The sequence below is a fragment of the Ostrinia furnacalis genome, unplaced genomic scaffold (assembly GCF_004193835.3).
Source record: "Ostrinia furnacalis isolate ACB-3 unplaced genomic scaffold, ASM419383v2 OfSCF1207, whole genome shotgun sequence".
Classification (NCBI taxonomy): Eukaryota; Metazoa; Arthropoda; class Insecta; order Lepidoptera; family Crambidae; genus Ostrinia; species Ostrinia furnacalis.
The window spans coordinates 371,251-497,394 of NW_021131446.1; the positions used below are offsets into that span (position 1 = coordinate 371,251).

Here is a 126,144-nt window from a genome sequence, read left to right on the forward strand (position 1 = left end):
CAAGTAAAACAAGTAGAGTTGAGAAGAAAAAATACTTTTATTTTCCAATCGGCGCCAGCCCTACGCACTCCGCATCCCCTGCATCCGACACAATGCGGACCTGTTGCGCCCCGTCCGACCAGCTCCATAAATAATTCAACGCGATTAATTCGACGTACTGATTCAACTGTCAATTAATGAGCAAGAAACAACAGCATTTCTAGTCTACACCTGGAGATGAGTCAATCAAGGGCTAACAACTTACGTTCATTTAGAATCATTTTTATGCCAAAACTATTTTGAAAAGCCACGTAAGTATAGCACCTTGTGGCTAAGGATCAAATGACAATTGACGAGCAAGAAACAACAGCATTTCTTTTTGTAATAAATGTATCTTTCTTTCTTTTCTTTCATTTCTAACAACTTGCAGGGAAACGTTCGTTTAGCGTCACTTGGCAATAGGCCAAACCTATTTTATGCGAAGACATAAGGCCACGTAGGTGTAGTATCATGTCGCTAAGGACTCCAAGCGATACCTCTTGAAGTTGGTCTTGTAGCTTCTTATTTCCCTCTGAAAATTCTTCCCGCTGAAAACCAGCTTTTCGACATGACGTTTGTGTCATGTCGCGCTTTTTTCTGAGCGGGAAGCTTTCCAACTTATGACTAAAGATACAATTTTACCTGCCTTTGATGAGTAAACTACTTGGATCTATAGGTATTTAGGTATATTTAGCATTCAATAAGAATTTATTTAGTTATTAATCGCTCTATCCCTGAATTAGGTATAAATCAGTAAATGTATGCGACAACTTAGTATACAACTGGTACTGAGATGTATTGACCACATGTTTTCTGGCTGTTGATATGGGCTGTTGGTTGTGGTCAATCATTCAAAATAATGATGTTATTCGTGTAAACGGAATATCTAATGCTTTAGTATACTTACATAATGTATAGGTATCGCATTTGCGACAAAATATTTGCGAACTCTATATTCAAATCGATTTTATGCAAACTTTCACGTCTTAGAGCTTTTTTACTTTTAATCCTAGACTGCATCCCACTTAACACCAGGTGCGATTGTGGTCAAATACCTGCCTTCTTATGCATAAAAAAACCTTTACGTACTATTCCTCTATACTCTATGCATTAGTGCTTAGATTAAACAGCTATCTATCTTTGTGGTAGTCTTCCTATTAATTTTTAAAATATACGAACAAAATTGCCAAAAAATATTATGCTCCTCTATTGCCCTTCCCTTTACAAAATGATGCTGCGATCCGTCGCCGCACTGCGCCCGGCGTATCACTGCAGCCTCACGAGCGTTAGATCCTGGTGATAAATGATGGTCTTATTTTAACGATATTTTTTGCCCCCACGGAAAGGGTCACGGTAATCGCTCTCGGAGACTGACCGCCTATGATCGATGTGATGTGTGTACACCATTAACGGGCGTTCTTTGTTTTAAATCTGTTAAAAATTTCCGGGCACCTTTTTTAATGGGAAACTGTCAAGTTGAAGATGAACTGATGCCCGATTTTAAAGCTTAAGAAAAGAAATCCATGATAGGCTTGAATTTCTTTGAAGGCGACTGACTGTTGGTTCATTTATTTTAATTTATTTAGCTGTAATATCTTCCACAGTTCCACTTGAATTTAGTTAAAAAATGAAGGAAAACAACACTTAAGAATTGTGAACTACAAGAAATCGTCCATATACATCCTGTCTAAGATGTTCCAGCCTTCGGCACTTCCTCTGCCACAGGCATTTAACGTGACTGTTACATGGCCATTTAAGTACATAATTTTATCATCATCTGATTTAATGTAACGGATTTCTACAAGGACTCCTAGTCGAGAGTCCAGAAGAACAAATTCTTGAGCAAACCAGATCAACTCGAAGTAGAGGAAAATTTCAAGATCGCTAATAATGTTTCTGTTGATGTCAGATTTGATAATTTCATAGAGTCGATGATTAGATGGGAATAGCCCGCATCTAACTACATATTAAAAAACTCGAAATTCACTTATTACAAGAAACAATCAGACATTATTACCAATTTCTCGACAATCGACCTCCTTACATCCTTAATTGTGACATAAATCTTCGAAACAAGTAGAAAGTTTGCATCTCAAACTTCTGCAAACTGCTCAATTTACGTTAGTTTTCATTCAACTTTGTAATACGTCGTAATTAAGCGTTCATCTCGACATAATACCAAGAACTAGAACTATGACAAATCTGCCCCATAATAACCTGCCGAAGCGTTTCTACGCGAGACGTGCTTTAGTACTACGGTTCCCAACTTTTGGTAATATTTTGCAAAATTTTAGAGGCTTTTTACACTAGCGATTTTTCCGCAGAGTAAGCACACACAGCAGGGTAAACGTAGCTAGGACGCAGCGATATCGTTGCAATAATTGGAATAACAAGCTGTATTGTTAACTTGGAGATATAGTTGTATCGCGTATAATGCCACTTGCTTACCACTATGTGATAAAGTCAAGTGCTCGCTGCGGACACGCTGCGATCTTACATCGCTGTGAAATTGCTGGATCTGTACAATCAAGGCTTCATAGATTAGTCTTTAAAACTTATGTCGTCTAGTGGTTAAGTAAATAAATCGGACACAAAGGACAGCTTCTACCTTCAAAAGTTTGAGAAAGCCTATCCTAGAGAACTTTCTAGCCGCCCTGCGCTCGCGCCGCAGTAAAATCGCTTTTATATCTGAATAAATTTGCAGGCAGGTTTCACTGATAGGCTGTTCTGGGTCTAGATCTAATTTACTGCAATTGCTCGAGAGAAGATAACGGCGTCATTTGGAAAAATATATTATTTTAAGTGCAGTTAAAGAGAGTTGGCTTTTATACGTGTTTTGAAAGGTGGTAAGTTTAAAGTTATCTCTCACAAGAAACTTAATTCAAAATAAATAAAATACTATCGAATGGATTTACGATATGTAACCATAAGAGTCGCAGATAAATTATGTTCCATGTACGACTTTATCCGACTCGGAACTACGAGTATGACCAATTGCTGACTCGCATTAATATTTACATTAAAATAAACTGCTTGTGATTAAAATAAAGGTCGAGTAAATAATATTTTACAGAATTATTTATTTAGTTAAATTAACTGGAAAACATATTTGCCTTTAATCAGGTGAAAATAATTATTAAATCTGTCCGTGGTCGTTGTAACTAAAATCTTCTTCCTAGATTTTGCGTTGAATATTAATGAGATGGCTCTCGGTTTGAGGGATATCAGTTTCCTGAGCCTTTTAGCGTATCTAGTTGATAGATTAATGCATCATTAGGACTTAGCTAGTGACAGGCCTCATTAATCAGAATCAAATTACATCTAGGTAACATTAGACTGACCAATTAAGACCATTAATTCATAGCTACATCTTTAGTTAATCTTAGTTATGAATCGAAATAATATGAACCCCAAAATTTAAGAACAAGTATTCAAATTTAATTTTTATATAGGCCCTTTTCAAGGCACCACGTCCTTACACGTCGTATCTATTAGTTATAGGATTACACCAAACCTTAAAAGTTAAAGTACTACAAAATTCGTCTCAAAAGCTTTTTTTTTTTAATTTCATAACGCTTGCTCTGAAGCGTGTACGAAAATCTAAAAAACTTATTTTATACACAATCCAATATTCTAAAATAGAAGATAATCAGAAAAGGCATATTCTACAAGTCTGAATGCAAGTTACGGGCCATACTAGTTTAGCATTCCCGTCGTTAAGCAAATGCAATTAGTTTTTTCAAAGAGAACAAATGCGAACTTGTAGGATGACTATAATTATACAGCAGTAATGCAGGATATTAAAATGGGCAAAGTTATGATACCTATATTATTGTTTATTATGGACATCATTTATTTCAGTAATAAACTACCTTAAAATATAGAACGACGCCAGCTCTCAGCGTAAAAATCGCTTAAAAATGTCGAAGGTGACCATGCTTTGTAAGATCATAGATAAAATTCTTGAAGAGTAGAATCTTTTAAATTAACTAGATATGAAATTTCGTTATTTTTTTAAATTTTATTTATTTATTTATTTATTTTTGGGAAACATACAGTTACAATATAATTTAACTTAGGTGCAGTGAGAAAACACATAAACCAATTAAGTTTCCACAGTTAAATTTTGTAGCTTACTTAGTTTGTGACTAAGGCTAAGCTGAGTTGCACCACTTTATTTTTACCGTAACTATAACAATAACCGGTGCTTTTTGTATGGAGTTGACAGATTTTTGACATTTATCAAAGTTAAAATAAGATGGTGCAACTCAACCTTAGTCATATTGGTATCCAATGCAGTGTTTGTATTTGCGTCACCGAGAAAGAAAGTTAATAAAACATGGAAATCTTAAAACAAATCAATTTTATATTAAACCTTCTACTGTAATGTAAAGATTCTGATTTCTAATTATTATCAAACCCTGCCAGCTTTTACAACCTTAACGTGTGGTCACATCATCGTCTGCGTACGCGCTCGCTTAACACAATTAATTCCAATTACACGCGCGGTGAGTTGAATGACGTCTCCTCAGTGCCTGTGCCCACTCTGCCCACCCTCCCCTGACATCTTGTCTTAGCCGGTGTGCCTCAGCCTCCCCTTTCTTGGCTTCAGGGATCCGCTAATAGCCTTTTGTACGCCTTGTAGAGTTCTGTACAAGTATTGAGAAAATTGAACCCTTTTAAAAGTTCATATATAAAATCTTATCAAACGCTTGAGACCAAAAGTTTTAACAACTATACTAGACAACCATAACTAAAGGATGACTTTCTTTCTACCCGAGTGCAACAAAAAGAGTGTGATGTATTTCTAGTTAGTGCTTTATTTTATTTTAAAAACCTTTACATTTATAACTATCGCGGTATCGCCATACCGAGATGAGAGCCAATTCTAATGATTCTAATTATTTATCAACTGCATAAAGATGAAAATAGTTGATTCCTATCATACTTTATTATTTTACAGATATGGTATGGTGACTGTATAATTTTGAAAATTTTTCTTTTTTGTAGGTTTCGAAAATCTGCAAGTTGCTGAGTTATGTGAGTATTATCTTTGCATTAAACAAGTCAAAACTACAGTATCTACACAATATAATAAATGAGATTGAAAAAAACAATGGACATAGTTAGTGGTCTGGCGAGCCAGCTTCAGCACAGCATCTCTTAATCATCAAGCTGTACCTCGATCTCCAATGGAATGCCTTTCGCATTGAACTGTACGAGTCATCGCGAACAATAGGCACATAGACTATCAGGGTTGGCGAACCAATGGCACGCGACATAATATTTTGGGCACGCCACCAATCACAAATTCAGTAATTCAATAGTGTTTTGATTATGAGCTATCGTATTTGCCGTCATCAGTTAGTGCCACTGTAGAGTAAGGTCGTGTCACTCACCAGTGGTGCCACTTGATAGCATTAGGTGTTAATTTAATGGCACGTGTCTATGACTACTTCAATTTTTTTTTAATTAGTGGCACGTTCAAACTTAAAGGTTCGCCATCCCTGGACTATGTAGTACATAGACGGGGCCTAGACAACGGAAGACAATCTTCGTATAATCTCGGGCCCGCTCGTGACTGACCTAGGGCTGCCACGGGCTTGGAGGCTTCTACTTGGAGGCGGTTTGTCAGATCTTATCATGTAGATAACTGATAATGCCGCGTGTTAAAGTTATCTGTTACGTAGACGAATACGAAGGTTATATGGCATCTTCGTATCGTCAAGTAATATTTTACATGGCTTTCAAGAATGAATATTCATTTTCAAAAGTATATAAAAAGCATTTCTCCTAAATTAGTAACGCTATAAACTTTTGTATGAAGAGAATTGTTACAAATGAATCTCTGAGCTGTCACATATTAACTCTATATACAATCTGCACATAAATATTCATAATTATAATGAAACAAAATTGCCCGAAACGTTTCCTGAATATTTTTTTCTTAATAATAATATATACCCATAATATCTTGTGACAACCCTTCTCGTATCACGTGCGTATGTGTGCGTGGATTCGTGGTAGTGTGCGTACACTGCGCGTGCGCCCCGTCTCCATTCGCGGGGTAATAGCCGGCGTCATTCCGGCGGAATTTCATACAATATGATACGAGGAACTGGCCACCCGGGCTAAGTATCAAATTAAAATTTAATGGTGTAGGAATGATAAAGTATCCTCTCAATAAAAGACTGAAATAATGACTAAAAATCTAGATACAATAGTGAATGGAGACAAGTTTGGTATCAAAAATTGGTTTATGTATCAAATTAATCACTTCGTAAAAGTCAAAGGAAAAGTAAAAGATTCCCTTTCAGCTAATGAAACCATCTTCGTCATGCAACCTAAAAATGAATAGGAGAATTCTTCAATAATTTCATACGTGTTCAAAAAAGTAAATAAACAAGTCGCTGTTATGTCCTTTAAAAGCATCCCTTGTAAAGGTGCAACGGAAACGCGCCACAACTCGTTTTCCGTACATAAGTGCTCTGTACGCGTACACCCAGCCGCATTAGTTGACCACTCCTGACCCTTATTTCCTAGTGCATAAATGATAATATAACGAGCAACTTGTGTGGTTTGGCGTACACATAATCGGCTAAATGGTCCATCGGAGTCAACGCTCCGCGGATTCGGCCATGTTGTCTTTTTTGGCCAAGTCGAATACAATTATCGAGGTACCAGTATAAGTACATAAATTGCGGCCAGAATGTGGTGTCGGTTTTGTAAGTGACTAGCTTTTGTCTGCGGCTTTGCTTGTGGGTAGAAAATTTATTATAATCTCTGCTATTTGACTCGTGGATAAAACATGGGATTAAAAACATACAATATGGTCTAGAGCTTACAGAGCTTTTGATGGAGTAGGTAGGGCTTTGGTTACCAAGAGAAGCATGAAGATGGAAATCATCGTGCGGTAGTTGCAAATGGTGAGGGTATTGTAGACCTAAACCTCAATCTGATTGTCCAAAGGAATATTCCATCCTTCAATGAGGCATCGGTTTGAGCTATGTTCACTTCAGAAAAGTTTAAGCTTATGCGATGGAAATCGCATTTGGAAAATTCTGTAACTGGTTAACGCTTTGAATCTGAATTGCTGTTAACTAGTGATAAAGAACTCTGGCGATATTTTCCATTTGCATTTGCTTTTTATACTTTGAATCAGACATATTTTGGCTAACAGAGACGAGAGAAATGCAGGTCTTGGGCGAGAAAAGAGGTTTAAGTAAGCATATAATGTATCTCCATTTCGTCGCCTTTTCGTAAGCATAAACGCAGCATGCTTGGGTATACATATACCCAGCTATCTATATACTGCAGTATCGAAAACCCGTGTGAGAACGCGCCAGCAGGAAGGAGCGGGTTGCGAAAAAACAGACCGGTACGCGGAACCGGTCCAGGACCGCCGCCGGTATAGCCACGCTACTTCAAAGGAACCACTTGGACTTATTTTTAAGAGGAATTAATTGTTTAAGAAATGGAAGCACATCGCCAGGAGAGCTACCCTCGGAGATGACATCACCCCACCATGTACCTCGTCAGCGCAACCACGACCACTCTGACAAGAGTTTTCAACCAAAAACAGGACGCCCACTGCTGTTAAGCCACTTTCACAGACTCTACTTTTCCTACATTCAACAGGACGAAATCGCAACTACTGCATGCAATATAAAGATGCAATTTAAAGGGTGTTATTAACATTAAAGAACAATTCGTATTCAAATAATATGTTAATTAGGATTTTGCATTTCATCCACAGTATAGAAGAGTAGAGGCTAGATCGTTTCAAGACATTCTTGCCTTTAGCAAAGTATTTGCTATCTGGCTGACTTACTCAAAATAACAAGCGGTTCATTCGCAGAAGAATTTACTAAATTATTCCAGGATAATTTTTATTTTTTCATCGGATCATTTCGGTCGAGCCATGCCATTTAACCCNTTTAAGTGGTCGAGTAATACGGCCGTAGCGTCCATTGCAAATTGGACTTCGATTTTTAAATTCAACGAAACCGTTAAAGATTTCGGGTGTCGCAAACGCACGCGAACCAACGAAAATAGCAGAAATGAGGTTAGTTGGTGTCGTTAACTGCATTTTGCGAAAGGCATGTTCAAAAGCACTTTGACAAAAATAAAAATTGAAAGAGAGCTAAATAATGAGTATGTTATTTGGGTATTAAGGAGAAAATTGCAACTTTTACTGCAAAATACAAGATAAAGTATAAAGCTGTTTGAGTTCTTCCCAGGCTGTTATTTATACTCGTTTTACTCATAAATTGTTGTTAATTATTTTTATGGCGTTGTTTTTGGCACCTAGTATAAAAACCTGTCCAACTAGGTACTTCGGGAAGCATATTTTCTAGTACTGAGAAAAAGTGGTGATAGAAACGCAGTCATCTTTCTTAGTCTCTTTGTATATTACTGAAAATACATTACAAGGTATTAAATATCTATATTCCGAGTACCTATATGAGTTCGAGCTAGGTCGTAATTAAAGTTTAAATAGCCTTTTCAAAACAAACATTAAAAGCATGCAGAAATTCAACGACAGTTAAAAGTATAATTTTAATTAACTTTGTAAGTTAACCCATTCGTTTCCATCTCATCATTATTAGTAATATCCATTAGTTGCAACTTAAATACTGCAATAATCATAACGTTACTACTGACTAATGTTCATAAAGTCTTTCTTTAATGCTGCTGGTATTAGTAGCCATTGGGATGCTATTTAAAGGTTTTAATATGCTCTTAGCAATAGTAAATAGTGATTAGAGTAGTCGGTAGAGTAGTCGCTAGAGTAGTCGGTAGCAACTCACGCTCCCCGCTGCTCACGCCGACGTGAGAAGTGGCCGAACGAATGGACATTACCGGCGAAGCACAATTATTTAAGCACAATCGTGCAATTGCTTGTAACACAGCTCATAGGGCTGCTAGTTTTACGGGTATTTGTGGGACAGTAAAAAGGTATGGGGGACATTCGGTATTCTTAGCTCATATTCTGAAATGGCGCTTGAAGTCAGAAGTAGATTCAAGCCTGAGTTAAAGTGCCTCATAAGAATTTTAGTTTTAGTCAATTTTCATTCTTACTCGTTGATCATGTTTTCTTGTAACAGAAAACATGATCAACGTAATCAAACATAATAAGGTTGTCTACGGCGAATAGTGTCCCGATTTTCGTATCATTACAAGTTTGATCGAGGTAGATAGTTCTACTGAAGATGGAGAGCGTATTTGTTCTAGTATGTAGTGTTAATAAACTTGTAAACAAAAAAATCTGCCAACGAAAATTTTAAAAAGAAACTGTAAGATTCCATTCAAGGTCAGAGTCTTTTTTTACAGTTTTCACTAGTTGGAAACATTTTTTCGCTTATCAATGATTTGTCCCGTTTTTTGTCCGAAACGCACAGCACTACACCGCATCGTTAGTATTTCTGCTTCTTGCGATAACGCATAGTGCAATTTCTCGACAAGACAAACGTATTTGCTTCCAGATGCGAACACTATTCCATTACACATTCCGCCCCATGTCGCCGCTGGTTCAGGCCCTTATTAAACTTCTGAGCGCTTGTAATTCCTTTGAACAGCGATTGAGTTTTGCTCTAACAATTAGCTTTGTCCCGGTTTTCAGCTTGTTAGATCGTATAAAGAATTCCGGTGCGTGTTTTATTTCTCGTGAGATGTCGTCTAGACTTGAGAGTCTGTTACTATTTTCGCCTGAAGCTAGGGTTGTCAGGTGGTGCTGTCCCAAAGAACTGATAGGGTTTTTCGTTTTTTTTTTACATGGATAGTGCTGGAAGCTGTAAATAAACGAATTTATCTCTTTTATTAGTGCCTATCATTATTTTATGGTGTTATTTTATAGTAAACTATTTAGTAATCTAAATAGGGCAAAAAATCATATAAAAGCAATACCGCCATGACATTTAGTATAAATACTCGCCTTAAAATATTTTTATTATAATTATAATTAACACTTTTCCCGCTGATAAAAAACCGATTTATCAAACAACTAAAGAGTAACTATTTGGTGCAGAACAGACCCCCAGACTCTATGTAATCCTCAGATCATAGAAGGGAATAGATGTGAAACGGGGGCGTGGCGCGTGTGTCCGCGATATGCCCAGAAACGAACATCGGCCGCGTAGCTAGGTTAGTCGCGATTCAGTCGTACTAAGGAAATGTTCTCCGATATTTTGGATAATGCGTCGTTACGTGCAATAAAACAAGTGAAACGAAGAACTACAGGAACAATGGAGTCATTTACTACATGCAAGTATTGCAAATCCATTGGTATTTTGCTTATAAATAAAAAAAACTAAACATTTTTACTAACGAATTCAGTGCCGTAACAGTTACTGCGATATCGAAATCAGTGGTGATAAAAATTCTAACACACTTGTACATTGACGATTTAGTTAGCAACCACTTTATGTCATGCTCGACTACTGCGCAATGTATTTAATTTCTTCCGATATCCACTGTCGTGTGAAAATACACAGTACGGCCGCATGTGCCGGTCGTAACATAGTGCCGTGCTCGTGTTTTAATGCGGTTTCCTATTATCGATAAATAGAAGTAAATTATAATTTTCTATTTTGTAATTTTAAATAAAAAAAATGATGTGTTACTTGCGATTATAAGATTTTACAAAAAAAATAATAATAGTAGAAGTAATTAGTAACTGTCAACTATATAATTACTATAAGAGCTAGTTGAAAGCCTAATATAGGCATTATTTTTGATAAACATATGTGGTACGCAGATCGCCATAATTAAAAAGTAAATGCGTGATAGTAGTTAATAATAACGTATAATAATAAAAAGGTTTTCATACATAAGCATTTTGTGAAACCAGTTTCGAGCCTTGCCCCTAGCGATTTAAAGTATCGATATCTTGTCGACTCCATTTTATCTTTGTTCTCTCACTAGCGTTTTCAAAGTGTGCGTCACGTCACGCGACCATTGATTGGCCATAAGGCACGCCTTCTGGCCAATCACATTACTTTTAAGCCGGTTGCACATGTTGTCGTAGACTCTCAGTCGCTTTGTTTTTACACAGTTGAATGTGTGTGTGGGAGCTGTGGTGGGGGAAATGTGGGGACACTGGTTCTCGTTGTAGTTACGCGCGACTTCATATCTATTCTCTTTCTATGATCTGAGGTGTAATCTGAACGGAACTTAACGACAAGCCTCCGATGAACAAACAACCAACTATGCGTAGGGCTGCCTCAAGTTCAAAGTTTAAAACAACTGTCAAGAATAGGTAACACTGAAAGTTAAATTAAATAATGTGTTATTTTAACGATTTTGTACAATACATGAGTAGCCTTCTCTTAAATATGTTCTCAGAAAAATATATCTAGGTATATATGTACTTATAGGAATCAATGTATCGGATATAAATAGAATACTAATTCGTACTGGAATAAAAATTGAAAGTAAACTCACTAACGGAGACCCGTACTTACATAATTTAAAACCTTGGTTCTTAATAAAATTATAATGCCATGCCATGGAAAAAACACGATTATACTTATAAGTTAAAATTATAAAATGAAAAATGTACATAGCTACAGCCCTAATAGAGAAAACAGAACTCAAACTATCGAAGCAAATTGTACACAAAGCATCGCCGTCGCACGAGAAGCCAACACAGACAAGGCAAGATCTAATCTTCTGTATTAACGTTGCAAACTAAATTCTAAATATTTGTTAACTTACTCAAAACTTGAACTGAAATTAAATATTAGTGATATTAGTTCAAAGCAAGTATCTACTCTTGTAGGTACCAGTAAACTAGTAAATAACATAGAGTTAGAGAAGGTACACGTCAATTTGAGAGTCATATCAGGATACAGTTTATCATTATGAGGTGATGTGACAAGCTTTTAATTTAGTATGTCTAGCGTAAAATGCTCTGGCATAAATTATTCCACTTCATAACTTATCATTGCGCCTGAAGCATTTTATCTCATACTAGCTTTCCGCCCGCGGCTTCGCACGCGTGAAATTTCGTTTGTCACAGATCGTCATAAATTATAGCCTATATGTTATTCTGGATTATGAACAATAATATTGTAAAGTTTTATCAAAGTCCGTTCAGTGGTTTTTGAGCCTATTCATTACAAACATACAAAAATAGGTACAAATCTTTCCTCTTTATAATATTAGTATAGATTTCAACTCAACAGGAAACGGAGCGATAACTAAGACCGTTACACTAACCTGTCTAAACCATAATCCGCTTTCAGGATAGCGTAGGCGGAGATGCCTTATCACACAATCAGACAACAAATATTTATGATCACAACTCTACCATTATGAGTTGCCATCGAAAACTTGTATTGGTATACTACAGTTAAAAAACTCTTAAAAAAAACTCATAAAACTCATTTATTTTTGCAAGTAGGCTTCTAAAAAGAACTTTTACACGTCCCAGTATTAACTCTACCACTGCTTCGGGACAATAAATGGTCCAGTGAGAAAAAACAGCGCAAGAAACAGTAAGAAACTCAGTGGTTAAAGCGTATAAAGAATCAATAGGTCTTTTTCAACTACGATGAATCTTATGACGTTTCTGATTTGATAGTTACAGAGATGGTCCATAATTAAATCCTATTGACTTATCAATTTTTTGTAACAGTCAGAACCAGCCACCTTAATCAAACACCATGTAAAAGAAGCCAAACACGCGTAATTCCGTTCAAAACAAGATAACCAATCAAGCGAAATGTCCACTAACTTACTGGCACTAAACGCGGGCGCTCCGGCCGCATCTTGGCTTAACGAGGTAATTGCGTGCGCGCAGATTGGTATAACTCGGTTATTTGCTATGACTTCATACGTGTTCATTGCGCTTTACGCAACCAGATACCATCGGTAAAGGTGGCCCTTGCGTTAGTTAAAGCAAAAAGTGTGTCAAATGATAAAATTGCCGACCAATTCAGAAAAAATACAGCGGGGTTGTTTGTACGTATCTTCAACTAAAACAGTCTTTTTAATTAGCTACATATTGCATTACTACACGCATAGTAAGTACTTAATCTTAGAAAAAACGTTACAATTTTAGATTACTTCGATAAAACCAAAAATCCACCATTTTTAGCTATAACGAAATAGCTTTTAGTCTGCATAATATCATGATGATGATGGAAAGCAATGATCAGGCCGAAGGTCCCAGACTCCTCAAGTAAAGTTTTTATCATGAAAGCCAATCATGTAAATTCCAGACTAATTAATGATTCTTCTACGAGTATCATCCCTCATGATGACATTAAAAAATGTTACCTAATTGATAATTATCATTATCTTATGACGCTGTCCCTTTCCTACACTACGAGCAATTCTTGACAACTAACTAGCTAGGTGCGAACATATCTAATTCACACCACCACAGTGTAATAGCATGGTGTGCATAAATCACATTATCGTTTACAGAACTAGCAAAAAGTTATACCGTTCGGAACGCAAATGGCGGCGCAAACAACTTGGCTGACTTCCACTGTGAAAAGTGGTCCCGGGATACACGCGACACGTAACAGATAGCGTTTAAAGTGGAGTGCTTTATCCACGTCCTTATTAAGTAAAGACATTGCGACCAGTCGCTATCAAATCTCCGCTATTTGACGACACTACTTTGAATTTCCTTGACAATCACGAAAGTAAACCTTTTTGTGAAAATTAATTAAGAATCGGTAGTCCAACCGCCCATTGAAACTAAACAAACTTGTCCCTTTATGTCTGTATTTACTCCAGGTGAAATACACCAGCATTTTTCTTGCAGGCCGCGAAGAAATGACGTAGTTATCCAGAAAAACTACAAGTGCCTAGGCCAATAGGGATGTTTCCTGGGTAAAAAAGCAAGAGTTTTAATTAGTCCGACAGTTATCTTATCAAAAACTACTCAACACATCATGTTTTTCACTTTTTAAAACTAATGAAAATGTAAAGAATTAAAGCGTGCCAAAGTTCTAAAGAAAATGCTCGTGACGTCAGTGAGTGCTTAAAAGTGCAGCACTTTGTGACGTCGCGCGGAACTGCAATGCACTATAACTTTGTAATTATTTGTTTGATTGACAATTAAAAATATACGTGTCCAATATTTTTTTATACTAAAATTGACGGACTAAAAACATTTTTTTAGGAAACTAGCCTATTCTAATAGTCAGTCATTCTATTGTAATCAAAAGGCGTATCACATTTGATGTACTTATGAGATAAGTCTCTAAATAACGTTGGAACATATTATTTAGTCTGTTAGAGTTTGCCATAAATAAAATTGCTTTGTAAGCCGTGTTTGATGTTCATATTACATTTGGTTAGGTCCCCGGACGCGGGAACGTGACGTAGACAAGTCGCCGACGAGGCCCCAGTATCGACACCCTTTTATCAGGCCCTCCATTTCCATATTCTAAAGGACCCTGATTGTAGCAATCACAGATAGATATTACTCTCATTTATTCGAAGAAGTTCATTTCTCACTGAAAGATAAATAAATGCATTCAATTTGTAAGACGCTTCGATAAGATTCAATAAATTGCTTTGATACAGCGTAGTTGGTACCTACTAGTCAATATTGATAAGTCTTTTATTAATACAATAACATTGTTGTTAAACCGATGGCAGGTGCCATGCCTGTTTTTACTTTAAGTATATCTTTTACTACCAACATATTTCGTATAACTTAATCCCTATGTGCATGACTATATGGCGAACTACCACTTTATAAAATGAACAACAAAAATGGAAAGGTAAATAAACCTTAATCTGGAACATAGAGGAAGCCATGCAATTGGAGTAGCACCACTCAATTACGTCGAATGACTCTCAGAATGCGTCTGCCCACAGCCGCCTGCGCATCTCCGAAGTAACGATGTTCCAATCGTTACTGTCGAAGATTTAGTTACATACTTATATTTAGACGCGCGAGGTAGCTTTCTCAAGGGTAGACCCTCCGTAATTACGATTAAATAGGTAATCTACCAAAGAAGGGATGTACTTACATCTGACATAGAACTGCGTCCCTATACTGGACGTAGTTCAAGGACAAGCTACATCATCATCATCATCATCATTTCAGCCATAGACATCCACAGCGGAACATAGGCCCAATGACTTCCATGTTGACCGCCTGTGTCCAGCGCCTTGATGCTTTATGATGTCGACGGTCCACGTTGTGGGTGGACCATGAAAAAATAATTACTTACCTTTGCTTTAGTTGAAATGAACAACAAAAAATTTTTCCTAAAGTTAAAATAAAAAAACCTAGGTGCCTAGTGCCTACTCATTGACAAACATTATTAGAACTATATTTTTGAACTTTTGAATAAAACGCACTTTATCTTTATTACAGTCAATTTGTATAAAATCACACTTTCTATGCATTTATTATGTGTCCTTATAAATTAAAGGGGTAGATATAAATTGATAAAGTAGTGCTGCGGTAAAATAACTGTGAAACCCATAAAGTCTATGAGGTTGAAAACCCAATAACAATTTCACGTTCCGCCAATGTTCTTTATCTGAAAAATAACAGGCTGAACAAAATAAGCCAAAGAACTCAAACATTAAGCACTGCTATTAAGCTCTGTACATACTGCACTTTGAAGATGACGTTCTGTTGCACAAAATATCCGTCGTATAGATTTTACGACGACACCAAATTTACACTAAGACTAGGCGCAGACCACCGATTTTTAGTTGACCGATAGTTGTGCCCGATTTTAAATTGTATGAAGAATCGGCCAAATCGAATCGGTGTAATGTGCGCACTTCTATACATGCCCATACTGATCAACTGCCTGACTAAACTATCGGCCGAAAAATCGATGGTCTGCGCCTAGGCTCACCGATCATGTTCCCTGAGCTGTTTATATTTGATACGGACTTGTCCTGAAGCCTAAATGTAAGGTATAATTGAAAAAAGGCACTAAAGTGGATGAGTATTTAAATGAGCTGTGGACTTTACTTGCATCACTTGTATTTCTTGTAAAGACAAATGCTGCTGCGTCTTCTATATATATTAGGGACATGTCAAAGTGCCTTTAAAAAGGGCCACATAGTTCAGTATAAAGTGGGATAAAATAAAAATAGTGAAATACCAAATCATATTTATGATCGTCATTAAAGAACCTAACTTGATCCCTTCTTAGTGTTGATAAATGGCTCGGTCTAACTCAAACAGCAATAATATTTCTTATTCTGCAGCGAAAATATTTCTATCGCCTTTAAAAACAAAACCGAATCCGTTTTCATAAATGCTGAAATGAAAATACATTTTATGGTTCAAATGTCTAGACGTGCGTGTAAAGGGCTCTCAAACAAAGTCCCGACCGCTTCCAAGATGGTATGCAAAATAGATACATACAGGCTGGCCGTTTAAATAAATATCCTCGTATATTCCCTGCCAGATTTACTGTAATGACACATTTGCAGAGGTTAGTTTATAGTACATTGTGCGAGCATGTCTCTAAGCGACTTGGCACGCCAATGGTTGTGTATCGATACTTTTATAAATCGACGCAACAGACACTGGACATATTTTGCATACAGGCTTTGTCGAAAGCTCTTTAAACTTTATAGTAGTAATATTTTTAGAATATGAATAATATGATATGTCTACGAATGTTTACAAGCCGCTATGCGTCATATGTATTACTATTCCTATAAATTGTTGACATGAGAAAACAGCAGTATGTACTTCTTTTTAAAATCAATGTTACTGAATATACTGTGGTTAACTGGCAGAGAATGCCACCCAACAATTAAGTCCGCCACTGTACATCAGTATTATGTGCAAAAGTATAAATAAATAAAAAATACACAACCTTAAATGTGGAAAACTGTCGATAACTTTTCCATCGGTTCCCCTCCCTAGCGCACTATCGCAGTATCTTCCTACAGACCGCAACAAGTATGAAAAGTGTTAGAGTATAGTCGGTAGTTATTCGATTAGTTGTTTACTGAGGAAGCTATAATAGTGGTAGTAAAGTCAGCCCTTTGTTCCGAGATAGAGGCAAGCTTTGCAGGTAAAATAACTTACCCTTTGAAGCTTGTAGATTAAAGTTTTAAAGAGCGAATACGTCGTTAATTAAACTTAAAAGAAAGAAAAAAAAATCATCTCCCACATAAATTACATATACATACTAATACAAATAACATTTTTTAATTACTTATGATAAAAGGCTTAAAAGTTGTTCTTGTTATTTTACAGTTTAGCTGTACAATATTGACTAATTTTATGTTGAGTTAACTTCTTAGCAGCAAAACAAAAAATATTTTAGTAAGCATGTTAAGACATTTTAGACAAGCATTTTGGAGTAAAAAAATTACAACTTAATTATTTGAAGACTTGATTAAAACGTGCAGTAGTGAGTGATATCTTATTCACACCTCCCTGCAATTACAAAACGTGCATAATAAGTCCAAAACGGCTCAATGTCAATACGAGCCTGTTTGCCCTCGGCCATGCCAGTGAAATGCCCCATCATGGCACCAAACACAGTTTAATTTCGATACACTTTACTTGAATACCAATTGGACACTTAATTCTGGGTAGTAAGAACGTGAATGGCGTGATGGCAAGCCACACTGATATAGACAAATAGTGAGTGTGAAGAGTTTACACAAACCGAGGACGTGTAGGTTTAAGGGCTAGCAAAAATAGAAAATTTACTATTTTTTATACTCGTATTACGAAGTAAAAGATTTTTATTGCAAAGTATAGGTATTTTGCTCGAGCTTTTATACGTATTGTAACGTTCTCGTTATCCATCGAATGCTATTAATAAAGAAAAGTTTAAAAAGAGAGCATTATCTTGGGATAACTTAAGAAAAAAGTGTATTTCCCAAGAAGGACATCATTAAATCTATGCGTGTCACCATTCGATGTGATGTCAAGTCGAAAGATAAGATGTAAATTTAAATAGGTAGATATTAATTGTAATTGTATTGGCTACGAAAGCATTGCTCATAGAATTCCTCCTTAAATTCCAGTTTGAAATATTTCACTACTTACTCACTAGAATAAATGGTGCTTATAAATGTTATTTAAATTATTGAGACACAAAAGGCTTCACAAAATAATAGCTATTGTCATTAGAGCATTTTCACGTCAGTCAGTTAGAAGGAATTAAAATGTTAGTCCTAGGTGACAACCCTAAAGGACACTTAGCTGAAGTGAAATGTCTTCGTGGGCGATATTATTCGTTGTTTTCAAATTTTCATTAATATTCACGTATTTTACGGCGTTTTCAACTTTATTGTGTATTTTAAGGCGTTTATTGAAGAATATTGCAAATGAAACAGCTACTGGGCGTTTACGTTGGGAACATGCTTTAGATTTTAATATTTAAAATATGACGCAGTGGAACTGAGTAACTTTGCTTTCTCTAAATAGTTTAGAACATTATTCGATCATATAGAAAACGTAGTTAACATTTTAATACTGCTTTCCCGTATGTATTTATAGGTAGCTCAAAATAAGCATTCTCGTCTAATATGTATGAAAGCTTTTATAAGCTTTTATAAAATTGTCTTACTGTTACAAATTTTTCTCGTTGTAACTACCTTATTTTGAACAAACATGTTAACCATCTTATTTACACGAGTTTATTACTTTGGTATTTTTAACTACCAAGTCCAATTTTATGGTATTTCTTTACAAACCGCATAAACAACGATTACACAAATCGAAGCCGACAGATCCGATCGAGCCAATCAAAGGTCAATAAAAACACCACGTCAGCCATTTTGAGGTATTTACGACGCAAAGAATAGAAAACAAGGGTAATTAAGTACAGCCATCACAGGCAGTTTTAGTACTCTCCATAAAATATTATATTTATACCTCGAGGCTTTGCACCGCGCCCCTCGTACTATAACTTAAGATTGGACATTAATGGTAACAAGATATTTTAAAATGTTTTTTGCAAAACAAATGTTTAAACAGCTTTCTTGCACTCACTATGCTAAAGACTTGTAATGAAAAAGACCGAATTTAAAACTTTTTTGTGAACTGCCAATATTCAAAAACATCTTTCTGATGCAAACGAGAGAGACGCATACCTACAGCAAAAACTTAGGCAATATCGACAGATGGACAATTAACTGTCCAATCTGTTCGTCTATGGCCCAGACGGATATGGTGATCCAGCCTAATGATCGCTGGTCTAAATCAACCGTTACCACCTCGAGCAAACTTCCTTCACCATAAACCACATTTAGCACCATTGCATTGGCTCGGATTACAATTAAGGGCAAGTTTAAGCATTGGTATTACGGGCCTTAAATCAGAGGTACTCCACTACCTGTTAAATGCTACCTGATCGAGCTTCTGATTACAGGAGCATTAAGAGCCAAGAGATCAGAAATGTAATTGAAAGCTAAATGTTAGGCAAGCCTCATTTATTTTATGTCATGACGGTAAAGGCGTAAACGATTCACCAGTCACTTCAGTATTTAGTATCAAGTAATTATTAGCGACTTTAGTAACCGAACGCAATCCAATCACGTGACTTTAAAACATTATCCACACAAAGTCCGACAAAAATAAATCAAAACACTGATAATTCACTGCACCTCCCGCTAACCATACGTTATTTTTGTCCGAAAAGACCGTCCGAAACGGTCTTTACGTAGTTTCGGGTCTATCTGTCACCATCACTCATGCTGGCTTTCCGTGAGAGGGATGGCAAAATTCGATTCTTTGGATAACGTTTTTCGTAGTAACCCCTCGTATGAGTCAGCGCATGCACGCCGCAGCACGATCTGCTATCATTCTTCGAACTTCTGCTTCAGCCAAACCAACGCGTGTAGATCGCGTCGGCGATGGCGATCACTGCGCGTGCGATTAGGGCGCACGTCCTGTCATTGGTCGCGCGTCCTGTCATGGGTCGCGCGTCCTTCATTGGTCGCGCGTCCTGTCATTGGTCGCGCGTCCTGTCATTCCCATCTTCACGCGTTGGTTTGGCTGAAGCTTTCGGCGCAAACGCGCGTGACTATAGCCTCGCGCGCGATCACGAGCGTGACTTCAGCAGGCATTAGGCAGTAGAATACGTTTACTGCCTACCCTCATACAATACATCAGGCTACTTGGCTAAGGAATAAGATTAGGAAAGAAAGCAAACATTTATTTTCATGGTTTTCTCAAGAATCTGCTATCTATCTAAAACCTTGTTGTGAAACAGAAAGGAACAAAATTGCAGTTGATATCTTCCATTGACGCACATTCGTGTTTTTACACAATCGCTTGTGTTGATTTTACATCATTTGCTTAACATTTTATGTCATCACTGTTTACTAAATGATTTTCACGTTACTATTGAGATAGGAGATCACATATTTAGATTTCGGTTACCAAGAGAAGAGTTACACTACAATATTGACCGAGCGTCAGAACCAGCTCTATTAAAAGGCAATTCGCTGTGAATTCTTCATATGAGGGAAACCTGCTCGTAGCAAATAGGCAATTTATTTTTAGATAGAATACCGTTGGACATCACAATTACGATGTATTGTCTCAAGCTCTCATACCTAGTGGTAATTAAGTTTGTTTGAATGTTATTGTTGCTATGCGGGTTTTTATTTAAATTGCTTTTTATTGTAAGATGTTATGTTAATTATTTAGTTACCAGAGATCCATTTCTACAAATCGGGTTTAGTATTTTTAACTCTACCGCCTACACATAAAGATTACGAGTAGACTAGAGCTAATAAGAGCAAGACAGTAAAAGAAACATAAATTACAGATATTAATTCCCCATGATTGAAAAGTAATGTAAAATCTTCAAAAAGACATTTGTCTTCCACAAATTAATCTTAAGTCATCTCAAATGTCAAAGCAGCCGTTACCCAGAGTAAACCGTTCAGAGACGGCAACGAACATACATTTTATAAGTAACAGCTCCAATCTCAGCATCATTTGCTTGTACCGTCGACGACACAAGCTAAACATATTGTAACATCTTACGTGCTTGTAATAAGATGTAATTTTGCAGCAAAAGTGTATAGTTTGTTGTGCCGACTGTACCTCTCGGAGTGGGCTTATTCTGGCAATCAGTGATATAAATGAATCGCGTACCCGTCGATTGTCTAAGCGGGTCACCGACCCCGCCGCCCAAAAAACGAATGCTGGACCGCGCTGGAGTCGCGAGCGGTCTTACGCTCTTTATGTGAAAGGTGCGACTGCGAACACTGGCGACTAAGCACAAAATTACACAAGAAATTACCCTTTTATTCATAAAAAAAACAACAATCTGCAATCAATTTTTAGATGAAATACTTCTCCGCTTGTTTATCATAGCGAAATCAACTTCTTGCGAAGCTTTCGAAAGCTAAAACTGTTATACATATAGCTGCGTTTTCTGATTTTCTTATGAATAAGTTAGTGTTCACAGATTTGCGATTAAATTCATCTCGTTTTCAAGTGCCGCACAGTGTGTTATGGGACTGTATAAACGGACATTCTCATTGATTTGATGAAACGTATAGAGCTCAGTTATACAAACATGATAGTAAAACTCCCGTTTGAAAATTCCACGTAGTTTTCGCGGTATAAAAATTCAAAGTTACCTATTTTTTTACTTCAAAATTATGCAAAAATATTCTCACTCGTTAACTAATAACATTTAATTCAGAATTGTTATAATTCTTCATAGAACTCTTAAAACTACACGTAATAAGCGTATTAAATGCTTCGTAAACGCATTCAGTTGATTAGAAAAAATGATTTTAGTGATTTTTGTTTTTATTTTTTTTCTCAATTATACCTTAATATATGCAAACATTTTTAATTGCAATATATAGTCTGATATTTAATCTAATTGTATTAATAAAATCAGCTTTAAACTCCGTGATATATTTGAGAAAAAACATAAAACGTCTTAATAAAATTTTTACGAGTCTAGGGTCGACAATTTTGGAAGGAATAATTCATGTCTAAAAAGTTTCAAATCCCGCCTGTTATGTGCATAGTGTTGAAGGTTCTAAAAAGTCACATTCACATTGTTTTTAACCGACTTCAAAAAAAGGAGGAGGTTCTCAAGTCGAGTCTTTTTTCTTTTTTAACACTCTTATATTAACTTAAGTTGTATGTAAGTAACTAACTAAAAAAGTATGTAAACAAATCTAGGAAGTCGAATTTATCCTACCTTTAATAATTTTCTCATCGATTTGAAACCTATGTAAATCGAATGTCAATACAATAATTTGGTACAATCGAGCTGATGATATTTAAACATCCAAAAGAAATATTGCTATTAAAAAGTGATGGGAAATTTACAATTCTATATTGCGCATATTTTCAATTTGATTTTCCTCAAATATATCACGGAATTTAAAGCTGATTTTTTTTATACAATTAGATTAAATATCAGACTATATCTTGCAATTAAAAATGTTTGCATATATTAAGGTATAATTGAGAAAAAAAATAAAAACAAAAATCACTAAAATCATTTTTCCTAATTAACTGAATGCGTTTATGAAGCACTTAATACGCTTATTACGTATGGTTTTAAGAGCTTTATGAAGTATTATAACAATTCTGAATTAAATGTTATTAGTTAACGAGTGAGAATATTTTTGCATAATTTTGAAGTAAAAAAATAGGTAACTTTGAATTTTTATACCGCGAAAACTACTTGGAATTTTCAAACGGGAGTTTTACTATCATGTTTGTATAACTGAGCTCTATACGGTTCATCAAATAAATGAGAATGTCCGATTATACAGTCTCATAACATACTGTGTGCCGTCTAGTTGAGACACTTGAGTCTTTTGTCACCATAATTTTCGTATTGTTCATTCTCATAATTACGGTGGACAGTTTTCTAACATTTTTAAACCTTTTTGTGACACCTTGACTCTTAGCTGAAGTGGGCATGGTTTTAACATAAACATTTACGATTGTATAAATTGTTCACGATTTAGAACTCTAAAATGTAGGAAAATCATAAAATTGAAATTTTAGTATAAGTCAGTTATTTATTTTATTTTATTTTATTTTACAAGTTCATATTCATAATACACATAAAGTAGAGCTACGGTAACTACACTCAAACATAAACTTGTAAACGTCAAAATTAACTTATAGCTATTTCTATCATGATCAATAATGTTCCAAGCTCCGAGCTTTACCCAATCAGCCAGCACCTACACGATATAAAAGCTTATACAGATATCAATACACGCATATAGCCTATGGGGTATCTCAGAGGACCGCATTCCTTCCCCGCCCCGCGCCTGCCCGCTACATGTTACTACCAGCGCCAACCACTTTTACCACCACCCGGCAACTCCATACCACCTTAATAAAATGTATTAAAGTATAATTTAGAACGCCAAAAGCTCAAGCAGCCGCAAATGTAGCGAATGTAGCGACGATCGGTCGTTTTTTAACCGCCGCGAAACCACGGAAGGATTAATTCGAAACAAATAAAGTGTTATGTGGAAATGTTGGTACATATCGGCTGGCTTAATGGTCTCCTGTCGCCCAAAGAGAAATTAATTTCACTAAGCTGATTTTTGCTGGCGACATTTTAATGGAGGAAATTATTTACTCACGCAAACGAATCTCGATACCGCAGTAAGGTTTTTCATTTCATAGCTTTTTTTTTCCTCCTGATTAATGTTTTTGTAATGATGATACCAAGAATTCCTATTCGTTGTAGTGTTTTTGGATAGAATTTTGGAAGTTTCCGTTCTTGTGTTTCTTTAAAACATCCTGAGAAGCTGACCAGCTACTCTAATGATTATATTTGTCCGTTGGTGTTATATAATGTTTTAAAGTGCATCGTAAAGAGCAGTAGTACGCCGCACGTCGGATGCCCTTTGCGCGTCACGAGTCTTTAACGAGATTTGAAGGCGAGAGAAAATGGCCAACTCTGATTTATATGTCTGGAGCACGGATTAGAAAGTTTGCCAACATAAACTACGGTTTCTTCTTAGAATGTTGGTCTAGACAAGATTTAGAACTTCAAATCCGTCTTTTGTTTTTGGTATTCCTCAAATTGTTCAAGACTAGTCTACTAAGCGGAATTAAACTTTGTTTCCAAAACTCTTAAAGTAGAAAGTAAATTAATTACTAATCCTTTTTAACGATCGCCTAACTTATTTTAAGTTTCGTCAAGATTTTACGTAATTTTCACTCTATTAAAACTTATAATGACACATTTTCTTACGTAAATATTATAACTTTAAGCTCTTTACAAAATTTAGGTTAATTTCTTCGAGTGTTTTAGTCAAAAACTTTTGTGTAGGTATGTATTTTTGAAAATAATTTTCAAAATAGTGACCAACTTAAACCAACAAACAAAAATAGGAGTCTGACGGCGCGTACTTAACTACGAGTTGCTCCAGTGTTTACGTGCATCGTCACCGTCCAGTAACGAGCGATGTTTGTAGACTCTCAAGAACCTCTCGAGTCCCGTCCACTGAGGGCCACGGCAGACATGCTTCTTTTTGTGAAACTTCAGTAAAACTTTTTGAACTGCGTACAGACAAAACTTCCGTGACTGCGATCTTCCAATTTTGTGGGATCTTGTAAACAACGTCAGTATAAACCTGTTAAAACGATGCAGCTATAATGAAGTCACTGTAACGAGATTTAGATGCAGTGATCGAACGTATGTACGTACGTAACTCTCTAGTCTAGACAAAGTGCACTTTTAGATTGAATCGAAAACGAATCCGTGAAAAATCCATACNCTCCATACAAAAAAACGGCCTTTCGACCACTTTTCGACTGGTTTGCGATTATAATGTGCACTTTGTCTAGACCCGCATGTGACGATATGCTTCATAGTCATTAGTTCTACTATTCATTATACCGATCTGCTATAACAAGGAAAAGCCAGTGCTTGTCGAAGATTTTGCCAAAAATATTACCAGAAATTAGTAAACATCTTGGCTTTTCAGAAGTTGCAGAAGTGGGAAAAAGAGGTGGGAATATAGGATGCGTCGATAAGAGGCAAAATCGTTGGACATCAATGATAAAAGTAGCAAGTCTGCCATATCCCTTAGCCTTGCCCTCGCTTGCCCTCAAGCTGCAACAAAACTACGGACATTGTGAATCTTCTAGTGATTGGGCTCGAAACATGTTCTTATTAAAAGACAAGCTAAGGTTAGCCTTGTTCGTCTTCTAATAATAAGCTAAAAATGATATGATACTCGTCTGAAGGAACTCATAAAAAAGAAAAGACTATAATGCCCGTTTTCACCATCAATCCCTAATTTTTAAGTGACCCCTATGTAAACAAAATTCCTGTTACTTATTACCCTAGAGGTCACTTAAAAATTAGGGATTGATGGTGAAAACGGGCATTAATCTCACCTTAAGTATATTGTAAACTAGCTGACCCGGCGAACTTTGTTTCGCCTTAATGGCAATAAATAAGCAGACTTTTTTTTTTATTTCGAACGGAATAAAAAGTATCCTATGTCCTTCTCCTGGCTCTAAACTACCTCCCTGACAATTTTCAGCTAAATCGGTTCAGCCGTTCTTGAGTTATAAGTGGAGTAACTAACACGACTTTCTTTTATATATATAGATTAACTAGTGACTACAGCATTTAGAGTAACAATTAATTATTTAATTTTAAAATGTAACATCTCAATTACAGCCATATTGATAAAAATGTTACGCATTCAAACCAATTTAATCTAGCTTGACTGGAGTCCTGTTGTAAAAGGACATTGTCAGAAACCGCCTAAAAAACCGCCCAAAAACATTAACCCATCATAATTATTTTCTATTTTTTTTAATACATTAAGCACCCTTTCATTCTAATGGACACTTAAGCATTGAAAAATTAAATTAATAAGTCTTTTAACGTTTATTCTATAATACTATTACAACTTCCGGACGTTTTGGTGNATCCATACAAAAAACGGCCTTTCGACCACTTTTCGACTGGTTTGCGATTATAATGTGCACTTTGTCTAGACCCGCATGTGACGATATGCTTCATAGTCATTAGTTCTACTATTAATTATACCGATTTGCTATGACAAGGAAAAGCCAGTGCTTGTCGAAGATTTGGCCAAAAATATTACCAGAAATTAGTAAACATCTTGGCTTTTCAGAAATTGCAGAAGTGGGAAAAAGAGGTGGGAATATAGGATGCGTCGATAAGAGACAAAATCGTTGTACATCAATGCTAAAAGTAGCTAGTCTGCTATATCCCTTAGCCTTGCCCTCGCTTGCCCTCAAGCTGCAACAAAACTACGGACAATGTGAATCTTCCAGTGATTGGGCTCGCAACATGTTATTATTATAAGCCTTGTGATACTCGTCTGAAGGAACTCATAAAAAAGAAAAGACCTGTAATATATTGTAAATTAACTAGTGACTACAGCATTTAATGTAACAATTAGTTATTTAATTTTAAAATTAAAATCTCAACCACAGCTGTACGGGCACACTCGTAGACTTTCCACGTGATGAAAACGTTTCGTATTCAAATAAATTTAAAATCTAGTTGACTGGATTCCTGTTGTAAACTCTGTGAAAATATCAGTAAATAGAGTTTAATACTCTTGTTTTAGTCGATACAGATAAAAGCTTTCTTGATGCACAAAGATATAGACAAAAATTACCTCGTTCGTCTAGCCCGCCTACTAACCGCGAGGTCATCGAGGTCAACGAATCTTTTATTCAATAACTTTTGATATATATGAGCGGCGGATGAGTGTGGCAAATCGCGAGTCGTGCTCGCGGGTCAACGATCCCGCAGGCACGCTAGATCAGACCTGAATACGTTCTAGCCAGCGGCTTTCAAACTATCATTCATAGCTCCCAAGGGGATATCAAAAGACCATAAATGGTCGTATTAGATAAAAAATGGAATAGCTTCTTCTGAATTAGGTATAGTCGGGATCAAGTAACTATATGACGAGCTAAACTACATACATGTGATATGTATGTAGTTTAGCTCGTCATATAGTTCGTCATACAGTCCCTTTTTTTCATTTTGGCTAAATAAAGGCTTCTGGGTTTACGTACTGTACCTCTAGCATGAACAACTTTCGTCTTCGAATCGTTTGCATATTCGACAAAATTCGATACTCAACCTTCGAATTAAACGATAACGTGACAATTTTTATTCTCAAAATAAGTTTCGTGCAACCATTTCTAATACTAAGTTCACTTTACGACACGTTCACAAGGGCGGTGTTGTAGTTTTCGTACTAAATCTTTTGATGGCGATTCGAATATTCAAACGATTCGAACTCGAAAGTTTTTCGTGCTAGCCGTACTGGCTTCATATTGCACGCCGCTTTTGACAATATCATTAGGTGTTACGTTGTGCCATCTTAGATATAAATCCAATAGATCAGAATAATCACACAAATATCACAATCCATCGGGAAAATTATCGGGTGCTGTGTGGATTGGAACTATAAGATCGATCAAAAATAACACGATATTTTTAACAAATTATGTATACTTGTTGAAATATCTGTAAAGCAAGATGGACTTATTTAAACTTGGAAATAAATAAGTCAATTATAAATTTTAAAAAAATAATGTACTAGTAAATACTTAGTTTTTTTTTTACTTCGTGGCACAAAAGTTTGAGAAACGCGTGTTTAGGTTATAGCCTAAGTTCGTGGGCTGACGTAATTCCTAGGATCGGTCGGAATCTCGGATATTCCAGTCATGCTGTTATTAATTTTAGTTATACATTACTTTAAGTTTTCATAAGTTCAAGGACGCTGACGTCATTTCGACTGTAATAATGATTAATTAAAATAAATTAATATGTATTTTTAATATCCAATAGCCTCGACGATGATACCTCGCTCAAGCAAAAGCTTTGTATGTAATTTCTTTAAGAATATTCTAACAATAATTATTATTTATTTATCTTATCCGAAATATGACACATTGGTGTTAATAACTGCTAACGGCGACGTATAAAGAGGAGCTTGAGGAGGTAACAAAAAGTCTAAATTATAAATAAAAAAATAAAATAAATTATTTATTCAATCATAAATCCTATTTAAATTTGAAAAACATTTAAAAATCATTCTTAATAGTTCTAAATAGTTCCAAATAGTTTTTGTGATTCCAAAACGCAAACAGAAATGATGCGTCCGTAGCCGCAAACAAAAGACATCAACGCGCTACGTGCGCGCGCGCACCGCTCTCGACAACACTCGCTCGGGGCCGTCCATAAATTACGTCATCGATTTTTTCAGATTTTAGACCCCCCCCCCTTCTCCCAAAATTGACGTCATTACAAAATTAAAACACTTGGTTATAGAATCACCTTTTTTTTTTAATAGATAGAGTGATTCTTAAAGAAGGTTTATACAGTGTGAGTCACGTTAAAGTGTACATATGAAATTAGGTGAAACTAGACCTTTTTTTTATCGACAAAAAAGAGGTCAAAATTTTTTTTTGTTTTTTTTTTTAATTTTTAGAATTTTTTATTACTTATTGTAAAGAAAACGTAATAACTTTTAAACTAAGAGGTATATCCTGATAAAATAAAAACAGTAATAATGCTAAATAACAAACGATACTAAAAAAATACATAAAATACCCTGAAAATGCCAACAAATAATAAAAAATGAAACTTTTTGAAAAAAATCTGCTTTTAAATTTGTGGTTTTTTGGTTATTTGATAAATTTCTCCAAAAAATGCCCCTAACAGGTAGTTTTTATTACTTTGTATTATTTTCTATCGTATTACCTTTGTAAAGCCAAAAATCGCATGTCTCTATCCCTATCACAACATTTGCTATGATCGTTTGAACAAAGGCCTGCAACAACATTATTATCAGGTAGGGACAATTTTAATTTTAACTAAAATGCTTATTTTACTTCGAAATCTTTTGTTTTTATTTGAAATCTAACTCGTATTTATCAAAATTACAAATCTAGACCCATTTTTAGTTTCGTTGTTAACGAAGCGTTGAATGGCGCGCCCGGAGAGGCTTAGTTCAAACGATCATTGCAAACGTTATGATATCGATAGAGACATGCGATTTTTGGTTTTACAAAGATAATACGATAGAAAATAATACAAAGTAACAAAAACCACCTGTTATAGGGGCATTTTTTGGAGAAATTTATCAAATAACCAAAAAAACACGAATTTAAAAGCAGATTTTTTTCAAAAAGTATAATTTTTTATTATTTGTTGGCATTTTCTGAGTATTTTATGTATTTTTTTAGTATCGCCTATTATTTAGCATTATAACTGTTTTTATTTGATCAGGATATACCTCTTAGTTTAAAAGTTATTCTTTACTTTTTTTTACAATAAATAACTGGAAGAAAAAAATTCTATGTATAAAAAATTAAAAAAAATCTCAAAAAAATTTTGACCTCTTTTTTGTCGATAAAAATAGGTCTAGTTTCACCCACTTTAACGTGACTCACACTGTATGTATAATACATGAAAGTACCACGGGCGAAGCCGGGGCGGGCAGCTAGTATTATGTATATGTAATATTATTGTTAGAGTATTTTATCTGTAGTTATTACTGTATTTGTGTACATCTATGTTGCATTATGTATGTTTATTATGAGTTATTTTAGTATTGTACGCGCCTTAGGCCCGGTTTTTTGATTCGCAGTTAAAATAACCAATAGTCAAATTTGACAGATGTCAAATGACAAGTGGTTAAATATCAGAAAAAAATGTTTTTCGAACAATGGTTAGCTTGACTATTAATACATTTTTAAACTATCAGTTAACATTTTGTTAATATTTAACCATTAGTAGCAAAATTTAACAANTAGTTCCAAAATACTGGACTGTCCTGTCGATGACATTGACAGTGGGGCGCCACCGTCAATACCGGATCGCTGGTTCCGATTTTTGCCATGTTGGAAACCATATAGTTGAACGATGGTAGCGCCCCCCTGTCATTGAGTTTGGCGGGACAGTTCAGCGTGGGTCATCTATAACTTAAATTGGCATATTATGATAATGAACATAAAAACTTAAATAAATATTTATGTTAATATTTTTTCTATTTATTTATTATCCCAAAGCTTCACAGTGACAGCTGAAACAGCAATACTGTTGTAAAACTAAACTTAGAACAAACTGTTACAAATATTTTACAAATTAAAATAAAACCGCATGTTGCTTTACTTTCTCGTATAGGTAATAAATGTAATTAATGGCTAGATTATTAATGTTACTTTGTTACCCTCAATAGTGAGGAGATCTTNTTTCGGGTAGTTATATGTCAAAATTGTTGGTTCTTAGGCGAACAATGTATGGAGAACGAACATTGTCCTTTATGAACATAATCAGTTTTTTTTTATCCACAACGAGGAAGCTCTTGGCACAACTCTTGGCCTGTATATCACCTGATGGTAAGTGACGAACAGGCCGAAGGTGGAAGCGAGCTACACCCTATATAGCTTAATTTTCTTGTTTTAGCCGATACAGATAAAAGCTTTCTTGATGCACAAAGATATAAACAAAAATTACCTCGTTCGTCTAGCCCGCCTACTAACCGCGAGGTCATCGAGGTCAACGAATCTTTTATTCAATAACTTTTGATATATATGAGCGGCGGATGAGTGTGGCAAATCGCGAGTCGTGCTCGCGGGTCAACGACCCCGCAGGCACGCTAGATCAGACCTGAATACGTTCTAGCCAGCGGCTTTCAAACTATCATCCACAGCCCCCAAGGGGATATGTCAGAAGACATAAACACGAAAGCACAACCATAAATAAATAAATAAATATCCCTGGACATTTTACATTACGCTTCTAGTCCCATACTAAGCAAAGCTTGTACTAGCGGGTACTAGACAACAGATATAAACATACTTAAATACTTTTTTTTGTAAATACATACATATTAAACATAGTAACACCCAGCCCCATCACAGAAAATAAAATTCATCATGGAATCGAAGCCGGGACCTTTCGGAATAGTACTCCGTTCCGAACCACTACACTAAACGGCCGACAAAAATGGTCGTATTAGATATTATGGAATAGCTTCTTCTGAATTATAGTCGGGATCAAGTAACTATATTCATTCCCCTTTTTTCATTTTGGCTAAATAAAAGGCTTCTAGGTTTAGGTACTGGCTTAATATTGCACGCCGCTTTTGACAATATCTTATAGGTGTTACGTTGTGCCATCTTAGATAATAAATCCAATAGATTCACAAATATCACAATCCATCGGGAAAATTATCGGGTGATGTGTGGATTGGAACTATAAGATCGATCCAAAATAACACGGTATTTTTAACAAATTATTTATACTTGTTGAAATATCTGTAAAGCAAGATGGACTTATTTAAACGTGGAAATAAATAAGTAAATTATAAATTTTAAAAAATTAATGTACTAGTAAATACTTCGTTTTTTTTTTTTACTTCGTGGCACAAAAGTTTGAGAAACGCGTGTTTAGGTTATAGCCTAAGTTCGTGGGCTGACGTAATTCCTAGGATCGGTCGGAATCTCGGATATTCCAGTCATATTGTTATTAATTTTAGTTATACATTACTTTAAGTTTTCATAAGTTCAAGGACACTGACGTCATTTCGACTGTAATAGTTATTAATTAAATTAAATTAATATGTATTTTTAATATCGAATAGCTTCGACGATGTATTCCTCGCTCAAGCAAAAGCTTTGTATGTTTTATTTCTTAGTTGCAAGAATATTCTAACAATATTGTTATTTATTTTTATCCGAAATATGACACATTGCTGTTAACAAAAAGTCTAAATTATAAATTATTCAATCATAAATCCGATTTAAATATGAAATTTAACATTTAAAAATCATTCTAATTAGTTTTTGTGATTCCAAAACGCAAACATGATGCGTCCGTAGCAGCAAACAAAAGACATCAACGCGCTACGTGCGCGCGCGCATCGCTCTCGACAGCACTCGCTTCGTCGCGTCGTACTATTATGACTTTTTGTTTGTAATTGTGTTCTTTCTCTCAATACTAGAAATGATCAAGGGACTACTTGAAATATAATTTACAAGGAGCCCTTAAATCTTCTACTTCTCATCTGCAATCGTCCTACTGTCTATTAATATAATTTATTTCTTCTTGTCGGCCGTTTGGTGTAGTGGTTCAGAACGGACTACTATGCCGAGAGGTCCCGGGTTCGATTCCCGGCCGGGCAGAAATTGAAATGATGAATTTTAATTTCTGTGACGGGTCTGGATGTGACTATGTATAATATGTATGTATTTAAAAAAAAGTATATAAGTAGTATATCCGTTAAGCTAGCACCCATAACACAAGCATTAAGTTGCTTACTTTGGGGCTAGCTGGCGCTGTGTGAAATTGTCCAAAGATTTATTATTTATTATTATTTATTATTTATTTATTTAAACCAAAATTATGTAGGTAATAAAGTAAAAAAAAAAGTCATTTACTGGGTTTCATTTTCTTCATTCATCATTAAAACTTCATAAAATAGATAAATACACATTTTAATAAAACAAATTGGGTAAAATCAGCTAACAAGGTGTCTTCAAGAATGCGATCCCAGCTCACCCTTTATATGGTGGAGGGTTTTAAATCATTGCCTTGCGTAACCCAGTTGCTGGCACATGTGTCGTGTTGGCTCGTATCTGGATAAGGGCTGAGGTCCTACTCTGAAATGTTATTCCAATTTATCCGTTTTTGACCCTTTCTATCACTCGCCTTGGCGTCAAAGCATCCTAGAACTTGCCTTCTTTTTCGTAGTAGAACGAAATACCTAGTTTGATTATTATTTCATACAATTTATTGATCAAAGTAATGTAAAGTTATAAAAGGATTTATTGAGTCTTACTCAATTAGTAGCCACCACATAGTCTAGGGGCATAGGGGCTGTTTTTTTTCTTCTAAAGCGTTACCACCCTGTATCATTGGCGTATCTAGGCTTCTTTTTCAGGGGGGGCTGTGCCCTGACATGCCATGTCTTCTTCATGGTTTAGTACTATCAACTATCATATTCTCTTCAAATTGGTAACCCAACATTCTTTCACACTTTCACTGAAAACCAGTGTCTTGGCACTTGGCAGTAAAATGTCAACTGTCAAGATAATACTGAGTGGGTGACCTCTTTGGCAACATTTTTTTTTCTCCGCCTCATTGTTTTTGTACTTTTTAGTTGTCAAATAAATATTTTTTCTTTCTCTCTTTCTTTCTTTCTTTCTTTCACTAGTCCATTTTGGGGGGACGTGCCACCCCAGCCCCTCCGCTATACATATACGCGCATGCTCTGTATGCTGATATAAGTGAGAGAGAGACATTCGTATATCGAAATATGTTAGAGTAGACCCCTGATGCAGACGCGTCGTGACTCGGCGTCGGCCCCGTTCCCAGTGAGCGTCATTACCTTCTAATTTATTCCAAGAGGAACTGCAGCGAGTCCAGGTGACAACCAAGTATGGGCGAAGTATGATTTCAATGCAAGTAACAACGTATGCTGCTTAATAGAAACTAGTATATTTCTGTGGTAAAGTTACTGTTGGCGACTGTACAAAGAGGAAACTCTAAAATTCTAAATAATAAACAAATGTAATATTATAATAAAGTAAACTTTTAAAAATACAAGTAGGTATTTGTCTGTGACATTCCCTAACATTTGTAACCACCGCGGATCACTGATTTGTAATGGTTTTAAAGCTGGGTCTAGGATATTTAGTATATTTGGTCAGCACTCTATCTTGTTTTAATAATACTCGAAAATTATGCTGTCAAAGTAGTTAAGAAAAACTGTAAAATGGTGATGAGACGATGTGACCTAACCCTTACTTCCAACCAATCACGAAATCAATGTCGAGCCTCCAAAATAATGACGTCGTGACTCTATAAGTAAGAAGGCAAACTAATTTCCATAAGAACAAAGTCACTCCTAAGCTGTAGATAACGAAGACATTTTGTTGGCAGCTAAACGAAACTTTTAATAAATCTACACTAATATTATAAAGAGGAAAACTTTGTTTGTTTGTTTGTTTGGTTGTAATGAATAAGCTCAAAAACTACTGGACCGTTTTTTAAAATTCTTTCACCATTCGAAAGCTACATTACCCACGAGTAACATAGGCTAAATTTTATTTTGGAAAAAAATAGGGTTCCGTAAAATATGTAGATAATGTAGTCCACGCGCGCAAAGCCGCGGGCGGAAAGCTAGTATTACATACAAAACCTACACTTCGCATATAAAGGTTACGCAAAAGGAAAATCAAACGCATACTACTTATTTTAGATATTAATTGCAAAAAACATATGCTGGTAAATCGGTTTTACAACAGACGCGAATTTGCGAAGCAGTTATTTTCTAGAAAAGTGTAGAATAAAAATTATATCATGAATGTTTGACGTCACACTTTTTTTTCCGCAATAGACGAACTATTGATTGATTGACTAATATGCATTTTCTTCTTTGTCCAACTTTTACGTGAATTAATTAACAGGTCGTGATACATAACAAGGAAAAGAGAGGACAGCTTGCCTCATCACAGAACTACACCATTGGGGCAGACCATCTCTTGCTGAAATATAAAAAGTTTTACAGCCGAATCTCTCTGCAGCCGACTTCGGAAGACTGCCTTAATAAGGAAACAATCAATACTGTTCACAAACGAAGCAACAACAAAACAAAGTCAATCTCAGGTTTCTTTGTACAAACAATAATTGTAAAAGTTTTAATTTCGCTGCTCGTGTTTCGGTCGGCCCGTTTAGGCGGCGTCTCCATCGTTCGGCGGAGCCCATAAGTACAGAATAAATTAAAATTTTAATATCACGTTGTTATTTATTTTGTAGAGCTTTATTTTTAGTCAGCCGCCATGTTTAAGCGTCTCTAAAAGTATGGCAATTATGCTCATCAAAATTATAAAGGAGCGACTGCACATATTCACTAAGGATAAATTTTGGTCCCTTCATTTAAACTAGTTTATGTCCCCGGTAACGACCGCGTAACTTTCGGACTGTCATAGAAAGATTAATATTTTTAAAGTATTTCTTACAGCATATTACGTAAATAATATTGCGTTTATAATATTAGTGTAGACTGTAACGAATATTAATAATATAACGAATAACTACCCTGAAGGTGTAGCCGTTCATGCGTTTGACCCTATACACTGAAATAAACATGATAGCAAGCATTCATTAGTATGATTAATGATGATGAATGCTTTGACTCCTGCTCGGTTCTGCTTATTACTAAAATATTTGATTGTCATGTAACTGCGTATTTACCCGCACAATACCCCGGGTGGGCGGGGAACAGTAAATCACAAATTATTACATTAGCCTCTTCTGTCTCGGGGGGCCTTTACTTCTCCCCAGCCTCAGCCTGTAATGCCAGCTTATGAATAACGCTTCAGAAAATTCCTTTATGTCGCGGAATAGTTCCTTTGAAAGTAATATCTGCAAGCGTAATGGTTATTAGTGATCTAATCTGTAGACGGAATAGGGAAAAATTAAGTGCGAATGAAAAAAATTGCGACGGAAGATCCTTTGTCTTTATTCAAACAACATTAAATACGTGGTAGTGAAAAACTTATTCACGAAGCTAAAGTTTAAGTAGGTTTGGTTCCTCCTTTAATAGAAGTGAATCGCTGAAAGATAGTTTCGTTTGTTAAAAAAATAAGAGCAACAAATCATATGTGCATGCCTTATTCGAAACTTAAACGCAATAGATAACACGTAGCATTGATTGAAAAAAACACCTTTTATAGGTCTGTTGCAAAAAATCGAGGTTGTAAAGCCGAACGTCGTTAATACGTTACCACATTTTACGGCATCGACGCTTCTTATTGTAATAATCCATTAATTGACGGGATCAGAGGTCCTTTTGGCCCTTTTTATTGAGCACCTGTGCCTAAAAGCGGCCCGATGACTCCGATGACTGGTTATTTTTGGACAAATAAAACTATTAAATATCTCCAACCAGCAAAAGTAAACTTTAGAACAACATCTTAAAGCTGATTTTTGTGAGATGAAAACGTGATTTAAAAAATTAGTCCTTAAGAATAGAGGGTGAGAATACTCGGCCACTGACAGCCCGGGGCAAGCAGGTAGAAAATCGATTGTTATTCGATGTCAGTCGAACGCACAATAAGATAAACGCATTATATTATAAAACTTGAATGTTTGATTCAACGGATAGACAGCTGGACTGCTAACTAACTATAACAATAATAAGTTACGGATGATGATACTACACCATACTACCTGACACCACAACATTATGTAGTTACGTTTCTAGATTCGTACCTAAGCACCTATGTAAATAAAGCCGTACAAAATTATATACGAGAAGTTATGATAAATATTTATTTTATTTAGCCATAAATACAATCTTGTTATGCAAACATCTGAGTCATGAGTCAGTGCTATAAATCAAGCATTTCAATGCAATATCATGGAAGGATCTAACAGGCCCGTGACTTACATCCGAACAAATCCAGCCCTTTGACATCACCAAGAATGCTTATCAATCTGGTCCCGCTGATCGCATTACTCAAGCTGCGCTCGCACAGACATCATAAACGCGTTGCTGCATAAATCGCAATTATGCTGAATATCCTGCGCGAGCGCTTGTCACGCCGCGTCTCCGCGACGCGGGAAATTATCAACTATTAATTTTATAACAACCCCGGTTATTACCTGAGATTCTACTCCGCAAAATGATTTTGATACATGATATTTATGAGGAGGTATAATAAGATTCAAAGGAGAACGAAGGTGGTTGACATGGCTCAGCATTTTACTAGACGAAGTGGGCTCTACATTCAGCTTAACACGTTTTTTTTACCTTATATACAGGTATATTATTAAATTTTTACTTGTGATAGTATGTAAGAAATACAAAACCATTCGTTAAGTTTATTCTCGAAAGATTTTGGCAGTCAACGCAACGTGGAGAACTTGAACGCTCAGAGTCGAAGTTAAGAGAAACAACTTAATAAATAAGGCATCTACTTATTTCCATACATACTATTACATAGCATAAAAGCATTAAATTACAGAACTCAAATTTGGACCGACCTCGTTAATGCTAAAATAAGTCGAAATAGTAACTTGATGTCAAGTGGGATATCTTAGTTAATGCTATGCAATAACTATGCAAATCAGATGATAAAATACAGGCTGATTATGTACGTAGAGATGTCCAGTATAAAAGAAACACTTCACACGAGCGTTAATTAATATTCTCTTTGCACTTAACATGAAAATCTCAAGTCATTCACGTATGTAAAGTAGTAATTACGCTAAGATTTCTTAGCATAAAATGATCAAATGCTTTTGAACTTTGATTCCCAACTGGTAGAGTTTGTCAGTTAAATAGCCACGATACAAACATTTGCCTATATCTGAATTATCTAGTAAAAATAAAATTACTTACACTATTCAATAACATGAATTCAACTCTAACTTGCTCATCTAAATCTCGAGCACAAAGAAATTAATGTCAAATAAAGTGTTAAGGTAAAAATAAAAATGAAATAAATTCTAATGTTGTATCTTTTAATACGACACAGTTCGTCATAAATAGGTGCCAAGGCGACAAAGTTACGATATTTGAGGGCAATAATTAAAAGGCCAGTTCCGTGGTAGACGATAACGAGTTCCATTCGATTGAGTTCAATTTGGCGGCGGTATCGAGTTTGGTATCGAATGTAGTCGTAAGGCGCATACGCTGGCTGCGTGGACCGCGTCGCGATCCGGCTCGCGAAGACGCAAGACGCAAAAAGCAACAAGTTTTGATAAAACAAATGAAGATTTTTAGTTAGATCAGTTCCTTAATCGCTCGATTCTTTATCATTCGACGTTCTATCACAAACCTTCTGTAAAGGAGACTGAGTTTCTTCCGCAACTTCTTCTCAGCACCAGCCATATGTTGTCCCGTAGTGGTGGTAGAGCAAGCTATATTTGGGACGTGTATAAGTGCCCTAAAATAGGGCCTATGTACTGAATAAATAATTTGAATTTTGAATTTGTAGGTATTTGTGGTTTGAAAACTCTACGTAGGACGTCCACCGACCGAGGTGGACCGACGAGCGACCTCATAAAGGTAGCAGGAAGACGCTGGCCGCCGCTATCAACTAGCTTTTGTGGAAATCATTAGGGGAGGCCTATGTTCAGCAGTGGACGTCCTATGGCTGAAATGATGATGATGATGATGAACTCTATATCGTGCATTAAATGACGCTCTACAACTGTGGCACTTGTTCACATGCTGCCGAGTACAAGTCAATCTATTTATTTACTCTTATAATAGTATTAATAATTTTATTACAGCTTATCCGTTCAAATAGAGCTGATTTTAAATTAAGTAGGTACTCAACTAACTACGAGTACCTAGCTACCTATCTGTTTCCTTCAGCATTATGTGTAAGTACCTAATTTAATTTAATATTTGGACAAGCAATTAGTACCTAAATCTAAATTATGATAGTTTTAGCACTAATTAGATAATCTGTTGAGAGATTCTACCTAGTTAACTTATTTAGGTATTACATGCTTAGTAATGGTTTGCTTCTACGCTTAGGTGCTTTCTTTTCGCAACTTTCTGCGAAAAAGTCATAAGGAAAAGTCAAAGTTGAAGGAAATTGCATCTTTTGAAACATGTTTTCAAATAAAATTGAGGCTGTGGACTAAAATAATGTTGAGTGTGCTGTCGAGCCGGATCGCGCGCCGATCAGACAGAAGAAAGTGCGCAGGCGCGGGATGATAGCGGCGGCGGCCGACTGCCCCGACCGGTTATGCTAAACCCAATTGTGGTCAGTTTTTGTACTCTCCACCGACAAGCCTTAATCACCCTTATAACCAAAACCGTAAGGGATAAAATCTTGCCATACCCACAGCACAGCCTCCGCTGTAACACGCATAAACTCCTGCGCTCTTAATTCGAAAGCCATAAATGTGGGAATTAAATAACACCAAATGAATTTAATAGCAGTTGAACGCCTAAATGTTGAGTACCCCAAGTAATTCGGGGGCATATCTTTACGTACCGAATATTTGGAGCTTATTGAAACATACTATGTTACCTACACCTACATCGAAACCTACACAGGAGTTAATAAGGTCAGCAAATATTTAAAACAAATTTTAAGATTTTGTACACAACAATATTTATGTTCATCGTATCGGCAGGATAACTTACTAACGCTTTTGCCGTCTATCTCTAAATAGCGAGTAAACCGAAACTAAGATTTAAATCCTACTAGCAAAAGCATGGATACTAGGAGTCACCGTATAATGTGACTAATGGAAGTTACAAATAAATGGAACGAAACCATAGCTGTGCCGTATCCTGAAAACCTCAGAATTATTATCAGTCAACCAATGTTAGTCATAACCAGCAGTAAAATAAGAGAAGAACAATTCTGTTTCAACGAAACGAGCAAGCACAATTTTATTGAGAAGAGAAAACAGAAATCGATGTCGTTCCTACTTCCTACCTTCAAATGAAGATTTTGGACTATACCGCCATCTATTGGTAAACGATAAAACCTACCAAAAAAAAAAGGAATTGCCAACCTCAGAATATTGTAACCATAGAGTATAGAGCAGAACGTCGTATGACATTTCTTTTTGTAATGTCACAAGTTGACGTACACGTCAAAAAATGAATTTTCGTGAGGTGCTTTGCCGATAACATTATTTGAAACACATTTTTATAAACATGGGTGGCTCTCAAAGCACTAGAAAAGTTACTGTGGATAATGAAAATGCTATACAAGTGTCCCAAGAAGCGCTAGATCGGATACAATCCCAACTATCTGCAAAAGTAAATACAAATGTTTCATTACATAATTTAGATCAATGTCAACTCTCGGAACGAGATAGTAAATAAAGAATAACAGTGCTTGACATCATTTTATTAATTAATAATTTTATTGCAAACAATACAGCCCATTTGAATTGTGTTTGGCAATATCTTATTGATGATTTGAGCCCTGTGCATTGTAGGTTAGTTTTGTTAAATCTAGGGTGTATTGCTATTTCTCTTTCAAGTAGGTACTAATAGCATAGTGAAAACCTTTAAATTCTCCTTCAAATATGCTACATTCTCCTACATAATAAAAACAAATATTACTGACACATGTTTTTTTATAGCAATCTGAACCAGCGCAGCCGCCGCCTCAATACGCACCGCCACCTCAGTACGCTCCGCCTCCTTCGTACGATCAACGACGACAAGCCGACTATGCATCCGAGGAGGCCTACTGGGCCCGGCGCATTGAGAACTTAAAACGGGCACACGAAAAGATCAACTCTGGCATGCTTTTAGAATATCAAAAAACATTGAAAGAAGCCAATGAGCTATTTGAGCTAACACAGTCTGACAAAGTTGCCACTAAATTACCACCTTGTCAGGAAGAGAAAGCTAAGGTAAAATTTTTACATCTAATATTAGAACTGCCACTAAAGTAATATTTAGAATTTAAATCCAGTACAGTTATTACAGCTTAACAAAACCCTCAACTGAGAGCATAATGAAGGCATTTACTCATAATACCTTTGTTTTTTCCAGGTTCTTGAGTGCTACAGTACAAATCCCAATAAGTCGCTCTCATGTTCAGTGCTAGTGAATGAATTCAATGACTGTGTCTGCAAAAGTCGCGTCGCTGCTGTTACTGCATCCTCCTGAGCGTAGAGTCGTGTAAATAATGGTCTACTGAGACTTCTTGCAATAATAGCTGTCAAATATCGGAATTTCTGGAATGGTTGGCTCTGGATGTAGATTTAATATTATTAAAACTGTATGAATAAACTGTTAATTTAAAGTTGTGTTTTAATTTTGTTCTCTGAAAATATGAAAATGTAAAAGCAAATCTGTTATGTTCATAGCCTAAAATGTGGAGAGATCTTTTTGATACATTGAGCATTTATTATCTGTTCTTACTTTATGTTGTTTGTTTCCATAGTAACCATAATGGCATTGAAATAACTTGGCATTTCTGCACCACTGGTCTTCAAAAATAATAACAAATATAAAAATGGCTTTGCCTCCTCCAGAGGAAAAGAAACGAAGGGTGCCACTGTACCCTGGCTTCCCTGAGCTGGCCAGATCTGATGTCAGCATCTACCCATCATATTCCAAATTGGCATTAGCATAGTAAGTGTCATGTAACCAAAACAAGTTGTATTTAAAACTAGTATGCAAATCCATAAATTATTGATTACAATTTGTATATCCTAAATGCAATAAAAGGTCTGAAAAGGAGATTGTTTTTAGCCGCGTGGTTTGTCGCCATCGTTATCATTGGGCTAGCGTAGCCCAACGCAAGCAATTCATGAGGGAGCTGCACAGCTTTGAGAAACTCCAGCCAAACGCACTGGACGGAGTGAGGGTGCACCGGGAGTTCTCGCAGGGCATCCTCTCGCACAAAATACCTCCAAGGCGATACATACAGAAGTTAACACCAGACCCTCTGAACTCCCATGAAAGAATGAGAGTGGAAGAAATAATAAGTGGCAGAGTTAACTTTAGTGAAAAATAAGGAGCCTTTTGATTCATGTGGTAAATAAAGCATTTCAGTAGTTGATTTAGCTCCTCATATGATATTAATCAGATTTGGAAATAAAATTTATTTCTCTAGCCTATTCTTTAACTCACTAAAAATTAATTCTGAATAAAGGAAACATTCATATTTTTTTAAATCCTATTTATTAAAACATAAAACTAGTATTATTCTTCAAGAGCTTTTCTCTTTTTCATCTTCTTGCTTTTCTCAACATTAGTCTGCAAGTAGTGTGCCTCCTTCTTAGCCTGAGAGATCTCAGCACGCAACCTCTGTTTGTAGGCAGCTCTTTCATAGGCCAACCTCTCACTCAAGTGTATCCACTTGAACCTTGGAATGTACTTGATGTTCCATATCATGTCATAGTACCGGGACTTTTTCCTGCTCCCAATTTTTGTGTTGTTCAACTTTGTTGCAACCTCTTTGGCCACTTTCTTCCTTTGAAACTCCACCCAACCTTCTGTGAACTGGTTAGGAACACGCTTACGTTTCTCCCCTGGCTCTAAAAAAAATAAAACGGCATTATTATCATTTTAGAATCATTGCAACCATATCAAGATAACCTCAAAATACTTACTGCCACTTGGTTGAAGATAGATTCTTCCCACATCACCAAACTGTCCAAATATCTCGCGAATCTTAGCAACATTCATATAGGGAGGGATGGTAGATAAATAAATAATGCCTTTCTTTCTTAATTTCTTCTGCTTTACCACATTTTCTGAGTCCGATATACTGTCTCTCGTGCCACAATCGGATCCATTTTCAGGCACCCTTTCCATCTCTTCCCGTGAGGCAGGAGACATTATTTAAATATCTTCCTAATTAAAGGTTTTATGTGAAGTTTTTAGATTATAATTTTAAAAGATTTAATCCAGAATAAAATCATGTGGCTTTGTTGACAATTTTTGACTTTGACGCAGTGTTGCCAGTCGGGTCTAGTCAGAAATTACCAGAAATATAAAAAAAAGTAACCTTTTTGAACAAAAAGTAACCTTTATACGGGGGGGGGGGTGCTGTGCTGAGCGATGATTGTGTAAAAGGTTGTTCATGGATGGAAAATGAATACAATTGATCATCTAAATACGAAAAGTGACCAGTTGTATAAAAACGTTTCATGGATTTGCGTTTTATTATCGAAAAACATTCGCTAAAACTCATTTTTCTTAACAAATAATAAATAAAATTCAAGTTTAAATGCACTTTATGACATAATTTTTAAATTGTCACTATTAATATTTTTTACTGAATAACCTGTCAAGTTAATTCTACAATTTCTGAAAAATCACCTAAAAGTTACCTTTTCATTAGTGTAACCTAAAAGTAACCACAGCAGTTCAAAAGTAACCAAAAAGGTTACAAAAGTAACCTTCTGGCAACACTGCTTTGACGTTGTTGACGTCGTCTATTTGACCTTTCTTCTTTTTTGATGTTGGCAATACACGTCGAGACCAACTTGATTTGTGCCAAGTGAGACGAGTTACAAAATGAGACCAAGTGGGATTGTGGTGCTTTAATGAGACTTCATGTGGACTACTTGAGAGAATCCGAAGAATCACACTGCACTGTGACGTTTACCTCCGATTGGCCGAAACTCTTTGCAACAATATACTTAGGTCGTGTTAGATAGAGGTCGTGCAGCAAGAATTGAGGCGATTATCACAAGCAAACATTTGTTTCTGTAGGTTTCTGTATAAAATATGCTCAACGCACTAATGTCTTGCGTAGTCTTTCATATGCCGGTTCTCGGACGGTATGTGTTCACCTCAACTTACGCTGCGCAAGTTGCGCAACCATATTCAACAAAGAAATGGTAAAATAGCCTTTGTCCAAAGCCGTAAATTATTATTTAAAAAGTATGGCAAACTTCAAAATTTGACACATGAATGACATTGACAGTCGATCGATCATCGATGACGTCACTCACAAACAATCGCATATTGTTGCATTGAGTGTCGTCTGTGTTTTGTAAAAAGGAATTATAATAATATACATTAATTACTTTATTTCATAATCAATCTAGTTTAAAAATGGGTTGCGATGGTGGTACTATACCTCGGAGAGACGAACTCGTTCGTATGAAAAAGAAGCCTGAACAAGTAAGTAAATATTTCATAGTCTCTTGTTTCCCAATAATACCACGAATATGACCACGAATCTTATTACCCTAATCTTTTTCATTTGTAGAAAGACAAAGATGCAGAACGCTCATTCAAGTGGCGCAACTGTGCGTTGTCGCAGCAGCCTCTGCAGGAGCCAATAGTCGCCTGTGGACTGGGAAGGCTTTACAGTAAAAGCTCTGTACTTGAAGCCCTATTGGACAAAGAGACGAAACCTGAATCTATCAATCACATTAAAAATCTCAAGGTAAGCTATTCTTTTTTGTTTGCCCATACTTATAATACAAGTATCATTTTCAGACATTCGACAAACTAGGTGATGCCAACCAATAATCCCACATAATTATTCATTGAACATGTGTTTTATTATTGGTGTAAATTGAGCAACCCTAAAANCGCTAAAAGTTCATTGTATTTCCAGGATATCAAAGACCTACAGCTGGTAAAAAACCCAGCATACGTAGCAACAGAACACACTGAAGGCACTGTTGGAGATGGCAGCGCACCCTACATCTGTCCGATCAGTGGACTTGAGATGACGGGCAAATTCCGCTTCGTGTTCCTGTGGAGCTGTGGCTGTGTCTTGGCTGAGAGGGCTTTGAAGGAGGTCAAGCAGAATATCTGTCATATGGTAAGACTTACTTTAACATTAAATACTAAGCATAAAATAAGTTAAACACTACTTACCCTCTTTATTTCATCATTTTCAATTCATTCTGTGCACACATGTTTAGAGTTGCGGTTTAGATTAATCTATGGAATATTATCTGTGCCTGAATATGACTGTAACTTGTTTTGTGAGCCTTAAATAAATAAATAAATAAATAAATTTTCATTCTAAATGTTAAAGCCATTATGCAAATGTATTAAGTTCAAAACAAGATAGTACAATTTAACTTTGCTTATTGTTATCAGGATAATGAATGGTCAATACTCCAATAATAAAATGAGAAATTAACACTTTTATTACTTCATACTTTCAGTGTCAACAACCTTTCACTGACAACGACATTGTAGTACTTAACGGAACAGAAGATGACATCGAAAAACACAAAGAAAAGATGGCTGTGCGTGTTGCCAACCGAAAGAGCAGTAAAAAGTCCAAGGCAGGCAAAGTTGAAATTAAAGTTGAACCATCGACATCTACTGTCACATCAACCACTGATAGTTCATCTACCTCAGTCGATGCCAGCATAAAAAATGAAAATGAAGTAAAAGAAGAACCACAAGCTGGACCAAGCCAGGCAACTAAAAAAGAAATGGTTGATACAATCCCACTGTCATTACCAAAATATAATCCCAATAAGATAGCTCGGGGACACTTTGGGTCAAGCAAAAGGGCACATCCAACGGAGCTTGTGGAAGACCCTTCATATAAAAAGACTAAGAAAACATACAGTATAGCAAAGGACCCACAGTCAAGTGAGGTGTACAAGTCTCTGTTTACTTCTCACAAAACAGATCAGGAGCAGCAGAGGGCTCACTGGGTTACTTATAATCCATTTTACAATTGATACACTCATTATTATTTAGATTAATGCCCGTTTTCACCATCAATCCCTTATTTTTAAGTGACTCCTGTGACAACAAAATTCCTGTTATTTGTTACCATAGGGTTCACTTAAAAATTAGGGATTGATGGTGAAAACGGGCATAATACACTACAGTTGCCGCGAATAATCGCTATTATTCGGTATTCGGCATTACTCGACATTTTTTTGATATTCGTCGAATACCGAATGGTAGCTAGTATTATTCGGCATTCGGCGAATAGTCGTCTAAAATAAACTTTTCGTGAACAAAAAAACTAATGAGTTAAAAATAATAATATTTTTATTATTTTCCCTAATAAAACAATACACAATATCAATTATTATTTGTAATATGTACCTGTGCCTATCATATTCATGAAATTAAGTTAGGCTTTTTAATTAATATTTAAAATCCAACAGAGGCAGATTGTGGTGCAAAAAAATATTTTTTTCTGCACGTTCGGCAGCAAGTCGGTTTGGTTTTTCCTCGTAAATTAAACCTGCCTCGGAAAATATTCTTTCTGAATAAACAGAGCTTGCTGGTGTGATTAAGTATCGTTTAGCAAGCTTACTTACCTAATATAGGAAATCTATTCTTATTGGTAATCAAAGTCCACCATTCATATGGGTTTATTTTTCTGTTAGCCTTTGCTAATGCGATGTAGTGGGCGATTTCTTCAGCAGTGGCATTCTTGGGGTGCTCTTCAGTAGGTTGCTCAATAGATGATTCTTTAAAACATGTCCAAAATTTACTACATATTATGTAGGTATGTATAACATGAAACAGATTTCTTTAACTTTATTGTTTTCTTTTATCACAACCTTATTTATTATAAATTAGAAATAATTTTAATGTTTTTATGTCGAATAGTAATGTCGAGTTATTCGACTATTCGCCAAAGTGAATGGCGATTAATCGGTATTCGACTATTCGCTATAACCACTATTCGCGGCAACTCTATAATACACTTATGTATCTTACCCTTGTATGTTGATTTAGACACAATAATTAAGGTAGATATTGGCACCTGTGCCAATAATAATTTAAAAAATCTAAAATTTTGATCTAGCTCAACTACTAGGGGAAACTCTTAGATAATTATTATTGTCTAGATAATTTTATTGGTTTACAAATAAATAAAACATAATAATGTTACTTTAGTTTCATTTTTATTGCACAAGTAACTACAACACAAAAATTGCACTATGAAATATTGCACACAATGTTAAACACCTTTTAAGTCCAATTGTAAAAACAAAATTTGTGCTCTTTGGTTTGATGAACAATGAACAAAATCAGGTCACTAAGTTTATAAATCACATGATAATAAATTAAAATAATATGGAATGTCTGAAATATGTACTAACAAAAATACTAGCTTATCACAAAGTTATTGTAATACTATGGGATTTGTAATACATCGCTAGAACTTTGGCAGCCAGTCACATTTAAATACGCTGCATCTAGCCTATCAAAATCTATAAATAAACAATCCACCAAGGTATTCCTACTTAGCAAAAATATGACCATTACTACAAATCCTGCATAGCCAGGTTTCACTACACCTTAGCTACTAATAAAACTGAAATGNTACTACAAATCCTGCATAGCCAGGTTTCACTACACCTTAGCTACTAATAACACTGAAATGAAGGATTGGATAGCTATAAGTAACTGCGCCGTGGCATCTTTATTTTGGCATGCATTTGAAATATTCCCCTCAATCACTAAATCCTACGCTATTATCCTAATTAAGTACATAAAATGAATAAATAACGTTTTGGTATAAACTTCACAAAAATCCTACGACGTAATTGTACTGGAATGTTTTAAGATATGGCAAGAGTGGAGATTATTATGGAATGCTATAGATTCTTCATGCAGCGGTTTCCTGTTGGACCAGCGCTAGAGTCGCCTCGATGATGAGGTTGAAGTCCAGTTCATTGAGGCTCGCTTTGGCTGTCAGTAGGTCGAGGAATGTGTCAAGCGGTGACAAACGCTCGCCAGACGGCAGTGCTGCTATTCCTGAAAATAAAACATTACGTTTTACTCAACATGATAGTATTTTTTTACTATTACTATTTTAAAACTGATTTCGTTCAAAAATCTTTACGTCCGCACACCACAATGTCTCAATATGTCTGACCAGTCACCAGTGGCAGTGAGCGGGGCACTAAAGCTCGTAGAATCGATGGCGGTTAGGGCAGAAAAGTCCTCGGAAAGGTGATCACGGACCAGAAAAAAAATTGTGGGCAGGCCTCCCACTAGGTGGACTGACAGTCTGGTGAACGTCGCAGGAACGCAGGCAGGTAGCGAAGGACTGGTCGTTGTGGAAACTTTGGAGTAAGACTGTTGTTCACAAGCTACATCATAAATAAATCATACATAAATGGTGGGTGTACTGACCAGTGTATGAGGTATACCTAGAAGCTGCCACTCAGCAACGTAGCGGCGTGGTCGCGCGCCAACTACACTAGACGTAACAATCGCCTCGTATTTGAATACGCCGTTTATTAGTTCTAACACTGACCTGTGTGCGCAGCCTGCCTCGCACGAGCAGGGTCTCTAGCTGCTCCACTAAGCAACGTAGCGGACATGGTCTCGCGCGCGCAGTACAAGCGCCAAGTACTCAACACTCGCCGGCTAACCATACTAGACGTAGCTTGTTGTTATCGTCTTCACTGTTCACTCGCTAAGTCTAAGAAAACACCAAGTGTACTAACCGGTGTGCGCAGCCTGCCTCGCACGCGCAGGGTCTCTAGCTGCGGGCGCTCCTCCACTAAGCAAGGTAGCGGCATGGTCTCGCGCGCGCAGTACTAAAGCGGCGCGATGCGGCCAGGCGCCGAGTACTCAACCCTCGCCGGCTAACTATACTAGACGTAGCTTGTTGTCATCTTTGGCTGAAAATAATTACACGTAACGTCTATAAATACGCTAGGTGTACTAACCTGTGTGACGCGGCCCTCGCCTGCCAACTGCACTAGGCGCAGCTTGTTGTTCACGGAGTTCTGTCTTCTTTGGCTAGAAAGGACACAGGGTCTATAGCTGCGGGTGCTCCTCCACTAAGCAGCGTGGCGGCGTGATCTCGCGCACGCAGTACTAACGCGGCGCGATGCGACCACGCGCCGAGTACTCAACCCTCGCCGGCTAACTATACTAGACGTAGCTTGTTGTTATCGTCGTCAATGGCTAAGAAAAACTGTTCAGCAGCCTACCTTGCACGCGCAGGGTCCACTAAGCAGCGTGGCGGCGTGCGGCCTTGCGCCTAGCGAGAGGCGCGCGCGGCCTTCGCGGTCCTTGCCCGCCAACTTATAAAACTCATTTATTTTTGCAAATAGGCTTTTAAAAAGCACTTTTACACGTCCCAATATTAACCTTACCACTGCTTCGGGACAATAAATGGGCCAGTGCTGAGAAGAAGCAGCGCAAGAAACTCAGTCACTATTGTCAGCCTCCTTTTCAAGGGTTTGCAGTCTTCAGTCTAAAAGTAACAAGCACTACATTTGTACATACGATATTTACTCGAATACTAACCGGTATGAGCGGCTTGTCTCGCACGCGCAGGATCCCTCGCAGCGGGCGCTCCTCCACTAAGCAACGTAGCGGCATGGTCTCGCGCGCGTAACACGAGGGCAGCGCGATGAGGCTAAGCGCCAAGTACTCAACCCTCGCCGGTCAACGGTATTAGACGTAGCTTATTTTCGCCATCTTTGGCTGAACAAGACTGTTCACCCGCTACGTCTATAAACATGCCAGATGTACTGACCTGTGTGCGCAGCCTGCCTCGCACGCGCAGGGTCCCTGGCAGCAGGTGCTCCTCCACTAAGCAACGTGGCGGCATGGTCTCTTGCGCGTAACACGAGGGCAGCGCGGTGCGACCAGGCGCCGAAAGCTCGCAGCTGCACTATACGTAACAAGCGTTACGTCTATAATCATACCGTTTGTTCTTTCTATGTACTAATCGGTGTGAGCAGCCTGTCTCGCACGCGCAGGGTCTCTAGCTGCGGGTGCTCCTCCACTAAGCAGCGTAGCGGCATGGTCCCTTGCGCGTAACACGAGGGCGGCGCGCGCGGCCCTCGCCTGCCAACTGCACTAGACGCAGCTTGTTGTTCACGGAGTTCTGTCTTCTTTAGCTAGAAAGGACCCGATACGTCTACAAAACCGCCAAGTGTACTAACCAGTATGAGCGGCCTGCCTCGCACGCGCAGGGTCCCTCGCAGCGGGCGCTCCTCCACTAAGCAGCGTGGCGGCATGGTCTCGCGCGCGTAACACGAGGGCAGCGCGATGAGGCCATACGCCGAGTACGCAACCCTCGCCGGCCAACTGTACTAAACATAGCTTGTTCTCGTCATCTTTGGCTGAAAATAATTACACGTAACGTCTATATCTATAAATACGCTAGGTGTACTAACCAGTGTGCGCAGCCTGCCTCACACGCGCAGGATCCCTCGCAGCGGGTGCTCCTCCACTAAGCAACGTAGCGGCATGGTCCCTTGCGCGTAACACGAGGGCAGCGCGATGAGGCCACGCGCCGAGAGCGCGGCGCGCGCGGCCCTCGCCCGCTAACTGCACTAGACGCAGCTTGTTGTTCACGGAGTTTTTGCTGTCGTCGTCTTTGGCTGGAATAGAGACAAAAGATATAGCTTTAGCACCGTAGAAAAAACCGTAGAAATTCATCATCATCATCTCAGCCATAGGACGCCCACTGCTGAACATAGGCCTCCCCCAATGCTTTCCATGTTGCCCGGTTGGTAGCGGCCTGCGTCCAACGCCGTAAGCGAACTAAAGTCGCTAACATAGTCCGACGGATTAGCAAGCTCAAGTGGCAATGGGCAGGGCACATAGTACTCAAAACTGACGGCCGATGGGGCAGCAAGGTTCTGGAGTGGAAGCCGCGTACCGGAAAACACAGCGTGAGACGACCACTCACAAGGTGAACCGACGACATCACGTAGAAATTCAATCAGTAATAAATTTAGCGTATACTAGACCTTATGTTTAATCTGAAATAGATAAGCCATCCCACCCCTTATAGCTTACGTGAAGAGTGTAGGACAAATCCATTCATTTGTCTCTGGTAAATTAGATAGGGCTGTGCTCTCGCAGTTAAGAATGACCATATTTCCTGAACCCCCTTTTGGTTTATAATTCGACATAGAATTAGGATCCGGAATATTGAACAAGAACGAAATAGAATCTATTTGACGACCCTCCGAAGTCAGACCATAAACGTGACACCAAGATAAACACTAAATCAGTTCGAGTTATAAATTCCGAGCAGAGACAATAATCGACCCAATTATCTAATAGCACGGCTAATAGTCCCTCGTCCAACATGCCTGTCTGTGTCCCACCTCACACTTACGTAACAAAACGTAACGTAACAAATGAGAAGCTTAAAAAGTTCTAATTCGCTGATCCATGACCTAAACGCAAGCAAAAAAAAAAAGTATTAATCAAAATCAGCAAGTACTCACAAGCAATAATAGCCTTCATGACGTCAATCTGCAGCTCGAACACGTTCCGATGCACGTACATAACGAACGCGTGGAAGGGCAGCGTGCGGTAGCCCAGGTACGTGAAGAAGGAACTGAAGCCCTGCGGCAGCGGGAAGGCTAGCGAGTCAGCTGCCAAATAGTACTGCTCGAGCACTTTGAACACTATGAACGCGTGGCTCGGTTCCATCTCGTCACTGGAATGGAGAGGTGTAATTGATAAGTTAAACTAATTCTTAGAGGCCTCCTCGATTTGGAGGTTTTGTCCTTAAATTAACCTTATGGGGTATTTAATTTGGGGAATTCACAGACAGCAAAAAAAAGCATCGCTTTCGTCAAGTCGTAAGGTACGGTTATAACGAATCTATCTTGCTCGATCAGACTGAGAAAGAAATTGGTTTGCGAAATCATTTTCAAGTGAATTAATCTTGATGAAGCTTCGATTTAAAAAGTGTCACTTATAACAACGATCTTTGATTTACGTGCTTATAGGCTTTTAACTTTTTCTGTTGAAAATTACGGGTAAAACGTTTTCTTTACCAAAGCCATTAAGTAATTTTCGAGTGTCTGTCTCAAAATTTATGAAGTTTAATGAGATTTCGATATAGTACCCCCAAACCGTAAGCTGTGATTAAACCATTATTTGTGGGAGTGAGATGGAATGCCAGTGTCAACCATTTAGCCCAATTACGTTAAAAATATACACTAAAGTAAATGGCAGAGCTGACTTTGACATTATCTTAGAAATGTAGATATGAGAATGTAATCGGTGCAAAAATTAAAACAAAAACCTCCAAAAAGTATTGTAAAAATGCGTGTAGATATGAAAGAATATCTGCGTGTAAAAAGCCCAAACACAAAAACCAAAACGAGACAAAATCTGCAAATAAACCAATAACAACTGAAACCCATAGTAAAACACCAACAGCTAAAACCAAACAAAACGAAAATAAAACCACGACACAAGAAGCGACCAAACACTAGCCCTAAACGTAGTCAAGAGGTTGGCAACGTATTTATATTTATTTTAAAAATTTTTGAATATTTCAAAAACTTTAATTTTGTTTTCTGAAGGACTTGTTATTGGCCCTTGTTTTCAAGTTCCTTGAAAGAATGTTTTTAAGAAAAAAGTTTGATCCCAGCAGCAGTTCACATTTTAAACGTTAAGAATATGCAGCAATAGTGGCGATAACTTCATAAATAGATTTACTGTTGCTTAAGCTAACAAAGGAGGTTTTTTTTTCTACCACTTATAGGCTAGGCTAGCCGATATATTGTCCCGAATTGGTGGTATGGCAAGCTATATTTGCGACGTGTAAAGGTTACTTCTTCTCCGCACAGGCCCATTTATTGTCCCGAAGCAGTGGTAGGGTTAATACTGGGCCCGTGTAAGTGCTGTAAAGCCTACTTGCAAAAATAAAAATTCACGTGACATTGGCGGAACAGTGGCGAAAAGGCACAAGTTCATCGCCATGAACAAAAGAAGAAGAAGAAGAAATAAAATGAGTTTTGAGTGAGAGTTTTACGTTGCCAACCCCATACTACGCAATAAGTATAGTTCCAAAATACTGAACTGTCCTATGCATGACATTGACAGTGGGGCGCCACCGTCAAAACCGGAACGCTGGTTCCGATTTTTGCCATGTTGGAAACCATATAGTTGAACGATGGTAACGCCCCCCTGTCATTGAGTTTGGTGGGACAGTTCAGCGTGGGTCATCTATACATGAAAGTGAATCCTCTCTGCTGGTTGGAAGCCGGCGTCGCTGCCACCGCGCGGCACAAGGCACGACACAACGACCGCGACGCGTCCAGCTGCGCCGCCGCCCAGCGCGTGGCCACCGCGTGCACGCCGCTCTCCACGCCGCCCGCGCCCGCGCCCGCGGACCGCATCAGGTGCACGCTTACTTCGCGAAGATTCTATGCCCGAGGAATAAGGTTCATAATTGATTGTAGCTAAAAAGGCTAATCAGAGAGCGTGTATGCCGCTCTCCCCGTGCAGGTTCTATGCCGCGAGGAATAAGGTTGATAATTGAATGCATAGCTAAGACATAGAGCGTGTGAACATGGACTGCGCGAGATGTGTCCAGTTGCGCAGGTTCTCAACGCTCGTTCACCGCGTGCACGCGCCGCCCTAAACTTGCTCGTGGCTGCCGTCAAGCGCATCAGGTGCACGCTCACCTCGCGCAGGTTCTATGCCCGAGGAATAAGATCGATAATGGAATGAGGGAGCGTGCAAGCATCTCTCTACGCGCAGTTTCTATGCCGCAAAGAATAAGGTTCATAATTGATTCCTAAAAAGGCTAATCAGAGAGCGTGTATGCCGCTCTCCCCGTGCAGGTTCTATGCCGCGAGGAATAAGGCTCATAATTGAATGCACATGTAAGACATAGAACGTTTGAACATGGACTGCGCGAGATGTGTCCAGTTGCGCAGGTTCTCAACGCTCGTTCACCGCGTGCACTCGCCGCTCTAAACTTGCTCGTGGCTGCCGTCAAGCGCATCAGGTGCACGCTCACCTCGCGCAGGTTCTATGCCCAAAGAATAAGATTGATAATAATTGATTGCAGCTAAATGCTAAACGCAATCGCCATAAAGCGCATCAGTATAACGCTCTCTATGCCACGAGAAATAAGGGTGATAATTGATTGCAGCTAAAGGCTCAGTAATCAGAGAGCGTGCACGCCGCTCTCCACGCCGCCCGCGCCCGCTCTCGCTGACCGCATCAGGTGCACGCTTGCTTCGCGCAGGTTCTATGCCCGAGGAATAAGGTTCATAATTGATTGCAGCTGAATGGGAAACGCAACCGCCGTCAAGCGAAGATTCTATGCCGCGAGGAATAAGGTCGACAATTTAATGAGGGAGCGTGCAAGCATCTCTCTACGCGCAGGTTCTATGCCGTGAGGAATAAGGTCGATAATTGATTGCGTATCCAAAGGACTAATGCGCGAGATGCGTACGTGGCTACACGCACTCGATGACTGCTTGCATGCCGTACTAAATATCGTCGGCAGCTAGTTGCCGAGGACAAGGTGCGTGCTCAGCGTTAATTCACCGCGTGCACGCCGCTCTAAACATTACTCGCAACCGCTGTCAATCACTAGGTGGATCTCACCTAGATCGCGTAGATTCTAAGCTACGCGAGATACCTTGAGAGTTGAGTTAAATTTTGTGATTTAAATTTTTAAGGTAATGATAAGCCTGAAAACTAAGTGGTGAGGTTGAGTTACCCACCTATGATAAATGAAGAAACATGTCAAGTACACTAGATAAAAACAGTTTTTGGACTTAATTAAAACTAATCAACAATAGAACAAATCTCACCGCGGCTATAACGTGCTCCTGTCTACTCGCAGTGCAAACATCCAGCTCGAAGAACGGCAGCAGGTCCTGCGCCGACGCCGACGCGCGCCGCGCCCACCCGCCCGCGCCCGCGCCGATTGCGCCGCCCGCGCCGCTCGGCGACAGCGGCGTGCTGCAGCGGGACACCGCCTCTGGCTGCAAGTAATATGTTGACACCACCAATCAATTGACGTACTTTTTAAAACTGTCAAAACGAAACTCTCCCATAGATTTTGTATGGCACTACGAGCAAGTGACGTTACTATTTTCAACTCAATTAAACTACTTTTTTCAATTACAATGCGACCTAAAATCGTAATTTACAGGTAATTTAAAATTAATTAAGTTTTTAAGACCAGAATGAAATGTGAAGTAGCTTCTATTACAACCACATATAGTACCATTTAGCTCGCAGCACTGACCTGGTAACAATGCAGGCTCACGCGTAGTTTCTCCAGTACTTGCGCGGGCGCAAGACGCGGCGGCGGCGGCGCGTGTAACGCGGCCCACACGCGCGTCCACACGTCTTTCGACTAGTGTGAAGTAGAATCTATAACCTCTACATAAGCTACAATCTAGCTTGAAGCACTGACCTGCTAGCAGTACAGGCTCACACGCAGTTTCTCCAGCACTTGTGCGGACGCAAGGCGCGGCGCGGCCCACACGCGCGTCCAGACGTCCTCCGTACACTCTCCGAATAGTGTGAAGTAGAATAACAACTACATAGCTTGAAGTACTAAGACTATTGGCACTGACCTGGTAGCAGTGCAGGCTCACGCGTAGTTTCTCCAAAACCAGCGCGAGCACAAGGCGCGGCGGCGGCGGTGCGTGCAGCGCGGCCCACACGCGCATCCACACATCCTTAGTATACTCGTACTCACTGACAGTGTAAAGTAGCATCTATAACCTCTACATAACCTACAATCTAGCTTGGCGCACTGACCTGGTAGCAGTGCAGGCTCACACGCAGTTTCTCCAACACTTGCGCGGGCGCAAGACGAGGCGGCGGCGGCGCATGTAACGCGGCCCACACGCGCGTCCAAACATCTTCCGCGAACTGCAGCACGCGCTGTCGAGGAGCCAGCACCACGGCCGCGCCGCTCCACAGCTTCTCTTGGCTCACTGACACTACAGTGCTGCCAACCTAAAGAAGTGTAAAAAAAACATGATTTTCATTTGTTTTTGTTGCTTCTGAAGCCGGCATCACAAGTTGGCTCTAACGTTGGTCCCATTTGTCCTATGTGTGAATTTAGAAATTAGTAGTATTGGCTCCAACGTTATGATAAGCTATTTTCTAGATTTACATGCTAGACGAGGAATGTTGGGTTCAACATTGGGGCTAACGTGTGGATGGCTCCACAACACAACACTGATGGTCAACAAAATGAGATCTTTTAGATGATTCAACACTTTAAGATTTTGTACCCAATCGTCCGTTAATTTATCTATGTAAGTAGAGAATAGATGACGAGACAGTGGCAAATGGCGAATTTCCAGAGGAATAAGTAAACATAGATAACCTTGACGTCAGCGAGCTTAGCGGGCAGCGTGCGCAGCATGAACGCGATGACGCCGGCTACCAAGAACTCTTGTAGCAAACGCTTCATGCCCAGACTAATGCTCTGGTTTACACACAACCCTAAATCAGCTGCGGAACTCAGTCACACAGTAACAAACCTTGACGTCGGCGAAGTTGGCGTGCAGCGTGTAAGGCAGCATGCGCATGAGCGGCAGCGCAGACGCGGGCAGCGTGCGCCGCGTGAGCGCGAAGGCACCGGCTACAAGGAACTCTTGTAACACGCGCTCCAAGCCCGGACCCACGCGTTGGTTCACACACAACCCTAGTCAGCTGCTAGGAACACAGTCGCACAGTAACAAACCTTGACGTCGGCAAGGTTGGCGTGCAGCGTGTAAGGCAGCATGCGCATGAGTGGCAGCGCGGACGCGGGCAGCGTGCGCCGCGTAAGCGCAAAGGCGCCGGCTATCAGGAACTCTTGTAATACGCGCTCCAAGCCCGGACCAATGCGCTGGTTCACACACAACAATAGTCAGCTGCTATGAACACATTCACACAGCGTACGCCGCGTGAGCGCGAAGGCGTTGGCCACCAAGAACTCTTGCAGTACGCGCTCCAAGCCCACACCCACGCGTTGGTTCATACACAACCCTAGATCAGCTGCCAGGGACATACTTACTTACCTTGACGTCGGCAAAGTTGGCGTGCAGCGTGTAAGGCAGCATACGCATGAGTGGCAGAGCAGACGCAGGCAACGTGCGCCGCGTGAGCGCGAAGGCACCGGCTACCAGGAACTCTTGCAGTACGCGTTCCAAGCCCGGGCCCACGCGTTGATTCACGCACATCCACGAGATCAGCTGGCGGGAACACAAGACAATAAGTAAGGTCCAAAAATACATAACTTCAAACAATAAGTTCACGTTTCAACCAAAAGACGTCCACTGCTCGATAAAGGCTTTCCCAAGGATTCTCATAACGAGCGCTCCTGCGCTACTCGCATCCATGCGCTTCCCGCGACCATCACTTGATCGTTGGTGCAATAAGTGGGAGACCTAACACTGCACATAATCCTGAACTTCGAAGTTCCTTATATTCCATTTATATCTCTCATTCTTTTTCCCATCTATCCGTCTTTTTAACGGCAGTCGCATCACGCCGCTTTCATGTAGATAGGATATATGCCAGAGAGAGGATACAGAAGGCACTCATCTAAGACTAAAATGTTTGGTTACTACCTACCAAACTTAAAATCCATGTAAAAATGGTACTGATGATACAGAATTCAAACAACATACCTCTTCAGCCAACTCAAAGTTGCCCTCATGCAGGATCAGGTAATGCATAATGGCCAGCTTATTTTCAACCACCGTGGCACTCTTGAACGTGGCAGCTAAGTCCTTCTCCTGGACTGTCATGGTGACCACGTCCAGCGTCTTCAGATCCACCATGGCGTGGGGTCCCCAGCCCAGCAGGGGTCCAAGGGATGGGCCGCCTTCTGTCTCTTCTAAGGGAAGCACGATGTGGCAGCATGGCTCGTGATACAGACTGATGTCGATTAGATGGGTGAACAGCATTGGGATGTTGACTAGGAGGTGGTTATCTGTGAAAAAATATATTTCTGTACAATGCATGTCATGCCATTCTTGAAGCCAGGTTGAATTACAGCAATGCTAATCGATACTGTCGTTGAGCCTTATTGCCGATTCCAAGGAAGCGTGGTCAGTTCAGTCTTCACATATTTGATGTACTCGAATTTGGTTATTCCTACCGTTAGATAATTCCTGGCAATTAGTGGTGACTGAGTTTGTTCCAGCGTTTCTTCTCAGCACTTGCCATAAAATATGTTTGTCTCGAAGCGCTGGTAGGGCCCAAAAGATAAGGAGACATGTAAAGTGCCCCATAAGGGCTACCTTTTCTTTTTTTATTATTTTCTATAATACTATTTTGACGTTCATAAGTGCCACTTGTGGTCTAAACTGAATAAATACTTTTGATCTTGATCATGATCTTGAAAGTCAGGTACAACGCTATGCACCACGCAGCCGTGTTGCAGCAACGTTATGGACTACGCAAAGTTGACCCCAGAGTCTTTGAGAACAGCGCTTTCTTACAACATTAGTGATGTCGTGACTCACCCGCGTAAAGAGTGTACGAAGGCCGCAGCGACTTGGCCCGCGCCCAGGGGAGGTCGGGCACGACACTATGCACCACGCAGCCGTGTTGCAGCAACGTTATTGAGTACGCGAAGTTGACCCCAGAGTCTTTAAGGTCAGCGCTGTCTTCCAACACCAGGGAGGTCGTGGAGTCGTCGAGTGGCTAGAATAAAATTACATTTTTAGGCTGAGTTACAGCATCTTATTTTAGCCGTGACTATAACCATAACCGGTGTTTTTTGTATTTTATTTTGGCGCAGGACCGTGCATTGTGGAAAACTTTGGAGGAGGCCTTTGTCCAGCAGTGGACGTCATTTGGCTGAAACGAACGAACGAAGAGTAAGTAGGTAAGGGTAAGACTAATAAAGGTACCTAATTACTTAAAAACTGACTTTTCATGTGTGGTGTATCATCAAAAAGTTTCGTTTTCCTAGATGTACCTTGAACACAAAGTTTGCGGAACACTGCTGTAATAGATAGTCTAGTGCCCTTTTTCTTCATCAATCCCTAATTTTTAAGGGACCCCTATGAAAACAAAATTCCTGTTATGTGCACTTAAAAATTAGGAATTGATGGTGAAAACGAGCTCTCTCACCTTATACAGATAGTGGTGGCATATGCACAGCACGCCGCGCTGGTCGCACAGTATCTGCAGGTCGAGGCTGCAGTCGTGCACGCGCAGCGGGACGGGATCATCTTCATACGCGCCGCACGCCGCGCCCTCGCTCGAGCTTGGCACGTGAGGGAGACTCAAGGGAATGTTCAGCTAAAAACAATAGGCATAGGACTCAAAATAGAGTGACCATTGGCCAGCTAAAAACATAGGGTTGGCCCTCTGGCATAGAGATCAAAATAGAATGGATCCTCGTACGCGCCGCACGCCGCGCCCTCGCTCGAGCTCGGCACGTATGCTCGGAATGTTCAGCTAAAGACAATAGGCATAGGGATCAAAATAGAGTGACCATTGGCCAGCTAGAAACATAGGCTCAGGTCACAAAAATAGGGTTGGCCCTCTAGCATAGGACTCAAAATTGGATGAACCTTCGTAAGCGCCGCAAGCCGCGCCCTCGCTCGGGCTCGGCACGTATGCTCGGAATGTTCAGCTAAAGACAATAGGCATAGGGCTCAAAATAAAGTGACCATTGGCCAGCTAAAAACATAGGCACAGGTCACAAAATAGGGTTGGCCCTCTGGCATAGAGATCAAAATAGGATGAATCCTCGTACGCGCCGCACGCCGCGCCCTCGCTCCAGCTCGGCACGTGAGGCAGGCTCAGAGGAATGTTCAGCTAAAAACAATAGGTATAGGGCTCAAAATATAATGTGCAGTTCATGGACGGGAGGCTTAAAGGAATGTTAAGCTAAAAAGGCATAGGGCTCAAAATATGTTTCATATAAAATATTAGTTGTTTAGGGGACACCCTAAGATAAGATATTAATTAATAAGTTAATTTTAAAAATAATTGTAAATGAAAATAGTTATAATACATACAACAGTCTCATGTGGCAAATCAGCATGAAATTGCAATGCTGACAGAGTTGGAGTCATTTCTGATGGTGACTTCACTTCTTCGCCTTCAGCAAAGCTCTGGGAAGGCTGTCGGTAGTGGATGTAGTAGAGAACCTGTGAATATTAGTACAGAAAATAAAGTTAGGATAAATAATACATGTATAACAATTTGCAGAACTACCTACCTAATTTATTTTCTGTTTGTTAGACTGTGCCAGCTGAAGTAAAAATTTTTGTAAAAATGTAAGTTGAATTCTCAACAAATCCTTTTTAATAAAATTAACTAATAATATTACCTAATTATCATCATGAATTACAGTTTATTATTATCTAACATGACTNTTCCCAAGGATTCTCATAACGAGCGCTCCTGCGCTACTCGCATCCATGCGCTTCCCGCGACCTTCACTTGATCGTTGGTGCAATAAGTGGGAGACCTAACACTGCACATAATCCTGAACTTCGAAGTTCCTTTATATTCCATTTATATCTCTCATTCTTTCCCCCAGCCGTCATCTATCCGTCTTTTTAACGGCAGTCGCATCACGCTGCTTTCATGTAGATAGGATATATGCCAGAGAGAGGATTTACAGAAGGCACTTATCTAAGACTAAAATGTTTGGTTATTACCTACCAAACTCAAAATCCACGTAAAAATGATACTAATGTTACAGAATTCAAACAACATACCTCTTCAGCCAACTCAAAGTTGCCCTCATGCAGGATCAAATAATGCATGATCGCCAGCTTATTCTCAACCACCGTGGCACTCTTGAACGTGGCTGCTAAGTCCTTCTCCTGGACTGTCATGGTGACCACGTCCAGCGTCTTCAGATCCACCATGGCGTGGGGTCCCCAGCCCAGCAGGGGTCCAAGGGATGGGCCGCCTTCTGTCTCTTCTAATGGAAGCACGATGTGGCAGCATGGCTCGTGGTACAGACTGATGTCGATTAGATGGGTGAACAGCATTGGGATGTTGACTAGGAGGTGGTTATCTGTCAAAAAATATATTACTGTAAAAACAGGCCATTTATTTATTTATTTATTATTAGGCATACACAACAAGTAACAATCACAAATAATATATAAAGAAAGTAACTTACGAGTATGCTTATATCTAGATCATTCTAGATGCCCACTTGAATTACAGCAATGCTAATCAATATTGTCATTGAGCCTTATTGCCGATTCTAGTAGCAGTATGTTTATTATGGACATAATGCGCAATCGCTTTACGCCAGTTGTCTTCCAGTGTTGTTTAGGTAAGTAGTTTATTGTCTATTTGTCACCGTCGCTCACGCTGGCATCTCGCTTTACGTGGCAGGGATGGCAACATTTAAAACTTCAGTTAACGTTTTTCGGAGTAGCCTAGGGAAGGTTGGGGACTATATTGATGACAAGGATGCGTGGTCAGTTCAGTCTTCACATATTTGATGTACTCGAATTTGGTTATTCCTACCGTTAGATAATTCCTGGCAATTAGTGGTGACTGAGTTTGTTCCGGCGTTTCTTCTCAGCACTTGCCATATGTTTGTCTCGAAGCGCTGGTAGGGCCCAAAAGATAAGGAGACATGTAAAGTGCCCCATAAGGGCTACCTTTTCTTTTTTTATTAATTTCTATAATACTATTTTGACGTTCATAAGTGCCACATGTGGTCTAAACTGAATAAATACTTTTGATCTTGATCTTGATCTTGAAGGTCAGGTACAACGCTATGCACCACGCAGCCGTGTTGCAGCAACGTTATGGACTAAGCAAAGTTGACCCCAGACTCTTTGAGAACAGCGCTTTCTTACAACATTAGTGATGTCGTGACTCACCCGCGTAAAGAGTGTACGAAGGCCGCAGCGACTTGGCTCGTGCCCAGGGGAGGTCGGGCACGACACTATGCACCACGCAGCCGTGTTGCAGCAACGTTATTGAGTACGCGAAGTTGACCCCAGAGTCTTTAAGGTCAGCGCTGTCTTCCAACACCAGGGAGGTCGTGGAGTCGTCGAGTGGCTAGAATAAAATTACATTTTTAAACTGTTACAGCATCTTATTTTAACCGTTATTAACCGGTGTTTTTTGTATGAAAATTGACAGACTTTTGACGTTCGTTAAAGTTAAAGTAAGATGGTGCAGCCCAGCCTTATGCTTCAACCACACCAACGCATGCAGATCGCCTCCTCCTCCACCTAGCCGGCGCGATCAAAGGCCAATGACAAGTCGCGTGAACTGTCATAGGTCGCACGACCTGTCATCGGCTTTTGATCGCGCCGGCGAAGGCGATCTGCACTCGTTGATGTTGTTGAAGCTTTAGAGTACAATGAAGGAGACCATAGCCCGACTGTATTCACAACCTGTATGTACTCCTGGTTCAAACAGCCGCGTGATTTCTTGGTGGTTATCATTGGTGAGGCAATGAGGCGGTAAGCGTGCGGTTACGGTTTGATGCAAATGTACGAGAACTCCCCAGCAACCGCCCGATTATAGCTGTGTCTGAACCAGGCCTTCGTACAAGTCTTGGTTAACCTGTAATACAGTGTTCCGCAAAGGGTGTACCGTGGTCATTAGATGATGTTCCTCGGAAAAATAAGTTTATCTTAGGTTAGGATAAGTAGGCAGGCCTCCTACTAGGTGGACCGACAATCTGGTAAAGGTCGCGGGAAGAGCCTGGATGCGGGCAGCGCAGGACCGTGCATTGTAGAAATCCTTGGGGGAGGCCTTTGTCCAGCAGTGAACGTCATTTGGCTGAAACGAACGAATTAACGAAGGGTCAAGTAAGTAAGTAAGGGTAAGACTAAGAAAGGTAATTACTTAAAAATTTACTTTTCATGTGTGGTGTACGCAAAAAGTTTCGTTTTCCTAGATGTACCTTGAACACAAAGTTTGCGGAACACTGCTGTAATAATTAGTCTAGTGCCCTTTTTCATCATCAATCCCTAATTTTTAAGGGACCCCTATGAAAACAAAATTCCTGTTATGTGCACTTAAAAATTAGGAATTGATGGTGAAAACGAGCATAGTTCTCTCACCTTATACAGATAATGGTGGCATATGCACAGCACGCCGCGCTGGTCGCACAGTATCTGCAGGTCGAGGCTGCAGTCGTGCACGCGCAACGGGACGGGATCGTCCTCGTACGCGCCGCATGCCGCGCCCTCACTCGAGCTTGGCACGTGTGGCAGGCTCAAGGGAATGTTCAGCTAAAAACAATAGGCATAGGGCTCAAAATAGAGTGACCATCGGCCAGCTAAAAACATAGGGTTGGCCCTCTGGCATAGAGATCAAAATAGGATGGATCCTCGTACGCGCCGCACGCCGCGCTCTCGCTCGAGCTCGTCACGTGGGGGAGACTCAAGGGAATGTTCAGCTAAAAACAATAGGCATAGGGCTCAAAATAGAGTGACCATTGGCCAGCTAAAAACATAGGGTTGGCCCTCTAGCATAGGACTAAAATTTGTATGAACCTTCGTAAGCGCCGCACGCCGCGCCCTCGCTCGAGCTTGGCACGTGCGGCAGGCTCAGGGGAATGTTCAGCTAAAAACAATGGGCATAGAACTCAAAATAGAGTGACCATTGGCCAGCTAAAAACATAGGCACAGGTCACAAAATAGGGTTGGCCCTTTAGCATAGGACTCAAAATTGGATGAACATTCGTAAGCGCCGCACGCCGCGCCCTCGCTCGAGCTCGGCACGTGGGGGAGACTCAAGGGAATGTTCAGCTAAAAACAACAGGCATAGGGCTCAAAATAAAGTGACCATTGGCCAGCTAAAAACATAGGGTTGGCCCTCTGGCATAGAGATCAAAATAGGATGGATCCTCGTACGCGCCGCACGCCGCGCCCTCGCTCGAGCTCGGCACGTGAGGCAGGCTCAGGGGAATGTTAAGCTAAAAACAATAGGCATAGGGCTCAAAATAGAGTGACCATTGGCCAGCTAAAAACATAGGCTCAGATCACAAAATAGGGTTAGCCCTCTGGCATAGAGATCAAAATAGGATAGATCCTCGTACGCGCCGCAAGCCGCGCCCTCGCTCGAGCTCGGCACGTGAGGCAGGCTCAGGCACGGTAATACTATCTATACAGTATTCCAACTCGGCCATATTTTCAACCGACTTCAAAAAAANGGTTTAATACAATATAATTTTCATTTTAAATCAAACTGACTGAAAATGACAATTTGATTAGTTTTTGAACAATTTGACCGTAAATGACGGTCACTCAAATGCAATCAGTTTTGTCATTTTTAACATTTGGGCACCGACGTCCATTCGGCACATTCGCGACACCCCCGACTTTTGCATACCGAGCGCATACCGAGATTTGAATTTCGAAAGAAAGTTCTCGCAGTTCTCGTTTCGTCTGTTTATATGAAGTTACAATACTGTATGATATTATTACCGTGGCTCAGGGGAATGTTCAGCTAAAAACAATAGGCATAGGGATCAAAATATATTTCATATAAAATATTAGTTGTTTAGGGGACACCCTAAGATAAGATATTAGTAAGTTAATTTTAAAAATAATTATAAATGAAATGAAAATATTTATAATACATACAACAGTCTCATGCGGCAAATCAGCATGAAATTGCAATGCCGACAAAGTTGGAGTCATTTCTGATGGTGACTTCACTTCTTCGCCCTCAGCAAAGCTCTGGGAAGGCTGTCGGTAGTGGATGTAGTAGAGAACCTGTGAATATTAGCACAGAAAATAAATTTAGGATAAATAATAAATGTATTACGATTTGCAGAAGTACCTAATTTATTTTCTGTTTCTGTGCCAGCTGAAGTGAAAATTTTAGTAACAAAGTATGTAATTGAATTCTAAACAAATCCTTTTTAATAATAATACCACAAAAACATCATCAAGGATTGCAGATAATTATCTAACATGTCTGTATAGTTCTTGAAGTATTAGTTACCTGATTAACACAATCCCACTGTGCCCAAGAAAAAACCTTGACAATCTTCTCAGGTTCTGTATAAATGCCATCAAAACCCCACTTTTCTGTGCCATCGTCACATTCATTCAGGAACATTGGGCTCCGGTAAATCTTAATACCTTTAAGAAAATACAAATTTATAGTAGAATTTATTTATTTATTTAAACTTTTAGCACACATACATACAATGCACTGTGGTGGACTTAATGCTCGATGGTATGGACTGGCAGAGAGTCAACCACAAATTAATCATGTAATATGAAGAATAACTAGAGAATATAAAATACTTACATTCAAGATGTTTGAATAACAGAAATCTATCATTTCTAATGCCCGGGCTGTATTTATTGCTTTTCCCATACACATACTGGACCATAATCTGTTTGGTGGAGCTCTCCTCGACCTCTACTGGTACTCTGTCCTTTTCATTCAAGAGACAAATCAAATATGGACAGTACAATGGTTCCTTGATGTCATTGTCATCCTCAGGCAATAACTTGACCACATAAACCAACAAGCTTCGAGTAGCATTCACTGACGCCTGCACGATATTCAATTTCTCATCGAACTTATGAAGAACACTCAATGTTTTAGTTTTGTTTGTATACACGCCGATGTTCAATACTTCTTTATCGTGGTTATCTTTAGAGATCCATGTCAACACTTGAGATCCATCCTGCTCCTGCCCTAATAACCGCCACTCGTGTGCAGTTACTTCTGTAAAGAGGTTTCAGCATCCTTAGCAAATCAGAAACATATTAAAACAGAAAGGACATTGCTATTATCATAGTACCTACCTTCCTCAGACTGGGCCTGAAGCACTCCGCACAATTTGACCGCAATATTTTGTGCAGCCATCTCGATTTATCATAAATAGGTCAGATTCACCTGTTATTGTAACATATTCTTGCAATCTTACTACTCCGCCACGTTATCAATACAGAAATAGCGCACCTTTATTGACTTTTCTCGCTCAATTTTCTATCAGCTGGCGCCCAGCTGTAGTATGACATGAAGTTAGCAATTTCATGTTGACCAACATCAAGATTCTAATTTCAGCTACCAACGCCATCAATATGGCGCTACCGTTAAAAATCGACCAATCACAAGCGAGCATTGAATTTACGTAAAAATTTCGTTATACGGAAAGGTATTGTAAAAATATTTTATTAATTTATGAATTATTACTTTTTCCACATAAAAAGCTTTTGTGTTGAGTCAATTTCATTTTTTCGTTGCAGTATAATAACTTTAGAATATTTCCTTCATTATAAATCACAAATAGAGTCTTAAGCGCGTAATTAATTAAAACCTTGTAAAGGTTTTGCTATCATGTTTGTGTTTTTGATCATTTTGATGAATAGAAATTCATAGGCATCAATGTTCATATAAATAGCCTGAAAACTATTTCTGCGTGAATTGAAACATTATGACAAGTGACATTTCATTTCAGTAGAAAATAACACTGAATATAGCCACTAGTCCACTTGCTGAGAACCGAAGTTTTACCGCGACATTTTCGCGCGGAAAGCCGGGCGTTATCGAGCCGTGAAAAGCTGAAAAGAGATGTGTAACTTGAAATAATTACCATTTGTGTAATCTTCTTACTAATCCTCAGTGTTGATGAAAGTGTGTGTGCTAAAAATATTGTAAAATTTGCATGATACGGGGCTCAAGTCGTTATCCCATATCTAGTGCTCAAGGAAATTTTGCATTGTGGTATTTGTTATATTTTTTGAATGACCAGGTATGTTCGAGTATAATATTTTACATATTTAGGATATAATGCATCTTCTGTCGGATAATATTTCGTTTAAATTTTTATTCTTTACTAATAATTTAGGTTATAAAGCTTAGGGGGGCGATAAGCCAAGCCAATTAGATGATCAACGGTTATGACCTTATTACAGCTAGAATATCGTACAAAAGTGCTCTATTTCAATTTGAGATTAGTATTGTGAATGTGTCATGTCATCTATGTGCTATTTTTATCAATATCCAAAAGTGGATGGGGCGAGAAACCCAAGCTATCGACGTGTCTAATGGCGCTGACGGAGGATTTCGCGCGCGATTGTGACGGATTCGTGGCATTTTTATAGACAGCTGATTAGCTAAATGTTACATTTTTACGCAATCAATGGGTTCTTTAGTTATTCTAGTGAACATTGGATGCAATAAATAGTCGATTTTATCATTATTTCGTGTCTAAAAGTGCTCAAGAAAAAAATCTCCCGCCAATCAGCAGGGGGCACGCTGAAGGTTTACACCATTGCCAGAGCGACTTATACGCAAATTTAGCATGATATGTGGAACTTATGGGTGCCTATTGGATCTAAAATTATACTAGATAAACTCAGTTATTGAAAAAATTCGGATTTGTGCTCTCAATACAGTTGTCAAGTGACATAACCCTATTTGCAATGTGAACAAGACATGCGGTTATTTTTAGGTCATTAATCCTTATTTTGCAAATGATTTACGGCTATTATGAGGACAGAAATATAATGTGCAATATGTTTTAGGCACAGGAGATAGAGTGCCAGCGTTTTTGTCCCACCTACAATGGCACAAACTGGGTATGTAACCAGCTGATGCTTACACACGTTTGCTTGACGACCTTGATAAGTATTGTTTACACAGTCATGTCACCAATTGTTTGCAGTTCTTCCAGTGAAGACAATGAGAGACGTATGAACTTAAAACGTAAAAGGAACTCCTGTGACGATGAGGTTTGTATCCTTTCATCAAAGTCTAAGCTGCTCTAAGTTATTCCTCTATACTCATGCCTCTAATTTTAGGTTGAAAATATGCCTCCGGCGAAAATGTCGTCCAAATTAGAAGAAGAACTGTATGACCAACCAGCACACAATGTTGTTGTGGAATCCTCATCCTGTTCCAGCGATGACGAAGGATATGGAAACCTAGACCAGCCTAGGAGTGTTTATACTGACTTAGACTTTAACGCTGACAGTTTGTTGAGCCCACAAAGCATACCTGAATTGCCCAATTGTGTGTTGAGTCCATTAGAAAATGTTGCTAGAGGAGAGTCCACTCCTCATTCAAACAAGAGACATAGGTAAGTCTTACTTGACTTGTACTTTAAACTCCTGCACAGCAATAACTTATTCTACTGCCCAACTTTACTACTTTATTATTACAATAATACTCTTCTAATTTCTGAATGAAGTAACTGATTCACTCCTGTCCTTGTCCGTTAGGAATGAATTATACCAGAACTACAATTCCAGTACAAATAAATCTGAGTACTCCCTGCTGCCCAAACGCAAATGTCCCCTGCCCGGGCTGTCCTGGGCCGACCCCTCAGACGTGTGGAACAGCATGTGTGAGTGTGACGCCCGCTCCAAGACCAAGAAGAGCCCCAACATGTTTGACAGGCACCCTAATCTGCAGCCACGCATGAGGGCCATCCTTCTGGACTGGCTCAATGAGGTAAGCTTCCATGTTTTGTTCTTGAGTATACTATCTGATGTTCCTTAAGTTTTCATTGATAGAAATATTAATTACACCTATTAAAAAATAGACAGCTTTACAGCAATAAATAAAAAATGCATATTTAAATAGTTTATTGATATTTTAAGAACATGAGTCATAATATAAAATTGTTTTTACATGCTGCACTTGAAGTCCTAGGTGAAGGTAAGTGACATTCAAACTAATGTAGCACAATTACACCTAACATTCTTAGCACAAAATTTTGCAGATACAGCACTTTTTCAAAGATGGATTTACATGTAGTAATGATGTAATAGGAGGTTCATTGACCTCTTTTTTACAGTGTTCAATGACCTCTCCAGAACCAACATGTTTCATTCTGCACTATCCTTAATAGATTTACCTTTTTGTAGATTTTAGTTTGATAACTTACTTTTAATTAACATGCAAATATTGTTTTAATACTTGTGTTGTTACCCAAAAATAATTAAGCTATATTTCTGCTGCTAATGACTATTTTTAAACTGTCTAGTCCACATGTTTGTATGTACTTTGCATTGCCTAAGCATTAGGAGGTCAATATGTTATGTGAGTTAGTAATTTAATGATTTTATTGTTACAAATTAGACTTTGATGACGTCTGAACAAAAAATAGATTAGTAGGTAATAGATGCGTGATAAACGCACTGTGACTATCGTGACAATTTCTCGCGGAGTCTGAAGTAAAGTCTTGTAGTCTGGACAGTTTAGGTAAAGTGGCGAGCTGTCTCAAGCGACCGTTATTTTTAGGTCGTCTTTAGTGCTGGCGATTTTTATTCACGACTCCATGCTCGCGTAACCTCTTCGGGCCTCAGTGCTTTATTGATTTGAATACATTCTGATAACTATTCACGAACCGCCCCGAACCCGACCGACTGCGTAATGTCTGCTGTTTTCGGCTACAGTCTTACTAATATGTAAGGTCGTATGTTTGACCAAATTCAGAATATTTTAACAGAAATTAAGAATTGTCTGCTAATGGATCGGAATATTTAATATAATAGAAAGCTACACGATTCCCGACTGAGTCATGCTATCGTTATCTTATGTGGGAAAATAGTCTAGTTAAGCTTTGGTGGTATTTTGCAAACTTTGAGTCATTACGTTATTTGATAAATTAATAAATGGGTTGAGCTTTTAGTAATTAAGGCCATTGTACGTTGACGACTTAATCATTTCTTAATTGAAAGTGTTCAATTGCTAATTATCTTATTTGACAAAAGGTTTTTTTCTCACAAGTTAATTGCTACGATTTTTGTTTAATGCACATTACGATAATATCGTAGTACAAGTGCTTAGTTACTAGGAAAGTGGGCAAAATAAACTTATTTGTACAACCCTATAAACGCGGTTCTATTTACGTAACAATATTATCTTGGTAACGAAAAGGAGTAACTTATGCCTTAACTATTAAAACATCTGTGGTGTTGCACATCGATCGTGTACTTTTTCCCGGTTGTTTCCTAATGATTAACATCCTCATCCATGCCAAAAACTGATATGATTTTTATAATTTAATTATAGTTATCAAAAGCAAGGGGGAAATTCAGAATACCTCTGCTGAAGTTCATTTGTTGATCACGAGTTACCGTTACATTGTTGGGAGGATGAACCGGCGTTTTTGTTCAGCCACAAAAAGTACCTTAGTAAATAGCGATCGTGCTTTGACTGTTTCGGTATGTGCATGTTACTCCGAATTAATTATTAATACAAATTGTTTAATAGCGACTTTAAAAAGGCTAAAATAAATACCAATTTGTATTTATTCTGAGATCTCGGACACTAAAATTACTTTACAGTCTAGCTCTTAGACTAAATATAACAAGTCAAGGTCAGAAGCATACCTGGCTTTTCATTCATCCAACTCCAAAATAATCCCAATAAAAACACGGGGAACTGTATTAGATTACAAGGAAATATTTCTCGGATGAATGGTATAATGTATTCAAATACAGATTTCTGTCTACAATCTCGCTGGTCTACGTTAGAACTATGAATAGCAAAATATGCATGTCATCATCGATCAATGATTTTGAGTATTGAATAATACATGAAAGTAACCACCTCCTCTCAGAACCGGGATGCATATTTTGACTGGCACGAAAAGACGACGGGGCAACAAGCAATCCGCCTATTTAGTTGTTAGGTAGGTCCTTGTGGCAGTCAGTATTCGAAAATACTGAGTGCAAGCCTAGCTAGAATCTCAAATCCTATGAAACCTATCTCCAATAAAATAAAGCTTTTGCTACGACAACGTCGGCAACCGAATGTTTCTGAGAACTAGGTCGGCAGCAGATTTTGTCACACAAAATTTTTTTCAGAACCTATTCTAACCAAGCGGCCGATAGCTTTGTGTGTCTGTCAGGACATGAAGCAAGAGCCATTAAATAGATCGCAGTTTCACCAATACATTAAACAAGGGATGTTAAAATTCCGAAAGTGTTGCCAGTGTCACAAACCTAATGAGGCGTTTTCCCGTGTTAATCAATTAATTAAATGATTTATTTGTTGCCCGCTCATCTGTCTTCACGATACCATTAAATCGGCCAGCTCAGTCGTGTGTCTTTCAATTTCACTTCTCGTAATGATCACGATACTCTGAATAAGGGACACGACGGTGAAAGATGTTTGCGAATTTCTAAGTAAAAAGTTGGTACAGATTCTATAGCCCGCTTATAAGCTTGTAAATTGCATTGTGCATGTTTTTCACTACTATAGGTGTACCAGAATCTCATGGCAAACAAAAATATTGGAAAAGTGTGTTTTTCATATGGCCATTGTCTATGGCTTTACTGTCACCTGTCAAAGTAAATCAAGAGATCTGTCAGCCGCTGCAGAAATTTTGTAATCTCTTCATGCCTATTTGTTATTTTTGTGAAAAAGTCGAAAAAGCTCAAGCAAATCATATTGTTTTCAATGTGTATTGTAAAATAGGGCTTAATTCAAACTCAATCTTTGATTTTAAAGCGCGTCGTTGATTTGACAGTAAGTTGGAGTGAAATGTTTTGATACATTTAGTTTATTACCTAACTGCGTCAGAAGGAGGGTGGGTTATGTTTATTTTTAGGTTCTATATTGGCTCACATAAAATTCTAAATCCTATTCTTTGTCTTACTACCGATTTGTGTTCATAATAATCTCTCTTCATAATTTTATTTTTCATACTTTTTTTATTCATACATTTTTATTACTACCATCGGAGCTCATAACAGTTAGTAATCATAATTTTTTTATCAATACTGTTACTACCAAGAACCATTTAAAATACATAATTTTTATTTTCAGATCTTTTTTCTTCATAACATTCATTGATCATATTGTTTTAATTAATAATGTTGTTACTAAGAACATACTTCAACTCATAATGTTGTTGTTCAGAATAATTTACTTTATAACAGACATACTCGTATCTTTAAAAAAATCATATATAATTTAATAGAGTAGATAAGCATGCAGAGCATGCAGCATGAAAGCAAGCATGCAGCATGCATTGGTATCTCCTCGTCTCCGGCGCTGCGGGATGTGCAGCCCTTCCGCCCTTGCGTAACGAGGCTCAGGCACCCACGCTTGCTTCCGCAGCTTCGGCTTTTTGGATCGCCATCGGCGCCTTCGGCGCCTCGGCGACCAGCCTCAGCCGCTCCAGCTCACCCGGGCGCCTGAGCCTCGTTACAGCGGGCGAGGGCTGCCCTCCCTCCGCGCCTCCGGCTTTTAAATTACACTCTAGGGGTAGGGCAGACAAGACTACGTGGAGTCGGTTTTGCAGCGATTCGTTTCTGTCACGTTAGTTTTGTGGCACAAAATATTGCCTGTTTTGGACCATTTCAAATTAATTTAATGTTAAAATACGATTTAATACGAATATAGACATCATGATTTTCAATAATATGGATAAATATACTTATGAGTAATAAATTTATGAAAACAAATATTAGGATACATCACATTTATGAATATTATAGTTATTTATTCGAATGATTATGAGTTTCGATCATTAGTATAGAAAAATATATGAAAACAAATATTAGTAAAAACTAAGTGTATGATTAGTGATATTATGAATATCAATGATTATGATTTTAAATAATTATGTAGGTTTTAAATTTTTTATGAAGAATGATCATTATGATATCAAATTGTATGGGAAATATTTTCGGACCTCCAATGATAGGAATTGAAAAGTTATGTAAGAAAATGCGCTACCTTATTTTTAAATTATTCTTACCTAATAGCTGCTTTATCGGGGTTTTCAGGTGTTTTATTTTCATACATTAGTGCAGACGAATAGTGAAAAAGTTATGACCATGTAAAGAAAATTGAAAAAGATTTCATCAAGCAAGTTTGAGTAATTGAAATGCTGAAAGAGCGATTTATATTATACAGGGTGGAATTACATTCTGTATTTTTATTACATCGATCGTTAGGGTTAAGTATAAGGATGAAATCTCTCTAACAAACTTGATAAATCAAATGAAAGGAAAACCATGAAATCTTAAATTATTTTGATAATGTTACAGAAAATTTTATTGTATGGTATATAGTAATGAATTTTCGAAAAAAAAACGAAATTCTTTGAATGCAGTTCTCTTTTTTTTTTTCAAAAATTAAGGAATGTTTTCTTTCAGTAAAATTTTCTATCTACAGTATTAAGAGTACTTTCCCTCCAGGTGGCATTTTCCACCCTGTATAATAAACCTCTTTAACTTGATCATCTATTGAAGAACAAGAAATGCAAGTGGAGTTCTTAGAATCGTTTTCTAGTTCTGAATGAAGTGATAAGTTATAAGTATACAGATAAGATATAAAATGTATAGGTAGCCATTCGTACTTCATGTTCATTAATATTAAAGTCATAAATAAAAAATTAAAAAGTATCAAGATCGTTTAATCCAATTTCCCCAGTATTGCACTCAACAAAGTTTATTTTCCCCATTTGCCATGAGATTCTGGTACACCTATACAATAAATAATTTTCAGGTCATTTACACCTTATAAAGTCACCTTACACAAGGTTACCTATTTACTACGCGCTATGTAACATACATACACGTACATTCAAAATTACCGTAACAAAAGTAAAAATAAAGAGGAATAAAGTTTATCAGTTGTATAAATGCATGCCGAAAATATTCAGACGTATGCGGGCTTGGTAGTTTTAATATTAAAATGCATAAATTTTGCCGTATGTGGCGCCTGTGGAGTGGGTGCAGCGTCGATAGGATACGAATGCTTCACCCTAGAATGTCTCGGCTGATGCATTTTATTTCAATTGTCCGTATCGGATTTATAACTTTTGAAACTCGTGGCTATTCTCGCTAAATTTTGAGGGGTTGTAACACTAGCACACAATATTTTAAAGGTATTCTTGACACTTCAATGTGAATTTTATTTTTATCTTTTCCCCTAAAATACGTCTCGTAGCTATTTTTTTTCGTCGTAATGTTTACTCTACCTGGGAGCTCCTTAGNTTCCAAGGTTCCCAGTTAGTTCCGAGAATTTTACTGAAGTTTTGCGACTGCTATAAAGCAGCGTGCTCTGTTCTCTAGATTGTCTCTTTACAAATAATGTAATATCTAACGGTTGCTCTAAACGACAACCCCATTCTTTCCCCTACCAGAGGGTAACGTCTCTACATTATAGCATGCAGCTTGAGCCCTCCTTTCTTATAACAATACGTGCACACTGACCTTAAGTTGCTCACCTTCGCGTATTTGGCCCGTGATAACATTTATCGTCACATACGGTGATTTGGCCAAACGTTCTAATAAGGAATTCATACTTTGTAATCTTTTTAACGGCTATGTGTATAAAGATTCGGATTTTATGTACACTCCTGCCTGCATTTATAATTTATACCCTGCACAGTAGTGCCACAGTGCACAGCGCAGCATTGCACAACTCTCTAACAGAGTTATAATTTGATGTCTTTTAAAAAGTAACCTGGTGACTGACTGACGCGGACGTCTGTATGATCGTTTCCCATTTAGATCGATGTTAGAATATTTTTAGAATCACCAACAGTTGCCAAAATAATTTATTATTTTAAGAAAATCATTTTCAATTCTCAAGTATTCGAAAAAGCTATAGGTTAAGCACATTTTATTTTCTTTTTATGATAGAAAAGTCCATACTTCTGTCTGTTATAAAGCACCTAGATCAAAATTGTCGAGTTATGTCTACCTAGTTACACCTATAAAATACATTCTGCATTTTTGTCGTGGTGACGTCGCGTCGTCCTCCGAAACCTCGGTTTGATGACAACGCGGAACTAACGGCAGCGACAAAAGATCCAATTTGTATTGCACAATGACCTCATAGCGTTTGTCTTCGACTATTCTCATCTTTATTAATTGGTCGTCATTATTTGCCCGCTTAGGATAGGAACTCTTGTTATATCCTTGTTGAATCTCCGAACTTCATCTGTTGTTATAATTTTAATTGAAAAACTAAGCTTATTTGTTATCATCTGGAAAACTTACTCAATACATCCCTAATTTATAGATTTTGTATGTCAAAACTATGAACAGATAAAGGGCTGTTGTATATCTATCGATAAACAATAAATATCGACAGAGACTCGCCTGTACAGACTCTATCTCACGCCTACAGCGATATATCTCTGTGTCATACCAAGTTAGGATAGTTTGGCGACCACGAATTCAATAGAAATGATGACATCGCCAACATATGACATACTTTTTATGATCTCTCAAAAGTATGCTTCTTCAAAATCAGTATGGAAGTACAGAGAAGTGACATCACTCTTTTTTGTGAAACACGGGTTGTGCACGGGAATAGACGACAATACAAAATTATTTTACCTGAGCTACCCTCTTTTAGTTAAGTAGCGCCGCGCACGTTTCATAGGCATTGTTTCATTTTTGTTTATTATTGTAATTTTTGTGATGTTTCGTGTAGAATAAATATGTATACCCATCTAATTTCACTAAATAAACCAGTAATACATAACCAGCATAACATGAATATTGATTGGTTTTATCATTCCTGCGTTCAACGCTAAGCTCGGCAACCGCTCGCTCGTTCCAGCTAATTTTTACGCTTAACTAAAAGCTTGGCTAAGCTGTAACAACTTTCAAGTTTAGCACACTGCCAAGTACAGTCAACAACACAACCATATAGTCCATATGGTTTTGTTGAAAATAGCATTCTTCGTAACACTAAGTGACGTCGTATCTGTTGCTCCAGGTGTGCGAGGTGTACAAACTGCACAGAGAGACGTTCCACCTGACTGTAGACTACGTGGACCGGTATCTAACCACCACAAAAGACGTGCACAAAGGCCAGTTGCAGCTAATAGGTGAGTGGAAATAATTAAAATAATCTGGTAATTATTTTTATTTATTTAAATAGTTTCCACACTAGATCCATCATCCGTTTTCTCTAGGTTAGTGTTTGACGGATTCGGATCGGCCAGTATAATTATAATATTGACGATTATGTTTAAAAAAATGCCATGACTTGTATGTTCAAAAATATCATATTTTCTTCAATGAAGCTTTATTTGTCATCATATCAAAAAGATAAGCTAACCACAAACATGTTTTATTATGTTTCAATTTTTAGTCTGGGTAATTCCCACTCCCACAGAAGTAAAGGTACTGTACCACTCCATAGCTGTTTCATTCAGTCGTACATTATAAACAAAAAATCGCGGATGTTTTTTACGAGCAGCGCGGCGTGAGCGCTAAAAGCCATGTTTTGCTTAGGTACTTATCGCTCATATGTAGTAGCTTACTAATAGTGAAATATTATCAGTAATGCCAATTGCACATTGAATCGATAACGTATTTTCTATAGCTTATCCTGGTTTTCATTCAAAGAACTTTCTGTACAGTGTTGATTTTGTGCCATTTAGAGTGCCAAGGCGTAATCATAACACTGTTAAGAAAATAGCATCATCATTTTTCAAATGGCTTCAGGGAAAATTTTCGTTTCAACTTAGTGCCGTCTACTGCTAGACAAAGGCCTCTCCCAAAGATTTCCACAACGATCGCTCCTAGGCTGCCAGCATCCAGGTGCTTCCTGCGACCTTTACTCGATGGTCGGTCTACAGAGAAAATGTATCCTAAAAATACTCTCCTGGAAAAAAGAAGAAGCATTACATCTTGCCATCACTAAAAGCCTTGCAAAAAACATGTGATCGTACACTTGCATTGTTTCATTAGCATTCAGAGCGTTACCCTTTTGTGTGGAGCTTTTTTACGTTCAACGCCTTTTTCATTGACCTATTGGCTCGACCCGTGCGACAATCGCCTAATCTTTGCATCACTCGTATCATGAAGCTTGTTCAATTGTTCTCAGATATAAAAGCTGAAGGCGTAGACTAGACACAGAGTAAAGAATCTCTTTATTCATAATGCCTAAAATCGCGCCATGAACTTTATCGATTTTGCCCGATAAGCCCACACATTTGTTGTTTAAAATCTACGATAATATTTTATTACGATCGCGTCCTAGCCCAACTGGAGTGTTAACAACACAACACATCCTTTCGTTGCAGGCATAACGTGTCTCTTCATAGCTGCGAAGGTCGAAGAGGTATACCCACCGAAGATTGGCGAGTTCGCGTACGTGACAGACGGCGCGTGCACGTCAGAAGAGATCCTGATCGAGGAGCTGCTGATATTGCGGGAACTGTCGTGGAGCATCACGCCAATAACTATCAACAGCTGGCTAAATGTATACATGCAGCTGGCCAGTGAAGGGCGGAGTGCGAAACGGAGGTAAGCACATTCTGTTATCAGTTATTTCGAAAGATTTCATTGTGTTATTTGTCATTTGTAGTATCATCATTTTATACTTATTCTAAAAGCTGGTATCTAATTTTTACTCATAAAACTGGAAAAACTTATTTGAGACCCAAGAAGAGTTCCCTATTTAGGCACCTAGGTTCATGTACTTATCCCAGGTGGAGAAAGTAGTGGTCACATAAAAGTGACGTTAAGGTTTCATGCTCGTTTTCACCATCAATCCCTAATATTAGGTTTTGATGGTGAAGACAGGCAGTTTCATGTATAATCTGCTTACTGACCCCTTTTCTGCTTAAATATGAAAATCAGCACGCTCAAACTAAAATCTCAATTGAGAAACTGATATTTTGTGTACAATTAATATTTCTTGCTTAGATGTAACATAGACGTATGAATTCCACAGGCTACTAGGCGAGAGCGACGTGGGCGCGAACGCTCTCCGCGGCTACACGTTCGTCTTCCCGCAGTATTCGTCGCTAGAGTTCGTGGTATGCGGGCAGCTCATCGACCTGGCCGTGCTACACGTGGACGTGAACCGCCACTCGCACAGCGCCGTGGCCGCCGCCGCCATCGCGCACTCCTTCAACAAGGACCTGGCGGTGCGGGTCTCGGGTGAGTGGCTATTATTGGGTTATATTCCTTTTCTGTAACAGGTGCTTGCTTGTATACGATTCGTCGCTTCTTCTGGTTCATGATCCGATGAACTTTAAGGTACATAAGTAAGAAGCTGGCTTGTGTGGTAGAGTATCATCACTATGAATCACTCAACATTTAGGGCGAGGTCTGTACCATGCAGTTGGACGTATAAAAGCGTAAGGATCTACTTTAAAAAACTCACTCGTCGCGTGTGTATAAACTGTACCTAAACACGTCACACGCATGCTCATATTATTTTTCGGTGCAAACACTCGTGCAGTCGCCTGCATACTTTGCTTTCCTGATATAACTTGAGGATGTCGTCCCAATTAGGGCTATGGTTTTAGCGCTCACCAGTTGGCGCCACTGTAGAGTAAGGTCCTGTCAATCGCCAGGGGTGCCAACTGTTAAGTATAAAAACGATAGCCCTCATTGCGACTATTTAACATTGTTATGTGCGTCATAGCATAATAATAATTAAACATTAATTCTGTTATTTTGTAATGTGTGAGTGCAATAAAAATATCTAACCTTCCTTATTCGTGCAGGCTACAGCTGGGAAGCGATCGAGCCGTGCTACGCGTGGCTCGCACCATTCGTGCGCGTGGTGCGGTCGGAAGGCGCCGTGTGCGTGGTGCGCGGCGGCGACGGCGAGTTCGTGCAGCGCGGCGCCGGCCTGCAGCTCATCTGCCCCGACCTCAACATGGACGAGAGCCACCGCATCCAGTCGCACAACGTCTCGCTCGACATGTTCGTGAGTATCCCGCTCGAATTCCTAAACGATCACTGGGTTCTTCACACGTAAGGGCAAGGTTTCCACCAAGGCGGAGCGGAGCGGAGAAATGATTTTTTTTAATTCACAACAAGGAAGCTCTTGGCCTGTTTCTCTTGGTAAGTGACGATCAGGCCGAAGGTGGAAGCGTGCTTCACCCGGAATCCTCAATCACGGAGGAACTGGCTATCTTACCTCTAACTGCCGGAACACAATAATGCTGTTAACATTGTTGAACATGTTTCGAATAACCTATCAGATTTCATTCTATAATAATGAATTAAAGATTCCGATCCTTGGTGGAAACCAGGCCGAAGCGGGCTGGTAATATTCGGCACAGTTGTGTGCTATAATCGAATATCATGTAGATTCGTCGTTTGGGTAAAGTGCAGTAATTGCTTCAAGCCAGCTTTGCTGTTCCAAAGATTCGGATTTGGTGCCTGCTTATGTTTAGCAACCCTTATTTATACTGCTAATTACTAAAGACAGGCACTGTGAATGACTTAATTCGGCGAAGATCCCCACTTCGATTACGATGAAACGAACGGTAATATGCTCTTAAAAACTAGCTAATCTTGCGTTTAATTTCTGCACTCTAGTTTTCAAAATCGTCACACGTCATACCTTAATATCCTTTAAAACTTCAAGCATTTTACATCATCATGCCCATCTCATTCATCACTTCATTACAGAAAATTATTAAAAATGCCTTACCATTTCCCCAGGACAAAGTATCCCAACAACTACTAGACCAAGCCACGTCACAAACGGACCCCGGAGCGTCGACATCCCACGACACGGAGCACATCTACCCACCCACACCGCCGCAGTCCGACCAGAAGAGCCCCACGACCCCCACCACCAAAACTCCCTCCACCAGGCACCAGGCGGAGTTCATATCGCACCAGGAAGAGTTCACCAGGCACCAGGAGGAATCCACCAGGCACCAGGACTTGGTATATACGGACGTGGAGTGAGCAGGTACAATGCAGTTCGATATAGTAGGCACATTCCTGCAGGTCACAAGTACAGGAAAATTCACTCAAACAACTTGCCATTATTATGGCGCAAGTACACTATGCGGGACATTGATCGAGACGTATAGTGTAAACACGCACTTTGGTTAGTTTCGCCGTGTGTCGCCCATTTTTCGGTGTGCGGGAACGCTCGCGCGCTTCGTCTCGGTCAATTTCCCGCATACTGTACTTGCGCCATAAAGTCACATTAGTGTGGTCTACTGAACGACTGCCGCTAGGCTTTATTCAGATCTAAAAATTGGTCAAACGGACATTTTGTTAAGGCAATTTCGTGAATTCGAGTTAGTAACTTGATGTTTGGAAGGTCTATTTCAACGAATCTTTATCGCCAACATGACACTGGCGATTCCTATTGATTGATAGTTCCAAAACTTTAAACGTCAAATTACTGATCCGAATAAATAATTAAATCTATTGAGAAAAGTAGATCGTTTCATTCACGAAGACGCGCCCCACCAATATTTGGTCGAGGGAAGCGCGGGTGCGGGGAGTTTGATCCGAGCAATCCAAGCGTCATTATTGTAGTGTGCGTGTGCACTCGTGGATAATTTAGCGTGTAATTATCCGGAAGAATGGTGGGGCGCCTCTTCGTGGATGAAATGATTTATAATCCTGTGTAGTAACTCTTTATCAATAAAATGTAGTTTCCATTAAAAATTGCTAAAGGTCACGTTGATATCACAGTACCTAAGATTGTGGTCCAGTAGGCAATGCAGCTACTATATCTAACTCTGTTGTGTTTATGGTGCGTACTATTATTCCTTGTTAATTGTTATCACTCGTTTAAGTACTGTTCGCGTTGTAAGTTGAACCCGATAATAAAATACCTCATTTTATATTGACAATCTCACGGATATATTCGTAAATGCATGTTGTATGTGTTGCATAATTCTATTGATTATGCACTTATGAAATCTGTTGAATTTATTCAACTCGAATAAAGTATACCACCAATTTTTATAGAAAGAAACAAGTACTCCACTTACATGATAAAAATTTATTGAAATTTTGCATATAAATTATATTAATAATAATAATATTTGATTACTTCAAATAAACTTTATAAACGCATCCAAATATTGCATCAAAAGTAAGAGAACCATTCATAGTTTACGTGAAAGAGACTATCCAAATTAAATTAACTAAAAGGAGTTCTTATTAAATTAACTGCTTTGTGTGAAAAAGATTAGCTTACTCACCAACTAATTTCAAATTAACTGCAAGTTTGTTGCATGAAATTAACTTTTTAAAATATGGGTAGTTTCTGACATGCACATCAAAAAATTTAATAGATTCTAAAAACTACTTTCGTATGAGTTTGGTTTCTCAAAAGTTCGACAAAAAAGAGTTTCAGGTTATTAGAAAATTATAATTACATAATTTTAATGAAAAAATACACTTCTGTAGGTGGATGTACTTGTTTAATATTAGGCGGATGAAAAGTTAACAACTACATTGTAAGGAAAAAACATGATTTGGTTAAGATCATTAAGACTGAATAAAATGTTGATGATTGTTATGGATGTAAATTCATTTCGGACTGATTGTCCCTTATCAATATCTAGGGACACCACATAGAGTTTGTTTAAAATTTATAAACAATAATATTTTAATTCGGACATGAAATTGGCGAAACTGCCATGTCTTAGAAACATTCCAAATGTTTGAAGTTACTCGCTAGAAGAGTTTTCTCAAGTGTGTCGTGTGTTAAATCCTAAACAGCACACCCAATTTCTTTTTAAACGTTGTTCTTCGCGTATATTCTTTTTGAATTTATATTACTTTTTGTAAATAAAAGTATGAATGCATTACAATATAATCGCTTCCCAATCAACATGTATATTGATATCTAAATGTTAACGTATCAACTTTTAAAGTAACATATTTGCATTTTGAATTAACAGTCCTTTTACAATATAAATCTAAGTTTTCTAAATAAATACTGTATTTGTTTTCTTCATAATAAGCCATCAAACAAAGAGGAATCCTTAATCGTTCGATAGATCGAATTATAATTTTACTTGCACTAGCAAATTGTATAAATCAATTTAAGGTTATCTGAATTAATTTAACATTAAGCAATTACTTTATTCATTTCTTTCGAATTATCTATGATACTCTTGTACTGTTTATAAAGGTTTAGGGTTTTCTATTTTCATTGCTAACTCTGTAAATATAAATTATTCTTTAACTTATCACGCTAAATGAACACATTGTTCACGAGACTGATTTAAAAATTATATTCATAAAAAATAATTTTAAATGTAAAGAAATAATAAAATGCCGTTTTCAAATTAGCGTCATTTTAACCAAAGACCTAGATGGAAATCTAAAAAGTGATAGCTAATTATTATTATCAGTAAAATTTGTATGTGGCAAGATTCCCTTTTTAATAATTTGAGTTAAGAGAGGTAAAACGTTTTAGTTTTGTCAAAAGTATAATGTTTGGCTACTTTAAAGATGTTTTTGATAAATTCGATCTTATAAGTTATAACATAATCACAAAGAAATCGCATAATGCATGACTTTGCATTGTTAAACTTGTGTCTTATGAGTAAAAATGTTGTAATTATAAGATTGGCTCTTGATAAAAAAAATATAGCTTACTTTTCCAAGAACAGAAAAATCTTTTGATCACTGAAAACTATTGGTTTCCTTAGAATATTAACTTTAACACTTGAGGACTCGCGCCTTAATTTGTAACATTCATACTCGCTACCGGGTACGCTGAACCCAGTATATAAAATCCTATGTATTTTCAAAAACTCTTAATAAAAGTGAAATCTACTTTATGAGAAGGACATAATGATGTAAACAAAGATAAAATAATAAAACAAATAGTCATATTTATTGCCTTTTTCTAAAATAACAACTTATTTAAAAAATTGAAGGTTTTTTGGCAAAATGAAGGTTATTTTTGTAAATTTTTGTAATCAATTATTTAAAAAAATACCTTGTTTATTTTCGTAAGCTACTATGATTTGCCTACTTATACCAATTAACAATTATTGAGAAATTTGTATAAAACATTTAAAAATTCAGTTTGTTTACCGGGTTCAGTGGACTCAAAAACACATTTTTCGTCTGTAGCAATCACATGCAGTGGGCTATTTGACGATTATGATCGCTATTGGCTGTGCTACAATGTCGTGGAAAGGTACTAAAAGCGACAACATCGCAAACGTCAAACTCTAAAAGTTATTACACAAAAATTGAAGAACTGGGTCCGTTAGACCCATTAGCGAGTCCTTAAGTGTTAAGAATAGTGAAAATTAGAGCTTTGCTTCATCATTAGATGATAACATTATAAACTTCCTAATACATATTTATAATAATTCTTCATTCACGTTTCATTAACTTTAAACACGTGTCTATTCCTAAAATTTATAAATAGTAAAGTGTGATCTACATTTTCGTAGAAAGCATGTCATTCTCATTAGAAATGGTTTTTGAGACCTGATGCAAACTAAGTACATAGTTCAATATATTTGTTATTGAAAAGTTACAAATATCATATTCATAAACGCTAGAGCTGAAAGTGTTGTATCGAGAGTGAACTGTTGATCATAGAATTAAGGCCAACGATTACGCTTATCTTTTAGGGCAAACTTTCGCCTTATAAATAAGACTTTTAGAATTACTTTATATGGAAATAATTTAAAATGTAACTATATTCATTAACTGTACCCATAAGGCGCTTTTAGATTTAAGTATTTTACATAAAATTTAAACTAATATAAAACCTAATGTAGTAGAATTTTCAATTGTATTCCCGAATAAGTTGTGTGTGATCTCAGACAGTTTAACAGGAAGCCATAAACCTATTTGTCCAGAGTCGTATTATATTTTGTCACTTGTGCAATAATATGCATAGATCACATGTTGTGCGTCAGAGTCGGTGCGTGAATGTTTCAAGAATATAGTATTAAAAAAATATGGTGTTGATTGTATTTCTATTTTCTATGTAATGAAAAAAAATAAAACAAGTTTAAAAAATAAAATGTATATTAATTAAATCCTTAATATTATAAAATCAATAAAATATCTAACATTCGGCGGGTTTTTTAAGTGTCGGAATGTTTAGACAAGTAGTTAAGACATTTTAAATACCTATGGTAACATTGAAACACATCACTGGTGTAATAATTGCAATCACATTAATATTAAAAATCACTGAACTGTTTACTTAACCTTTTCGGCACTACGGTCGTGGGTCAGCCATCCTGTAAAAAGAAAGGAACATTAATTTGTGACCTGTTTTATTTCTTTATTTTGTTCTAGATCAATGGAGTCCTAGTATATACTAGTAGTATCACTGCGATCAGTATGGCTTTATTGTAATCGCCGCTATATTCTACGCCTTCGAGTTCTGCATTGATTAGCTTGTGCAGTATCTTTTGGGGGCGATATGTACCAACTCAGGTTCTAATAGATTACTAATAGTCCCGTTAACCCCTCATGAAGCTAAATATGATTCTGTTAAGGTGGATATACACTAGAACATTTTTATGTAAACTTAACATTCTTAGGATTGGTATAATACAGGTAAGCGCTCCTAGCTAGAGCATTTACTTGTAACAGAACAACGAGCCACTCTATGATATGTTCTAGTTAGTGTATCACCCTTTAACGAACCAAATGTACTTTGGAAATTATTGAGCTTTTAGCGCTCCTGCACACGACGCCGTCGCCGCGCCTTTGCACTGTTTATACGCGCCGCGTGAACACCGCTGCCGCGCCACGGGCCAAATTATGCTTTGATGGCGCGGCGGCGGTTTTACTAATTTCCAAAGTACGTTTGGTTCGTTAAAGGGTGATACACTAGAATATATCATAGAGTGGCTCGTTGTTCTGTTACAAGTAAATGCTCTAGCTAGTCTATACTTTACGAGTGGGTTCACAGCGGCGGCGGGGTTCGAACCAGCTTTCCTCGGATCTCAAGTCGGCCAGCTTTACCGTTGAGCTATCGCACATTAATTTGTGACCTGTGGTAACGACCTGAGCCTATAAAAGTAAGTAAACAGTCTGGGCGCCGGACGCAGGAAGCTACCAACCGGACAACATGGATAGCATTGGGGGAGGCCTATGTTCAACAGTGGACGTCCTATGGCTGAGATGATGATAATGAAACAGTCTAAAGCCCGGTCTCCGAGCACGTAGAATTTCGTTCAATGACCCCAAGTTACCCATCCTTATCGCTCGCGCGTAATTATGTTGCTGCCGCGCTCGCACACTCGCTGCGGCCGCCCGTCGCAACAGCGATATAATTACACGCGAGCGATAAGGCTTGGGGTCATTGAACGAAATTCTACGTGCTCGGCGACCGGACTATACTCACAGGTGTATGCTGATCTGCGGGCCCGCGACTACGGCTGAAGCGTCCTGCGGCGTGAGGAACACGAACTGGCGACTCGTGTTCTTGAGCGCGTGGTCGATCAGCAGCTCCATTACTATCTTGCGGTTCACGTTGTCCTGAAGACAATAAGTTTTCAATTTGAAATACAAGTCTAAAAAATATCGTGAACTAGATAATGAAATGAAAACCAGTTATCTAGCTTTGTGAAATTCAGTTCATTATTGGAAAAAAATGAACTTAGTATTTGTACTACAGTTGGCCATTCGTCTTCAGCTTAAGGCAGGTNGGAAGAAAGCAACGAAGAGGAAATAAGCAGAAGGATAAACATCACCTGGAAAAAGTTCTGGTCGCACAAAGAGATCCTGAAAGGCAACTATAGCTTGCACCTGAAAAGAACCGTAGTCGAAACCTGCCTACTACCATGCTTATTATACGGGAGCCAAACTTGGGTGTACCAGACCAAAAATAGACGCGTGAAATTATCCATTATTAATTTTATAACAACCCCGGTTATTACCTGAGATTCTACTCCGCAAAATGATTTTGATACATGATATTTATGAGGAGGTATAATAAGATTCAAAGGAGAACGAAGGTGATTGACATGGCTCAGCATTTTACTACACGAAGTGGGCTCTACATTCAGCTTAATACGTGTTTTTACCTACTCACCCTTGGGTGGTATATATAGGTATATTAACTAACTTGACTTATGATAGTATGTATGTAAGAAATATAAACCATTCGTTAAGTTTATTCTCGAAAGATTTTGGCAGTCAACGTGGAGAACTTGAACGCTCAGAGTCGAAGTTAAGAGAAACAACTTAATAAATAAGGCATCTACATATTTCCATACATACTATTACCTAGTATTATTATCAGTGCTATTACAAGGCATAAAAGCATTAAATTACAGAACTCAATTTTGGACCGACCTCATTATGCTAAAAATTATAAGTCGAAATAGTAACTTTATGACAAGTGGGATATCTTAGTTAATGCTATGCAATAACTATGCAAATCAGATGATAAAATACAGGCTGATTACGTACGTAGAGATGTCCAGTATTAAAGAAACACTTCACACGAGCGTTAATATTCTCTTTGCACTTAACATGAAAAACTCAAGTCATTCACGTATGTAAAGTAGTAATTACGATAAGATTTCTTAGCATAAAATGATCAAGTGCTTTTGAACTTTGATTCCCAACTGGTAGAGTTTGTCAGTTAAATAGCCACGATACAAACATTTGCCTATATCTGAATTATACATAGTAAAAATAAAATAACACTATTCAATAACATGAATTCAACTCTAACTTGCTCATCTAAATCTCGAGCACAAAGAAATTAATGTCAAATAAAGTGTTAAGGTAAAAATAAAAATGATATAAATTCTAATGTTGTATCTTTTAATACGACAGAGTTCTTCATAAATAGGTGCCAAGGCGACAAAGTTACGATATTTGAGGGCAATAATTAAAAGGCCAGTTCCGTGGTAGACGATAACGAGTTCCATTCGATTGAGTTCAATTTGGCGGCGGTATCGAGTTTGGTATCGAATGTAGTCGTAAGGCGCATACGCTGGCTGCGTGGACCGCGCCGCGATCCGGCTCGCGAAGACACAAGACGCAAAAAGTAACAAGTTTTGAAAAAACAAACGAAGATTGTTAGTTACACCAGTTTCTTAATCACTTGATTCTTTATAGGTAATTCGATGTTCTATCACAAACCTTCTGTAGGTATTTGTGGTTTGAAAACTCTACGCAGGACGTCCACTGACCCACAAGGTGGACAAACGACCTCATAAAGGTGGCAGGAAGACGCTGCTACTAGCCAGCTTTTGTGGAAATCATTAGGACAGGCCGATGTTCAGCAATGGACGTCCTATGGCTGAAATGATGATGATGATGAACTCTATGTCGTGCATTAAAAGATGCTCTACACCTGACTTGTTCACATGCCACTGAGTACAAGTCAATCTATTTATTTACTCTTATAATGGTATTAATAATTTGATTACAGCTTATCCGTTAAAATAGAGCTGATTTTACATTAAGTTGGTACTCAGCTAACTACGAGTAGGTACCTAGCTACCTATCTGTTTGCTTAGCGTCATGTGTAAGTAATTTAATATTGGACAAGCAAGTAGTACCTAAATCTAAATTATGATGGTTTTAGCATTAATTAGGTCTGCACATTACATTGTTTTAAACTTTCATGGGTATGTTAACAGCATTGTTGTGTTCCGGCAGTTAGAGGTAAGATAGCCAGTTCCTCCGTGGTTGAGGATTCCGGGTGAAGCTCGCTTCCACCTTCGGCCTGATCGTCACTTACCATCAGGTGAGATACAGGCCAAGAGCTACCTCGTTGTGGATAAAAAAAAGAAAAAAACTAACATAATTATTATTACTGGCGGGATTGCTACCATGTACCTTAATTTTGAGTTTCCTCAGTTACTCCGTCGTGACCATGGCGCTTACAACAGCCCTAATATCGGAAACTCAAAATAATTAAGATACATGGTAGCAATCCCGTCAATAATAATAATTAGGTATGTGCATGCTTAGTAATGGTTTGCTTCTACGCTTAGGTGCTTTCTTTTGTCAACTTTCAGCGGAAAAGTGATAAGGAANTCGACCTGGCCGTGCTACACGTGGACGTCAACCGCCACTCGCACACTCCTTCAACAGCTCGGGAGAGTGGCTCATACTTCTATTAGATTTCTCTTCTAATTGGTGCTCGCTTTTATCGTAGTTCGTATTAGCTTTAAGCTACTTGAGTAAGGAGTTAGCTTGAGTGGTAAAGTGTACCATGAATCACTCCACATTTAGGGTGAGGTCTGTGCCATACAGTGGGGCATAAAAAAGCGTAAGTTTTACTTTGCTCCTCATCAACTTGACGATGTTGTCCCGACTGCAATTTAACATATTGTTGTGTGTCACTCAGCGAAATGCAAACATTTTTCGGAAAGCACATAACGCACTTTTTATAAGTTGTCAAGACGCGAGTCTCCCATAGAATTTTTAGTGCAAAGACAAGTACGAAGTCATTGTTGAGAACTCAATTGGTAACATGACATCTGACATGTCATGGTAATTGTGGAAATGAGAGTAGTGGACTGTAATAAAGGTTTAATAAAAGACCACGTTAAACAGTTATTGGTAGGAAAGCACATAATATACATAGAGGAGCGCAGTGTCGTCGGTGACGTGAGGTGAAGTGGCGGCCGATCGCCGCGGGGTGCCGGGCGCCCGCGCCTCCGGGCCGAAAGCAGCCGAAGGTGCCCGAACAGCAATATCTCTAACCTTCCTTATTCGTGCAGGCTACAGCTGGGAAGCGATCGAGCCGTGCTACGCGTGGCTCGCACCATTCGTGCGCGTGGTGCGGTCGGAAGGCGCCGTGTGCGTGGTGCGCGGCGGCGACGGCGAGTTCGTGCAGCGCGGCGCCGGCCTGCAGCTCATCTGCCCCGACCTCAACATGGACGAGAGCCACCGCATCCAGTCGCACAACGTCTCGCTCGACATGTTCGTGAGTATCCGCGCAATAGGCTAGTTTCCTAAAAAAATTTCTTTAGTCCGTCATGTTTAATATCAAAAAATATTGGACACATATATTTTTATTTGTCTATCTGACAAATAATTACATAGTTATGGTGCGTTGAAGTTCCGCACGACGTCACAACGTGCGGCACTTTTGACGTCACGGGCCTCTTCTTATGAACTTTGGCGCGCTTTATCTCTTTAAATTTTCATTAGTTTGAAAAAGTGAAAAATACGTGTAGAGTATTGATAAGTTAACTGACGGACTAATTAAAACTCTTGCTTTTTGAAACATCCCAATTGGCATTCCTTAACGATCACAGCACAGGGTACCTAGCCTACACACGTAAGGGCCCGAAGTATCCGCGCAATGAGGGCACAAAACGATAGTTTTAGCGCTCACCAGTTGGCGCCACTGTAGAGTAAGGTCCTGTCACTTGCTAGTAGCGAAGACAGTGGCGACAGCTGGTGAGCGCGAAAGTGGTAGGAGGACTATCGCATTTGCACTCATCAAGATGGCGCCACTGTAGAGTAAGGTCCTGTCAATCACCAGGGGTGCCAACTGTTAGGTAAAAAAACGATAGCCCTTATTGCCATTCCTACATGATCACTGGGTCCTACACACGTAAGGGCAAGGTTTCCACCAAGGAGCGGAGCGGAAAAATGTTGCGAAAAACCAAACAGATTTCATTCTCAAAAATTAAAGATTGGTCAAAACATTTCTTCGCTCCGCTCCACCTTGGTGGAAACAAGGCCGAAGCGGACTGGTAATAATCGGCACAGCTAGGTGGTATAATCGAATATTATGTAGATTCATCGTTTGGGTACAAAGTGCAATAATTGCCTTAAGCCAGCTTTGCTGTTCCAAAGATTCGGATTTGGTGCCCGCTTAGGTGTAACAACCCTTATTTATACTGGGGATTGCTTAAAACACGCACTGTTGACGACTTACTTCAGTAAAGACCACCACTTCGACTGCGAGCCAACTGACGGAAATGCGCTCTAACAAGCTATCTTGCGTTTTATTCCTGCACTTTTGATTTCAAAATCGTGCACATGTCATACCCTAATATCCTTTAAAACTTCTAGCATTTTTCATCATCATGCCCATCTCAATCATCACTTCATTACAGAAAATTATTAAAAATGCCTTACCATTTCCCCAGGACAAAGTATCCCAACAACTACTAGACCAAGCCACGTCACAAACGGACCCCGGAGCGTCGACGTCTCACGATACGGAGCACATCTACCCACCCACGCCGCCGCAGTCCGACCAGAAGAGCCCCACGACCCCCACCACCAAAACACCCTCCACCAGGCACCAGGCGGAGTTCATAACGCACCAGGAAGAGTTCACCAGGCACCAGGATGAATCCACCAGGCACCAGGACTTGCAATACACAGATGTTGAGTGAGCAGGTACAATGCAGTTCGATATAGTAGGCACATTCCTGCAGGTCACAAGTACAGGAAAATTCACTCAAACAACTTGCCATTATTATGGCGCAAGTACACTATGCGGAACATTGATCGAGACGTATAGTGTAAACACGCACTTTGGTTAGTTTCGCCGTGCGTCGCCCATTTTTCGGTGTGCGGGCTCGCGCTTCGTCTCGGTCAATTTCCCGCATAGTGTACTTGCGCCATAAAGTCACATTAGTGTGGTCTTTGACAAACGGACACTTTGTTAGGGCAATTTCGTGAATTCGAGTTAGTAACTTGATGTTAGGAAGGTCTATTTCAACGAATCTTTATCGCCAACATGACACTGGCGATTCCTATTGATAGTTTCAAAACCTTCAACGTCAAATTACTAATCCGAATAAATAATTAAATCTATTGAGAAAAGTATATAGATCGTTTTATCCACGAAGACGCGCCCCACCAATATTTGGTCGAGGGAAGCGCGGGGTGTGGGGAGTTTGATCCGAGCAATCCAAGCGTCATTATTGTAGTGTGCGTGTGCACTCGTGGATAATTTAGCGTGTAATTATCCGGAAGAATGGTGGGGCGCGTCTTCGTGGATAAAACGATCTATAATCCTGTCTAGTAACTCTATCAATAAAATGTAGTTTCCATTGAAAATTGCGAAAGGTCACGTTAATATCATCAGTACCTAAGATTGTGGTCCAGTAGGCAATGCAGCTACTATATCTAACTCTATTGTGTTTATGGTGCATACTATTATTCCTTGTTAATTGTTATCACTCTGTTTAAGTACTGTTCGCGTTGTAAGTTGAACCCGATAATAAAATACCTCATTTTATATTGACAATCTCACGGATATATTCGTAAATGCATGTTGTATGTGTTGCATAATTCTATTGATTATGCACTTATGAAATCTGTTGAATTTATTCAACTCGAATAAAGTATACCACCAATTTTTATAGAAAGAAACAAGTCGTTCACTTAGTTGATACAAAATTTATTGAAATTTTGCATGTAAATTATATTAGTGATCATTTCAAATCCACGTTAAAAATCACTTTATAAACACATTCTAATATTACAGCAAAAGTAAGAGAACCATTCATAATTTACGTGAAAGAGACTATCCAAATTGAATTAACTAAAAGGAGTTATTACTAACTGCTTTGTGTGATAAAGCTTTAGCTTACTCACCAACTAATTTCAAATTAACTGCAAGTTTGTTGCATGAAATTAACTTTATAAAATATGGGTAGTTTCTGACATGCACATTAAAAAAATTAATAGATTCTAAAAACTACTTTCGTATGAGTTTGGTTTCTCAAAAGTTCGACAAAAAAGAGTTTCAGGCTATTAGAAACTTATAATTACATAACTTTAATGAGAAAATACACTTCTGTAGGTGGATGTACTTGTTTAATATTAGGCGGATGAAAAGTTAACAACTATAGGTACATTGTAAGGAAAAAACATGATTTGGTTAAGATCATTAAGACTGAATAAAATGTTGATGATTGTTATGGATGTAAATTCATTTCGGACTGATTGTCCCTTATCAATATCTAGGGACACCACATTGAGTTTGTTTAAAATTTATAAACAAGAATATTTTAATTCGGAGATGAAATTGGCGAAACTGCCATGTCTTAGAAACATTCCAAATGTTTGAAGTTACTCGCTAGAAGAGTTTTCTCAAGTGTGTCGTGTGTTAAATCCTAAACAGCACCCAATTTCTTTTTAAACGTTCTTCGCGTATATTCTTTTTGAATTTATATTACTTTTTGTAAATAAAAGTATGAATGCATTACAATATAATCGCTTTCCAATCAACATGTATATTGATATCTAAATGTTAACGTATCAACTTTTAAAGTAACATATTTGCATTTTGAATTAACAGTCATTTTACTATATAAATCTAAGTTTTCTAAATAAATACTGTATTTGTTTTCTTCATAATAAGCCATCAAACAAAAAGGAATACATAATCGTTCGATAGATCGAATTATAACTTTACGCACTAGCAAATTGTATAAATCAATTTAAGGTTATCTGAATTAATTTAACATTAAGCAATTACTTTATTCATTTCTTTCGAATTATCTATGATACTCTTGTACTGTTTATAAAGGTTTAGGGTTTTCTATTTTCATTGCTAACTCTGTAAATATAAATTATTCTTTAACTTATCACGCTAAATGAACACATTGTTCACGAGACTGATTTAAAAATTATAATTCATAAAAAAAAATATTTAAATGTAAAGAAATAATAAAATGCCGTTTTCAAATTAGCGTCATTTTAACCAAAGACCTAGATGGATATCTAAAAAGTGCTAGCTAATTATTATTATCAGTGAAATTTGTATGTGGCAAGATTCCCTTTTTTATAATTTGAGTTAAGAGAGGTAAAACGTTTTAGTTTTGTCAAAAGTATAATGTTTGGCTACTTTAAAGATGTTATTGATAAATTCGATCTTATAATGTACAACATAATCACAAAGAAATCGCATAATGCATGACTTTGCATTGTTAAACTTGTGTCTTATGAGTAAAAATGTTGTAATTATAAGATTGGCTCTTGATAAAAAAATAGCTTTATACTTTCCCAAGAACAGAAAAATCTTTTGATCACTGAAAACTATTGGTTTCCTTAGAATATTAACTTTAAGAATAGTGAAAATTAGAGCTTTGCTTCATCATTAGATGATAACATTACAAACTTCCTAATATTTATAATAATTCTTCATTCACGTTTCATTAACTTTAGACACGTGTCTATTCCTAACGTTTATAAATAGTAAAGTGTGATCTACATTTTCGTAGAAAGCATGTCTCATTAGAAATGGTTTTTGAGACCTGATGCAAACTAAGTACATAGTTCAATATATTTGTTATTCAAAAGTTACAAATATCATATTCATAAACGCTAGAGCTGAAAGTGTTGTATCGAGAGTGAACTGTTGATCATAGAATTAAGGCCAACGATTACGCTTATCTTTTAGGGCAAACTTTCGCCTTATAAATAAGACTTTTAGAATTACTTTATATGGAAATAATTTAAAATGTAACTATATTCATTAACTGTACCCATAAGGCGCTTTTAGATTTAAGTATTTTACATAAAATTTAAACTAATATAAAACCTAATGTAGTAGAATTTTCAATTGTATTCCCGAATAAGTTGTGTGTGATCTCAGACAGTTTAACAGGAAGCCATAAACCTATTTGTCCAGAGTCGTATTATATTTTGTCACTTGTGCAATAATATGCATAGATCACATGTTGTGCGTCAGAGTCGGTGCGTGAATGTTTCAAGAATATAGTATTAAATAAAATATGGTGTTGATTGTATTTCTATTTTCTATGTAATGAAAAAAAATAAAACAAGTTTAAAAAATAAAATGTATATTAATTAAATCCTTAATATTATAAAATCAATTAAAATATCTAACATTCGGCGGGTTTTTAAGTGTCGGAATGTTTAGACAAGTAGTTAAGACATTTTAAATACCTATGGTAACATTGAAACACATCACTGGTGTAATAATTGCAATCACATTAATAATCACTGAACTGTTTACTTAACTTTTTCGGCACTACGGTCGTGGGTCAGCCATCCTGTAACAAGATAAGAACATTAATTTGTGACCTGTTTTATTTCTTTATTTTCTTCTAAATCAATGGAGTCCTAGTATAATACTAGTAGTATCACTGCGATCACCGATCGCCGCTATCTTCTACGCCTTCGAGTTCTGCATTTATTAGCTTGTGCAGTATCTTTTGAGGGCGATATGTACCAACCGATAGAAGTAAGGATGCCTCAGGTTCTAATTGATTACTAATAGTCCCGTTAACCCCTCATGAAGCTAAATATGATTCTGTTAAGGTGGATATACACTAGAACATTTTCTCGAACATTTTTATGTAAACTTAACATTCTTACGAATGGTACAATACAGGTAAGCGCTCCTAGCTAGAGCATTTACTTGTAACAGAACAACGAGCCACTCTATGATATGTTCTAGCTAGTGTATCACCCTTTAACGAACCAAACGTACTTTGGAAATTATTGAGCTTTTAGCGCTCCTGCACACGACGCTGCTACCGCGCCGCCGCCGCGCCTTTGCACTGTTTATATGCGCCGCGTGAACACCGCTGCAGCACCACGGGCGAAATTATGCTTTGATGGCGCGGCGGCGGTTTTACTAATTTCCAAAGTACATTTGGTTCGTTAAAGGGTGATACACTAGAACAAGGCTGCTCAACCTTTTGAAGAGTCGGGCCAAACGGTGGATTCATATCATAGAGTGGCTCGTTGTTCTGTTACAAGTAAATGCTCTAGCTAGTCTAAACTTTACGAGTGGGTTCACCGCTGCACCGCCGCTGCGGCGGCGGGGTTCTAACCAGCTTTCCTCGGATCTCAAGTCGGCCAGCTTTACTGTTGAGCTATCGCACATAAATTTGTGACCTGTGGTAACGACCTGAGCCTATGAAAGTAAGTAATCAGTCTAGGCGCTGGACGCAGGTAGCTACCAACCGGGCAACATGGAAAGCATTGGGGGAGGCCTATGTTCAACAGTGGACGTCCTATGGCTGAGATGATGATGATGAAACAGTCTACTCACAGATGTATGCTGATCTGCGGGCCGGCGACCACGGCTGAGGCGTCCTGCGGAGTGAGGAACACAAACTGGCGACTCGTGTTCTTGAGCGCGTGGTCGATCAGCAGCTCCATCACTATCTTGCGGTTCACGTTATCCTGAGGACACAATGTTTCAATTTTAAATCACAAGTCTAAAAAATATCGTACAACCCATTACAACAATTTCAAGTCGTTATTGAAAAGAAATGAACTTTGTATTTAATGAAAATTTAATAGTTTATTGCTACACTTGAGTACAGCTGGTCATTCAAATTCAAATTATTTATTTGCAGAATGTGGTACATTAGATGTTACATAATGAAATGGAGCAGGACACATTCGCCAGATATGAACCAGCATGCAAATGTTTTACACATTCGGCAGGTATTTTAACAACAATCAATTCTGATATTTGAAAAATTGCGATACTTCTTCAACAGCGTCATGGGGAGCCCGAGATACTAGGGTTACTCAAATTATTGTTGCCAGTATTGCTGGAGGTTTTGACGCAGACCATCCCATTAGCAAAATGGTCTCACTTTGATACAAAGTTAAAACCTGCCATTTTTGAAACAGTAGTTCAACATTCAACTTGTAGGTTGAAAAAGTGTGACCATTTTGCGAATGGGTTGGTCTGCGTCAAACCGTGCTGGAGTGCAAGGCGTTAAATTAGGTTTTGGACACCACGGTACGGCCAATATCTTACCATGAACACGTCGAACTCGTCCATGAAGTAGAAGGGCAGCTCGACGCACTCCCACAGCGCCATGATGAAGGCCACGGTGGAGTACGACCGCTCGCCGCCTGATAGTGATGACGTGCTGGACGCGTGGCGCTTGCCGGCTTGCTCGCGGCCCGTGCATACAATCTCGAGCGCGCCGCGTGCATTGTCGATCTCCATGCTGCCCTGTGAGAGGTAATTGAGGACTTATGAGCCGTAATTCTAGGGTTCGTTCGTTTCAGCCGAAAGACGTCCACTGCTGGACAAAGGCCTCCCCCAAGGATTTCCACAAAGACCGGTCCTGCGCCGCTTGCATCCAGGTACCTCCCGCGACCGTGCTGACCGTGCTGACCGAGCTGAGACCGTGGAGGACCTAAACACAGTGCTCGATGGCCTCAGTAGTGCCTATCAACAAGTGGGTCTTAAAATGAACATGGACAAAACAAAAATTATGTCAAATGCCCGTGTTGTACCCACTCCTCTGAAGGTTGGAGACACTACACTCGAAGTTGTTGACAATTATGTATACCTGGGACAAACAATTATAGGGTATAATATAATAATATCTATAGAGTTTCCGAGAGTCGTCGTCTAGCCAGCGCCTGCGCAGCGTCGCCGCCACGCTTATACTGAGCAGCTTCCTAACTGAAACGTTGCGAAACGACGATGCTCGGAAGACGCTACTTTGGAGGGTCCGAAATATCATTTCAGCCATAAAAATTAAATTAACGCGAAAGTTGAGATTGATGGATGTTTGCTATAAAGTTACAAACTGTAGATTTAAATATTTGATTTACCATACATTTATGACTCGTATATCAAAATAGTGTAAGTGTAGGTAGGCTATCTGTGGAGAAAGCATGTGATTATTTATTCTTACCGAATATCCACGTAAAGTCAGTATAGACTGGAAACAGTATTGAACTCGTCTTGCGATGTAAGTCTGCACTCGGTGGCAGAAGTTGAGATGTTTGTCCGTTGTGTTTTGAATCTGAAAGAAAAGCGATACATTAATGTTGAATTTTCATGAAGTAAAACGTAAACAATGTTTTGTGGAGTCACGTGCTAACAGTAGCATAAAAGTCTAAAGCGGCCCCGAGAAGATCAATCGCGGTTGTCAATTTTACGTGATTGACAATTGACATTGATCGTTTACAAAAGGCATTGAAGCGATTGTCAATTGAATTTACGTGATTGAAGCAAATTGATGATATAGATGACCCACGGTGAACTGTCCCGCCAAACTCAATGACAGGGGGGCGCTACCATCGTTCAACTATATGGTTTCCAACATGGCAAAAATCGGAACCAGCGATCCGGTATTGACGGTGGCGCCCCACTGTCAATGTCATGCATAGGACAGTTCAGTATTTTGGAACTATAATTTTAATTGAAGCCCAATTGACAGGTGCCGTTGAAGCTATTATTGATCGTTTAGCTGAGCCATTGACAATCGTTTCCGTCAATTGGAACGTAAATACATTGACAATCGCGATTGATCGTCTCGGGGCCGCTTAACTCCAATCACATAAAATTTGTACACCGCGATGTAACCCTGCATAGCGACATCTATCGGTAGTCTTACTAACTAAAATGTCATGGAAATGGGATATCAATCAACGTCAGGGGTTTTCGAAAGGACTATTTTATTTATTTATTTATATTTTTGCACAAAAAAAACTGTACAGTGGCGGACTTAATGACTATGGAGCAGTCTCTGTGGACAAATTCAGCAGGATAAGTCTCTGTGGACAAGCCCGGCCACTGACCTCGTCGATGAGCCCCTTGAGGCGAGCCAGCGTCTGTTTGGTGCGGCGATACTTGCGCTCCACCTCAAGCAACCGCTCGGCCACCTGCGCCTTGGTCAGTCCGTCGCTGCGGATCGAACTCAGCTTCAGTTGAGTCTTCTTCAGCTCGTTAGTCACTATGGCGCGGTCCCTGGAGGAAAGTACAGCTGTTGTAGACTGGAATTGTTAAATTTAATTGAAATCCAGTGAAAAAATAATTTTAAGGGCCGACGCCAAGAATTGCGCAGACGCATGCATGAGACTATGTACGCATGAGTGTCGCGCGAACGCGTGAGATGGGTTTCTATGAGATGGGTCCCAAGTCAGCCCGCACGGCTGCGTTAGACGTCATGAGCGGGTGCCCGCTCCGTGCACTTTAATAAAGTTTTAGCATTCATACTAAAGCGTATATAAAATTCGTGATTAAGACAAATATTAACCCGAATAATAAAAAAAATTAGGAACTTCAAAATTATACACATCGATAAAGTGGAAAAAACTAACTAAACTAAGAATGTATTTAAGTCAGATTTGACTAAGGGTGGATTCGACCACACAATAGTAAATATTAATCTCAGAATAAATATTTAGTTATTCGACATTTTGACATATTATCCACACTGAAACTGTCAATATATCAGTTATACCAGGAGTTATTCTCGGATAAAGTTTGGTCGAATCGGGCCTAAGGGCGGTTACGCCCGTTGAGGTTCGAGGTATCGATATGCAAATGTGCTCCCTCACCTCGGGTTCTGGACGCGCTCGCACAGCGTGAGCGCCTCAGCGGTGAGCTTCTCGATGTGTGCAGTCTTCTCCTCGAGTACACTGGCCACCTGCGCTAGCTTGTGCTGGTCCTCCTTCAGCTTCTGCTGGCACGCCTGCCGCTCGCTCGCGCCTTGCGCTTGCTTCAGTTGCTCTTGCTCGATCTCTTCCTGATAACGATTAAGATTTTATTTGATATGGAACCCCTCACACTAGTCTTTGAACGTTGTAGTCTTGCCAGTCCGCGCAGAATCGACGTGACGTAGCGCTGACATTGCGTTCGTGCAGCGCCAACGCAATGTTTGTATCTTATGATGAGTAAAGCAACTCCTTCATACCGCTGACTTAGCGTTGGCGTCGCCAGCGCCATGTCGACGGTGCGCAAGCGCTAGCAAGATGACGACGTTCGAAAAACGCTGGTGTCGTATTCCAGGCGTAACCTAAATGATTTGTTATGTAGCATTATGACAAATATTATTAAATTCCCACGCCTGTAGTGTGACATCATTTCCACACAACACTGCAGCACTGCTCGGTCGTACATTCGATATTTCACATCTCAAAAACAATTTTATATGCTTATTTTTTTCACACATTTTTTTTAATAATAATCTGAATCAAAAATGAAGTGACCATCCTCAATGACTCACGCTCATGCTGCGGCAGGCAGCTGACACGTCTGCCAGCCGGTTCTTGGCGCGCCTCGCGCCGGCGTCGAGCTCGTCGATGCGGCGCCGCAGCGCCTGCGACTGCTGCGAGTGCGAGGCGAGCTTCTCGGAGATGGTACGCAGCTTCTCTTTGGAGATGTTCAGCTCGTCCAGCTATGAAAAGTGAAATAGAATTAAAAAGGGCGATTCGAAATGACGACAAAATAGGTACACGTTTGTCGAACATTTTCGGATTTCTGAGCGTCTTTTACTATAGTCTGGTCCGTGAGCACGTAGAATTTTGTCCAATGACCCCAAGCTACCCATCCTTATCGCTCGCGCGTAATTATGTTGCTATCGCGCTCGCACACTCACTGCGGGCAACCGTCGCACAGTCGCAACGGAAATATAATTACGCGCGAGCGCTATGGATGGGTAGCTAGGGGTCATTGGAGAAAATTCTGCGTGCTCACGGACCGGGCTTTAGCAGTAACAGATAGTAAACAACTCACGTGAATCGTGGTGTTTCTGTCTCTCTCTTTGTATTAGAGGGAAGTCGGTGTGAGTATACATCATTGAGAGGTTCAAATAGTCGGTCCTAGATAGATATAAGGTTCTACTTGAATAATTATTCAACCTTCTATGGTTGGGTTCACGTCGATCAAACTAGATCCTGGCTATACAGGAGTTGCAGTGGTTAGAACTATTGGTGGTTAGTCCCACGTCAGTAATATAAAAAAGTAGCAACGGGTTTAATCTCTCAAAGCTGACACGTTTCCTCTTCTTCTCTTCCGACGATCTTTATCTCATATCACCGTACTATAACTACTCCAAACTTACCAATACAGCATGGTGCGGCGCTTGTTGCTGTTCCAAAGCGGCGGCCGCGGTCCTGGCCGCTTCGTCCTTCTCGTGGCGCTCCCCGACCAGCGCTTGAAGCGTCCGGCTCGCAGCGCGCTCGTTTTCCCGCGCCTCGCGCAACTCTTGGTTCAATTCTTCAGCTTTGGCTTCCAGCGCTTTGAGGCGCGATTCCGCTTCTTGGATCTCGGATTGCACTTGCCTAAACAAATTCGGAATAAAATTAGCAATTTACAGAAAATGTATTTGGAAAAATGTCGATCGATTTTGTTTAATCTGTGCATTAGTCTTGTGAGCAAAGGGAAACGAATGAGCATAAGACTGTCAGAAGATGTGTTCTAACGCCGCGCTTTAAGGTTAAAGTTGTATTACACCGTCACAGTAGCATACAGTCGAATAGAACGTACTGCTAGCATTGCATCAAATTGGAGGCTACCATTGTAACGGTTCTAAGACGCTGCGCTAGATACGAGTTGTATTTGGCGAATCTATACTAATATTATAAAGCTGAAAAGTTTGTTCGTTTGAACGCGCTAATCTCAGGAACTACTAGTCCAAATTGAAAAAATATTGTTGTGTTCGATAACTCATTTATTGAGGAAGACTTAAGGCTATATAACATCACTTTACACTCAATAGAGGCGGAGCAGTAAAGAAAAATGTTGCAAAATACGTATTCAAACAATTTTTACGCGTACGAAGTCGTGGGCACAGCTAGTAAGCTGTATAACATTCTTCACTAAATTATTTAAAAAATTCAGGCGTTAAGAGTCGCCTCTCGATCTAAATATTTTTATAAAAGTGGGTTCGATTCCCATCTTAAACAGTTCGAATTTTTCAAGTTATTTTAAACGCATTGTTCACTAACCTCTTGCGTTCGGCCGTGCTGACTTGCAGGTATCGCGTGGGTCGCGCCGTGCCGCCGTAGCAGCGGTAGTTGGGCGCCGGGTAGTATTCGCCGCATTCTAGCGTCACGACACGTGCGCAGTTCTCCGGAACGTTCTCCACCGTGTCGGAGAGACGGACCGCGTCCTCTGAAGGAGAGGTATACTTGTAAGTCTTTAAAAAGTGGCTTTTGTCTCAACCAGTAGCAGTTTAGAGCTGGATTAAAGTCTCTTTCAAAGATTTTTAAAACAACCGGTCAGAAAATAAGGCCATCGCTTTATGACGTGAAGCACATCTGCACATCAACATATTTTTAAATAAGGACATACTTTAAAACTCTAAAAAATGGCATTCGTCTCAGCCAAATGCCCAACACTGCTGTACAAAATCTTCCCACAAAGATTTCCACTACGACCGGTCACCGGTTTTACACGTCTTAAAATAAGGACATCATGACATGAAGCACCTCTTCACATGTTCATTTTTTTTAAATAGGCAAACCCAATTCTTTATCAATATACAATTCCATGAAATTCTTCATGAAAGCATAAGCAGGATTGGATTCATTATTTGGCAGAGGAAGCAACTGCCTAGGGGTGTCACACTTGTTTAGAGGCTCCGATCGTAAAAATAGGGCTCCGCAACCAAGAGGTGGGCTTTTTTGCATAAAAAAAGTCCCTTGATCCTTGACAACCTTTTTAATAGATGTAAAAAACAAACTCACCATGACTAGGCACCAGCAGCACGCTCTCCAGACCAACATTATCAATGAGGTAGTTGGCGATGACGGGGTCGGGCGCGTCGAGCGCGTCCAAAGCGCACGTGAAGCCCGCCGCGCGCACCTTATGTCGTCTTACATCGTGCGCACGCGGTAGGAACTGGCTAGACCAGTGGTTACCAAAGTTGTCTGGGCTACGACTCATCTAATACAAGTTCCCAAACTCGGGCTGGACCCACCTAGTATAGGTTTCGCCTGCTGCCCAGCGGTTGGATCGGTAGGGTGGTGTGTCGTTCTACAGGCAGGGCCCACTCAATGTTCACTCGCGACCCACCACTGGGTCGCGACCCATAGTTTGGGTGGAAACCCTGTGCTAGACGTCACCGCCGGCTTGCCTGAGCGACCGTACACCTGCGTCGGTTATTACCCTGACCATAGATAATATACAACAAACTCACCATGACTAGGCACCAGCAGCACGCTCTCCAGACCAACATTATCAATGAGGTAGTTGGCGATGACGGGGTCGGGCGCGTCGAGCGCGTCCAAAGCGCACGTGAAGCCCGCCGCGCGCACCTTATGTCTTCTTACATCGTGCGCACGCGGTAGAAACTTGCTAGACCACTGGTTCCCAAACTTATTTGAGACGCGCCCCCTTTCGACCATACAGAAATTTGCGCGCCCCTCCCTCCTCCAGTCAAGATTATTTATTGGTCGTATCGAGCAGTCTGGAATGCATTCTCTCAGCGGTCACAGGTTTTTTATACTTAAGTAAACAGATGGCCCGCGCCTCCCTTTAAAGGTCTTCCTTCCCTGGGGGGCGCACCTCACTTTGGGAACCAGTGTGCTAGACGTTACCGCCGGCTTGCCCGAGCGACCGTACACTTATAGGGCGTCTCCGTAGATTCCTACCTTAACCATAAGTGACATAAATAAACTTACCATGACTAGGCACCAGCAGCACGCTTTCCAAACCAACATTATCAATGAGATAATTGGCGATGACAGGGTCGGGCGCGTCGAGCGCGTCCAAAGCGCACGTGAAGCCCGCCGCGCGCACCTTATGTCGTCTTACATCGTGCGCTCGCGGTAGAAACTTGCTAGATGTCACCGCCGGCTTGCCCGCGCGACCGTACACCTAACATGATAACTCCGTCAGTACCAATAATACTGACACGTCATGAAGTAAGGATTTGGTCTCCTATAAACGCCGTAGGGCACAATGCTTACTATAAAAATGTACTGTTGTAATTTCCTTCAAGTTCAAGAAGTTGACATAGGCATATTGATACTATGGACGTCGACAGAAACGTTTGACGCCTTTCGTAAGCCTCAGCCGCGTATTACATTTGATAGGAGACCATATCCCTAGCCATATTATTATATAGTTCCAGCAAAATCGGTCGTGTCAGTATCACACACGCGGTCGAAGTGACAGCAAAAATGTGGCCCGTGAGAATTTAACTATTTTTAATACAAATTAGATGAATAGAACAAAAAATACGCCACTATACAGGGTGGAAACGATAAGTGATCTCACTCGATTATTTCTAAACTATACAAGATATCCAAAAACTGATTACTGATCCTAAAAGTGCTTCATGAGCTCTATCCAACAGTACCAATAATAGGTTACACAATAAATTGGATCTATCTGAAAATTCAATGTTTCCAGCCTCCATACATTTATTAAAACCACATAATATTAAAAACTATACAAGATATCCAAAAACTGGTAACTGATCCTGAAAGTGCTTCACGAACTCTATCCAACGGTACCAATAATAAGTTATAAAATAAACTGGATCTATTCGAAAATTCAATGTTTTCAGCTTCCATACATTTAATACTGCCACAATCATGGCACTCATGTCTTGATAATTATTATAGCAAGTAAAGCCTAAAACCAATGTTTTCCATGAATAATTAATTAGAATGCAATTTACAAATTAATTTTAAGTGTTTATTATTTAAAATAAAAAAAATAACACTTCTAATATTGTGTGACTGGCATAGTGGCATACATTTAGAATGGAGGCTGAAAACATTGAATTTTCGGATAGATCCAGTTAATTCTATAACCTATTACTGATATCGTTTGAAAGAGCTCGTAAAGCACTTTCAGGATCAATAACCAGTTTTTCGATATCTTGTATAGTTTAGAAATAATCGAGTGAGATCAGTTAACGTTTCCACCCTGTATGTTCTCACAGATTGCAGACTTACGATGCGCAAGCGCAGCTTAAACTTGAGCTAGCACATCTTAAGCCCAGAGGAAGGAAGGCATATTTTATTGAATCATCAAAAGCAAACAACCGTGTTCTCTTTCAAACAACTTGTGACATGGTTTATGTCGTTTATGTTATAGATAGATGAATGAAGAAAAACTTACTTGGCCCATTATCTCGAATAGCTTCCTGGAGTCCTCCGGGGAGTTGACGCAGAATGACGTCAGCGAACCTCCGATGATGTGTTCCAAAACACCCCCCCACTTTTTATCCTTCACTTTCAGGTATGAACCTACGAACATAAAATGTGTGTTACTGAAATGTCTCTTTCTCAGGTGTATCTGCGTGAGTATATACTAGAGCATTTACTTGTAACAGAACAACGAGCTGCTCTAAAATATGTTCTAGTGTTTACCCTTTCTCGAAACAAACGTCGTACATTTAGCTATATTGTACCATTTGTAAGAACGTTACATTACATGTAGACCAAGAGCTGGTGAACGCCAGACCTAACGTCATTTTACAAAAGCTGAAAGTTTGTCAGCGTATGCTCCCAATATAGGATAAAATGTTGGTGAATCATGAAGTTTGAGTCATCGTGGCTTTGGCAGCTATCCTAAAAAAACTGTCTGGCAAGTTGGAACTGTCAAAACTATCTGGCTGATGTCCATATATTGTATGGCTGATGTTACTGAAATGTCTACGTTACTAAGATGTCTTTGGGTTACTAAGATGTCTGTGCGTTATTAAGACCCTCCTTCATTACTANTATTAAAAATCACTGAACTGTTTACTTAACCTTTTCGGCACTACGGTCGTGGGTCAGCCATCCTGTAAAAAGAAAGGAACATTAATTTGTGACCTGTTTTATTTCTTTATTTTGTTCTAGATCAATGGAGTCCTAGTATATACTAGTAGTATCACTGCGATCAGTATGGCTTTATTGTAATCGCCGCTATATTCTACGCCTTCGAGTTCTGCATTGATTAGCTTGTGCAGTATCTTTTGGGGGCGATATGTACCAACTCAGGTTCTAATAGATTACTAATAGTCCCGTTAACCCCTCATGAAGCTAAATATGATTCTGTTAAGGTGGATATACACTAGAACATTTTTATGTAAACTTAACATTCTTAGGATTGGTATAATACAGGTAAGCGCTCCTAGCTAGAGCATTTACTTGTAACAGAACAACGAGCCACTCTATGATATGTTCTAGTTAGTGTATCACCCTTTAACGAACCAAATGTACTTTGGAAATTATTGAGCTTTTAGCGCTCCTGCACACGACGCCGTCGCCGCGCCTTTGCACTGTTTATACGCGCCGCGTGAACACCGCTGCCGCGCCACGGGCCAAATTATGCTTTGATGGCGCGGCGGCGGTTTTACTAATTTCCAAAGTACGTTTGGTTCGTTAAAGGGTGATACACTAGAATATATCATAGAGTGGCTCGTTGTTCTGTTACAAGTAAATGCTCTAGCTAGTCTATACTTTACGAGTGGGTTCACAGCGGCGGCGGGGTTCGAACCAGCTTTCCTCGGATCTCAAGTCGGCCAGCTTTACCGTTGAGCTATCGCACATTAATTTGTGACCTGTGGTAACGACCTGAGCCTATAAAAGTAAGTAAACAGTCTGGGCGCCGGACGCAGGAAGCTACCAACCGGACAACATGGATAGCATTGGGGGAGGCCTATGTTCAACAGTGGACGTCCTATGGCTGAGATGATGATAATGAAACAGTCTAAAGCCCGGTCTCCGAGCACGTAGAATTTCGTTCAATGACCCCAAGTTACCCATCCTTATCGCTCGCGCGTAATTATGTTGCTGCCGCGCTCGCACACTCGCTGCGGCCGCCCGTCGCAACAGCGATATAATTACACGCGAGCGATAAGGCTTGGGGTCATTGAACGAAATTCTACGTGCTCGGCGACCGGACTATACTCACAGGTGTATGCTGATCTGCGGGCCCGCGACTACGGCTGAAGCGTCCTGCGGCGTGAGGAACACGAACTGGCGACTCGTGTTCTTGAGCGCGTGGTCGATCAGCAGCTCCATTACTATCTTGCGGTTCACGTTGTCCTGAAGACAATAAGTTTTCAATTTGAAATACAAGTCTAAAAAATATCGTGAACTAGATAATGAAATGAAAACCAGTTATCTAGCTTTGTGAAATTCAGTTCATTATTGGAAAAAAATGAACTTAGTATTTGTACTACAGTTGGCCATTCGTCTTCAGCTTAAGGCAGGTATTTGGACCACAATCCTGCTACTTGAATAGCTCGAAAAATTGCGCTGCTTATTCCATACCCAGCCTCATCGTGAGCCCGAGATACTAGGGTTAGGTACTCAAATTATTATTGTTGCCAGTAGTGGTGGAGGTTTTGACGAAGACCATCCCATTAGCATTTCGTCACGAACTAAAAAACGGTCCCATTAGCAAAATGGTCACACTTAGATACAAACCATTTTTTTAAACAATACTTAGTTCAACTTTTAGGTTGAATAAGTGTGACCATTTTGCGAATGGGGTGGTCTGCGTCAAACCCGTGTTGGAGTGCAAGTTATGGCCACCACGTAGGTTTTGGACACCACTATTTGGCCAATATCTTACCATAAACACGTCGAACTCGTCCATAAAGTAGAAGGGCAGCTCGACGCACTCCCACAGCGCCATGATGAAGGCCACGGTGGAGTAGGATCGCTCGCCGCCTGATAGTGATGACGTGCTGGACGCGTGTCGCTTGCCGGCCTGCTCGCGGCCCGTGCATACAATCTCGAGCGCGCCGCGTGCATTGTCGATCTCCATGCTGCCCTGTGAGTTGTAATAAACACTTATGATCCGTAACTCTAGGGCATTACTTAGGCTGGTTTTAGTGTCACGCGGACTGTCAGTGCGGTCAGTACAAAACGCTTCCTAGAAGTTCATACAGATTGGCTGTGCGGAGCGGGTCCGCACCGGACGGTCCGCGTGACAATAAAACCAGCCTTATTTATAAAGGGTCTCTAGGGTTTAGACGCATAATGCTTTTAGGGTTGTTCTCTTCAGCGCCTGCGCAGCGTCGCCGCGAAGCCCATACTGAGCGGCTGCTGAACAAAACGTTGCGTCGGCGTCGCAAGCGAGACGATAACGCTCGAAAGACGCTAGTATAGGAGGACCCAAACACATCATTTTAGCTATTCAATGAGGGCTATCGTTTTTATACTTAACAGTTGGCACCCCTGGCGATTGACAGGACCTTACCCTACAGTGGCGCCATCTTGATGAGTGCAAATGCGATAGTCCTCCTACCACTTTAGCGCTCACAAGTTGGCGCCACTGTCTTCGCTAATAGCAAGTGACAGGACCTTACTCTACAGTGGCGCTAACTGGTGAGCGCTAAAACGATAGCCCTCATTGACGCGAAAGTTGACTGTTTGGAATATATGCGTATGTGTGATAAATTGTTATTACCGAATATCCACGTAGAGTCAGTATAGACTGGAAACAGTATTGAACTCGTCTTGCGATGTAAGTCTGCACTCGGTGGCAGAAGTTGAGATGTTTGTCCGTTGTGTTTTGAATCTGAAAGAAAAGCGATACATTAATGTTGAATTTTCATGAAGTAAAACGTAAACAATGTTTTGTGGAGTCACGTGCTAACAGTAGCATACAAAAAGTCTAAAGCGGCCCCGAGACGATCAATCGCGATTGTCAATTTTACGTGATTGACAATTGACATTGATCGTTTACAAAAGGCATTGAAGCGATTGTCAATTGAATTTACGTGATTGAAGCAAATTGATGATAATTTTAATTGAAGCCCAATTGACAGGTGCCATTGAAGCTATTATTGATCGTTTAGCTGAGCCATTGACAATCGTTTCCGTTAATTGGAACGTAAATACATTGACAATCGCAATTGATCGTCTCGGGGCCGCTTAACTCCAATCACATAAAATTTGTACACCGCGATGTAACCCTGCATAGCGACATCTATCGGTAGTCTTACTAACTAAAATGTCATGGAAATGGGATATCAATCAACGTCAGGGGTTTTCGAAAGGACTATTTTATTTATTTATTTATACTTTTGCACAAAAAAAAACTGTACAGTGGCGGACTTAATGACTATGGAGCAGTCTCTGTGGACAAATTCAGCAGGATAGGTCTCTGTGGACAAGCCCGGCCACTGACCTCGTCGATGAGCCCCTTGAGGCGAGCCAGCGTCTGTTTGGTGCGGCGATACTTGCGCTCCACCTCCAGTAGCCGCTCCGCCACCTGCGCCTTGGTCAGTCCATCGCTGCGGATCGAACTCAGCTTCAGTTGTGTCTTCTTCAGCTCATTGGTCACTATGGCGCGGTCCCTGGAGGAAAGTACAGCTGTTGTAGACTGGAATTTGTTACATTGAATTGAAATCCAGTGAAAAAAAGGACGATATTAAGGGCCTACGCTAAAAATTGCGCAGGCGCATTGACGAGTGTATTGAAAAAAATAATAGCAACTAAGTGTCGAACGCGTGAGATGGGTTTCCACATGCGCAGAAACTTGTCCCAGCGGTGCGACTTCGGGCTCCGTTACACGTCCGAAGCGGGTGCCCGCTCCGTGCACTTTAATAAAGTTTTAGCATTCATACTAAAGCGTATATAAAATTCGTGATTAAGACAAATATTAACCCGAATAATAAAAAATTGAGGAACTTCAAATATACTGATCGATAGAGTGAAAATAAAATTATATTAGAATGCATTTCAAAGTAATTTTTTGACTTAAGTGGCGGTTACACCTTTTGAGTCCCGAAGTAACAATATGCGTGAATTTTTTTATGTATGTATTTGCAATATAGGCAGGTATTTGACCGAAATCGCATCTGGTGTTAAGTGAGATGCAGTCTAGGATAGTACATATCTACCCAGAACTTTACTGCATATCTGAATTGTACTATTGTTTGTTATCTATCTATCTATTGAAATCTATTCTATATAAATAAAAATGAATTGATGTTCGTTAGTCTGATTAAAACTCGAGAACGGCTGGGCCGATTGAGCTGATTTTGGTTTTAAAATGTTTGTCGTAGTCCAGGGTAGGTCTAAACGGTGAGCAAATACGTGCGCGATATTGTTTTTCTGTGACAGACAAAACTCTACGCGGGCGAAGCCGCGGGCGGAAAGCTAGTCCTAAATAAAATAAGTGCCTATTCACTCTCGCCTTGAAAATGCTCACTCACCTCGGGTTCTGGACGCGCTCGCACAGCGTGAGCGCCTCTGCGGTGAGCTTCTCGATGTGTGCAGTCTTCTCCTCGAGTACACTGGCCACCTGCGCTAACTTGTGCTGGTCCTCCTTCAGCTTCTGCTGGCACGCCTGCCGCTCGCTTGCGCCTTGCGCCTGCTTCAGTTGCTCTTGCTCGATCTCTTCCTGATAACGATTAAGATTTTGTTTGATAAGGGTTCACGCTAGCGTCGTCGTCGGCCAGCGTCTGCGCAGAATGGACGTGGCGTAATGCTGGCATTTCGTTCGTGCGGCGCCAACGCAACGTTATTTTCTGACGAGTAAAGCAATTCCCACTCCCGTCAGTGTGACATCGTTCGTTCGTTCGTTTCAGCTGTAATGTGTTGGTGTTTGAGGGTCGTGTAAGAGGTTCAATTAGAACATAGTTTACTCTTTGAAGTCCATTTATTGAATGCCAAATGACGTACACTGCTGGACAAACGCCTCCACTAAGGCTTTCCATAATTAACGGTCCTGCTCTGCCCACATCCAGGTTCTTCCCGCGACCTTTACCAGATCGTCGGTCCACCTTACGTCTTCCAGCCCGTGGTCGCCACTTGAGAACTTTTCTGCCCCTCAAGTGTGACATCAATTCCACACAACCCTGCTGGCTAATATCTCAAAAATCGCTATTCCCTATCTCAAAAACAATTTTATACCCACGCTTAATTTTTTTTCCACACATTATTTTTAACTGTCAATGCAGGATACTATAATCTACTATATAAAAATAAGTCGGGTTTTCCTCCCTGACGCTATAACTCCAGAACGCACGAACCGATTTCCACGGTTTTGCATTCGTTGGAAAGGTCTCGGGCTCCGTGAGGTTTATAGCAAAGAAAATTCGGGAAAAGGGGGTAAAACGGGATCCACGCGTACGAAGTCGCGGGCGGCCGCTAGTCTGATATAAAATTTACGTAACCATCGTCAATCACTCACGCTCATGCTGCGGCAGGCAGCGGACACGTCTGCGACTGCTGCGAGTAAGAAGCGAGCTTCTCGGAGATGGTACGCAGCTTCTTGGAGATGTCCAGCTAAAGCCTGGTCCGTGAGCTCGCACACTCACTGCGGGCGCCCGTCGCACAGTTGCGACAGCAATATAATGAGGGCTATCGTTTTTATACTTAACAGTTGGCACCCCTGGCGATTGACAGGACTTTACTCTACAGTGGCGCCATCTTGATGAGTGCAAATGCGATAGTCCTCCTACCACTTTAGCGCTCACCAGTTGGTGCCACTGTCTTCGCGACTAGCAAGTGACCTTACTCTACAGTGGCGCTAACTGGTGAGCGCTAAAACGATAGCCCTCATTACGCGTGAGTGATAAGGATGGGTAGCTTGGGGTCATTGGACAAAATTCTACGTGCTCACGGACCAGGCTTTAGTCGTGTAACCATGCCAATGACTCACGCTCATGCTGCGGCAGGCAGCTGACACGTCTGCCAGCCGGTTCTTGGCGCGCCTCGCGCCGGCGTCGAGCTCGTCGATGCGGCGCCGCAGCGCCTGCGACTGCTGCGAGTGCGAGGCGAGCTTCTCCGAGATGGTACGCAGCTTCTCTTTAGAGATGTTTAGCTCGTCCAACTATGGAATGTGAAATAGAATTGAAAAAGTGCAATTCGAAGTGACAACAAAAGGGTATATGTTTGTCGAACATTTTCGGATTTCTGAGCGTCTTTTACTATAGTCTGGTCCGTGAGCACGTAGAATTTTGTCCAATGACCCCAAGCTACCCATCCTTATCGCTCGCGCGTAATTATGTTGCTATCGCGCTCGCACACTCACTGCGGGCAACCGTCGCACAGTCGCGACGGAAATATAATTACGCGCGAGCGCTATGGATGGGTAGCTAGGGGTCATTGGAGAAAATTCTGCGTGCTCACGGACCGGGCTTTAGCAGTAACAGATAGTAAACAACTCACGTGAATCGTGGTGTTTCTGTCTCTCTCTTTGTATTAGAGGGAAGTCGGTGTGAGTATACATCATTGCGAGGTTCAAATAGTCGGTCCTAGATAGATATAAGGTTCTACTTGAATAATTATTCAACCTTCTATGGTTGGGTTCACGTCGATCAAACTAGATCCTGGCTATACAGGAGTTGCAGTGGTTAGAACTATTGGTGGTTAGTCCCACGTCAGTAATATAAAAAAGTAGCAACGGGTTTAATCTGTCAAAGCTGACACGTTTCCTCTTCTTCTCTTCCGAAGATCTTTATCACATATCACCGTACTATAACCATTCCACACTTACCAGTACAGCATGGTGCGGCGCTTGCTGCTGTTCCAAAGCGGCGGCCGCGGTCCTGGCCGCTTCGTCCTTCTCATGGCGTTCCCCGACCAGCGCTTGAAGCGTCCGGCTCGCAGCGCGCTCGTTGTCCCGCGCCTCGCGCAACTCTTGGTTCAATTCCTCGGCTTTCGCTTCCAGCGCTTTGAGGCGCGATTCCGCTTCTTGGATCTCGGATTGCACTTGCCTAAACAAATTCCACTTATGATAAGTCTGTGCATTAGTCTTGTGAACAAAGGAAAACGGATAGGCATAAAACTTCGCCAAAAGGTGTGTTCTAACACCGCCGAAGTTGTATTGTACCGTGACATGACAGTAGTTTACCGTCGAACTGAATGTATCCCGTCACATCGGGGCTAGCAGTACTTTATAGAGGTGCTAGGCTACGCTTGGTACGTTTTGTATTTGGCGAAGCCATAAATAAGCTGTATAATATTCTTCAGTCACGACGCCTCTAACGGACAGAAATCGAGGCACATCGCCAGGTGAGCTACCCTCAGAAATTTAACCGAACACCCCATCGTGTAACTCGTCAGCTAACCACGACCACTCTGACAAGAGTTCCCGACTCGTCGTCTCAGCCAAATGACGTCCACTGCTGGACAAAGGCCTCCCCCAAGGTTTTCAACAATGAACGGTCCTGCGCTGCCCGCATCCAGGCTCTTCCCGCGACCTTTTCCAGATCGTCGGTCCACCTAGTAGGAGGCCTGCCCGCCCACGCTACGTCTTCCAGCCCGTGGTCGCCACTCGAGAACTTTCCTGCCCCAACGGCCATCGTCTACGAGCTATTTGCCTCGCCCAAGAAGTTCCCGACTAAGAAGAATAAGAATAAAAATAAGAAAAACTTTATTTGACACAAAAGAAAACAGAAAAACAGAACAAAGGGACGCGTGCATGCACGCGTGCCCCGACGCTGGTTTTCAGCGGGTGCCTCTCCAACCAACATTTTAAATACAAAAAACAAAACTTTAAACAAGACATTGACATTGACAAGAGGGCGCCACTATCTCACCGCACCAATTTTGCTATGTTGAGAAAATACACACAAAAAATAGAAAAAATAAATTAGGAATACAACACTGGAGTCGACTCATGACGCCAGCCCCCCTAGACAAAATGCACTTTTATAAATGAAGAAGAAGATAATAACGTTCACTAACCTCTTGCGCTCGGCCGTGCTGACCTGCAAATACCGCGTGGGGCGCGCCGTGCCGCCGTAGCAGCGGTAGTTGGGCGCTGGGTAGTATTCGCCACATTCTAGGGTCACGACGCGTGCGCAGTTCTCCGGAACGTTCTCTACCGTGTCGGAGAGACGGACCGCGTCCTCTGAAGGAGAGATATACTAGTTAGTCTTTAAAATCTGGCTTTCGTCTCAACCAGTTGCAGTTTAGAGCTTCAAAAGCTGGAGGAGATTTCCACAACAACTGGTCCCATGCTTACTACCCGCATCCAAGTGTACCGGATATCGCTTAATCGATAAGATATAAAGAAGAAGAGGCGTTTGTGCAGAGAGAACAACCTGTTATTGGAATTTTATCAACATACACACACTACATCATGAATTTCTATACAGGGTGTTTGGGATAGTATAACATCTCCCTACTAAATGGTCTGTTACTGAACTTATTATCGACAAATATCACGAAGCCACAAAAAAACTCACCATGGCTAGGCACCAGCAGCACGCTCTCTAAACCAACATTATCAATGAGGTAGTTGGCAATAACAGGGTCGGGCGCGTCGAGCGCGTCCAAAGCGCACGTGAAGCCCGCCGCGCGCACCTTATGTCGTCTTACATCGTGCGCGCGCGGTAGAAACTTGCTAGATGTCACCGCCGGCTTGCCCGCGCGACCGTACACCTAACATGATAACTCCGTCAGTACCAATAATACTGACACGTCATGAAGTAAGGATTTGGTCTCCTATAAACGCCGTAGGGCACAATGCTTACTATAAAAATTTACTGTTGTAGTTTTCTTCAAGTTCAATAAGTTGACATAGGAATATTGATACTTAGGACGTCGACAGGAACGTTTGACGCCTTTCGTAAGCCTTAGCCGCGTATTGTATTTGATAGGAGACCATATCCCTAGGCATATTATTATATAGTTCCAGCAAAATCGGTCGTGTCAGTATCACACACGCGGTCAAAGTGACAGCAAAAATGTAGCCCGTGAGAATTTAACTATTTTTAATACAAATTAGATGAATAGAACAAAAAATGTGCCACGAGGCGCACGAAACGCCACTATGTTCTCACAGATTGCAGACTTACGATGCGCAAGCGCAGCTTAAACTTGAGCTATCACATCTTAAGCCCAGAGGAAGGGAGGCATATTTTATTGAATCATCAAAAGCAAACAACCGTGTTCTCTTTCAAACAACTTGTGACATGGTTTATGTCGTTTATGTTATAGATAGATGAATGAAGAAAAACTTACTTGGCCCATTATCTCGAATAGCTTCCTGGAGTCCTCCGGGGAGTTGACGCAGAATGACGTCAACGAACCTCCGATGATGTGTTCCAAAACACCCCCCCACTTTTTATCCTTCACTTTCAGGTATGAACCTACGAACATAAAATGTGTGTTACTGAAATGTCTCTTTCTCAGGTGTATCTGCGTGAGTATATACTAGAGCATTTACTTGTAACAGAACAACGAGCTGCTCTAAAATATGTTCTAGTGTTTACCCTTTCTCGAAACAAACGTCGTACATTTAGCTATATTGTACCATTTGTAAGAACGTTACATTACATTAAGAGTTGGTGAATGCCTAACCTAACGTCATTTTACAAAAGCTGAAAGTTTGTCAGCGTATGCTCCCAATATAGGATAGAATGTTGGTGAATCATGAAGTTTGAGTCATCGTGGCTTTGGCAGCTATCCTAAAAAAACTGTCTGGCAAGTTGGAACTGTCAAAACTATCTGGCTGATGTCCATATATTGTATGGCTGATGTTACTGAAATGTCTACGTTACTAAGATGTCTTTGGGTTACTAAGATGTCTGTGCGTTAATAAGACGCTTCTGCATTACTAAGATGTCTCGGTGTCACCGAGATGTCTCTCCGTTCCTGAAAGGTGTTTATGTTAGATGACTTAAATGTTTAAATGGCCCTATGTGTCTCTACAAGTCTCACCGATGGGTCCCCTCGGCGGCGCGCTGGCACAGCTCCGCCATGTTGTTGCCGTACACCGCCAGCGAGTCGTTGCCGCGCGACTGCAGCTCGCGCAGCTGCTGCTTCAGTTGCTGTGTAGGGGAAGTGTCTCTGTGTCTCACCGATGGGTCCCCTCGGCGGCGCGCTGAACTCTCCCCTAGCGACGGCCTGCTTGACGCGCTGGCACAGCTCCGCCATGTTGTTGCCGTACACCGCCAGCGAGTCGTTGCCGCGCGACTCCAGCTCGCGCAGCTGCTGTTTTAATTGCTCTGTGTAGAGAAAGTAAAAGTAAGTTCGTAAGTCGAGGGATATAGTTGTGTTTGGGACTAAATTCACAATCAATTACAGGCACCTTAATGCTATTATGCAGCGTCGTCCACGCACGAGAAAGACTGATGTGCGCGTGAAGGGGACCAGATTCTCTCTTACTTAAGGAGGTGAAGAACTTACGTCACTACTTGACGTGTTATCGCTGAGCGCGCGCGCTCTCGGGCCACCTTCGCATGTTGCGTAGCAAATTGGTTACCTTCGAGCTAAGGGGTAAGGAACTGATGCCAGTCGTCAAGTAACGCTCAAGCCACTCGCGCACCGCGTGAGGAATTAGTTCAGCGCACTGAGCTAAAGGTAAGATGCTGATATTACCCTTAGAACGGGCAGCCTGCGCTTTCGTAGCTAACTATTCGTGACGTCACTTACTGAGAGTCCCTGGCGCGCTACGCGGATGCGACGGCAGTATCATAACATAGTTGCGCGTGTTGCTAATGGGCGCGCGCTTGCGTGGCGTCGTCAGTCGGGAAGCCTACGCGCTGCGTGGCTAACTAATCGTGACGTCACTTACTGAGCGAGTCGTCGAGTATCGTGCTGCTGTTGCACGTGCTGCTGATGAGGGTGGCGTCGTGGTGCGTGGCGTCATAGGTCACACGGGAAGCCTGCGCTTTCGTAGCTAACTACTCGTGACGTCACTTACTGAGTGAGTCCCTGGCGCGCTGCGCGGAGGCGACGGCAGTATCATACTGCTGCTGCACGTGTTGTTGATGAGCACGCGCCTGCGTGGCGTCGTGGTGCGCGGTGTCATAGGTCACTCGGGAAGCCTGCGATTTCGTAGCTAACTATTCGTGACGTCATTTACTGAATGAGTCCCTGGCGCGCTGGGCGGCCGCTACAGCAGTATCATACTGCTGTTGTACGTGTTGCTGGTGCGCGGTGTCGTAGGTCACTCGGGCAGCCTGCGCTTTCGTAGCTAACTATTCGTGACGTTACTTACTGAGAGAGTCCCTAGCGCGCTGCGCGGAGTCGTGGTGTGCGATGTTATAGTTCGCTCGGGAAGCCTACGCGTTGTGTGGCTAACTGGTGGTGACGTCACTTACTGAGAGAGTCCCTGGCGCGCTGGGCGGCCGCTACAGCAGTATCATGCTGCTGCTGCACGTGTTGTTGGTGCGCGCGCGCCTGCGTGGCGTCGTGGTGCGCGGTGTCATAATAATATGTCACTCGGGAAGCCTGCGCTTTCGTAGCTAACTATTCGTGACGTCACTCACTGAGAGAATCCCTGGCGCGCTGGGCAGCCGCGACGGCGGTATCATACTGCTGCTGCGCACGCGCCTGCGTGGCGTCGTGGTGTGCGGTGTTATAGTTCGCTCGGGAAGCCTACGCGTTGCGTGGCTAACTGGTGGTGACGTCACTTACTAAGTGAGTCCCTGGCGCGTTGCGCGGACGCGACAGCAGTATCGTGCTGCTGATGAGCGCGCGCCTGCGTGGCTTCGTGTGCGCGGTATGGCATAAATCGCTCGGGCAGTGCACTTTCGTAGCTAACTATTCGTGACGTCACTTACTGAGAGAGTCCCTAGCGCGCTGCGCGGATGCGACGGCAGTATCATGCTGCTGTTGCACGTGTTGTTGGTGCGCGCGCGCCTGTGTAGCGTCGTAGTGCGCGGTGTCATAGGTCACTTGCGAAGCCTATGCGTTGTGTGGCTAACTACTCATGACGTAACTCACTGAGCGAGTCCCTAGCGCGCTGTGCGGCCGCTACAGCAGTATCATACTGCTGCTGCACGTGTTGTTGGTGAGCACGCGCCTGTGTAGCGTCGTGGTGCGCGGTGTCATAGGTCACTTGCGAAGCCTACGCGTTGTGTACCTAACTACTCATGACGTCACTCACTGAGAGAGTCCCTGGCGCGCTGGGCAGCCGCGACAGCAGTATCATACTGCTGCTGCACGTGTTGTTGATGAGCACGCGCCTGTGTAGCGTCGTGGTGCGCGGTGTCATAGGTCACTTGCGAAGCCTACGCGTTGCGTAGCTAACTACTTATGACGTCACTTACTGAGCGAGTCCCTGGCGCGCTGGGCTGCCGCGACAGCAGTATCATACTGCTGCTGCACGTGTTGTTGATGAGCACGCGCCTGCGTGGCGTCATGGTGCGCGGTGTCAAGGTCACTCGAGAAGCCTAAGCGTTGTGTGGCTAACTGGTGGTGACGTCACTTACTGAGTGAGTCCCTGGCGCGCTGGGCAGCCGCGACGGCGGTATCATACTGCTGCTGCACGTGTTGTTGGTGCGCGCGCGCCTGCGTGGCGTCGTGGTGCGCGGTGTCAAAGTTCGCTTGAGAAGCCTACGCGTTTCGTAGCTAACTACTCGTGACGTCACTCACTGAGAGAGTCCCTGGCGCGCTGCGCGGCCGCTGTGGCAGTATCATACGGCACGCGCCTGCGTGGCGTCGTGGTGCGCGGTGTCATAGGTCACTTGCGAAGCCTACGCGTTGCGTAGCTAACTACTTATGACGTCACTTACTGAGCGAGTCCCTGGCGCGCTGGGCTGCCGCGACAGCAGTATCATACTGCTGCTGCACGTGTTGTTGGTGCGCGCGCGCCTGCGTGGCGTCGTGGTGCGCGGTGTCATAGTTCGTTTGAGAAGCCTACACGTTGTGGCTAACTGGTAGTGACGTCACTCACTGACAGAGTCCCTAGCGCGCTGCGCGGATGCGACAGCAGTATCATGCTGCTGCTGCACGTGTTGCTGGTGCGCGCGCGCCTGCGTGGCGTCGTGGTGCGCGGTGTCGTAGGTCGCTCGGGAAGCCTGCATGATGTGTGGCTAACTGGAGGTGACGTCACTCACTGAGAGAGTCCCTGGCGCGCTGGGCAGCCGCGACAGCAGTATCATACTGCTGCGGCGCGCGCTTGCGTGGCGTCGTGTGCGCGGTATGGCATAGGTCACTCGGGCAGCCTGCGCTTTTGTAGCTGACTATTCGTGACGTCACTTACTGAGTGAGTCCCTGGCGCGCTGCGCGGATGCGACGGCAGTATCATACTGCTGCTGCACGTGTCACTGCGCGGTGTCATAGGAAGGCAAACGGCGCTTCACGCCGTGCGTGGCAGAGGCTCAGGAAGAGAGGGGGCAGGGCGGAGGAGATTGCACGAGAGGAGTTTCATGCGAGTAGAGCGCGATATAGAAGGAGAAAGGAGGAGACGGAGCTCGCGTTCTTCCGGGGGCTTGCCGAGTCCGGCAACGAGGACCCGTGGGGTCTGGCCTACCGTGTGGCGAGTGGCAGGAAGCGTCCGCCCTCGAACGTAATCAACGGCACGAAGTTCGCCGAAGGCTTTGCGGGGACTGTGGATGAAGCCATGCACGGCCTTGTGTATGCTCTGTGCCCGGACGACGATCCGTCTAAGGACACAGAGTACCACAAACAGGTGCGGATCTCGGCTGCCCTGGTCCCCTCTGGCCCAGACGCGTCTCCTCCGTCCCTTGAGTATCTGCGAATCATGGTTAAGCAATTGCCCAACACCGCACCGGGACTGGATGGAGTGACCGCAAGAATGTTGACGCATGTCTGGAAGGCTGCATCGGTGGAGTTCCACCTGGTGTACGCCAAGTGTGTGGAGGAAGGTGTGTTTCCGGATGTGTGGAAGGACGGTCGACTGCTCGTGCTGCCAAAAGGTAATGACAAGCCCCTCACCGACCCCAAGGCGTACCGACCAATTACGCTTCTCTCGATCTTGGGTAAGCTGCTTGAGCGTGTAATGTTACACTGCGCGCCTCAGATCTCTAGCGGGATGTCGGACTGCCAGCATGGCTTCACCAGAGGTAAGTCGACAGTGACAGCGATCGACGCGATTACCGACACGGCCAGGGCGTCCACAGCGAAGTACGTCCAAGCTGTCTTTCTTGACATCTCGGGTGCGTTCGACAACGCCTGGTGGCCGATGGTGATGCTGAAGGCGAAAAGAGGAGGATGCCCGCCCAATGTCTATCGGATGTTGGCGGGATACTTCTCCGGACGCCGGGTTGGCTTAACCGTCGGCAGCCGGGAGTTGTGGAAAGTTTCCACCATGGGGTGTCCGCAGGGTTCTGTGCTTGGACCAACGTTGTGGAACGTTCTGTTGGACGACCTGTTGAGATCGCCGATGCCGGAGGGGGTGAGCATGGTGGCGTACGCCGATGACGTCACCATTTTGATTGAGGCGCAATCGAGAGCCAGCATCGAGTCGAAGGCCACAGAGGCCCTTAATATCGCGTCCGATTGGGGAGCCCGGAACCGACTGGGATTCTCTCCTGCCAAGTCGTCCATGATGACAATCAGGGGGAAATTCCAGAGGCCCCCAATCATCAAACTTGATGGCGCCTCGATCCGACAGGTGAGCTCAGGAACAGTGCTCGGCGTGGTGATCGATTCGGGTCTTCTGTTCACGCAGCATGCACAGGACATTGTAGAGCGCGCAGCCAAATGCTTCGGGAAGGTTTCGCGTGTGTCTGCGTCCTCCTGGGGCATTCGATACCCCGGTCTGCGCATTCTCTACCAGGGAACGTTCGTTGCCACGCTTGTGTATGCTGCGGCGTGTTGGTTTGAGCGGGTCAAAGTCCAGTCGGTGGGCGGGATTGTCCTGAGGGGGCAGAGGCCGGCACTCGTGCTGCTGACGAAGGCCTACCGGTCTGTCAGCACGGCCGCGCTCCCGGTCTTGGCCGGAGTGTTGCCCGCCGACCTCGAGGTGGAGTATGCTGGACGGACGGCTGTACTGAGGACGCGCCAGCTCGCGACCCTGGACGAGATGAGCAGTCGAAAACGCGATATACGGGATTCGGTGATCGTATTTTGGCAGCAGCGTTGGGAGCAGGAGACCAAAGGTCGTGAGCTCTATCAGTTCTTCCCGGAGGTGGCTGGTAGGCTCAGCATGCGCTGGGTCCAACCGGACTATGTGACCTCGCAGATACTCACTGGACACGGGTGCTTCAATAAAAGGCTGAGCGACATGAAGCTGCGAGAGGGGAGTATGTGTGAGTGCGGCGAGAGTGAGGAGGACAGGCACCACGTTCTGTGGTACTGTCCCCTGTATGAAGACCTGCGGTGTGAGATGCTGAGTGGGATAGCGCTCTCGGAGGGCTACGGTCCTGCGTGGTACCCCGATCTAGTCAGCTCGGAGGCGAACTTCGCGCGGCTGCGAGGTTTCGCGCACGCGTGGCATCGGAGGCGGAACGGACAGACGCCTAGCGGCCAGGCACCGGATGGTGCCAACGTGATAGTGGAGTCCATGCCCCAGAAGGGGGAGAGTGGCAAGGGACAAATGGACAAAGATTAAAGAACTTGTAGAGAGTCAAGAATTGCGCGCGGTGGAGTGCAATCTGCCGTAGGCAGCCGCAATTCCGCGCGCATCTCTCAAGATTCGGCCACAATAACCGCGAGGTTGGTATGGCCATGGGTGGTGGTGGGATTTGCTGCTGCACGTGTTGTTGATGAGCACGCGCCTGCGTGGCGTCGTGGTGCGCGGTGTCGTAGGTCACTTCACTTGGGAAGCCTACGCGTTGTGTGGCAAACTGGTGGTGACGTCACTTACTGAGCGAGTCCTTAGCCCGCTGCGTGGATGCGACGGCAGTATCATGCTGCTGCTGCACGTGTTGTTGATGCGCGCGCGCCTGCGTGGCGTCGTGGTGCGCGGTGTCATAGTTAGCTTGAGAAGCCTACGCGTTGCGTGGCTAACTGGTGGTGACGTCACTTACTGAGCGAGTCCCTGGCACGCTGCGCGGATGCGACGGCACTATCATGCTGCTGTTGCACGTGTTGCTGGTGGGCGCGCGCCTGTGTAGCGTCGTGGTGCGCGGTGTCGTAGGTCACTCGGGCAACCTGCGCTCTCGTAGCTAACTACTCGTGACGTCACTTACTGAGCGAGTCCCTAGCGCGCTGAGAAGCTGCGACGGTGGTGTCATGCTGCTGCTGCACGTGTTGTTGGTGCGCGCGCGCCTGTGTAGCGTCGTGGTGCACGGTGTCGTAGTTCGTTTGAGAAGCCTACGCGTTGTGTGGCAAACTGAGGGCCTAGTGCGAGTTTACATCGCTGCGCTCACTAGTGAGCGCGTCAAAAAATGTCATTTAAAGTATGACGGATTGTGCAGCGCCCCTAGCGGAAACGTTCAAGAACTAAAATTTTCATACATTTTTAAACGCGCTCACTAGTGGTGACGTCACTTACTAAGAGAGTCCCTGGCGCGCTGGGCAGCCGCGACGGCGGTGTCATGCTGCTGCTGCACGTGTTGTTGATAAGCGCGCGACTGTGTAGCGTCGTAGTGCGCAGTATCATAGGTCACTCGAGAAGCCTACACGTTGTGTGGCTAACTGGTGGTGACGTCACTCACTGAGAGAGTCCCTGGCGCTCTGGGCAGCCGCGACGGCAGTATCATACTGCTGCTGCACGTGTTGTTGATGAGCGCGCGCCTGTGTAGCGTCGCGGTGTGCGGTGTCGTAGTTCGTTCGGAAAGCCTACGCGTTGTGTGGCAAACTGGTGGTGACGTCACTTACTAAGTGAGTCCCTGGCGCGCTGGACAGCCGCGACAGCAGTATCATGCTGCTGCTGCACGTGTTGTTGAAGCGCACGCGCCTGCGTGGCGTCGTGGTGTGCGGTGTCATAGGTCACTCGAGAAGCCTACGCGTTTTGTAGCTAACTACTCATGACGTCACTTACTGAGCGAGTCCCTGGCGCGCTGGGCAGCCGCGACAGCAGTATCATACTGCTGCTGCACGTGTTGTTGGTGCGCGCGCGCCTGTGTAGCGTCGTGGTGCGCGGTGTCGTAGTTCGCTTGAGAAGCCTACGCGTTGAGCAGGGTACTCATCTAGCCGTGTAGCATGTAATGTATCAGATATTGTAGCAAGTGAGTACATTGGCACGAGCCCGCTGCGAGTTGCTCGCGTGTGGTTCGATGTTGTGGTTCGACACCGCCGAGTGGCGGTGCCACTGCGAGCATAAAGGCGGCTATTGTCACGAACACTGCGGATCCGGGAGCTCGCAGATAGCTGCTAGAGACGCAATGACCATGGACGAGCTGTACACACTTCAAGGTTTGATACGTTACATGCTACGTTACGTGCTATGTTATGGCAGGTGAGTACCCTGCGTTGTGTGGCTAACTGGTGGTGACGTCACTTACTGAGCGAGTCCCTGGCGCGTTGCGCGGACGCGACAGCAATATCGTGCTGCTGATGAGCGCGCGCCTGCGTGGCTTCGTATGCGCGGTATGGCATAAATCGCTCGGGCAGTGCACTTTCGTAGCTAACTATTCGTGACGTCACTTACTGAGCGAGTCCCTGGCGCGCTGGGCAGCCGCGACAGCAGTATCATGCTGCTGCTGCACGTGTTGTTGATGCGTGCGCGCCTGCGTGGCGTCGTGGTGCGCGGTGTCGTAGTTCGTTTGAGAAGCCTACGCGTTGTGTGGCAAACTGAGGGCCTAGTGCGAGTTTACATCAAATGCGCTCACTAGTGAGCGCGTCAAAAAATGACATTTAATGTATGACGGATTGTGCAGCGCCCCTAGCGGAAACGTTCAAGTACTAAAATTTTCATACATTTTTAAACGCGCTCACTAGTGGTGACGTCACTTACTGAGCGAGTCCCTGGCGCGCTGGGCAGCCGCGACAGCAGTATCATACTGCTGCTGCACGTGTTGTTGGTGCGCGCGCGCCTGCGTGGCGTCGTGGTGCGTGGTATAGCATAAATCGCTCGGGCAGTGCGCTTTCGTAGCTAACTATTCGTGACGTCACTCACTGAGCGAGTCCCTGGCGCGCTGGGCAGCCGCGACGGCAGTATCATACTGCTGTTGCACGTGTTGTTGATGGGCACGCGCCTGTGTAGCGTCGTGGTGCGCGATGTCATAGGTCACTTGGGCAGCCTGCGCTTTTGTAGCTAACTACTCGTGACGTCACTTACTGAGTGAGTCCCTGGCGCGCTGGGCAGCCGCGACGGCAGTATCATACTGCTGTTGCACGTGTTGTTGATGCGCGCGCGCCTGCGTGGCGTCGTGGTGCGCGGTGTCATAGGTCACTTGGGCAGCCTGCGCTTTTGTAGCTAACTACTCATGACGTCACTCACTGAGCGAGTCCCTGGCGCGCTGGGCAGCCGCGGCAGCAGTATCATACTGCTGCTGCACGTGTTGTTGATGCGCGCGCGCCTGCGTGGCGTCGTGGTGCGCGGTGTCATAGGTCACTTGGGCAGCCTGCGCTTTTGTAGCTAACTACTCATGACGTCACTCACTGAGCGAGTCCCTGGCGCGCTGGGCAGCCGCGGCAGCAGTATCATACTGCTGCTGCACGTGTTGTTGATGCGCGCGCGCCTGCGTAGCGTCGTGGTGCGCGGTGTCGTAGCGCGCGCGGGCCGCTTGTGCTTCGCTGGCCGCGCGCTCCGCCTTCGCTTCTAGCTGGGCGCGCCGGGACGCCGAGCTGCCAGAGCTATGAAGAATAAGAAAGAATATCGTAAGAAAAATGTCAAGGATATGGTACGCTTGAGAAGCACTTGAGATGGGTTGCGCAAGACAGATATTTTTGGTGCAGTCCTGTTGTCTCCCCTAGCCAGGGGGGACAACAGGACTGCACCCGGAGTGTGTCGCATTAGAGCGGCATTAGGACTAGAGTCACTGCAAAGAGCGAATAGGTAGCCGGCTTCTCAAATGGCAAGGTGATTCAGAACTTAGCAATATAATACTATCAATGTGTTCGAAAAAATCTCCTACCCTTTTACTACCAAACTTCCGCTCCTCCCGGGCCTAGAACTCTTAGTGCTGGAAGCAGCGTGCTGCTCCACCTGTAGCTCACACACCTGTCTCTAGACCTCACAGCTCTTGTTCGAGATCTGTCTACAATACACTCACTCCACATTGTTGATCTCCCGCTCAATGTCGGCCACCTTCCGCTCCTCTCTGGCCTTGAGCTCTTAGAGCTTGGAAGCGGCATGCTGCTCCACCTGCGAACGCGAACTTGCGTCTCTAGACCTTACAGCTCTTGTTCAAGAGCCGTCTACAATATACTCACTCCACATTGTTGATCTCCCGCTCAATATCCGCAACATTCCGCTCCTCCCGGGCCTAGAACTCTTAGTGCTGGAAGCAGCGTGCTGCTCCACCTGTAGCTCACACACCTGTCTCTAGACCTCACAGCTCTTGTTCGAGATCTGTCTACAATATACTCACTACACGTTGTTGATCTCCCGCTCAATATCCGCAACATTCCGCTCCTCCCGGGCCTAGAACTCTTAGTGCTGGAAGCAGCGTGCTGCTCCACCTGTAGCTCACACACCTGTCTCTAGACCTCACAGCTCTTGTTTGAGATCTGTCTACAATATACTCACTCCACATTGTTGATCTCCCGCTCAATGTCGGCCACCTTCCGCTCCTCTCTGGCCTTGAGCTCCTGGTGTTTGGAAGCGGCGTGCTGCGCCGTGCGCTGCTCCACCTACAGCTCGTATACCTGCGTCTCTAGACCTCACAGCTCTTGTTCAAGAGCCGTCTTCAAGACACTTACTTCACATTGTTGATCTCCCGCTCAATATCCGCAACATTCCGCTCCTCCCGGGCCTAGAAGTCTTACGGCCGAATACTGAAACGCCATTTAAATATTTGACGGCTTCTCAAATAGTTAAGCAGCTCCTAAACTTACATTTCGCATACTCAAAACAATATCTGAGCAGTTCTCAATTTTTAAGCACCTCTCAAATTAAGTTGCTCTCAAACGCCACTTAAATGAATTTTCGCATACTGAAACGCCATTCAACGCTAAGCATTACTCAAACAACTGTCAAATCGTCTTAAGCAGCTGTTAAATTTGAGAGTGCTTGCGCGGTATCTTAAATCCTATTGTTTTACCTAAAACGACCTAAATAGTGGTAAATAATGTGTGTCATCGTTATCATTTCTTTCGAGCCTCGAGGAAATACCTAGATCTAATCGCAGAAACGCAATAAGGCTGAACGCTATTGAAAAATATTATTATAATGACATGCAATTCCGAGCGAGGTTCCGCGTCTCATTATTAATTTCCCATATTTCGGGTAATTTTCCCACGTAAATAACTGAGAACACTGGTCTTTGACGTATTATTTTTTCGAGTGAATGACGTTTGATTTCAATTAATTTCAATATTTTAATGTCGGGAAATAAGTGATTGGATTATTATTTTGCCTGTGAAATGTGATTCCTTAATTTTTGTTTGTTCGAACAGAACGGTTTTTACACAATTTCATCACACAAGACATGTCGTATTCGTGTTGTTTTTTCGCTGCATAAATGTGTCAACTGTGTGAAGTTTGCACTCGAAGTGGTGTAACAGGGTGTGAATGTGTGCGTGCCGGCCTGTACGTACAGGCAAGCTGGTGTATCCTAATGTCACAGTATTTTGTTGATGAGAATCCGTCCGACTTTTTTTATAGGTCCATGGTTTCAACTACCTATTTTAAAGTTTTTTGTCACTTTGTAAGTATTGAATTTTATGGAATTGGGAAAGAAGTACCGACTACCGAGTTTGAAGCGTTCATGAGCAGACATTGTAGTTGAATATTCAAGTTCAGAATTTGATTATTGATGAATAATAATAAAATCCTACTTGCTCGATTGATGGTTTCATTTAAGGCGATTAGAGTCCTCAATGACCTTGAGCGTTTGACCTTCACGCTTCGCACCACAACACCCGCGCACCCCGCACGAAAACTCCGATTTGACACCGATCAAAATTACACGGGCATAGGTAGGTACAGAATAGAAGCTCTTTCTTCATACATTACTGCCTATTATTTTAAACTTGAATTGATGAACGTTGATGTCGATGTCATTCAACACAGGCAAGTGATGGCCCGAAATGTTCTAAACTAGCGCACCGTATAGTAAGGTTATACAGTGTGAGTCACGTTAAAGTGTACATATGAAAATAGATGAAACTAGACCTATTTTTATCGACAAAAAAGAGGTCAAAAATTTTTTGAGATTTTTTTTTAATTTTTTATAGATTTTTTTTTTCTTCCAATTACTTATTGTAAAGAAAACGTAATAACTTTTAAACTAAGCTGTATATCCTGATAAAATAAAAACAGTAATAATGCAAAATAACAGGCAATACTAAAAAAATACATAAAATACATAAAAAAGGCCAACAAATAATAAAAAATTATACTTTTTGAAAAAAAATTGCTTTTAAATTCGTGTTTTTTTGGTTATTTGATAAATTTCTCAAAAAAATGCCCCTATAACCGGTGGTTTTTATTACTTTGTATTATTCTCTATCGTATTACCTTCGTAAAACCAAAAATCGCATGTCTCTATCCCTATCACAACGTTTGCAATGATCGTTTGAACTAAGCCTCTCCGGGCGCGCCATTCAACGCTTCGTTAACAACGAAATTGAAAATGGCTCTAAATTTGTTATTTTGATAAAGACAAGTTAGATTTCAAATAAAAACAAAAGATTTCGAAGTAAAATAAGCATTTTAGTTAAAATTAAAATTGTCTCTACCTGTAGCGGAGAATAATGTTGTGGCAGGCCTTTGTTCAAACGTTAACCCTTTTCTTGGCATCGTAACACGGGTGATACATCATAATCTAAAAAATCCTGAGGGCAGCGAAAGAATTAGAAATAATTTCTTTTATACATAACACGTTCCTGATATATCATAGAATGAGATAAAAAAAACTATTCACACAAAAATACATTTGGCTGTCAGTTATTGTCAAAATTGGATAAACTAAGCATGTTGGCTTCAAACGCGTGGTAAGTTTATTTGTTTATTGGCGATATCACAAAATATTTGTGTTATTTTCTGTATGTAATTTACAGAAGAAGGATTACTCTGAGTTTTTCGTTTGGTTTGGATGGTGTGTATTGCTACTTGCCGATTTTATAACCGTCCATGTGCCTGTGTATCATATATGTTACATTGCCAAGTGCTTCGTGATGTATTTTTAAATCATAATTTAAGAAAAAATGCGTATTTTTAAAAGATATTAGTGTTACATTAGTAGGAAATACAGTAATTAGCGTGGACAAGCTTGTGGAGTGCAATTAGTTCATAAAAATCTATTAAACTCCATCCATCCTACCTTCTGATGCCGTCAAGTATGACAATGTTGGCCTATTTTCGCTTCTTGTGGAAAATATAAAACTAGAAAAATAAGCAGATTAAATATAAAATGCACAAAATATAATCAAATTTTATGTGTGGTAAAAAGTTATTCGATTTTATGACTTTTATCATTATTAGTAGGTATAAAAAGCAAGAGTCTGAGTAATTATTATTTGCTATAATTGGATTTGGCATATTCTTTTCACTCTGAGTTTCTGTTTTGATAAGGAAGCTTAAAAAATACCTTTTTAAAATATTTATGTATGTTTTTGTTCATTCAAAATTATTTTTTGAATATTTTAGCTTTTTAATTTTCTATACCCTAATCTTGGCAGTGTATCATATATGATACACCTGGTTTCTGAAAAACTGAAAACAATATATTTTTTTAAACATTTTTATTGGCCTATTAGGATCATACTTAACTCATAAATATCAAAAAATTTAAAATCGTAGTAAATTTTTGGTCATGCCAAGATAAGGGTTAACATACAACCTGACACTGACTTGAAATCAATGTAAGAAAATTTGAATTTTGCAGTTCCACATTTTTGGGAAGGATCAAATTTGCCTATGAAAATATATCCCATTAAAACACAATTATTATGATAAATTATTTTATTTCCATAGTGTGCGTAATAAATAACTAAAAAGTCCTAAAATTATTATTAATTTCCCATATTTCGGGTAATTTTCCCACGTAATTAACTGAGAACACTGGTCTTTGACGTA

At 40.8% G+C, this 126,144-nt stretch overlaps 8 protein-coding genes across 9 annotated transcripts; 5 read left to right on the forward strand and 3 right to left on the reverse strand.

Moving 5' to 3' along the window:
- Positions 1–39,496: 39,496 nt before the first annotated feature.
- On the forward strand, positions 39,497–40,753 carry LOC114351838 (MICOS complex subunit MIC19). Its single transcript, XM_028303174.1, has 3 exons — positions 39,497–39,753; positions 40,083–40,358; positions 40,501–40,753. The coding sequence occupies exons 1-3, from the start codon at positions 39,649–39,651 to the stop codon at positions 40,615–40,617; spliced, it is 498 nt and encodes a 165-aa protein (XP_028158975.1). The 5' UTR covers positions 39,497–39,648; the 3' UTR covers positions 40,618–40,753.
- A 113-nt stretch (positions 40,754–40,866) lies between these two features.
- On the forward strand, positions 40,867–41,510 carry LOC114351840 (uncharacterized). The gene is made up of 2 exons (XM_028303175.1): positions 40,867–41,085; positions 41,206–41,510. Exons 1-2 carry the CDS (start codon positions 40,967–40,969, stop codon positions 41,468–41,470), a joined length of 384 nt encoding a protein of 127 aa, XP_028158976.1. The 5' UTR covers positions 40,867–40,966; the 3' UTR covers positions 41,471–41,510.
- Positions 41,511–41,621: 111 nt separating this feature from the next.
- On the reverse strand, positions 41,622–42,413 carry LOC114351837 (pre-rRNA-processing protein esf2). Its single transcript, XM_028303173.1, has 2 exons — positions 42,069–42,413; positions 41,622–41,993 (listed from the first exon to the last, which is right to left on the reverse strand). The coding sequence occupies exons 1-2, from the start codon at positions 42,295–42,297 to the stop codon at positions 41,659–41,661; spliced, it is 564 nt and encodes a 187-aa protein (XP_028158974.1). The 5' UTR covers positions 42,298–42,413; the 3' UTR covers positions 41,622–41,658.
- Positions 42,414–43,428: 1,015 nt separating this feature from the next.
- On the forward strand, positions 43,429–45,452 carry LOC114351836 (protein RTF2 homolog). The gene is made up of 4 exons (XM_028303172.1): positions 43,429–43,590; positions 43,679–43,858; positions 44,033–44,242; positions 44,595–45,452. Exons 1-4 carry the CDS (start codon positions 43,522–43,524, stop codon positions 45,123–45,125), a joined length of 990 nt encoding a protein of 329 aa, XP_028158973.1. The 5' UTR covers positions 43,429–43,521; the 3' UTR covers positions 45,126–45,452.
- A 1,381-nt stretch (positions 45,453–46,833) lies between these two features.
- Positions 46,834–65,122, reverse strand: pigeon (gamma-secretase activating protein pigeon). The gene is made up of 14 exons (XM_028303176.1): positions 64,887–65,122; positions 64,381–64,806; positions 64,069–64,208; positions 63,705–63,836; positions 62,178–62,348; positions 60,981–61,161; positions 59,850–60,154; positions 56,181–56,354; positions 54,925–55,125; positions 53,964–54,137; positions 52,366–52,559; positions 50,622–50,836; positions 49,557–49,763; positions 46,834–47,169 (listed from the first exon to the last, which is right to left on the reverse strand). The coding sequence occupies exons 1-14, from the start codon at positions 64,945–64,947 to the stop codon at positions 47,021–47,023; spliced, it is 2,730 nt and encodes a 909-aa protein (XP_028158977.1). The 5' UTR covers positions 64,948–65,122; the 3' UTR covers positions 46,834–47,020.
- Positions 65,123–65,566: 444 nt separating this feature from the next.
- Cyce (cyclin E) lies at positions 65,567–79,049 on the forward strand. Of its 2 annotated transcripts, none has more exons than XM_028303164.1 (10): positions 65,567–65,836; positions 66,612–66,665; positions 66,752–66,818; positions 66,888–67,165; positions 67,308–67,539; positions 74,785–74,896; positions 76,100–76,322; positions 76,753–76,961; positions 77,534–77,739; positions 78,483–79,048. In XM_028303164.1, exons 2-10 carry the CDS (start codon positions 66,652–66,654, stop codon positions 78,732–78,734), a joined length of 1,593 nt encoding a protein of 530 aa, XP_028158965.1. In that variant the 5' UTR covers positions 65,567–65,836; positions 66,612–66,651; the 3' UTR covers positions 78,735–79,048. The 2 variants fall into 2 exon arrangements, with proteins under 2 accessions (XP_028158965.1, XP_028158966.1); XM_028303165.1 differs by lacking the exon at positions 65,567–65,836 and adding an exon at positions 65,985–66,531 and having other exon boundaries at positions 66,606–66,665; positions 78,483–79,049.
- A 7,321-nt stretch (positions 79,050–86,370) lies between these two features.
- LOC114351831 (G1/S-specific cyclin-E1-like) lies at positions 86,371–89,153 on the forward strand. Its single transcript, XM_028303168.1, has 3 exons — positions 86,371–86,374; positions 87,476–87,681; positions 88,859–89,153. Exons 1-3 carry the CDS (start codon positions 86,371–86,373, stop codon positions 89,108–89,110), a joined length of 462 nt encoding a protein of 153 aa, XP_028158969.1. The 3' UTR covers positions 89,111–89,153.
- A 740-nt stretch (positions 89,154–89,893) lies between these two features.
- LOC114351833 (structural maintenance of chromosomes protein 6-like) lies at positions 89,894–121,185 on the reverse strand. The gene is made up of 14 exons (XM_028303169.1): positions 121,078–121,185; positions 120,610–120,733; positions 113,183–113,329; positions 112,344–112,471; positions 111,566–111,761; positions 99,414–99,579; positions 98,528–98,747; positions 97,691–97,861; positions 97,023–97,210; positions 96,261–96,429; positions 95,372–95,482; positions 94,477–94,677; positions 93,754–93,887; positions 89,894–92,746 (listed from the first exon to the last, which is right to left on the reverse strand). The coding sequence occupies exons 1-14, from the start codon at positions 121,183–121,185 to the stop codon at positions 92,725–92,727; spliced, it is 2,085 nt and encodes a 694-aa protein (XP_028158970.1). The 3' UTR covers positions 89,894–92,724.
- Between the last annotated feature and the right edge of the window lie 4,959 nt (positions 121,186–126,144).

Excerpts from the sequence above, each read along its gene's own strand:
- LOC114351838 (XM_028303174.1), top strand. The coding sequence starts at position 39,649 with ATGGGTGGCTCTCAAAGCACTAGAAAAGTTACTGTGGATAATGAAAAT. Across the intron at positions 39,754-40,082 it reads AATCCCAACTATCTGCAAAA|CAATCTGAACCAGCGCAGCC; the intron begins GTAAATACAAAT and ends GTTTTTTTATAG. Across the intron at positions 40,359-40,500 it reads GTCAGGAAGAGAAAGCTAAG|GTTCTTGAGTGCTACAGTAC; the intron begins GTAAAATTTTTA and ends TGTTTTTTCCAG.
- LOC114351840 (XM_028303175.1), top strand. The coding sequence starts at position 40,967 with ATGGCTTTGCCTCCTCCAGAGGAAAAGAAACGAAGGGTGCCACTGTAC. Across the intron at positions 41,086-41,205 it reads TCCAAATTGGCATTAGCATA|CCGCGTGGTTTGTCGCCATC; the intron begins GTAAGTGTCATG and ends GATTGTTTTTAG.
- LOC114351837 (XM_028303173.1), bottom strand. The coding sequence starts at position 42,297 with ATGTCTCCTGCCTCACGGGAAGAGATGGAAAGGGTGCCTGAAAATGGA. Across the intron at positions 41,994-42,068 it reads CTATCTTCAACCAAGTGGCA|AGCCAGGGGAGAAACGTAAG; the intron begins GTAAGTATTTTG and ends TATTTTTTTTAG.
- LOC114351836 (XM_028303172.1), top strand. The coding sequence starts at position 43,522 with ATGGGTTGCGATGGTGGTACTATACCTCGGAGAGACGAACTCGTTCGT. Across the intron at positions 43,591-43,678 it reads TGAAAAAGAAGCCTGAACAA|AAAGACAAAGATGCAGAACG; the intron begins GTAAGTAAATAT and ends TTTCATTTGTAG. Across the intron at positions 44,243-44,594 it reads AGCAGAATATCTGTCATATG|TGTCAACAACCTTTCACTGA; the intron begins GTAAGACTTACT and ends TCATACTTTCAG.
- pigeon (XM_028303176.1), bottom strand. The coding sequence starts at position 64,947 with ATGGCTGCACAAAATATTGCGGTCAAATTGTGCGGAGTGCTTCAGGCC. Across the intron at positions 64,209-64,380 it reads GTTATTCAAACATCTTGAAT|GTATTAAGATTTACCGGAGC; the intron begins GTAAGTATTTTA and ends ATTTTCTTAAAG. Across the intron at positions 56,355-59,849 it reads ACTTTGAGTTGGCTGAAGAG|CTGATCTCGTGGATGTGCGT; the intron begins GTATGTTGTTTG and ends TGTTCCCGCCAG.
- Cyce (XM_028303164.1), top strand. Across the intron at positions 67,166-67,307 it reads CATTCAAACAAGAGACATAG|GAATGAATTATACCAGAACT; the intron begins GTAAGTCTTACT and ends CTTGTCCGTTAG. Across the intron at positions 76,962-77,533 it reads CCTGGCGGTGCGGGTCTCGG|GCTACAGCTGGGAAGCGATC; the intron begins GTGAGTGGCTAT and ends TTATTCGTGCAG.
- LOC114351831 (XM_028303168.1), top strand. Across the intron at positions 87,682-88,858 it reads ACGTCTCGCTCGACATGTTC|GACAAAGTATCCCAACAACT; the intron begins GTGAGTATCCGC and ends CCATTTCCCCAG.
- LOC114351833 (XM_028303169.1), bottom strand. The coding sequence starts at position 121,185 with ATGACATCGCGCACCACGACGCTACACAGGCGCGTGCCCATCAACAAC. Across the intron at positions 96,430-97,022 it reads GAGCGCGTCCAGAACCCGAG|GGACCGCGCCATAGTGACTA; the intron begins GTGAGGGAGCAC and ends ACTTTCCTCCAG. Across the intron at positions 95,483-96,260 it reads TCAAGGGGCTCATCGACGAG|ATTCAAAACACAACGGACAA; the intron begins GTCAGTGGCCGG and ends CTTTTCTTTCAG.